At 42.8% G+C, this 121,896-nt stretch overlaps 34 protein-coding genes across 34 annotated transcripts in view; 18 read left to right on the forward strand and 16 right to left on the reverse strand.

Moving 5' to 3' along the window:
* The window catches only part of Bfra_011739 (uncharacterized protein), a gene marked incomplete at both ends in the record, with an annotated part of 707 nt that extends 233 nt beyond the window's left edge, over window positions 1-474 (forward strand). Inside the window, 3 exons of the mRNA XM_037342065.1 lie at window positions 1-28; window positions 95-297; window positions 331-474. The exon at window positions 1-28 is cut by the window's left edge and continues 2 nt beyond it. Of these exons, the coding sequence (XP_037188145.1) occupies window positions 1-28; window positions 95-297; window positions 331-474 (375 nt within the window). The remainder of the gene's footprint in view (window positions 29-94; window positions 298-330) is intronic.
* An 85-nt stretch (window positions 475-559) lies between these two features.
* On the forward strand, window positions 560-990 carry Bfra_011740 (uncharacterized protein; the record flags this gene model as incomplete). Its single annotated transcript, XM_037342066.1, has 2 exons — window positions 560-854; window positions 884-990. 2 exons carry the CDS (start codon window positions 560-562, stop codon window positions 988-990), a joined length of 402 nt encoding a protein of 133 aa, XP_037188146.1.
* A 286-nt stretch (window positions 991-1,276) lies between these two features.
* Bfra_011741 (putative fungal specific transcription protein) lies at window positions 1,277-4,023 on the reverse strand (the record flags this gene model as incomplete). Its single annotated transcript, XM_037342067.1, has 10 exons — window positions 1,277-1,375; window positions 1,446-1,752; window positions 1,828-2,330; window positions 2,390-2,596; window positions 2,657-2,958; window positions 3,008-3,202; window positions 3,251-3,269; window positions 3,337-3,804; window positions 3,864-3,895; window positions 3,945-4,023. 10 exons carry the CDS (start codon window positions 4,021-4,023, stop codon window positions 1,277-1,279), a joined length of 2,211 nt encoding a protein of 736 aa, XP_037188147.1.
* A 799-nt stretch (window positions 4,024-4,822) lies between these two features.
* Window positions 4,823-5,909, reverse strand: Bfra_011742 (putative hscarg dehydrogenase protein; the record flags this gene model as incomplete). The annotated part of the gene is made up of 3 exons (XM_037342068.1): window positions 4,823-5,245; window positions 5,313-5,642; window positions 5,706-5,909. 3 exons carry the CDS (start codon window positions 5,907-5,909, stop codon window positions 4,823-4,825), a joined length of 957 nt encoding a protein of 318 aa, XP_037188148.1.
* A 1,995-nt stretch (window positions 5,910-7,904) lies between these two features.
* Window positions 7,905-8,500, reverse strand: Bfra_011743 (putative neutrophil cytosol factor 2 protein; the record flags this gene model as incomplete). Its single annotated transcript, XM_037342069.1, has 2 exons — window positions 7,905-8,327; window positions 8,390-8,500. 2 exons carry the CDS (start codon window positions 8,498-8,500, stop codon window positions 7,905-7,907), a joined length of 534 nt encoding a protein of 177 aa, XP_037188149.1.
* A 2,941-nt stretch (window positions 8,501-11,441) lies between these two features.
* On the forward strand, window positions 11,442-12,878 carry Bfra_011744 (uncharacterized protein; the record flags this gene model as incomplete). The annotated part of the gene is made up of 2 exons (XM_037342070.1): window positions 11,442-12,065; window positions 12,144-12,878. The coding sequence occupies 2 exons, from the start codon at window positions 11,442-11,444 to the stop codon at window positions 12,876-12,878; spliced, it is 1,359 nt and encodes a 452-aa protein (XP_037188150.1).
* A 3,256-nt stretch (window positions 12,879-16,134) lies between these two features.
* On the reverse strand, window positions 16,135-17,859 carry Bfra_011745 (putative yl1 nuclear protein; the record flags this gene model as incomplete). The annotated part of the gene is made up of 1 exon (XM_037342071.1): window positions 16,135-17,859. One exon carries the CDS (start codon window positions 17,857-17,859, stop codon window positions 16,135-16,137), a length of 1,725 nt encoding a protein of 574 aa, XP_037188151.1.
* Window positions 17,860-21,663: 3,804 nt separating this feature from the next.
* On the forward strand, window positions 21,664-25,209 carry Bfra_011746ca (putative rna binding protein jsn1 protein; the record flags this gene model as incomplete). The annotated part of the gene is made up of 2 exons (XM_037342072.1): window positions 21,664-21,929; window positions 22,023-25,209. 2 exons carry the CDS (start codon window positions 21,664-21,666, stop codon window positions 25,207-25,209), a joined length of 3,453 nt encoding a protein of 1,150 aa, XP_037188152.1.
* Window positions 25,210-29,192: 3,983 nt separating this feature from the next.
* Bfra_011747 (uncharacterized protein) lies at window positions 29,193-30,127 on the forward strand (the record flags this gene model as incomplete). Its single annotated transcript, XM_037342073.1, has 4 exons — window positions 29,193-29,447; window positions 29,602-29,770; window positions 29,893-30,001; window positions 30,079-30,127. The coding sequence occupies 4 exons, from the start codon at window positions 29,193-29,195 to the stop codon at window positions 30,125-30,127; spliced, it is 582 nt and encodes a 193-aa protein (XP_037188153.1).
* Window positions 30,128-31,483: 1,356 nt separating this feature from the next.
* On the forward strand, window positions 31,484-33,335 carry Bfra_011748 (putative general amidase-b protein; the record flags this gene model as incomplete). Its single annotated transcript, XM_037342074.1, has 4 exons — window positions 31,484-31,780; window positions 31,872-32,732; window positions 32,790-33,156; window positions 33,214-33,335. The coding sequence occupies 4 exons, from the start codon at window positions 31,484-31,486 to the stop codon at window positions 33,333-33,335; spliced, it is 1,647 nt and encodes a 548-aa protein (XP_037188154.1).
* A 341-nt stretch (window positions 33,336-33,676) lies between these two features.
* On the reverse strand, window positions 33,677-35,086 carry Bfra_011749 (putative transcription factor cys6 protein; the record flags this gene model as incomplete). Its single annotated transcript, XM_037342075.1, has 1 exon — window positions 33,677-35,086. One exon carries the CDS (start codon window positions 35,084-35,086, stop codon window positions 33,677-33,679), a length of 1,410 nt encoding a protein of 469 aa, XP_037188155.1.
* Window positions 35,087-35,997: 911 nt separating this feature from the next.
* Window positions 35,998-37,319, reverse strand: Bfra_011750 (uncharacterized protein; the record flags this gene model as incomplete). The annotated part of the gene is made up of 2 exons (XM_037342076.1): window positions 35,998-37,016; window positions 37,067-37,319. 2 exons carry the CDS (start codon window positions 37,317-37,319, stop codon window positions 35,998-36,000), a joined length of 1,272 nt encoding a protein of 423 aa, XP_037188156.1.
* A 903-nt stretch (window positions 37,320-38,222) lies between these two features.
* On the reverse strand, window positions 38,223-39,840 carry Bfra_011751 (putative major facilitator superfamily transporter protein; the record flags this gene model as incomplete). Its single annotated transcript, XM_037342077.1, has 5 exons — window positions 38,223-38,767; window positions 38,822-39,005; window positions 39,067-39,468; window positions 39,524-39,538; window positions 39,595-39,840. The coding sequence occupies 5 exons, from the start codon at window positions 39,838-39,840 to the stop codon at window positions 38,223-38,225; spliced, it is 1,392 nt and encodes a 463-aa protein (XP_037188157.1).
* Window positions 39,841-41,865: 2,025 nt separating this feature from the next.
* Window positions 41,866-46,788, reverse strand: Bfra_011752 (putative phd-finger domain-containing protein; the record flags this gene model as incomplete). The annotated part of the gene is made up of 6 exons (XM_037342078.1): window positions 41,866-42,066; window positions 42,150-42,345; window positions 42,399-42,857; window positions 42,914-43,260; window positions 43,893-43,986; window positions 44,300-46,788. The coding sequence occupies 6 exons, from the start codon at window positions 46,786-46,788 to the stop codon at window positions 41,866-41,868; spliced, it is 3,786 nt and encodes a 1,261-aa protein (XP_037188158.1).
* Window positions 46,789-48,220: 1,432 nt separating this feature from the next.
* On the reverse strand, window positions 48,221-49,704 carry Bfra_011753 (putative curved dna-binding protein; the record flags this gene model as incomplete). The annotated part of the gene is made up of 4 exons (XM_037342079.1): window positions 48,221-48,390; window positions 48,443-49,255; window positions 49,306-49,494; window positions 49,671-49,704. The coding sequence occupies 4 exons, from the start codon at window positions 49,702-49,704 to the stop codon at window positions 48,221-48,223; spliced, it is 1,206 nt and encodes a 401-aa protein (XP_037188159.1).
* A 4,393-nt stretch (window positions 49,705-54,097) lies between these two features.
* On the forward strand, window positions 54,098-55,048 carry Bfra_011754 (uncharacterized protein; the record flags this gene model as incomplete). Its single annotated transcript, XM_037342080.1, has 1 exon — window positions 54,098-55,048. One exon carries the CDS (start codon window positions 54,098-54,100, stop codon window positions 55,046-55,048), a length of 951 nt encoding a protein of 316 aa, XP_037188160.1.
* A 1,037-nt stretch (window positions 55,049-56,085) lies between these two features.
* Window positions 56,086-59,998, reverse strand: Bfra_011755 (putative membrane transporter protein; the record flags this gene model as incomplete). Its single annotated transcript, XM_037342081.1, has 5 exons — window positions 56,086-56,522; window positions 56,628-56,801; window positions 57,102-57,605; window positions 57,671-57,823; window positions 58,582-59,998. The coding sequence occupies 5 exons, from the start codon at window positions 59,996-59,998 to the stop codon at window positions 56,086-56,088; spliced, it is 2,685 nt and encodes an 894-aa protein (XP_037188161.1).
* Window positions 59,999-60,983: 985 nt separating this feature from the next.
* On the reverse strand, window positions 60,984-62,446 carry Bfra_011756 (putative peroxin 26 protein; the record flags this gene model as incomplete). The annotated part of the gene is made up of 2 exons (XM_037342082.1): window positions 60,984-61,875; window positions 61,947-62,446. The coding sequence occupies 2 exons, from the start codon at window positions 62,444-62,446 to the stop codon at window positions 60,984-60,986; spliced, it is 1,392 nt and encodes a 463-aa protein (XP_037188162.1).
* A 2,891-nt stretch (window positions 62,447-65,337) lies between these two features.
* On the forward strand, window positions 65,338-67,820 carry Bfra_011757 (putative caf1 family ribonuclease protein; the record flags this gene model as incomplete). The annotated part of the gene is made up of 6 exons (XM_037342083.1): window positions 65,338-65,590; window positions 65,646-65,971; window positions 66,231-66,401; window positions 66,516-66,935; window positions 67,058-67,153; window positions 67,278-67,820. 6 exons carry the CDS (start codon window positions 65,338-65,340, stop codon window positions 67,818-67,820), a joined length of 1,809 nt encoding a protein of 602 aa, XP_037188163.1.
* Window positions 67,821-68,688: 868 nt separating this feature from the next.
* On the reverse strand, window positions 68,689-73,982 carry Bfra_011758 (putative pds5 spo76 protein; the record flags this gene model as incomplete). Its single annotated transcript, XM_037342084.1, has 3 exons — window positions 68,689-70,092; window positions 70,157-73,600; window positions 73,653-73,982. The coding sequence occupies 3 exons, from the start codon at window positions 73,980-73,982 to the stop codon at window positions 68,689-68,691; spliced, it is 5,178 nt and encodes a 1,725-aa protein (XP_037188164.1).
* A 2,181-nt stretch (window positions 73,983-76,163) lies between these two features.
* Bfra_011759 (uncharacterized protein) lies at window positions 76,164-78,271 on the forward strand (the record flags this gene model as incomplete). Its single annotated transcript, XM_037342085.1, has 4 exons — window positions 76,164-76,236; window positions 76,314-76,629; window positions 76,676-76,726; window positions 76,780-78,271. The coding sequence occupies 4 exons, from the start codon at window positions 76,164-76,166 to the stop codon at window positions 78,269-78,271; spliced, it is 1,932 nt and encodes a 643-aa protein (XP_037188165.1).
* Window positions 78,272-81,788: 3,517 nt separating this feature from the next.
* Window positions 81,789-83,018, forward strand: Bfra_011760 (putative tafazzin protein; the record flags this gene model as incomplete). The annotated part of the gene is made up of 2 exons (XM_037342086.1): window positions 81,789-82,132; window positions 82,184-83,018. 2 exons carry the CDS (start codon window positions 81,789-81,791, stop codon window positions 83,016-83,018), a joined length of 1,179 nt encoding a protein of 392 aa, XP_037188166.1.
* A 1,918-nt stretch (window positions 83,019-84,936) lies between these two features.
* Window positions 84,937-91,397, reverse strand: Bfra_011761 (putative heat repeat protein; the record flags this gene model as incomplete). Its single annotated transcript, XM_037342087.1, has 13 exons — window positions 84,937-85,030; window positions 85,119-85,129; window positions 85,717-86,493; window positions 86,547-87,304; window positions 87,356-87,861; window positions 87,913-88,217; window positions 88,268-88,490; window positions 88,545-88,793; window positions 88,844-89,786; window positions 89,842-90,239; window positions 90,426-90,823; window positions 91,199-91,253; window positions 91,306-91,397. The coding sequence occupies 13 exons, from the start codon at window positions 91,395-91,397 to the stop codon at window positions 84,937-84,939; spliced, it is 4,809 nt and encodes a 1,602-aa protein (XP_037188167.1).
* A 490-nt stretch (window positions 91,398-91,887) lies between these two features.
* On the forward strand, window positions 91,888-92,784 carry Bfra_011762 (putative mitochondrial import inner membrane translocase subunit tim23 protein; the record flags this gene model as incomplete). Its single annotated transcript, XM_037342088.1, has 2 exons — window positions 91,888-92,529; window positions 92,589-92,784. 2 exons carry the CDS (start codon window positions 91,888-91,890, stop codon window positions 92,610-92,612), a joined length of 666 nt encoding a protein of 221 aa, XP_037188168.1. The 3' UTR covers window positions 92,613-92,784.
* A 430-nt stretch (window positions 92,785-93,214) lies between these two features.
* On the forward strand, window positions 93,215-94,560 carry Bfra_011763ia (uncharacterized protein; the record flags this gene model as incomplete). The annotated part of the gene is made up of 3 exons (XM_037342089.1): window positions 93,215-93,619; window positions 93,706-94,296; window positions 94,357-94,560. The coding sequence occupies 3 exons, from the start codon at window positions 93,215-93,217 to the stop codon at window positions 94,558-94,560; spliced, it is 1,200 nt and encodes a 399-aa protein (XP_037188169.1).
* A 1,012-nt stretch (window positions 94,561-95,572) lies between these two features.
* Bfra_011763ib (uncharacterized protein) lies at window positions 95,573-96,457 on the forward strand (the record flags this gene model as incomplete). Its single annotated transcript, XM_037342090.1, has 3 exons — window positions 95,573-95,842; window positions 96,032-96,349; window positions 96,410-96,457. The coding sequence occupies 3 exons, from the start codon at window positions 95,573-95,575 to the stop codon at window positions 96,455-96,457; spliced, it is 636 nt and encodes a 211-aa protein (XP_037188170.1).
* Window positions 96,458-98,007: 1,550 nt separating this feature from the next.
* On the forward strand, window positions 98,008-100,885 carry Bfra_011765 (putative opt family small oligopeptide transporter protein; the record flags this gene model as incomplete). The annotated part of the gene is made up of 5 exons (XM_037342091.1): window positions 98,008-98,804; window positions 98,983-99,318; window positions 99,372-99,735; window positions 99,799-100,140; window positions 100,235-100,885. The coding sequence occupies 5 exons, from the start codon at window positions 98,008-98,010 to the stop codon at window positions 100,883-100,885; spliced, it is 2,490 nt and encodes an 829-aa protein (XP_037188171.1).
* A 924-nt stretch (window positions 100,886-101,809) lies between these two features.
* Window positions 101,810-102,988, reverse strand: Bfra_011766 (putative mrna capping enzyme protein; the record flags this gene model as incomplete). The annotated part of the gene is made up of 1 exon (XM_037342092.1): window positions 101,810-102,988. One exon carries the CDS (start codon window positions 102,986-102,988, stop codon window positions 101,810-101,812), a length of 1,179 nt encoding a protein of 392 aa, XP_037188172.1.
* A 1,870-nt stretch (window positions 102,989-104,858) lies between these two features.
* Window positions 104,859-105,485, forward strand: Bfra_011767 (uncharacterized protein; the record flags this gene model as incomplete). The annotated part of the gene is made up of 2 exons (XM_037342093.1): window positions 104,859-105,161; window positions 105,271-105,485. The coding sequence occupies exons 1-2, from the start codon at window positions 104,948-104,950 to the stop codon at window positions 105,483-105,485; spliced, it is 429 nt and encodes a 142-aa protein (XP_037188173.1). The 5' UTR covers window positions 104,859-104,947.
* A 370-nt stretch (window positions 105,486-105,855) lies between these two features.
* On the reverse strand, window positions 105,856-108,320 carry Bfra_011768 (putative tetratricopeptide repeat family protein; the record flags this gene model as incomplete). Its single annotated transcript, XM_037342094.1, has 3 exons — window positions 105,856-107,738; window positions 107,798-107,994; window positions 108,118-108,320. The coding sequence occupies 3 exons, from the start codon at window positions 108,318-108,320 to the stop codon at window positions 105,856-105,858; spliced, it is 2,283 nt and encodes a 760-aa protein (XP_037188174.1).
* Window positions 108,321-110,049: 1,729 nt separating this feature from the next.
* Window positions 110,050-110,598, forward strand: Bfra_011769 (uncharacterized protein; the record flags this gene model as incomplete). Its single annotated transcript, XM_037342095.1, has 3 exons — window positions 110,050-110,085; window positions 110,135-110,493; window positions 110,577-110,598. The coding sequence occupies 3 exons, from the start codon at window positions 110,050-110,052 to the stop codon at window positions 110,596-110,598; spliced, it is 417 nt and encodes a 138-aa protein (XP_037188175.1).
* Window positions 110,599-111,895: 1,297 nt separating this feature from the next.
* On the forward strand, window positions 111,896-113,697 carry Bfra_011770 (uncharacterized protein; the record flags this gene model as incomplete). The annotated part of the gene is made up of 3 exons (XM_037342096.1): window positions 111,896-112,085; window positions 112,146-112,256; window positions 112,445-113,697. 3 exons carry the CDS (start codon window positions 111,896-111,898, stop codon window positions 113,695-113,697), a joined length of 1,554 nt encoding a protein of 517 aa, XP_037188176.1.
* A 280-nt stretch (window positions 113,698-113,977) lies between these two features.
* Bfra_011771 (putative heterokaryon incompatibility protein) lies at window positions 113,978-116,002 on the reverse strand (the record flags this gene model as incomplete). The annotated part of the gene is made up of 1 exon (XM_037342097.1): window positions 113,978-116,002. The coding sequence occupies one exon, from the start codon at window positions 116,000-116,002 to the stop codon at window positions 113,978-113,980; it is 2,025 nt and encodes a 674-aa protein (XP_037188177.1).
* A 1,895-nt stretch (window positions 116,003-117,897) lies between these two features.
* On the forward strand, window positions 117,898-120,248 carry Bfra_011772 (putative transcription factor c2h2 protein; the record flags this gene model as incomplete). The annotated part of the gene is made up of 2 exons (XM_037342098.1): window positions 117,898-118,425; window positions 118,620-120,248. The coding sequence occupies 2 exons, from the start codon at window positions 117,898-117,900 to the stop codon at window positions 120,246-120,248; spliced, it is 2,157 nt and encodes a 718-aa protein (XP_037188178.1).
* Between the last annotated feature and the right edge of the window lie 1,648 nt (window positions 120,249-121,896).

Below are 121,896 nucleotides of genomic sequence, written 5' to 3' on the forward strand. Positions count from 1 at the left end.
GGATTACAACGTGGTCATGATGCTCAACGTATATATGTATTCGACTACGATGATAAGACAATCTCATAACTATGTATAAATATTTTGGTGGCAGGAGACGATAAACAAAATCCAGATAAGCAAGAGAATGTCTCAACGGATGGCTCCCTTTCTCCTCTTTTGGGCTATTCGATCGAGCTATCACATCATTTGACTACTTGCAATCGAGACCAAAGCGATTCCGGTTATAGTGACTTTGAGGAGCTTGAGAATGGATCTTTGTTATACTTCCTCCCCCAGCAACAAGGAGATATGACCGTAAGATCAATGAAGAGAAAAGACAATAAATAGCAAGGATGTAGAGAGCAGCAAAATATTTTCGAAACCGGCATTGAGAGGGGTGATAATACAGAACCTAGAAAATGGCGAAAGCTTATTTCACTGCCTATCAACCACACTTTGTTTCAACGTGATAATATATGTCATCATCTTTGATTGCATCGCATGGCATCGCATGGCATGACATCGCTAGTCTATTCTAATTGACTCCTTTATACAAAGCCCTATTAAGCATTCACTAATGCCCAATTATAACAATCGCTGTTATTCACTACAATGCTTTCCGAGTTCTGTATATGCGGAGCCGGCGATAGTCGAGTATCAAGAGTGGCCCTTCCAGTGCTTCCTTAAGGGCACCAGCATCGGGAATGTGACAATATATAACTTTGAGTTTCAATTGCGGTATATTCAGGACTGCTTCATTTCCCCGCTTGTTAGAAAGAAGCATTGGGCACTTGTGCATTCTCGTCTCCAAGCACCAAGATACATTCCAAGATATGACCGGCAAGGATACGTGCTAAAGGCAGATGCGTTCGGTGAAAGGCAGATGAATCCGAGACGATAGTGAGGATGAAGAAGAACAGCTGCTTCTGGGAGGAATCTCAAGTTGCTCTTCCGTACAGAACGCAGACGGCGATCCAGATGCAATATTCAACGAAGCTCAAAATGTGAAATTGGAAAATCATACATCAATCTCCTTAAATTTTTCGTCATACCCACCATGTTAAGAGACCTGTTAGAAGTAAGTTAAACATGTATTTCTCCTTCTTGCTTGTTTCCTAGGATTTAAAGTTTAAGTATTAGAATCGATATAATTTTCACTGCTATTGTGAAACAAAGGTTAAGCAAATATTTAAACAAGACTAGTAATTTAGTCGATATGGTTAATCATTATATTTAAAAATGATTTCTATTATGTTCTAATTTATAGATCACAGATACAATGCTTGATCCATTGTTAGTCGAACGTGAAGGCAGCGAGATTTTCGTCATTGAGAGATGGAAAGATTGTACCCCAATTATCCGAAAATAATTCCAACATATTTTCACCAGGTGACTGCATTTCATGTTGCTTAGCTTCTAGTCGGTCATGTGTGAAAATTGTTTGCATGGCAATTGAGACTTACATAGTTGTTCCCTAAATCATGTGGAACCGAGGACTGCGCAACCGAAGGCGCCAAGACGTCTGTCCCTAATAAAGAGCCTGGAGATGCTGCTGAGTTCTTGACAGATTCGATAGTTGAACGGGCCAATCGCGCAATTTCCCGGACGAAAGGCAAAGCAGTGTCTGGAGATGCTAACTCCAAGCGGCTGAAGTGACCAGTGCAGATGTCTAGCAGGGCCACATCAGACGATGCTGTTGGGAGAGCAGGGCATTTCAGAATATAGATAAATATATTGATAGCGCTCACGAGAGGAAAATAGAATGCCAGCCTACACATATTTTAATATAAGGCGTTTCAACATATTCAACAGCCAGCTGAACGTGAATTGTGCTGAAAGACATACCATATAGGTGTCGATGCATCGACATGAATTGCGTCGGTATCCAGTATTATTCCCCTGGCTGCATTGACAACAGCATGTGAACTTATCGAAATGCGATTTCGCAGTGCCGAAGACTGACCAGAACCAAACAGAGAGCTGTTCCAGGGGTGCGTGAGAATTGAATGAATTGCCATGATACTGCCATAGTAAGCATAGCGAAGATACATGACATGGTACATATTGATGTATTCTGGGCGTTTTCCATGTCTTGTAGTGGGTGAATCTGGCTGTAAGAATTGTGGCAGAGTGTCCCGCCATTCTTGGAGCTCTTTGTTGAGTTCTTGAATCACTTCCAGAGTTTTCGAGTGTGTTTGACGGAATGCCTTTCCACTTGCCAGTTGCTTTGCGATTCGAGAAGAGATTTGAGCATGCTGTACCATGTAAATGAAAGGATCAATGTGCGGGGTATTGTTAGCAAGCTGGATGTTTGGAAAGGGGCAACTAATGTCGTCGTCGTCAATGATCTACACCAATTATTAAGTTTTCGGTTCTGAAAGCGCTAGTTCACCAACGATAGACTCACCGATGGTCGGCCTGATCTGTAGCTTATATGCTTCTCGAGGATATAGAGGGTCCAAAACAGTCTAACTCGATGCTGTTGTTTAGCTAGTGGTAGATTCCAAGATTGTGCAGGTTGCCTGTGGAGACCTTTCGCCTGAGCTAACCGCGTTGCACAGGAAACAAGCATGTACCCAAGAGAAGGGCTAGCAAGGCCTTCAGCAAAGAATCCCTGTCAATGAAAAAGTTGTCAGATCAAAGACGAACTGCCGGTGGCATGGAAAAATCGAACCATTGCTATCAATGCTTGCACTGCCATAAGACCCGTGCTTCCATATAAAAGCTCAGTATGGACATCCAAGGCCTTTTCAAAGTATCGCCAAGCTTGCCCCTGAATTTCGCCAGACATATCTGAGTATGGCATATTAGATGAGCTGAGCCTGTAACCAGAAGCATACACTGTGTTTCGCAGAGCATACCAAGCTGGGTCATCATCAGCTACATCATTTTGAGCGAAGTGATGGCGAAGACGTGCTTCAAAGTGCTCTTTAGACACCAGACCAAGGCTGGCGTCGAAAGAATAATCAAAATAGGCTATAAAATGGATCAGAACAAGAAGAGAGTCACGTAACATGTATCAGACCTTGGCACCATTCCCATGCGACATTCTTATCAGGCTCAGCAATGGTTTCATGGCGAGGATTGCGTCGCATCTTTAGTCGCGAGTCAATATTGAGCACAAGGGCCTTAGCGGTCTCGAAGAAACTCGGCTCTCCCGAAGTTTCTGAGACCCACGTAATTCCTGGGATCGAGCAGATTGACAAAAATGATGTGGGCCCTATAGAATGGTTAGGCTAGAAGAGAGAAAATATCAAAAGTCCGATACCATGATATTCCCATCCAACCTACTCAACACATTAATACCACGGATGGCTGGCGATGGAAGCTATGCTTCAGAGGTGGGTCACCTACCTCAGAACCTAAAAGATCGGCACATTCGACATGTTCGACATGAGGCGAGAGATTCTGAACCGTTTGAGGTGATGTATGGTAACTGAGAATCTGTGACGGTGCCAAGGAGGAGGACGGTGCAGACTGTTGCGTTATCTCTTGTGTCGTAAGAGAGCGGAGAGTTGGAATACTCTCTGGTGGTTCAAGTCCCATATCGTAATTCTGATCCGTATTTCTCACGGGGTCATGCGGCATAGCACCAGAGTTTCCCGATCTGGTGGCTTCTGCAGGATTTGAAAATTGAGACTGCTGCTCTCTATGGACGAAACTTATTGCATTTTGTTCACTGCTTGGAAGGCTTTCTCTGTTGGAAAGCTCAAGGAGAGACTCCATTCGTGCAAGTCGTTCTTCTAAGTCTTTCCTAGGCTTTTCGCGCTTCGATCCGACCCTTCGTTTCACAAATGGGAAGACACATTCTTTCCCGTGATCCTATCTGAACGGTTATTTTGAGAGTTCAATTTCAAGCATTCTATCTGGTGTTTTTTTACTATACAATTCCCACATGGATGAGTTCGACCGCCTAATGATAGCGTCAACCTTTTTGTCTATCTTCACACCTACGAACTTACATTTGATCTTTTTAAGCCGGCAGTATGTGCAAGTAAAGGCTCGCCTTCTTTCTTCGGGCTCCTCCTGGGGTTCATCCATGGCCAATTTTCGTTGAAACAAAAGAATAAGAGAAAAATCTGGGTGAATCTCCCTTCAGAAAGGCGCGGGGCCGGTGAGGGGGGAGAGGATGCGGATGTACGGATATATCAGCAGGAAGGTTAACAAGGTTATGTTAGTCAGAAAAGTCACCTGGACATGTACTAAGGCTATTTCACGTGCAAGCTGAGTAAGCAGATAAGGTCACATGCACCTTATTAGACCCTCTTCGTCAATGAAACGTTCATAGTATTGAGGTTATTGATCTTTATATTGATCGTTTTGATACTATTGATATTTTGGGCTGCTTATTAATGACCGAAAGTTTTCGACCAATCAGGGATCGGGAGGACGTTTATCCCCTACGGTGAACCTTCGAGAGGCTCCTGCCTCGAAATCAAGGCCTCAAGCCTGATTTTATTATGTAATCACAATGTGGTCTGAGGATGAGATAACGATTGACCGATTCTTCAGAAGACATCATTCATCGCAGCCTCAAGCCTCCGATCCATCTAAAGTATCATTCCATACAAATCCGACCGAAGACAGGGTTATCGTCGCCAACGGCTATTGCTGTGATATGTCATCACATAATGCCCTTTTTGTATTTCTTTCTTTCTTTCTTCCTCCCTCATGGACGCCTTCACCTCCAACTCAACTCGTCACTCCTTATTCACTAACACGTATTGGACAGAAGTTGATGGGTTTTGATTCTTCGCTAAGTCAGATGGCTATTTAGAACAGTAACGCGTATTGCCAATTGATATAGTTCAATGTTCTGGAAAATGTGGAATTTAAACGCTTAAATGGTAGTCCAGTCGATTCCAGCAAAGACTTCTTTCATACCAACCAAGTTGGTGATGCCCAAGTCCTCCTTCTTGATAATCGCATCCTCTGCAATCCAGCTTTTCTCGCGAGCGTAGTCCCAGAACTGCAGCATGAGTCCAACTTCACGGCCCCACTTGGGCCACAGGGCATCGTAGTGATCCAGGGAGATCGATGCATATTCGGCAGGGAGTCCAGAGACCTCAGACCAGAGTTTCACGATATCTTTCGCAGTGCGTGTCTCGGTCTCGGCAAGAACAGTTCTACCAGGTAGAGTAAGCTGAGGCTGTTGAAGAATGGCAAGAACGTAGATTCCGGTATTGATCACTGTCGCACCAAGGGTAGTGATTGGGGTGTCTTCAGCGATAGGCAACAGCTGGACGTGCTTGCCAGTGGTTTTCTACGTCAAATAGAACATTAGCCAAATTACATATCAATTGATGATGGAATGAGAACACTCGACTCACAAAAAGGGTAGGTGTGAACATGGGCATAAGAATATTTGTGGCATAGTAGGTGATGAAAAGGAAAGTCGTCTTAGCCAGCAATGCCTTGTTCTGGCGAATGTACTCATCGACCTTGGTCTTGCTTTCAAAGTGAGGCACAGAGCATTTTCCGTTGGAGATTCTCTGGTTGTCAGGGAGTGTGCTCCAGATATAGTGCTCAAGAGTGGTGGTCTTGGAAGCAGCATTTGCGCAGTTGATACCCTGAGTAGACTCAATAGTGACGGTCTCCTCGGCGTCTTTGGTAGCGAAGGGGGCGAAGAAGTCGGTGACAACGAAGATGGCATGAGAACCCTATTTCAATTAGTATATGGTAGTATTAGCTATTCGCCCCCATTGAGCTAAAAAACCACTTACCTCAAATGCTTTAACAAGGCTTGCCATATCGTTAGTGTCCGCAGCCACCATATCGACGCCCTGCGCAGTGAGGGCCTTGGCAGAGGCACTCTCAACATTGCGAGTGATACCGCGGACCTTGTAGTCGCCCGACTTCAAGGCGGTGGCAACTACAGAGCCACCTTGCGCCCCAGTAGCACCGACAACAGTGAGAATCTTGGACATGTTGAGATATAGGAAATGAAGGTTATCGAAGGGAAAAATTTAATACTATAAGAATCAATGGGATCAATGTGAATGGAATGCTAGACAACGATGCCGGACACACGCATTTTATATTCCATGAGTCGGCATGTGTTAAATATGTTGGATTACATCATGTCATACTGATTAATGGACAACCAGCTTCGACGACATTGGTAAATCCACAACTTCGAGATCCTACCATTGATGATGGTGTGCGCTAACCCTAATTTGTTCGGGACTCGGGACTATAAGGTTGATCATGTCCGAAATGCCGGACTCCACAGTTAGGTTTCGTGAGATGCATTTTCCGTCCATACTGTACTTTCTTTCTGTTTTCGCCACCTCTTTCCATAAATCATACTATCCCTAGACTGCTTGCGTCTGTAAATACTCATGCAAAATTTCAGTCGGAATGCCGAAGTGTAGACCGATCAACAAACTTGTTCATATGGTATTGCCTTAGAAATAATGAAACTATTCTTATGGGATCCTTCTTCGGCAGCCAGTAGTTTCTTGGCCACTTGGCCACTTGGCCATTGCTACAAAGAACGATACCTTGGTGGATATAATCTTTGAAATACCGGGCGAGATCTCTACACTCCAACCCAGTCATCCTCTTCACAAGCATTCCAATCGAGTACACGTTCTCGTGAGTCGGACATTTCGCATTCCATAATGACTTCAGTCTTGTGAAATCTTCTTACTTTAGATTTTCAGGGTTCTGGCACCTGCACGTTTAACACGACTTCTGTGGCAGAGACTTCAGAATATATCCCCGAAAGCTTCAACTTGATTAGTCCTCCAATGAGCGTTGCGTGAAAGCCAGAACCTTCACTATTTCTGTGGAGATTGACTGATGGAGTTTTCAGATACATTTACAACGCTTCCGGCTTACAAGGGCCGAAGCTGGTTGGCTATTTGCTATCTGGTATACATGCAGTTTCAGTTCACCTCGAAGGAAATTAAACCAGTCTGGGACTTGGAGCTAACAACTTCTCTCTTTGTAGTGCAAAATCTAGGGGCATGGAGACGATCTAAGATTTATATAAATTGGGGTTGGTTTACTAATATTCAATATAGGCCTTTTTCCTGGACAGTTATCTCGGTCCGCACTTGACGGACGGAATGGGGCAAGTGAAGTGATGAATCTGGGAGCTCCCTTGTGACCTGCATTTACTGATTTGTGCTCCTAAGGCTTGTAATTTTGGACGGTATAGATCATGAGCCCAACATCTCGTAGCAATATGGCTCAGATGGGCAGTAAGAGTCCTTGAAAGCTCCGCTACTCCACGGATTGATGGGAAGATAAATAAGTGTGATGTGTGTACAGGCATCTATTTATATTTGCAGTAATCTTAATCTATATAATTCAACCTTGGAAGCAGTTGTGTTCTCAAAAATTTTCAAGGCTTGTCTCTCTTGATCGGGAAGTGCTTAAAAGAGTGTATAATTGCTTGGTGGGATTATTGGCATTGATCAATACTTGCTAGCCGTAAATCTTCCAATATCAACAGTGGGTGCACAGATTCATGGGAGTATCTTCAAAAAAAAAAACTATCAAATTACACCAAAAGTCATCCTTTTCAGAAATTCATTAAAATTCTAGCTTTCAATGTCTCACATTGCAACTTGTATATATTATAAAAACTAAGTAAAAGTATTATACGTTTCAAGAACATCCTGATATTCTTCTTTATGGGGGGTTTCAATAAGCTTAGTTAGTAAAACCACACTACAATTTTAGAGAGAATTTTGTACTGTGGATTTCCAAAAGTCCATGCAACAACTACTACTGTATGCCTTCGAATATGACTTGGAATTTTGTGGTTCCTCCCGTCTAATGCGTCTTAACTTTATTCATCCCCACTTCTCGCTCAGAAAATGTTTTCCCGCTTCAACCAGCTTCATTTTCTCCACTACTTAGGTATGTATCGTATCAGCTTCCTCCGTGTCACTAAGTGACATACAGCACATCTAATGATACAATTCAGCCATCTCCTGAAAATTCCAGTATTTCCGCATATTCTCCGCCCCCAAAGCTCTAACCTCATCATCCAGATGTGCCCATAAAACTTCCCCAAAGCTCTCCATCAAAGCTTTCAGATGGGAAAGCTGGAGCTCGGTCTCGCCAGTGCGACACATCTTCACATATAGATGCATTTTGTCTAGTCCGTAATGAATCTCACGGTGCTGGCCGACAAGATCCTCGCGAAACTCTGGCATTCGCGCGGCTAGCTCGGGGAAAAAGTGCCGCTCTTCGATTGCATGGTGGAGGGTGAGTTGAGTACAGAAAGATTCGGCGAGGTTGAGGAATTCGTGGATGGATTGGTGGCTGGGGCGTTTGTTGTTGGTGCAGGCGCTGTAGATCTCGTTCCACATCCTGCGGAAATTGTTATGCTGAGGAGGAATTGTCAGTGTTATTCTGGGTGGACTGTGAGATTATCAAGTCAAGTCCTTACGAATAAATCCATGTGGTCTGCTAGTCTGTTATAAGCTTTAAATTCGGACGGGGTTAGCATAGGAGGCTGGGTTGATGTTTCCTCGACACCAGTTTGTTGACTCCCCACCATAATGTATTCGGTTGAAGATGGTGTGGTGTAGAGGAAAAAGTTTTTGCAGTATTTATATTGTAGCAGTGTAGGCGAGTGTGTATCGTATTATAGGTGATGGGCAAAGGCCAAGAATCCCTACTGATCGGTCATTTTTAAGGTAACAATCCGATAATTATCGCAATGCCAATCTAGAGTAAGAGTACCAAGAATTCTTAAGAAGGATCGAGAATCATCAGAAGGGGATGAATCAGCTTTGAGTTATTACAATAATGACTTTCCTTGGGACTATAGAGTAGACTGGAGGTGATTTAGCGACCTTTCCAAATTCGTTCGGACTCGGGATCACTATAATTAGCGAACCTAGGGATGAATACGTGTGTAAATTTGGAGCTGAATCCCAGAGACCCCGGGCGATTAGATACTTTGAATATATCAGAAATTTTACTTTTGCTTTTATTTGCAGAAGAACTTGAAGACAAAAAAAAAAAGAAAAAAGCTGCAAAGGTCCTTAAATGCTAAAAAGGGGTTAAATACCTGAGATATAGTATTTTCTAGCTAGTTAGAAACTAGAATTGCCCCTCATTTTAATACATACTTTCACTACCTTTCGATACGCGATGTAGTGCGTTATGTGGTTCCACGGAATTTACGTAGGATCAGTGTCCGCAGGTGAATATAGAAAACATCGAGGAATAGAGACTCGACTTCGCCAGATTTTGAAGTCATCTTGAACCAAACTCTCTGTCCTCTCAAATCGACCTCATTGACACATGTCATGAAAAAGCCATTGGGGCCCGACCGGTAGAAGAAAGCGAGAACAATTTATACTGCACTTGCATACTGTGATCCAGGTCATTGGTTCACATGCTGATATCCAGCCATTTGTTGTGGTCGCTGTTATAGCTAACCCCCCAAGAAAGAGTCTCTGGGCATAGCGATATAGAGGCTCTAGAACAAGTGGAAGATGAAGACGGAGACGTAGAACAATCAAACAGAGAATCTTCAGGAACCTATTTTGGCCAGGAGGCTGATTTGGAACACTAGAATGAAGAGACAATGATGGATGGTCGATGAAAGTAACAAGTGGCTTCTTTTCAAAAGCTGCAACAAGAAGGTCCAGAATTTCAAAGGAATTCTTTGGCTACCTGCAGATATATCCGTTGGTCTATCCAAAGGGTTTCATAATGCGCCAAAATGATATCACGACCTTACCGTGAAGCAAACTCCGCGCGACATCAGTCTTCATGGTGGATTCAGAGCAGCAAAAAAAAAGAATGAAGTCTTCCAAATCCTCATGATACAACAGCATTGACAATAGCCGCAGGCATCTATGGACAGATTCTACTACGGCATCACAGATCTATTTACTCAGCCCAGGGAAGATCTCGAAAAGAACGGCACCAAGGGCATGCTCAGAGGTTTTGGCAAAGGCGATGGTGGACTTTTTCTTTTTGAAACCCTCTGCAAATTGAATGTCAATTTTTTTCTCTCGAATTTCAGCCGTTCTGGCTGTCCAACTATCATCATCTAGCACTTTCATCATTATATCTCTCTACATTTTATTTTCCATTCAGAGATTTCATCAGAGGATAATTGATGCAATACGTTGCTGTAGAATACACAAGTTAACCTTGTTGGGTTACAATTGAACCCTGTTTCCCGAGGTCAGAATAACCTTACTAAGCGCTATTCCCCATTTATTCGGAGCTGGAGCTTTCCTCTCCGGGAAGCCGAGATGGGGCGCGCAACGCAATACATCAAAGCAAAAACAAATTAGGGGGAGAGATAGAATTGGTACTACGCCATTACACGATTTTAAAGAATTTTGCTCATAAGAAATCTAGTAAGAAGAATTGTCAATCTAGGTAGTGTATTACAATTATAGAGGTGTTTTATTAATTGGGATAAAAGGTAATAGAGAAAAGTGAAATGAGAAGGCTATAACATTATAAAAATTATAAACATCCGTACAATATAATACTACATTATAATCCTCATAACACCATCCAACCCTGACTTGCACTCTGCCAATAAAATCTCCATATTCATCCGTTACTATAATGAAGATATCTCCCTTCTCCCTACCCCATTTCCCTCACCCCGGATTTCGCATTCCGCATCCCGCAAGAGGCACTTCTCCCATTTATATTATCTGTGGATGTGTGGATTCGGAGATCTGAAACTTGAGAGATCTGGAAATCTGGGGATCGGGAGATGTAGATACTAAAATGGATGTGCGTGTGAAGTTGTATAAGTATAAGTATAGGTATAGGTATTACCATGACAATGACGCTCTCTCGAAAGAATCTTTTGCTTGTTTGATTTGGGTAGATGTTTAGATATCCAGAAATTGAGATGTTGAAATGGATTAAATACACGTTACCGCGGGGAAGACATTTCCCCGCAAAATCCATCTAGATATCTAGATATCCACATATTGAAATGGATGAGATGTGTTGCTGTAATAGAAGTTGCGTACTCAAGAGAAGATTCGAGATGGAAAGGTAGTCAAAGGAGCAGTGAGAAGGGTAGTGAGAAATGCCGTGAACGATGTCGTGAACAGAGTTGTAAAAAGAGCATTGAATGGCGCATTGAGTGGAGCCGCGGACAAAACAGTGAAAAGAGCAGTGAACAGATTATTGAGCAGAGCATTCATTATTCATATAAGTGCTTCGATGCGATCTATACCAAATAAAATTAACGAAGTTCGTAATAGAATAGAATTGAATTAAATCGCTTAAGATATTACAACATGCTCTCCCACTCCAACGTCCAAACGCACAATCACCAATTGTGATATCAAGATTTAATTCCAAAACTTTTGGTAACTTTTTTGAAACCTTTCTATTTTCTCCCTTTATTTACTGATAGTTTCGTCATTCGAAACTCGACTGTTAACTCGATAAATCCAAATCCTGCGGGTTCTCTCGAGTTCTCGATACCTCTAAAATCCGCAACAATGACCCACCATGTTGTAGATGGATTCGACTTAGGTTACCTTGACGCCCAATATATGCGTTTGCAATTGCAGAATCAAGGTTTCCCCGTTGACGATAACATGATTAATCAAAATCAGATGGACAATAGAGGTTCACTTATTCACGGCGATATGCTTCCCCACAACCAAACAGCAGATGGAGGCTTCCAAACTGACAGCAATATGTTCTCTCAAGATCATATGGAAGATGGAGACTTCCAGACTGACAGCAATATGTTCTCTCAAGAGCAAATCGCAGATGGAGGTTTCCACATTGACGGCGATAGGTTTTCTCAAAGTCAGATGAACAACGGAGATTATGCGATCGACAACGATTTCGAGATGACTGACGCACAAACTATGGATGGTACTGTCTCTGCGGATGGCACTTTCTCTTCTCACGAAGAAAATAGAGCAGACGCAGCTGACAACGACATCGAAATGTCAGACGAAAGCATGATGGATGATGTCATCTCTGCCGATAACACTATTTCTCCCCAAGGAGAAAATGGAGAGAACAAAGTCGGCGATGATGCCGGTGACAATGCGATCATTGCTGCTCCCGCTCCTAATGACCACATGACCCAGTGTCGCATTATGTTCCTCGTAAGTCAGAATATGCAAAGCCTCATGATCATATATGTTCATTTGTCGAGGACAATTACTAACTTCCAATAACAATAGGCTTTCAACCCTCCTCCCGCTGTCCCGATCGACCCAAGCCAAAGAAATATGTTGCGTACTGCTCCTATCGAAATCAGACACATGATCTACGAAATCTGTTTACCGGAACCAAGAACTGTCAACTTTGACCTCATCAACTCACCGAGGTCCAGTCGCCAACAGGAGTATAAATGTACAATCCCAGGTATCTTTCGAGTAGATAGAGACAGCCGAGCATACTGGAACATGAAGTATATTACTATAAACAAGCCTCACTACCGAGCGATGCACAAGTTCTACGGCACTCGCAACCCGATGCCCTTGATCTTCAACCCTAAGATCGACACAGCGTCGATTACCTTTCTCAATAAAATACCAGCATGGGGATACAACGAAACTAAAGAATGGTTGCGACATGTCCAGGATTTATTGCCCAATGGATTTGCCTGTGTCAGGGTTTTAGATATTCGCGAAGTCTCCACTAAAGGCCCAACTCTCAATGATTCTGATTTGCAAGCATGTTTCTTTCGCACGCCAGTTTGGAATGACAACTTCTGGACATGGTTTAGAGGGCTGGAAAAACTTTACTTCACAGCATCCAATGTGGGTTCCCAAGGGAAGCGAAAGTTAAGAGAACCTGACTTTGCCAGACTTAAAGATTTTGTTCTTTCATATCGTGCCTCGGGTGTTGCTTTGGGTATACAGAATCCAATTCCGTCCAACAAAGTGGTGGTAAGGTCTTTTGTTCCGGCTTGAATGATGATATCTGAGATGAAGTGGATCATGGAAGATTGGTAGAGGTCGGAATATGCAGGTAATGTGGAAAAAAGGATAGTGGTAGGAAAGCATTGTAGCGAACTTGCACGTTGGAGAAGACTTGAGCAATAGAGACCGTAAGAATACTGGGGATTGGCATGAATAGATAAAGATACAATGGATGGGTAATGATTGCAGGAAGATGAATAAGTCAACGGAATACAAACAAATCAACAGAAACAAGAATTTAGTATCGATTCCAAAATTAAAAATGTGTATTTTGCCTATTCTTCAAGCTTGAATTGAACATATTACCACGTCCTGATCCGGAAGAATAATCCCTATGCATAAGATACAGGGCTGATAGTTCAGCACTTGCTCGCAAAGTGAAAAGTATCGCAATTTATCACACTTTGCAACCACTATACCTCCAAACTACATGAAATTACTGTGAGTGGCAGTGTATCCAATATTCTGAATTAGCATAGCAGAATAAGTTCAAGCATTTAATATTTAAAAGATCTGAATGGTCTAATCAGACTCGGACGCTTGAAGACACTTGATTTAGGATGCCACTAGCCCTTACACGACAGTTGAAGGTCCAGGATTCAACTCTCCCTTAGACCTGAATCTGCTATCCACAAGAGAAGTAAGCACTAGCTCACTCTTATTCTTCTCATATTCTCCAGTTCAGCACTTGCTTGCTTATAAACAGAAAGCATCACAACTCATGATACGTAGAGACTGCCTGCTACCAGATTAATTCCTCATCTCTGTCAGGTATCTTCGATATCCAGGATGCAAGACCTAATTCACCTTTAGACCCTAGACCGCAGTCCCCTACCTGCAAAAGTAAGTAAGCACAAATCTCCTCTTATACTTGTGATTTTCTCCTTCGAATCGTAGGGTTTGTAATGCCTCATTCTCCCCCTATTTCCCTGCTGTTCACCCTACACTCTCCTTAAAGCATTCCATTCTCTTCTCCTCCGTCTGACCTCCTAGGAGAGATTATCCTTCCTCTCTTCTCCCTTCTACAGTCAAGAATTAAACATCCCATACGCTGTCTTTACCAGAACAGTTTCGAATACGGTATGCGACCCCTCTCTCCCTCTATTTCCCAATCTTCCAGACTTCACTATCCCCCAAACCTTCATCCCCCTGACTCTGCACATCCTCATAACCAGAACACTCCTTCATCCTCCTCCTCTCCGTTCCCCGTCGCTTTCAAACACCCTCCTCGCGAAAACGAACTCCACAATCATTCCATCACTATTTCATTCCCCATTCCACAAACTTTGGCCATCGTGCAAACCAAAATCCAAATCGATCTTTCAATCAACCCCCTCGCTCTCAATTACTTCTCCTCCCGAAAACGAACTCCGCACCCTTCCTGCTACCATTTTGTTCCTCATACCATTCCATATATCCTGCCCACCTCCCAAACCCAAATCCAAATCGTTCTTTTGTTCCTTCGTTCTTTCATCCTTTGACAAGTGCCCAATATCATCAAATAGTCACCACCTATGTCGCATACCTCATACCCCTCTCCCAACCAACTCCATATAATCCCTTCCCCAGAAGGAAGTTCCACCTCTCGAAACATATTGAGGTAGTAGGTAGTAACCTCCGAACAACTCACGTTTAACCTCCATCTCCCTCATCTCCCTCCATAGCCAATTTCAAAAGGAATTCCACAAACACCCCTCTCATACTCAAAAATCACACATCATCATCACAACCAACCTCATCAATATCCACCTCCAACAACAACTTCCCCCCACAAAAAAGAAATGTCATCACAAATCAAACATCATCCCTTTCAAAGAATCAACTTTCAGAGTCGTGCTTAAGTTAGGTACAGTTAATTTAAGCCAAGTTAAAGTAAGGAGCTCGGACCCCATCTTTCTAATCTAAGATCAGGTCACGGGTTCTGGATTTGTCGTGCTGTAGTCCATTTAATCTGGACAGCTGGAGTCTGTTTTAAGATCATCAATTATCAATTCTTCAGTTTTTCTGGAAAGCAGGATAATGGAAAACATAATGAAATAGGATGCAGGAGAATGGAGTTACAATTACAATTACAATCATAATTACATTCTTATATGCATTCATATATACAACTATTCATACCAAATAATAATAATACAAGCAAGCCAATCCAAGCAACCCCAAAGAGAGATGAACAACCAATCTCAAACAACAATAAAAGAAATACAAACAAAGACGTCCTTCTATCCTTCCACACTCCATGCACATTCAACATCCAAATAGACTACAGCACAGCACAGTAGCAGTACAGACTCTCATGCATGTACACATACATTCTCCCCTCCCTCTCCCCTCCCTCTCCTCTCCCTCTCCCCTCCCCTCCTCTCCCTCTCACCCCCTCTTACGTTCCTCTCCACCACTCGTAATCCATCTCCCGAGGTAAAGTTCACAGAATCTCATTACATCACATCACGTACATATACTAAATACTAACTAGATATTCATCTAACGCCATTTATTACTGAAACGCGCTCGCCTATTAATATCCGCATGTTGAACTCTATGGATATCTTGATTTAACTTATTCTATCCATTCATTCATATAGCTATCGCTAAGCGAAGCTGAGCTGAGCTGAGCTGATGAGTTGAATTGAGAGTATACAATCAAAACTAGCAAGCAGTGATATGCTGTTTCTAGCTAGTAAGTAATAGCGAATACCCAAAAGCTGGTAACTGGTAGCTGGTAGTGCTCTAGTTGTAAGTAGGAGTATTCCACCTTATTTCTCCTTCCTAATACCCGACGCCTGACGCCTGCATCTGCTCATAATATCTCATTGCGTAGTAATGGAACCATCTCACTCTATCCCGAAATCGGAATATCCTTTCCAATTGCTATACCAGGTGTTCCAGTTCCAGTTCCCATCCCTGGCGTGCCCACCACTGGCGGTATATTTCTCTCACCACCCTCAGAAACTTTTCAGGTACTCCTCTCGCGGCCACATTAGCATTCCCAACATAAGCACCGAGTAATTTACTCCATCTATATTCTCCTCTTAATAATTTCTGGATCTCTTTATATGCATACGAGTTTACGTATGGTAAACCTGTCTTTGGGTCGCGGAATTTGGCGGGGTAGTGTGTTATTGCACAGAGGGTGCGTGGGGGGTGGGTATGTGATTTGGTTTTTGCTAAGGGATGGAGTTAGTACGGCGGAAGGAAAACATATAATCGCTGGAGAAGGGAAGGTAAAGGTTGAAGAAAAAATTGATTAGACGAGGAGGGCTGAAAACTTACTAGGAGCTTTAGGAAACGTTTGGTTGAAAAGAATCCTCGTCTGTACATCTTTATTCTTAATTTCATCATCATTAAAATTGGTAAGAATTAAGCAATTCCTCAATGAGTATTCCGTAACAGGTGGTTGTGGAGGAGGTGGAGGAAGAGGAGCCGAGGCCGAAGAATAAGGCGAGTAATGCTGAGAAGGGGCGAAAGAGAAAGGAGTTGTTTGAGAAGGCATTAGGCGAGGATAGTTTGTATTTGGAGGTTGAAAACCGGGGAGGGGTTTGGAACCATCGAGGGATGGGGGTTGAAGGAAGAATGGAGGGACAGTGGAAGGAGCTTGGAGGGGGATGAATGGAACGGCGTGGTTGTGGGATTGGGGGAGTTGAAGAGGTCCGTTTATATGGGGAACGGCACCGGTGGTTTGTTGAGGTGGTTGAAGTCCACTTATATTTGGTACAACTCCGGATGTTTGGTTTGGTGGTTGAAGAATGCTGGTTGATGGTGGAATAGTCGGTGGCTGTGGTGGTTTGAGAACGCCGATAGGTTGTGATTCTGGGTGGAGAGGAGGATGTAGAACGTTGTCTGATATTGATTCCTGCTTTAACGAAATTCCATCTTTATTCACATCACTATTAGTGACTCCAGAAGTGGTTCCAGGTGTAGAGTCCTTTACATCGCTAATTGGCGTATCGTTTGTAGCCGAACCTGGAGCAGCCGCTCCTTTCAAGGTAGTTGGTTCTACAGACCCAGCTTCACTCTCATCCTCCATTTCTCCAGCTTTTCTCTTCTTCGATTTTTCCTTGGGCTCATCCGGTTTGAGTTTCTTTGATCCAAGTGCAATTAATTTCCCTCCAACCCACATCGCACGTCCACTCCACCAAGTAATAACAGGCCCATCCAATTTTCTATTATGCAATGCCGCCAACTTTAACCTCTGCTCTTCTTCCCTTTGTTGTTCTGCTTCTTCCCATCTACTTAGACTCTTGGAATTGCTCTTCTCTACCCTTGCAGCTTCTGCCAATCTATCTTCCTGCGTCATGGCTGGTTTCCTTGCGGCTTCCTTTGCTGCAGCTGCTTTCTCCATGTTGGCCAATTGCTTTAACCTCTTCTTTTCCCTATCTATCATCTGCGCATGTAATTGTTCTTTACTTTTTTGGGTCGTACCACGAGCCGAAGCTCGAGTCGGCGCATCCTCTGGAGTTGGAATCCATGAAGCCCGTTCGGACTTTTTCTTCGGTCTTGGAGCAGGTTTCGAAGGAATTGTGGGATCGATCTTGACTCTCTTTTTGAATATCTTCGGCATGCCATCAGTCATCTTGCGCTTTTTAGCTAATCGTTCGGCCTTTTCCTTGCGCTGCAACTCTTTCTCTCCTTCGAGGTCATCTGCGCCGGCTGCAGGTCCTTGATCATCGTCGTCATCGGATGAATCCATTTGTACATCAGAATCGGCCTCCACATCAACAAATCCATGATCTTCTTCATTTTCATCTTCTGCGAATAGAAGTTCTAATTCGTCATCTGGTTCTTCTTGTTGTAGTAAAGCATTCAATCGATTTCCTGCCGTCGAACGTTTTTGTCGTGATGTGACCATCCATTCCACTTCTCCTTCGCCATCTCGATCCCCGCCGTTTTGTTCGCTATCGCTACCACTGTCGTCATCGGATGAATTCTCCTCAGTTCGCATCGGGGTATCCTCATCGATATCGTCGGCCATTTTTGTTGAATTGTTTTGAATGCGCTGTCGCAAATTTGGGTAAATAAATTGTCTTCGAATATTGCGCAGAATTGTTATTCACTACCGGTAGCCACTATATGCTATTTGACTGTGCGACACTCATCTTGCAATGTTGAAGTTCGATCACAATTATTGTTGTCGAAAATCAATATGGCGGAACAACCTTAAGCCGTACCTTCCCGGTCTCGCTGATAGATCCCCAGAATCACGTGTGAAGATCTCGACCGGTCGCAACGCCGCTTAATGACTAAAACACGAAAACCACGCGACAGCTAGTAAAGCGGCGGCGTATAAACAAGGGAACTGCTAAGGAAGTTCCCGTCGGAAAGGTCACCGTATCGTCACCTAACACCTGACTTAAAATTTCTGCTAGAACACAACCCTAATTGCTGATCTTGACGTCACATGATCCATTTATTTACAAAGTCTGGTACGAGTTGAGTGGGTTTTGACATCTCAATCCTTGCTATCATTCTCGCCATCTACCGGAACCAGACTCACAGCCTTTGAAGATATATACGAAGTATATTGAGGACACTTTTCCCTGAGCCTTTTGGTTTATTAATAGAAATCTAGGAAAGTGGTCGGAAGTCTCATAAAACTTGCTCCATGCTCATATTTTATCTGAAAGTCACAGTACCAATACATCATTCATGCAAACAGACTTCTAGAAGAACCATAACACATCTCAAACATTGGCATTTCACGAATATAACGCTTTCTTCAGCGATGATCCTGTGTTTTTGATACCAAAATACATCTTTGTACCCTCTAGCAGCATTTCAGATATCACCGTGACAAGCCAATAAGCCGTATGCAAATCGCCTCAAGGATGAATCTCGCAATGAAAGTTTATATTCGTTTTTAGATTAAAAAAGATGTGCTCTTGGAGCAGACGACAGGGCTGTGAAGCTTTCCGATTGAAGAGATGGACACGGTTGGAGTTGCTCACATATATGCATTTATTACCATACCTGGTATGTAAGCTAACGTTTCAAAATGAATCGAACAGCAGAAAAAGATCAATCAGAGACGAGGGTTTATGAACATTACAAGCCATGAATATGGAAACGCCAATCAAAGCTGACATTTAATCGAACGTCCGAGTCAAAATATACCCAGGTATCGAAGATCAAGACATTAATTGAAGAATTCCGCGCAACCTTCCGGACTCGATTGCCAATTTTTAAGGGGTAAGAGTACGGCATATTCAAGACGAGGGTTGAACTTGCGCATAGCTTGCGAAGCCTAAAAGTAGTCAGTACCAGTAAGTAATAGATCGAAGGATCCGAGGAATTAGACTGGACTTTAGTTCTTTGTTTAGCTTCAGTGCGTGCGTGTCCCATTGTCATACAAAACAAGCCAAAGATCAATGCATTACATTCCAAAGTTCAGCGCAGTCATGATGGTCGAAGCGATAGAAGAACATGATGATACCGACCGGGACTTTTTCAGGTCTGGTCGGGAGAGATAATAAGCATAAAACAAATGTTACGTGCAACGGATTGGGGCATTCTTCTCTGAACGGATGGGCAAATTCAAAAATAGGGGAGATTTGGTCAGGAACGTTGCAATACCATGAAGTCATTGGATGGAAGTCATTGGTGTGAATGCAGGATGATTGAAATTGTGACACTGCATCAATCCCGTACCTTAAATCCTGAAACAGACCCCAAATCTCTGGAGAGGGGATTAGACTGGATCAGGGAATAGAACTCCTCCTCATCCGAAGTCTCTCCAAAGAATGCAAAGAAACAGCTAGGATATCTCGGTGAGGGAGGAGAAAGAAGGCTATGTAGAGACAGACAGAGAGCTAATAATGGGATTCGCAGTCAGATAGCGGTCACTCGAATAACAGCCATCACCAGCTGCAGGAGTGAGTATCTTGATAGTCGGAAATATATGTATGTCCCTACCTACATGATATGCGGTGAGATATTATTTTGAGAAAGTCTTGCAGCAGGCGATGGGAGATTTGATGCAAAGTATATGTACGGAGGTGAGCCCTCAGAATGATTGAATCTGAACTCAGGTGTACCGGTGGCAACGGGATTGCATTGTTTGAATGATGATTTTGAACATTTTGACTATTTTGGCTAGAAGCATTTAGAACTTATCCGTAGCACTTTGACTATTTGCGGTTGTCGTGACCCGTGATCCATCAAAAGGTTACCAGTGCCGTAGTGTCTACTCTCAATCTCAAGCTTTGGTACAACAACTTCGCATCGAACTAATCATTGTCCTAAAATAAAAGTCGCTCCAATAATGCCCAGGTGTCAATCAACCAAAGGTTGTTTGAAGGAGAAAGAGCTTAGTAACGGAGTTCACCACCACGCCATGGACCGACGGACCTTCACTTGCCCAAGTCGACAAAGAGCGAAGAGACTTCGAGAAGAAGGCTAAGTTGAATGAATCGAACAAGGGGAAGATACTAGCACCAGTAGAGAGTGAGAAAAGAATAGCAAGTTGATTAGTTCCTGAATTATCGAATCAAGTGTCATACACTTAATTCGTCTCTGTTAATGGTCGGAATGGACTGATTCTTTGGTCGATCAAAAGGTGTATATAAAAACTCCAGTCACTCGAGTACATACATGACATGACATTACATTACTCACTCGCAAATTGACCTCATCCGCCCTGCTTACGATTATTTTGTTATTGAATATAAACTCACCAGACATGTAATAACCAATACATCTTGTACCGTATCCCGTATCTATCATCGTCACTTTACTCATTGCTTTGTATCTTTCTGTCGCTTTCTGTACCTTTTCTTGCCTGTCTTGCTAGCCATTTTCTCCTTGTATTGTAACCAAGTCCAAGCCTCTCACCCTCCTTCTTCACTCATCGCCCTCCGTCTTGCGTTGGATTTGGTAACACATCAGTTCGCATTACCCAAAACCCCCCCAAAACCCAAAAAACCAAGGACATCCCGTCAAGGATTTGCTTTTCCATTTGTACCCATTTTCGTCCAAGCAGACAAGCTCTGGTGGTTTCAGCACATCGCACTAAAGCTCAATAAGCGAATGCCTTCGAAAGACACGGTCCATCTCAACAATCCATGAATATCTAATATCTCTCTTCACCTTCCTCTCCATCCAACTTAAAACTTCACTGCGAACAATTACATTACTTTCTCTCTCGTTTTGTACCTCAGCTCATAATTTCGTACCTCATGTTAGCACTTCTTCTTATGTATTAATGAAGGTTTGTATATCGAAACGGAAACTCTTAAATCAACAATTATCAACAGAGGCCATCCTTTCACACGAAACCCTTTCTTCCATCGTTCAGTCCCGGGTTCTCGAAATCCCTCAAAAGCTATAATCCAAGCACAAGTCCAGTCTCAGTATCATCCTTTTACTGCCAATAGACTTTGTACTATCACAGGACGACCGAGCCCCCATCGGATCATCAATCCTTCCTTCAATTCAATCGACGCATTCAATTCTAAGTTTTGTTTCTTGCCGGAAGTCATTGATTTGACCCATTGAAGAGTTCGCCTTCTAGATTAGTCCCTCGTCTTTTCTACCAGAAGAAGCTTATCGAATAACTCTCTCGACCCCGTCAACACAATCTTTATCTAGTACAGAGTTTACTAGGCACTCGTATTCTTGTTGCACACCAAAAATTTAGTCGGACCTAAATCTGTTGATCTTCACTGCCAAGATTATTGACAAAGTTTACTATATCAACGGATATCAATCTCGATTTCGGAATCAACAGATCTGTCATCTCTCGTACATAATCGAGAGAATTTAGCAGACCGAATAATCTATAATGTCAAATAAGAGATCCGAACATCCTAATCTTACCCATCTACCTCAGTCGGCCGCTGGGTTCCCTAGATCGGGTTCCTCAACGGCCAACACCTCCCCCACCGAAGCTTCGACAGGACTTCCTTCCTTGAGATCGCCATATGGCGCTTTACCATTAAATTCTGCGGGCAAAATGGCCAGCAACACGCGATCGGGAGCTGGTTCTCCATCGCATGATCAGCTCAACACACAGTCAAGTGCTAATCGATATCCCCCAACCGCCAAAAGGTATGATTTTGTTTTTACAGTTCGATCGTGATACAAGTACTGATGTCGTTATCTACAGGACACGAGAAATTGTGCAAGAAGGGGTTTTAATAGTAGCAATGTATGGGGACCTCCAACAAGTGGCAACTCTACCCCACTTCGAGAAACTATACCAGAGTCTCCCACGGATGGATTTCCAGACTTTGCCCAGCTACCAACGACAGAAACGATACCAACACGTCGAGGTCGTGCTGGCACACTCCCATCTCGATTTTCGTCAGGGGGGCCTCTGAATGCAGCTCCAGGTCTGGGTCTCGCATCGAAGACATCAAGACCCACACCATCACAGAGTCCATTCCAAACTACTACAACAAATCTTGGCGATCTGGGAGATCCGTCCACTAGCACAGGGTTGTTGAATCGATTACGTTCGGGTTCAACCCCTCAAAATCCCCAATATAAAACTTCGCCTTTTGGTCACCCGTCACTTTTCACCAATTGGGGTCCATCTTCAGGCGGTCGTGAAAGGACCTCGACCTTGCACAGCATTGCTAGTCAGTCCTCTAACGGCATTGATTCCCCTGCACAATCTTCGTTCTCAAGAGACGGAAACAATGATGATAAGATAAGGACTCTTGATTACCTTGGTCTTGCTGAAACTCCACAACCTCCTCGAGCTCAACTATCAAATCCAATCTACAATCTTATTGATGCGCACAAGGCAAATCGTTTCCGTTCTTACTCTGTAAACGCCAAGGAGAAGTATGCTGAGGATGAGGATGATGACGAGTATGGTTCAGGTGCCATGACGCCCTACGAGCAGGCACAAGCAGCTCAAGCTCAAGCCGCAGCTATGCTACATATGCAGTTGGCCCAGAATAGTGAGCAAATGCAGCGACACCAGCAAATTATGCAGCAGTATGTCAGCCAAGCATCTGCAAGCAGACCAAGAGCTAGAACTGCCGGTGTTCTCGATTCACCAAATACAAGATTAATGCGTGACTATTATCCTACAGCGTCGTCTCGTCTTGGTAACACTATTACTGCCTCGGAGTTGAGAGAAGCGGATGAGTTCTCGGGTCTTCCAGAAGCTGTCGCCGCAATGAGTCTAGGGCGTTCAAATAACGCAAATGAACACCTTTCACCCAATGACAATTTGGAGGGACCAACTAGTGCTCTTTGGCTTGGAAGCATTCCGTCATCAACAACCACCTCTACCCTCACAGAATTGTTCAAAGTTCATGGTCCAGTTCAGTCCGCAAGGGTTCTCACGCACAAGAATTGCGGATTTGTAAACTATGAACACGTTGACAGTGCCATAACGGCAAAGGCCATGATGCACAACAAGGAAATTTTCCCAGGAGCAGGACCAGTCAGAATCAACTTTGCTAAACCTGTATCTCCAGCAACGACACCAGGTCCTGATGGAGCATTTCCTTCGCCAAGCCCAGACCCTTTCTCCAAGGGGTTGGACTCTGGTGCAAATGTGACCGACGCCAATGGTGCTTTGGGTGCCATCTCAAGACCTGGAACTACTGAACCTCCTTCACCACGACTCCAGGACATCGAGATTGATATTTTGAACATAGTTTCCGAGTTCGGAGCCACTGCGGAGGATAAGGTCAAGATTGGCCAAAGCCTCAAATCTTCCATCTCATATGATAAATGGCAGTCTGAAATACCAGCAATCGCGGAACCAAGCCACAGCAGAGTTCACGATGCTCCTAAGCTCAGAGATATCAGAAAGCGCATTGACAATCAAAGTTGTTCACCAGCTGAGATTGAGGCTATCGCTATGGAAATGCTTGAAGAAGTTGCCGAGTTATCGTCGGACTATCTCGGAAATACTGTTGTCCAAAAGTTGTTTGAACATTGTTCCGATGACACCAGGGACCTTATGCTTCAGCAAATTGCTCCCCACATGGCAGAGATTGGTGTGCACAAAAATGGTACTTGGGCAGCACAAAAAATCATCGACGTATGCAAAACGCCCAAGCAAATCACTATGATAGTTCAGAATCTCGCGCCATACACTGTGCCATTGTTTCTTGATCAATACGGTAATTATGTTTTGCAATGCTGCTTGAAATTTGGTTCGCCTTACAATGATTTTATATTTGAAGCCATGCTTAGCAAAATGAAGCCTATTTCTGAAGGTCGATACGGCGCCAGAGCTATGCGAGCTTGTCTCGAAAGTCATCACTCTACCAAGGATCAGCAAAGGATGTTGGCAGCCACCATTGCGTTACACAGTGTTCAATTGGCTACCAATGCCAATGGTGCTTTGCTCTTGACTTGGTTTTTGGACACTTGCACCTTCCCACAACGTCGATCTGTTCTCGCACCTCAATTAGTACCAAATCTTGTCCACCTTTGCAAGCACAAGGTTGCATATCTCACCGTACTCAAGGTCATTAACCAAAAGTTAGAGAACGATGCTCGCGATCAAATCTTTCAAGCATTGTTCTTTTCAAAAGATGACGAAACTCTCGAAGCCATTTTATCCGACCAAGCTTGTGGTGCTACCTTAATTTTCAAAGTCCTTACCACTCCATTCTTTGACGAGTCCATTCGAAGCAAGGTTGTTGAGAACGTTCGAAACGTTTTGCTTCGTCTCAAGGCGCAACCAGCACAGGGCTATAAGCGTCTCATGGATGAGGTTGGGTTGTCAACTCGTAACGGTAGTGCCGGACCAAGCAGAGAGCACAGTCAACAACAAGCAATTGACCGTACTCGACCCGGATCACAGCAAAGTCAAGCTACCGGACAACTCATGCCTCAATCGCAATACGGTTCCAATCAATACTATCCACAGATGCAACAAAATCCACAAATGCAGCAAAATGCATATGACATGGGCATGGGTATGCAAAGGACTGACAGCATGGATTCCAATGTTCAACCTTTCCAGCAATTCGCACTTCAAAGTTCAATGTTTCCACAATCGTCTACGCCCATGATGCAACCAATGAATATGCAACAGTTTCAATACCAAAACATGAACATGGCACGAGGTACTCCTCCAATTAGCAGCTACTATCCTACTATGCAATCAGGATTTGGTGCATTCAGTAGTCCACAATTGGCAGACCAATATCGAGGAATGCAAAATGCCAGCCCTATCCAACCCCCATCTCAGCAAATGAGCCCTGGACCAATGCTAGGACAAAGCTCATTTGGAGCCCCTGGTCTAAATAACATGGGAATGGGTATGGGAGCATATGGTTTCAATGGCTTGCCCACACAGAACATGCAGTATATGCAAGAACCAGTTAACAGTCGACGTGGAAGAGTAAGTTAAACTCTTGGTCTGATGCAACGATACAATTCTAACTTTGCTCACAGAGATAAATGCACAAATTGAAAACAAAAGTTTGTTTTATGGGAATTGGAGTTTTGCTTTACAATTTCTCTACTCTACACGAACTATGAACCAACTTCTTGCCTTCACGACCAGTATCAAATCTTTGAAGACCGACGATTTTGCCCAGGTGTCAAAATCGTTTTCGACCAAAACCAATTTTATGTTCCATGTATATTGTTCATGTTTCTAAAAGATTTATGATTGGAGATTTTTCGGGGATGTTTATTTCTTTTAGTTTTTAGCTGTGATGAAAACAGCAATTTACTATTCCCTCTGATGCATGAATGAGTCATGAGTGGGTGGGGTGGATTGAGCGGGTAGTTCTCGGCGGTGTAGTGATCACTGATCACAACAGGAAAACGAGAAGTAAGAGATATCTCGGACTGCAAGGTCCTTGTTATCGAGGGGAACGAGATTGACTTCTAGTCGAAAGATTTAAGAGCAGAAACAGGTGTTGGAAAGCCGATCAGCAGTTGACGATGGGCCTCCTAATACATCTGGTTCTACTTATCCAAGAAAGGGATCTTGACGGTGTATTTAGCATTTACTAGCTTGGATCTAGTACGTACTAAACCACTATTTCGCCATGAGCATTACAAGATGAACGCGTAACAAGAACTTGGCTTGTGGAGCACTAGGATTTGGTATGGTGGGATAAAATGACATGATTTGGAAAGGCGTATAAATAGGGTGTGGGGAAGTTGATTTTCAAGAAATGTCCAAAAAAACTCTTAAAATGCTAAAATGAAAAAAAAGTACAAAAGAAAGAAATGATAGATGGCGTGTATTATTGATTGTATATACTGTTGTAGAGTTATTGTTAATTGATAATTGTTTTGAGCTTAGGACTTGTGATGAATGGTGAGATGTGAAGTAAGTAATGAGACTGGGAGATGTGTGGGGGATCCTAGTCATTTGTCCTTTATGATTTGCTTGTGCTCCATAACGCCTCGCACATTAAACTCGCTCACATCTCCTGACCGTGAGTCATAGGAGACTTTTGTGAGGTCTAAGGAGAGGAGAGGAGAGGAGAGCGAGTGATCTAATTATCAAAGTACACTTACTATTTATTAGTGTATGGTATATAGTGTAAGGAAGAGTGTGGGTATGGGTATGCATGGATGGTACAGTGAGAAGTTGTCTTGTCTTGAGTGTTGGGTGCTGCTTACTTCGAGTTTTGAGTTTTGAGTTTTGAGTCTTGAGTCTTGAGTCTTGAGTCTTGAGTCTTGAGTCTTGAGTTTTGAGTCTTGAGTCTTGAGTCTTGAGTCTTGAGTCTTGAGTCTTGATGAATTTGGATTTGAATTTGAATTTGGATTTGGATTTGGATTGAGATGGGATGGATGGATGGATGGATGGGATGGATGGGATGGATGGGATGGATGGGATGGATGGGATGGATGGGATGGATGGGATGGATGGGATGGATGGGATGGATGGGATGGATGGCGTTTAGAGTGGGTGGGATAGGGGTAGAGAGAGGTAGAGAGAGGTAGAGAGAGGTAGAGAGAGGTAGAGAGAGGTAGAGAGGTTGAGAGGAGCGCTGGCGGTTGTTGGAATGGGGTTTGAAGGGGTTATTGAGAAGAGCCCTTTTGGTTATTTGAATGGGGTTGAGATATTGAAAACTATCAAAAGGGTTGCTCGGTGTGCAATTTGTCTCAATCATCACCCAGCGAGCAAGCACATCAGCTTCTACATGTTGATGTATGTTTGAAAATTGGGCCATCTCCAAGTAGAGTTATGTGGAAGAATAGCAAATTCTACTTTGAAAGTTTTGGGGTCTGTATTTTGAATCTTATGGTCTTCGATATGAAACTTCAGGAACAGGAAAAAACATCACGGACTCAGGAGGTGTCGACAAATGAATAGAGGTATAAAATAGAAGTTGTAGCAAGGAGAAAATCAGGATGGCTTTATCATCTCTGATATCACATCATGCAGAATAGAAGTATAAATGGTTGTTGTTTCGGGAAATGCTTTGCAGCTTGGGATTGATGCTTCGCATAAGCATCTTTGTAAACAACTATGCGAGTCTGCATGAGATTTTTAGTATGGGCATGGCATTGGGGTCTATGAGACGTAGAATCAAAATACGAAGCAAATGGATCTGATAAGCCTCAACAAGGTTCCCCGCGGTATACGAAAAGCACTTCAGGATACATTTTGAGAGGCTGGTTTGAATATCTCAGCTCATTACAAACAATCGACGAACGGAAACCACGCTTCTATCGATATCTTTCTACATCTCTTCATCGGTTCGCATCTCCCTAGGAACTTCAATATCACCATCGACCTCCAGGAAAGAAATACGAACAAAAATCATGTAGTCAAGTCGTTACGTAAAATTCTATCGTATTCTTTCTCTTGACTCGAGTCACGGTATTGAGGCGGAAACTAACACGGGAAGACGGGAGGTAACGATTTGAATTCTCGTATATTCTCACCCAAGAGCCAAGTCATCAGCCTGCTGTTACACAGATGTACTGTGTTTACCACGACGAAACATTATCTCCAAGATTTTGTCGTGAATGCGTGACACGTGATGTTTTTGATTACCCCTCATCCGACGCATTCCACGCATTCATCAATGTCTCACAACTTATCATCCCGCGCCCCGCGCCGCAGCAGATTCTGGATATAGGGCTGAAACATATATCCATTATTAGCAATTGCTAAAAATCATCTGGCCCCCGAAAAAAGTCTATTAACGGAAGATGTCGTGATTGGATTTCTTTCATCTCAGCTCCGAGCGCTCCGCAAAGTTTCAGTTGGTGATGTTTGCGCCAAGAACAAATTGAGGAGAAGATGGAGGAGGCGGGAGAGGCGAGGTAAGTCTGAGAGACACGTCATATGGGGTGTAATTTTGGTGGATAGATACTGATAGATTACTTAGAGTAATAAATGTGAACAGGTCTGAATTTGCTTGCTGGCGAAGAGGTGAGCTAGGTAGGTAAGCTTACTATGGAAAATACCGACCATTGAAACAGCATTCGTGAAAGTAGGATAACAAGGTATCGAATTATTGATGCTTATGGGTAATGCATGATTTCACGTCGTACATTAACCCACATTGCACAAGCCTAAATCCGAATATCAAAACTGGAAGCGCATTCGAGAATTGAATGATCTCGTAATGTTTACACCAACCGACAACCATGCCTCGTACATACTCTTGGTTTGTCTCAGTCGAAATCGGGTTCCATCTCAGCCATATTCGGATGAGCCTCATACCTCAAAGTTCTTACCTCTTCTCATTACATGAGAAAATGCTTCGTGGTCTAGCGATCGCCAGTGTAATATTCGGTGGAAGAAGCTTATTCTAAGCCTGATTCTAAGCCTGGTTAGGTTTTTGAGCATATTCTAAGATTTTGAACATGATGCAAGCGTAAATCATGCTCGAATCTAAGCCTAGCTTCGTATACAAATGTCAAGTGATATTGTAGCTGAAAGTTCAATTTGTGAAGCTGCGTGTTGTCGGATGGCTTTGATATGTGATTTTGATGTTTGAGAGGTGGATATGGTTAGAACTTGAATTGTTTTGCTGGGGTCCATTCTTTGATTTGGATACCTACACGAACTGCACGAGCTGCGTGTGTATGCTTATTTTGAGATCTGGGGAGAACAAGGTGAGTGGGTGTTTTAGTGACAGTGCCATTGCGGCGAGGAGGTGGATGAGATGGTGATGTGAGACTTTGTTGGGGCGTGCTTGTGAGTTTATGTTTACTGGGAAGTTATTTGAGGATGTAAATACTTGGAGAGAAGTATATATAGATGCTCAACTTCTCTTCCATATTCATCTTCACCATCGCAATCAATACATCTCTCCACACTACATCAAACTTGCACATCACCATCAACGATCAACAATCAAACCCCCTTAGCTCAACGCTCACACCACATCATAACAGCGCCCCTAGATCAAAATGTACTTCACAACTATCGCTACCCTCATCACTTCCCTAGCTCTAACCTCCGCACTCCCTCTCTCTCCACCTCTCAACACAGCATCTCTTACCTTCCACGGTGCAGCAGGTGCTCAATACACACTATCCGTTCCACTCGATGGTTCGACTACTAGCACCAATAATGTCTTGAGCATTTCTTCTATCTCTACGGATGGCTTCGATGTGCAGAAGAATTGTAAGATTCATGCTGTGGATTACACACCCGCTTTAGTTGTAAGTTTTTGAACTTTTCCTGATCAACTTTTACCCTTTTCCCATCCATGCACTACCCTTCCCTTTCCTTCTTTCCCAACTCATTTTCTTCTCCTCCACTCAACAGAAAATGATGTCATGTATCTCTGAGATTGATTTTTAATTGTCTAAATAGCAAGGACCACCAAACACATGGCAAGTCGGGCCACCTCAAACCATCATCGATATCTCCTGTACAGGTGGAGGTTCCTCTTCGGGTCAAGTGATTAGCATTGAATTAGATGGGGCTGCGGATGCGAAATATTTCATTAGTGTACCGCTTGGTGGAGGACCAGTTTATACTAGTACGTATTACCTATTTTCTCCTCTTCCCTACCTCCTTACGGTCAATCTCACTCCCTTCCCCCTCAAAACTCCTCAAAAGCAACACACATAAGAACAAAGACTAACAACCTCCTTCCCACAGACAACGCCCTCTCAATCTCCCAAGTCCGCTCCACATACAATATCCCCAACTGCAAATTCGATACAGTCGATTACCCACCAGCCTTTGTACAAATCGCTAGTGGTGTTTGGTAAATAATTCCTTCTTTCAAACTCATTTGTGAAACCTCAAAGCTCATTTGCTGATAAAATCATTTTCTATCTGTAGGAATATGGGACCTCCACAAACTGTTAGAAGTGTTTCTTGCCCTGCATAGATGCCTAGGTAACTTCATGCTCTCTCGTTTGCCCGTCGAGTAATAAACTTCTTCGGCTTTCGAGTCACGAGTTTAAAGGACTTGATATGGAAGGGCGGAATTGTATGAAACGAGGTGAGATACAAGAAGCAGGATACAACGGTTTATTTCTATTTTTACAACTTCGTCAACGCATTAATATAAGACGGTCTTTACGGGAAATTGGTTCTTCACCTTCAACAGAGAAGACTGAAGAAGCAATGGATGAAAAATGAAAGGGATTCGCACAGCATACGCATCAATATTGGAGTTCCACGCACACGAGCACACAGATATGAATATGGATGAATATGATACGGATTACGACGGGATGATACACGATCTTTACAGCTTGATACTCAATTCATTTCAATACTTTGGTAATTTTTATTAGTTACAGTTACACATAGTATTAGTTAGGTTAGCATGAAATGATGGGATACTGTTATTTTTTCAACTCTTTCTCGTGCTAGGTCTCAGTTCTTACCTTGTATTTTGGATGATATATATGCTGTGAAGTGTCATATAAGATACAATACCGGAATATGAAGAGGGTACGCTGTAGCGAAGAGAGCGTATGGATATATGTCCGGGATTATGCGAATAATGAGACCATGAGTCGTGTCTCCCAAGAGAAAAAAGACAACAGGAAAAGTAAGGTAATTGTTTGAATTCTTCCTAGTTCCCATCAACAACCCTTCCTTCCGTCTCGACTCTCCATCTCACAAACCCTCGAGCCGGAGAGTTGACCGGAGAGTTTTATTTTATTCCATTTTATTTCCTACACTATAAGCCTAAGCCTAAGCTTAACCCCCACTGTACAATGGAACCGGAGATTTGAGCTCAACCAATCAATACCGATCATCATGGATACGAATCCACAAAGGCGGTTCATGGGATATGTTGAGGAAGGAAGGTTCTATGTTTTATATTATACTCTATCTCTGTTTCTATCTTTGTGAAAGATGCTGGGCACGTGAATGCGGGGTTTAGATTGTTTTATTCATGGTAGAGCGAGAGATATACTAGGTAGCTAAAGCCGGATGGATTGTGATGATAAATGGAACCGGAACCGGGACCGGAGAGTTGTCAACATGGTGATATTTACGTATGATTTCTGGTTTCTTATAAATTATGGGTTCTCGAGATAGGTTTGATGTTTTGGGGGGTTAGAAAATGGGTATATGTAGCTAGAGATGTCCTCTTCGAATAGTGTTATCTAGAAGTTTTATTCATCTCCAACATTACTTTATTTCACTTGACTCACTTAATCTTTAGTCTCAGGCCTCATCCAGTATTCAATATCCAATATCCAACATCCATCCCATCACCATCAAAATGACTTCATCCTCATCTACACCCCCTCCAAAACCCTACCTTACCCTCTCCGCCCAAAAGAAAGCTACACAACAATCCCTCATACCCCAAGAATGGCGACTTTCCACCGAAAAATGCCAAAAAATCTCCAGCGTGATGGAAGTCCCTCTTAGCTGCGGACTCTTGAACGAGACTGAATATCGCATCACTTCTGACTACGACGCCACTGCACTTCTTGGATTGTTGAAGGATGGAGTCTTCACGGTGGAGCAAGTAGCCATTGCGTTTTGCAAAAGAGCTGCTATTGCTCATCAATTGGTGAGTTTATTCGTGGGGTGTTTGTGGGAGATGTAGAAAATATAGAGATGTCCAAAGGAGGACGAAAGCTAACAATTTTCAAAACTGACAGACAAACTGTCTGACCGAAATATTCTTCTCCGCAGCAATCGAAAGAGCCAAGATCCTCGATCTCCAATACGCCTCTTCAAAATCAACCGGCAAACCTCTTCCTCCGCTATTCGGCCTACCAATCTCCCTTAAAGATAGTTTTGACGTCGCCGGATACGATACCTCAACTGGATTAGGTTGTTATGTGAATTCTCCCGCTTCGGAAAATAGCGCACTAGTTGCTATGCTCCTCGATTTGGGTGCAGTTCTATACTGCAAAACCAATCTTCCCCAATCGATCATGACAGGGGATAGTCACAACAATATCTTCGGACGGACATTGAATCCGCGGAATAAATCGCTAACAGCGGGTGGAAGTACTGGGGGTGAAGGTGCACTCCTTGCTCTTCGGGGTAGTATTTTGGGAGTTGGAACGGATATCGGTGGAAGTATTCGTGTTCCATCGGTATGTAATGGTATCTATGGATTTAGACCTAGTGTAGGATTGATTCCTCATGGTGGTGTAAGAGATCTTACTCCGCCTGGAACAGATGGTGTTAAGTCGACTGTTGGACCAATGGCGACTTCTCTCCGGGATTGCGAATTACTTCTTAAATCAATACTCCAAGCAGATACTTGGAAGTATGACAGTACTGCAATTTCGATTCCATGGCTAGATATCAAGCCTGCACATAAACTCCGAGTTGGTGTTGCACAAAATGATGGAGTATTTACCCCATCACCCCCTGTTCGACGCGTTTTAAAACAGGTGATTGATTCGCTCAGTGAAGATAACGACGTTGAAATAATTGGTATCGATCTACCCGACGTCACTTCGATCTATCAAGACTTCATCAGCTATATGACACTATCAGGAAGCGATGTGAGTTCAAGAAATCTCCCATTAACCGGCTTTGAACATGTAGACTGACTTCCAAAGCACTATCTAGAACAGTTCGAGCGAACAGGAGAGCCAGCCATCCCATCACTAGCGAAAACTGGCCTTTTATCAGTGCCAGGAACGACTCTACAAGGCTTCTTCAAATTGAATGACCGACGAGTACAGACTGCAAGAACATATCTTGAACTAATTCGCGATGACGACTTAGACGTAATTCTAATGCCTCCTGCAGCGCATACTGCGGTTCCATTGGACTGCTGGTCGCAAGTAGCATATACGTGCTTGTGGAATTATCTTGATTACCCAGCTATTGTGATTCCGGTAGATCAAGTGCAAGATACAGACTTGTCTGATGATTTGAGTAACGCCAAGTTCGGTCCAGATGATGAACAGATCTATAAATTGTGTAAGTATCAATATCTACCCAATTCAGTATAGCACAGGCTGATATATACTCCCAAAGACACCGGTCCCGAACAGTACAAGGACGCACCCGTTTGTGTGCAACTTGTAGGGTATAGACATAAGGATGAAGCTTTGCTGAAGGCAGCAGCCATGTTGGACTCGATTATAAACAAGGTGTAGTGGTATATGTCATAAGGCTATCCAATTATGAGAGCTGTTTTGACTGGAGATGAATATTTCCTTGGTGTTCAAAGTTTTGAGCCTTTTATTGTAGGCCTGCGGTCCAGACTGTTGGCAATCCTGCGCTAGGTTCTTGTCTAGTAAATGGCGGGTAGCTATTCATCAGATGAACTCCTGTATTGCTCTTTGGGATGAATCTTTCTGCCCTAGCATAGCTTTCTTAGCATAGTTTCTTTATCCAATTATTAACCTGCAAAGCTGCCCCCATACGACAAATTTGTGTGATATTTGTAACAATAAAAGCTTAGAAATATCCTTTATAGGAATATTAGCTACATCCATCAACCAGCCGAACAAGTCGCAGTAAGAGCATTCAACACAGGACATGGTTTGTGGATTGAATCAAACCACCTAGTTGTAACATCCGCATCTCTCTCATGCCAAACTCTCAACAAAAATGTCTTTGTTGCCTTTTGCATAAACCGAGCGAAATCATCCACGCAATCGTCTACGCACTCAAGCGTTTTGACCCGTAAATTTTCCTCTCTAACCTCAACGGCAGCGATAATAAATGGCAATGTTACAAAGCGCATAGGTTTTTTGGTGACTAATCTTGCCATTTCAAGCTCCATCATTACTTCTTTTGACCAGATTTCCGCTTGAGAATCTTCCTGACCAAATGGATATCGTAACCGATGACCCACTAGGAGAGCTCCCAAGCGGTAAATCTTGGCTTGCGCAAGAAGATGAACGATTTCCGTCGAATCAAAGCGCTCAATGAGTCCATTCAATTGAGATGGCTGCCATGGCTCCACAATGCAATGTATTTCATCTAGCTGTTTTTGCAAACGAGCCAGGACATTGGTGTCAGTTGTGTTAAGAAGTGTGTTACTGATGACACATAGATCATGATAGTAGGGTAATAGAGGTAAACAGAGGCCAAGACGACAGTCAATAACGACAGAGGTTGGTACCCGGATCCTCAGTATCGGCTTTTGTCGATGCATAAGACAGTCCATAGTTTCTAACAGGATCAAGAAGCTTCCCCATGGATCATCTTGTGCATCAGAAACTGTCGTTGTCATGAACGGAGTAGTTGTACCTAGACAGTGACGGCAAATATCTGGAACTCCTACGCCGATTGCGGAAGATATTGAAAATGCAAGTAACCCTCCCAGAGCATGGCATAGAACTGCATCTTGTGAAGATAGAACAGGCAATGAACGCAATGCGTCCATAGCCTTCAGTATATAGCGAACACTGAAAGTTGTATCCGCATCGCCTGTGGTGCCTGTTTGTAATTGTTTCACTGATAGAGCACATGCGAGAAAAGCATCCCTGAAAGATGGTAGAGCACTTGATAGCTGAACAGAAAACAATTGCTGCTTCCCGGATTGAGAGCTTGGGTACGCAATGAACCGATCTAGATTTCCTGATTGGCTTAGAAAAAACGACAACAACTCCTGCTCTTCTGGCTGTAAATCAGGAAGCACATTCAAAGGTGAACCAATGATAGGCTTATTTTGCGCCAGCTTTCTGGATTTCTTCGAGGCCAATCTAGTCACCGAGTCTGTATATTGTGCTCTCCTGCCCACAGGCCGTACAGGCCGCACTGTTGAACAAGTCACACTTAGCCTAGCACATCGTGCACAGTGGGCTGAGGGAGATGCGCGATCACATCTTTCTTTGAGCTCGTAGCATCTGTCGCATGCAGTTCTAAACTTCGATCTCCTAGTCACAGACGCCTGCATGTCGCTTACAGAGGGTGGTGTTGAATAGGATTATGGGTTGAGAAGATTAAGAAGAGACGAATGCTTCAGTAGACACATTCAATTCCCTCTATTGAAACGACATTGGACAAGATAAACTTGTTAGAAAGCATGCCTCGTTATGCTTGGAAGAAAGTTCTACTCGTCGATTCAAGTAGGTATCACTCGTCACCTCATTTAGAAAAGAAGATGGATCAGTAAAATCTAAGCACTCAATTCATGCACTATTCTATCGTTTGCTTATCCGCCAGATTATGTAATCGAGCCACATCTTGGCAAATAATGGTGCCCTCAACAAGCATTTCCTAGACACAAGGAGAGGGTGTAGTCGTACATTCTGCTTTGCTTTCGTTTGTCTTTTGAGATGAGGGATTGACCTGAATTGAAGTGAAAAGGGAGAGTGAGATGACACATGAGACGGGCATCAGAGGTGTATTAGATACGCTTCTTGAATGTATTGAATGCATTTTTCGTGTGGATGTGAAAACAACCAGTCAAAAGCAGATCGAGGAGGCCTTGAGTGACTTTAATCTTCCAGGAAAAAACTGTATGGTATGTGCTCATTCTCAAGGGGGTATCGTATCTATCTACCAACGCCAAATCTCAGCAATTCCATGGGAGAAAGTCCGCCACCAAGCATAACCCGCAAAACCGCGATCTAATATCCAGTCCAGCGCCAAAAGAGACAAACGAAGGTGCATAGTATCCAAGAATTGATCACCACAACATCTTGTCTATCTCCCGGCAAAATCCCAACACTCAAATCTAGAAAGCAATTTCGCCAGTGCCCAAACCTTGACACCAACGCCACACCATCCCATGATACCTAAAAACTCCATGACTATACCATGTTGAGTAAACACATATCCAGCGCATCCAACACCCAGACCAACTCAGATTATATCAAATTCGTGTCCCATACGCGGCAGAGAGAATTGGAGAAGATACATCGAGGCCCCATCATCAGTCACGAACGGTATATTACCCACCTCAAACTCATTATTGACAATGAGAATATCCGACGCCGATGAGTTCCTGGTTACGAGTCCCCCCCATCTCTGATCTCCCTCATCCATGAAAAGAGTAAACCCACCTCCAAACATATGATTTCCTAATACCAAAATGACGGTCCAAGGTCTTGTCTTTGATAGTTGTCTTGGTTTGAAAGCGCAATTGGCTACGATTCTCACCGTTTCAAAACAATTTTGTGCTAATTGTGGTAACCTATCGACTGCAGGTTCACCAACACAAGCATTTCTCAATCGAATTGCTTCATCGTAGACATATGGCTGCGTTTGACGAAAGACGTTGGCGCAGGATCTGATTACCGGCTCCATTCTAGCGACAAATTCCTTGTATGCATTGATTCGTCCATGTCTGACTCTCCCAACAGACGAATCCGTGTCCCACAACATCAACTTGCATGTTGCACCCGTATACCTAAAGCTAGCATTGAGAGGTCGTTGGTTGTGCTCTAGTCTCTGTCTATACAGGTTCGCGAAGGTCAAAAACTTTTCAACCTGAAAAGCCGAGTATCTGTCAAGCAAATCGATATTTGGGTGACCGAGGTCGCGAAGTGGCTTGCCTAGACCATTGACACAATTGTAGTATAGACCCTGGACTGCTGTACTGATTCTACTCATGTCGAATTGAGTGCCTCTCAGTTCTTCTTCGGATGCAGTATGGCTTGTAAAGTCCACTGTGAAATATACTATAGGTGCCCAAATAATGTCATCGAAAGGTCGATCTAAGTCGTGATCTATGATGGCGGCTTGTACAAGCGCAGCAAGAGGAATAAAGTTGTTTGGCGTCAAAGGGCGATCAGGGTATACAAAAGTAAAATCGTCAAGCTCAGTGGCATTAGCTTCCCAGCCCACAACTTGCGACGCAAAGCGATTCTCTTGTACAAAGGCTAGTGCGCAGTCAGCAGTTGATGCAACCAGAACCATTTGGGTGTATTACCAGGAGTAAGAATGGAATCATTTGCAACAGCAGCTCCATAATAAACGGGAGCTTCATCTTCTGCTGCGCTATAGTTGCCCTGAAATTGCATCTGCATCTCCTGTCCCGCAATCTTCTCTGTCGTATCCTCCTCCATCATGTACCCATGCACATATTCCTGCATACCTATCTCTGAGTTATCCATAATGTACTCCATACCATTTTCTTGCATGTGCATTTCCATGGCCGCGTTATTTATTGTTTGTCGTTCCATAATTCTTTATGCGAAGTTGATGATACCCTTTAAATTTTGTCAAGTTTCCTCTTTCAAGAGATCAAAAAGAGTTGCGAAATCTTAAAGGAAAGGAAGGTGGTCAAAGCAAAGAATACATGAAACTATACAAACCTATGCGGCACTTTGGTAACTTTTTTTTTCTGAGCTCGAGGTAGACTGATGTGGAAATCAAGACCTGAATGTGAACTTTTGGGAATGAAGGGGGATTTCGGTTAATCTTGGGCTCAAGGGTGGATTTGAAGCTTTGAAGCCAGGAAAGCTTTGGTGTATGAAAGAGAAACGGAAAGTGATGTAGATAGGAGGTATAGAAGAACAGAGGGTGAGGTGGAGATGAAGGCTATAGGAACATGGGAGTCTGATAGTTGCCACGAGAGACATTGTGGCTTGTTCAGCACATTGAAGTTTGAGATAATCTCATATGGAGATTGTAGCTGGATGTTTGAGGCTAAAGGTGGGAAAGGACGAAAGAAGAGAAAGAAAAGCTGCATAGGAGGACGTATGAATGGACGATTAAGTGGAGGATGAGTTAAGGCGCTCAGGTGAAAGCACCAGGCAAGTCAAATACATGGCTTAAATGCAAACAATGAAAAGGTTATGAAAGCACCAGGCAAATTAACTGCAAGGTTTGAATGCAGACAATGAAAATATCATGATAGCACAGGATGACTAGAGGGAGTTGGAGAGACTAGGGTTGACTGTGTAAGCCATTCAGTTAGGGGCCCTCAAACGCAATCCCTTTAAGCGATGTAAAATCTAGAGTTTGAGTGAGGTATACTATCTACGCTATTGCTTTGATATTTCCACCGCTATGTACCATATGTGGTATAAACGCGACATCAAGAAACGCGCTCAAAAGCACGATTCAAACACGTTACACCCGAATCAATTCGCGCTCATAACTCCCTCCCATCTCACCCTCGCAACCTCCTCATCTCTCTTCCCCTTTCTCGGAACCAACATCCACAACCCCGAGATCGTCACCAAAAGCGCTAAAACAACTGGTTGCAACGCCTTTACCCCCTTTGCCTGAGCCAGCGCTCCCACAATAAAAGGAAACACTGCTCCTCCACTTCCTCCAAATGCAGTCGCGAACCCAATACTCCCAACATGTAGTTCCTTCGGCATGAGTTTCGTGACCAATACGATAGCTGTTGGGAACAAAGGGCCAAGGAACATTCCCAGGAATGCTATTGCAACTGCAGAAACGTAGAAGGAGGGGATGAGCCAGAAGAGAAGTTCAAGAGCTATGCAAATTCCAAGGTAAACGAGGACGGATGTGAATTCGCCTAGCCAAGCGGTTAGGAAAGCGAGACCCATGCGGCCAACCGTCATACCGGCCCAGAAACCGGTTGAGGTGAGGGAGGAAGAAAAGGTTGTGCCGGAGCGGACTTGGGTCATGAAGGTTACGATCCAACCGCCTAGTGATACTATGATGATTGTTAATATTCTGAGGCGTGGTGATATGTAGAGAGGAAAAATACCTTCAGCTCCTACATAACCAAATATGAAAGCTGCGAATATCCATGTCAATTTGTTACTTAATGCTTCTCGAAGTCTTCCAGTCTTAGCATTGACATCTCGAGGATTCTCCATTGCGTATACATGACCTGTTTGAGCCCAAAATGCCCATGCCGAAGTAATAAGCTCGGTGGCTGCTACTGCTGTCTGTTTCTTGTCAGCCAACAATTCTTGACGGGATGATTTCCAGAATACACGCAACACTAACCATGATATAATAAAAATAATACCACTCCAACCCCGTCTTGGCTAGCATCCCCGCAGCGATCAAAGGTGCTACTGTTCCGCCAAAAGAATAACAAGCTTGCAAGAAGCCTTGCACCTGATTCGCACTAACCATGTTACCAAGCCAAGCACACCAAGCCGCATCCACAAGTCCATTACCCATTCCTACGAAGACATACATGACGACGAGAACTGGATAGGGGGGATGAAGTGAAATTACTATATAAGAGACGAGATGACATAGTCCTGCGATGACAGCCACACCTCTTTGCCCGAATTTCACATGGACGGTGTCATTGATTAAGGAGGCGAATGTATAACCTGCGAAGGGGGAAAGGAAGATCAGGGAGATGACGGTGTAGGATAGGCTGTAATATTGTTCCAGCTTGATGTATTTCTCAGTATAAAAATTGCTATTTGCAAGAGCACATGTGACTTACGTATGGGATTAAAGCCTTTATTCGTTTAGTATGTGATGTATCTGGAAGTGAAAGATGGAGTGAAGACTTACACCATAAGAACCATCATTCATACCCATGAGAAAGAAACCCCAAAATGAAGCTCCCACTCGATATACATTCTTGTGAGGATAATTCCATTTCTGTAAAGCCTCTACAGCATTATTTGGCGGAGTCGTATCTTGTCTAACATCTTCTGGATCCGATTCGCTTTGTACAACTCCAGTATTGGGAACCCAAGGTGAAGAATTATTGGGAAAAGATTGAAGTTCTACTTGGGTCAGAGTTGTTGTCGCCATGGTTGATGTGTTGAAGTTGAGATGGTTGTGACGAGGCAAATATGTGGAGGAGGAATGTGAAGATAACCTTAATAAAGAGATTCACTTAATCATCAATGTGCATATGAAAATGATTCATGCTCACCACAATCATTATTTGTTTGCCTCTTTGCTTAATATCGCAGTAATCTTCGCGATTATATTTTCCGGGGTCCTGGGCCAACAGTTATAGTGTGGGGGAAGTGGCTCGAGAGTGGAGTGGGTCACCAATCTGGCAAGACCTCGAGACTCGTCGACATTGACTAATCATTAAAAATTCATGATGTAGCATTTCTTAACAAATCGATAGTGAGTGCATCTGTCTAAAGAGACGGTGAAGGTAAAAATGCCTCCTCCCACCCTCACCCATCCAAAGTGGTTCGAGAGTAGGTCATAAATCTGGCAAGACCTTGACTCGTCGACGACCAATCATCGATACCATAGATTTCGTTGCTTTTTATGAAACCATCATTATACCTATCTACTAATTCCAGGACGACGGCAGAAAAAGTAAAAGTGCATTCTCCCACCCCCACTCTTCATCAAAAATCTATCAACACCTCAATGCCATCCAATCACCATCCCCAAGGCATCCAAACAAGCATGTTTTCCTTTTCCGGTCTGACTCGGTCAGTGACGCTTCGAACTATTCACAAGCCGTTGATAAAGGCATCCTGAAGAAATTCATATCACAAAGTGTCGCGTATCCCCCTGGCTAATCCCTGGCAAGGGATGAGCTTCCTAGTCGGAGTTGACGGGAGCGTGGCCCGAAAGATAGGCATGCAGACAATGCTTTGTACGATATCACCCCTCGTAGCTTGTTACTGCTTTTGCGTATAACACCGCTCCATTGGTCGGTCATAAATACGATTCTTGCCCAGCTTATCAACTGGAATTTGTGTATCACTCCCCCAATTCCCCCTCCCCGTCAGAGAATCAAGAGCCGAGCATACAACTCAATCATCCCTACAATGCCTTCCCACAACAACACGTTTACAGCACACTCAGTCAAATTTTAATCTTTTTTCTTATCATTCATCTCATCTAATCTGATAGAGTATCACTACCTAGTTTGCCCCCACCTCTCTCTTCTCTCTTCCTATTCTTCCTTCCTGCCCGGCTGCTTGCAAAAGCTACCATACATCTTTCTTCCTTCCGATAATCCTTATCAGCAAGGAAATCAAAAGAAACATGAAAATCCCCTCTCCTCAACCCCTCTCCATACCATCGCAAAACCAAATGATATGTGATGTAATATAATATGATCCACCCTTGCCTCCTCTCGACTACACGATGCATCCATCGAATCATCTAATACTTATTGAAGTATCTGATATTTTCCCATTTTTTCTACCACACCACCCACTTCATCTGTCATTCAAAACCCCCAATCTGGTTCCCTTTGTCGAAGAAAAAAATCACTGAATCCCATCTGCCATCCTCACACGCAATCCCCTCCTCGAAAATTAAAATCCCTTAAGTCTGCAAACCCCTGAAAAGTCAAAATGAATAAGGACTCCACTTAACGCCATGCTGCACCAATGATTCCCGCCTCAATCCCTCACTCTGCCGATGTGCTTTCGCATCATCTGCAGAGAGTTGTTTCGTATGATGTGTATGATACAAGTCTGAATGAATTTTTGTGTTCCCCCCATCGATATGAAAAAGAAGCAAGATTGAAAAGTCGCAGTCCAAGTGCGAGAGAAACGGAAAAGGTTGCATGCTAGCGCCAATACAATGAAAATAGAATAGAAGGCGAGCAATTGGTTTCAGCATGACTAGTTATGCTTCCTAGTGAAACCGCTTGATGAGAAGACATGATCAGTCGGTGATAAGACCACAAAGAGGAAAGATGTGATATCTATGCCAAGACATTATCATGTGATGACGATGTCACGAGACAAAGCTGTGTAAGTCACCAGTTGGTACCATATCCCATAGTCAAGCTAGATCTGATCAACCTAAAATCATCCCAATCTAATGATCGGAAATCAGGAAATCAGGAAATCACAAGTCACCCTCTTGATTATCCACTATCATGCCGTCGTCGCTATCAACATCGCCGGAGGTCGAAGCTAGACGTTCTTGAAGGAAAGCGGTCATAGCAACCAAAGATGATTTGTCAGCTTGAGTTAATGGCTTTTTCTTGGAGAGCTTGGAGGCGTCTCCTTTTGCGATTAACTTAATAACTGGTTCATCGGCTTCGGACTAAAGAATTTTAGGTTAGATTTGTGTTACGTCATTGTGTTACGTAGATTGGAGGCGTAGAGTATAGGGACTAGAATACTTACAATTAAGGCATCAATAAGGGTTTGTGTAAGGTTAATCGTTGGATTTGCAGTGGCCAGATATGCAAGATTGAGAGCAGCTTGCTGTTCATCGAGACTACGACTGTCAAATTCGGCAGTTTGTAATCGTGGTTTCGAAGTAGATGCCCGATTGTTTACAAAGCCGCGTTGGTTGTAATGTCCAAATTCACGGTGAACACTGTATGATCAATTAGTAAATTGAGCATGCAATAATTGGGAAGAACAACATACCGTGAGATGAAGTCGAGTTTGATACCCTCCTCTGGAAGCTTGTACACATGGCCATACTCTCTCTGCTCATAAAACCCGCTGCCTTGATCTTCGTCTTCAGAAGTAGTGTTCTCAATCTCGATATGACCATTATTTCTAACGCCACGAGCAAGAACAGGCTTAATGAGTGAAGCTCCTTTGATCTTACGGAAACGATGGGCTGGGCCTAAAGATCCTGGTACTTGTTCGAGAAGATCATCAACATGAGCTGGACATCTCCAAGATCTTCCAGGTGGAGGCTCTTTTGCAAGTGGAGGGTCCAAACAGTCCAAATGCCATGAGAGACTGCAATAAGTGCAAGGAATAATTGCCCGACTTGGATGAACAGCTGAGAGGTGACATCCATGACAGAGAATTGGATTTCCTTTGTTGTCCTTTAGCTTAAAGTAATCCGGAGCTTCATCGTAGCCACGGTTATTCCTGTTGTAATGGTTAGTAAGGAGAGCCAAGATAATTACCACCAGATGTAAGCTTACTTTGGTTTTTGTACAACACCTTCTTCATACTCCCCTTCAGTTCCGGTCTTGACATTCTCAAAATATTCCCGAATTGCCTTTGGAAGATGGAAAGCGCTTGGATTCTTTCTCTCCATGTTTGCCAACAAAGGGCCAAAATAGCCAACTTCTTCATCCTTAGATCGAGGAACACTTTGTGCAAGACATTCGTTACAGAACCATTCTTCCGTTGTTAAGGTTGGTGAGTCTGGTGAAAGATCCACACATTTGAAGTGGAAGGAGCGAGTACATCCATCACAACAAAGTAATTTACCGTTACCTCCACAAGCTGCACAATAATCGTCGTTTTCTCCAATAGTTCCACTAGCCTTTACACGCATTTGTTAGTATCCCTCCTTCGAGTATTTCCTTACAATAACAATAATAATGACTCAACAAATGAGATGCTTGTGAATGATGATTGTGAAGGTGGCAAAGTTTCATGTGTGGGGGCTGTTCAGGCTCGGCAATTACGGAGATGGATGTGATGTGAATAATCCACAATCCACAATGGACCATCATCAGAGTTTGCGCTATCCGCCCGGACTTGCTGCTTTTCCCTCTCTCTCTTCAACTTTGTCACCAAGGACAACCCAGCCCCCCAAATATTGAGTATTGAAATACAACATAACGTAATGAAAATTCAACCATATTTCAAAATGCATTGAAATATCATCAAAATCATTACTTCATCATCATCATTTATCCAAAGACAAGCGGGATTCCAATAAATGATGAAATCTCACAATGATGATGATGATGATGATGAAGATGGCGATTTTTTGTAGATGTAGAGTGTAGAAAAAGATTTAATAAAGGGTTAAAGGATAGCTAGCAGCTTGAATGAAGTAAAAAGCGATAATAAAAAGCGATGAAGAACTTTACAGCATCGTCTAATTTATCGTTTCTCACATCGTCGTCGATACCCTCCATAGATATATAGAAAACCAAAATAGCTTACTTGTTGATTTGCATAATAACCTCCAACTGGACTATCTCTTTCACCGCTTGCTCTTGGGATACCAGCTGAAGGACCACTCTTTTTCTTCATTGGTCTGTGCGAGGGAAAAGAATTGTTAGCGAAATATTTTCATCATTTAAATAAGAAAGAAAGAAGAAAGAAAGGTCAAGTTCAATTCAAGGTGAAAGAAAGTTCCGGCTGTCACACTGTGTAACCATAAAACACAACAAGTAGATTGACAAGCACAGCAGAAGTACTTGAAACAATTTGTGGAGGGGCGAAGATAACCGGGGATGCAGGGTACTGAATGATGATCAAAAGATACAAAATCCTTCAAAAAATGTAGAAAATCGGAAATCTGACGTGATATCAAAAGACATAAAATAAAATAATATATGGGAACTTACGAAGTTTTGACACGTAAACCTGTGCCATTCTTTGCCTTTCTAGATGGTCGATTAGATGAGGGTGTGCCGGCACGTGAATTTGGTAACGATCCAGGAGGTAAGTCTGGTTGAAACCCAAGTCCTGTCGGTGAACTCATTTCTGAATCGTAATTGTTGACAGGAGCAGTAGTAGTTTGTCTTCTACTAGCTCGATCGTTCTTAGTGCCCAGTCGAATAGTTTTGGATGGACGACTAGAAGCTGTTGCAGATGCAGTAGGAATGGAAACAGAATCTGCATCATCAGATGCATACTCAACAGGTCTACGAAAACTTGGAGGAGTGACACTTCTTGGCTGTATATCTGGACGAACAAAGCTCTCAGTTCGTATATCCTCAGTGATACCGTTGGTAATCTCTCGCGCCTTGCGCTTCCATTTACCAACCATCTCGCTCTCTTCATAAGTAGGGCGATCAACTGCCTGTGGCTTCTTCTTTGACTTGAAAACAATTTGTGGCCTTTTAGGCACCACTGGCTTTAATATTGGTACTGATCCAACCGAAGATGATGATGAGGTACGTATTAATTCAGGTGCCATGTTTGGATTGGCCTGATTATTGTCACTATCAACACGAGAGTTTGAGTTGTTAGATGTATTGTGAGATCTGGTCGGAATATTGATAGCTTGGAAGGATGGAGGCGCGGGTGACGAAGTTTTAGATTTGTTCCGACTTCGACTCTTATTATTGGTTTTCTTTACCGTGGATGAAAATGTGTCTGATTCGAACCTAGACAAATCTTTGGATTTGATTGGTCGTTTTTGATTAATTGACCCTCCAGCATTTGACTGGGTCTCGGTTGACACGGACGCACCAAATTTGGCGTTGGCATTGGCGTTACCCGCCCCAACAATACCCTGACCCTTAGATTGTTCGAAACCATCCGAAGGCTTTGCTGTGCCAGCATGATTATGAGCGTGGTCAAAATCCATAGGATCATACTCATCGTTATCGAGAATTTGTTCATCAACTGAAGATAATGATGATGAGCTTGAAATTGAAACTGCTCTTGGTCGATCTGATAATTTAGGCAGTGGGGATGACAAAACGGGAACGGAAGAAGAAGCCGACGCAACTCCGTTCTGTTGCTTCTTCGTGATTCCATCAGTTCTATTTCCGATTCCAGGTCCAGTTGCACTTGCATCTAATTTTCCATTGACATCCTCATTTACAGCTGCAAAACCATTTCCTTTGTGCTTTTTATTGGGGTAAAGGCCATGATCTCCCGGTTTTCTTGGGGATCCAGATGTAGAGGCTGGTTTAGCATCTGATGAGCGTCTGACAGAATCAGCAGTTCCTAGCGTTGGAGGTTTGTTAGTAGAAGCAGATGGTGGTGGTGGAGGTGGCTGAGCATATGGTGAGGTATATGTCGTCGTTGCTTTAGCATATGGCGAAGCGTATGTAGTTCTTTTTGCCTCGAATATGGGGGCAAAATGGTATACAGGTTGGGCCGGTGGTTGTTGAACTTGACGTCGTGGTCGATGGGGTGCAGGGTCGCTACCATCTCCATTAAAATAATATTCCGCAGCCTTATCCTTTCTGCCTTCCTTCTTCTTCAGCCCAATCAATCTGTAAAATTCTCGAACCTCTTCTTCCGTAGCCTCCTCGTAGACCTGCTTTTCAACAAGTATGCCGAAATTTTCAGGATCCTCATCGTAAAGTTCCCGTAAAGCATAGGCAGTACACCAACGGTGCTCCTCGATCGCGTGGGAGACAGCCAGCTCAACAATTCTAGCCGTTTTTCTGCGAGAAGCCGCCTCAACTGCACGAGCCCGACCCTCCCTTTGACGAGCCTCGTCTCTTTCATCATATGTATAATTACTCATTTTGTGAGCATGATAGGAAGCTGTAGAAGGCGACTCGTTTGGAAGAGGTGTGCGCTGGACTGGAGAAGTTGCATAAAGGCTAGGTCCTTCACTTTCGTTTCGTACACTGGGAGGTGCGACACTCGATCTAGTGACACTTTTTCGCGCGCTTCTTGGTTGTTGAGGTGTTGATGGTGATACGTTTTCGAGTTCTTCAGTCTTCGTAGATGTGGATCTTCTCCGCGGGAGATTCGAAATAGATTCCGTGGTTTCCATCGCTTCTTGGGGTACGGCCTGGGGTGTCGCCGATAGAGAGGGCGGAAGTGAATCCTCCATCACTTCGGTAACGCCATTTGGTCTGCTTCCATTCGCATCTGCTACCTCTGGTTTGGCAGAAGACTTAACAGCTTTTGCGCTCGGTCGCGTTCCAAGTGGTGCCATGTTTGCGACCACTCCATGCCTCTCCATTCCAGCTTCTGCAAAAGATGGCATGGGAGTAGGAATAGGAGGTTCCGTCCACTTATCCATAAACGTTCTTTTTCGACCTGTATCTGCTACTGTAGCTGGAGAGGAATTCGGATTACGTTGTGCGGAAACAAATGGACTGGAACGACGAGAGCGTGTTGGGCGAGAATTGAGTTGGCTCATAGCTTCCTCGCTCGTCGCCTCCTGCGACCGACCTGACTCCTATCAATTGCGATCGCAGTCCCAATACAACTAATGAATTGTTAGTTAAATGATCATATAATTTAAATGGATTTCGTATACTTCTCTTCAATTCGCAATCATAGAAATGTTCTCGAACGTTGTTTTCAAGGGATATGTACGCGTTGAATTATCGTGGTATGATTGATTTGAGAGGGAAAGAAAGTCAAGTTCTCGCTTCGAGATGAAATCCCTTAGCTAGCGCCCCTTGAGAGCCGAAATCGTTGAGTTGCTTTAAGTGCGCGAAACAACAAAAGGTAAATGACGAATTTAAATCTATTATCCTTTTCAATAGATCACAGAACTCCTAACTACAATAGAAGAATTAATGACCGATTCTGATAGATGATAATTTTGCAGAAAAAAAAGTATCTTATTGAAGGAGATATATCCTCCTATCTGAGAGGTGATTGATCGCGTAAGTTTTCTCGTGCCGTACTCGTATCATGTGAAGAGACACGGTACCATGAAATAATGAATGAAAAGAGGGGTAGAAAACAACACCGGAGAAGAAGAGATAATTTACCTTATTTGTTTGTTATTATGAGAAAGTAGTAAATAGAAACAATATGTTGAAAGGGTGCAGAACGAAGAAAAGGGAGAGGTAGAGCAAGTGGATGAGAAGTGGAAGAGGAAGAAGGATGAACGTGGTGAATTGAATAGCCTTGCTCTTATCGATACCAAGATGGAAAGATGAAATCAATTGGTGATCGAGAGAGAAAAAGTCGCTTAGATCTGCTGCTGGATGGATAGGGCGGCACTAAGTGGCTGCAAACACCTTTCGTTTTAATTTCCTCCGACCGGCTTGGATGAAATCAATGGAAATGTGCAGTTGGAAAGGTTGTTGAGGAGAGTTATATTTGGTTGATGATCTTGGAGATGAAGATGGGAAGCGAAAAAGGTAAAGGAACACTAGGTAGGTAATTTCTGGGCTTTGCCTTCAACCTAATGAATCCTAACCGAGGATTCCAAAAAGAAGGCACTGTACCAATTTACACGTCACATCACATAGCTCAAAGTCATGGAAACACGCAATAATTGATGATTGAATTCACTTGCACCATTATTTCAATACTCATATATTTGCTGCATATCTCTGAATTTGAGAAGCTTTCAACTGCCTAATGAATCTCCCTATGGGATGCAGACCCGAGTTACAACATAACATCACTCGCTCTTCCCAATGACAACAATAAATGAGGCAAGAACAGTGAAATGCTTGACAAGCTTTTATGAAGCAGTGTCGGCAGCAAGATACGTAAACATGAGAAGAGTAGGACTTGTAAAGTAATTCATGAAACACATCATTTGTCAACTTTCAATTGATTCAATCGTCATCTCCGTCTCATCACGTGCCTGTTCCTGATCTACCTATTTACTCTGCTGCAGCAGGCTTCTTAGCAGCCTTCTTCTTCTTATCCTTAGCCAAAGGTTGCTCCAAAATCTTGAGGATCTCTTCGTCGGTGATCTTCTTATCAGTCTTGAACTTGCTAAGATCTGGCTCGGGTGGCGAGGCAATCTTTTGTAGACCGTTTTTGGTAATTGCTGAACATATTAGTCAAATGTTTCAAAGATAGATGATTCATCATCTGCTTACCAATTGTGGTCAATAATCTTCCTACTGCCTCATTGTCCTTGTCTCCAACGACTTCGTATTGCCTGAAAACGTTTCCACGTACACACTCGACAACACCGACCTTAGCATCTCGCTCGGATTCCAGTTGTCTCAAACTGAATGGGAAGGTACCAAACTTCTTCACAACCTCATTCATAATCGCTCTGGAACTTGGTCGCTTCAAGGCGTATGTAAGGTTGGTGCGACGATGAAGAGTGGTTCTGTTCTCGAAGTTCTTGATCTTTCCAGAGCCAAGAGAAACACCCATCTCGACACCCCAAACCTCGCCAACTTCTGGAACACCATCACCTCTTGTACCATCTCCTGGAGCAAGGATGATCTTCTTCTTTCCTTCAATTTCATTGCGCTCGAATTGCCAAGAGGTGGTGTGCTCGACCAAGTTGCAGTCGTAACTCTTAACCAATTTCTCGAGTAAGCTGGTAATCTTAGTTTGAGTAGGAGCTTTAATAGCTGCTGCCTTCTTTTGCTCTTCCTCTGTGCCAACTGGGACCAATCCAGGGGGTACCATCAAACGTAACAGGAGCTCGTTTGCATAGTGTGTCGCCAACAACAGGTCTGCATCTCTTCCACTGATCTCTCCATTTGCGTTGTCGGCAGAAGGGATGACAATGGTATCACAGACAATTGTTCCGAATCCATCGATTTGTGCACCGAGTTGAATCTTGATAGCTTCGCCTTCTTTGAGAACAACGCTTGCTTCGGCTTCGTCCGAGGTAAGAGGGGTATAAGGTGTTACGAAAGCTGAAGGAGAAACAGTGGTTGGGTGGGCAATACCTTTTTGTTTGTTAGTTAAATTAGTATGATCAATAGAGAAACATTCTTACCCTTGACCATCTTCTTTCCTCGGTAGACCTTTGCGATCTCTTCCTCGAGGAGCTTGTCACCCTTCTCGCAAATAGTCACAATTTTCTCGCCAGCCACACACAAGGCAGTAACATCCTTCAAAACCTTTTGGGAGATTGTAGCAGCATTCTTGTATTTGGTGAGCGTATCGGGGTTGTTGAGAGAGTAATCTAGCAATAGTTGATATTGTTAGTCAATTGATGCCTTGAGCTGTTTTCATGCTGGCTGTGCAGATTCCTGTACATCTTTCGAGTCGCATTGGCGGGGTCCAGTTTGCTCACCAACACACCAACATCAACAAAGTAAGATGAAGTTGATGGTGAAGAAGGAAAAAAACTTGACTTACCAATCTCTTGGTTTTCTTCCTTCTTATCGGCCATAATTGCGATATTCTTATGTTATGGTGAACGGTGTCAAGGGGTAGTATCGAGAATTGTTGTTGTTGTAAAGTTTGGAAGTGCAAAAACAATGTTTTCTTATATTTTCCCCTCACAAGTTAAAGTCAAAGGTAGAGGATCCAGGCGAGCCAGGTACTTTAAAGCTTGGAAGGATTAAGGATTGTGTGGGCTTTGTTTCGCTTGGTGACCTCACCTCACCGAGCTTCATCTACAGATGCCTGTGCCTTTCTGCTTCGAGTATCTGTTCTCGACTGTATTAAGCAGGAGCTAAGAGATTGGATATGTGTGAGAGATTCATTGTAAGATCAGTACCGGTAGTACTGCACGTATTTAATCGCATAATACCTGAGGACTTGGTGTACTGGACGATGATTGAATAATGTGTGAATTTTTACGGTTCAAATACACAAGAGAATGTTCTGTTGCATCGATCTATTCGAGTAATACTACCACCACTACTAGCTATTCAATCACACCACCTCGAGACCACCCATGAATCTCTTCTCTTCGGGAGCCAGCGGCCCGCATAGAAGCTTCTTAGAGCTTGTACCTATCTAGTATCGGATCGCCATTCCATTGTTGTTTACCTACGCACCTTAGTAGACACCTTTTCCAATTAGTCTGCCTCCACGGCAGTGGCTCCCAGAGGGCCAGCGGAGCGACATGTCAGCTCTTGAGGTGACTTGGTTCTTGACCATCATTGTAATAAAATAGACTCCAAAGAATCCCATGTTCTCGTTGCGTTTGAGAGTCTTGTTAATATACATACTCGAGTATCAAATTCGTGTAATTGGGTAAGGACAGCAGGATGATGACTAATCAACCTCAAGAAATCAACATTCTTCGCAATCAACCGTAGAAGCTCATTACTATGGAGTACTTTACAAACCAATATCACAATCAATCCAATCATCACTAATCCTACGCCTCACTCCTCACTCCTCACGCCTCACGCCTCACTCACGCCTCGTGTATTATAAGTTAGTCTGTGTACATATTATCTCGTCGCGAGTTTAAAGGTTCGCGATTATGAGATTCATAATTGTGTATTATTGATAATTAAATCCACTTTCCAATAACCACATTCTTTCTTTCATCTTCTCATATTCGTCGCATAGTTGTCGCGAATGTTTTCGCTATGACACCAGATATCCAGCAGACTTCTCAAGATGATTCTTCCTCAGCTAATGCTAATGCAACTGCACCTTCTGAGTCTGCGAATCCCACTTCATCCCAGTCTTCCACTTTAACTCATCGACCGCGAACGAAATCGGATTTCGACAAGCTATTACTTGAACAATACTTACATCACACTTTAATTCATTCCGCTGCCATTGTCGATGACCAGGACAAACGGAAGGCTTATTATCTCCACAAACATCACGAAGCGCAAGATTACGAGCTGGTAAAAACCCACAAAGATGTCTTTACAGCAAGTCGATTATATGGGACAGGTTACAATGGGTATGGGAATGGATTCACCGATGGACCAACAAGAATATTATATTCGCATGCGAAATTCGCGAAGAGGAAAGCGAAGCCATTGCGAATCAAGCGCAAAGATATGGCCATGCAGGCAGATCAAGTGGAAGAGTTGGTTCCCATAAGGTTGGATGTGGATTGGGATAAGGTCAAACTTCGAGATACTTTTACCTGGAATTTGCATGATCGAACGGTTACCACAGAGCTGTTCGCAAAGCAACTTATAGCGGACTTTGGTCTGATTACTCCAGTAGCAGAACCCGTACTACAACAAGTTCAACAACAAATGCATGATCAAATCGTCGACTTCAACCCCTTGGTTTATTTTCCGGAAGACCCCCTGGATGAAATGTTACCATATACGGCATACAAGAATGATGAGCTGCGCATCCTCATCAAGCTCAACATCACCATTGGACCACATACATTAGAAGACAAGTTCGAATGGGATATTAATAATCCTTTGAATTCACCAGAAGAGTTTGCGCAAAGTATGGCCAAAGATTTGTCCCTGTCCGGGGAGTTCACTACAGCAATCGCACATTGCATACGTGAACAAAGTCAATTATTCATACGGAGTTTGTACGGAGTTGGGCATCCATTTGATGGCAGGCCCGTAGAAGATGCCGATTTAGTTGCAGCATTCTTACCTTCACCTCTACCTTCAGTATTGCGGCCTCATCAGCAAATCAAAGAATTTGCGCCGTATCTGTATGAAGTGACCGAAGCAGATTTAGAGAAACACGACTTAGTATTTTCACGAGAACAACGAAGGCAGAAGAGATCTGTAAATAGGAGGGGAGGACCAGTTTTACCAGATCTAAAGGATAGGCAAAGGACAGTGAGAACTTTGGTTGTTTCTTCCGTATTACCTGGGGCAGCAACGACAGTTGAAGAGAGTCGATTATACAAACGAGTAGGAGTACCATCAGGCAGAGGAAGACGTGCTGGTTTTGGTCGACAAGATGGTGCAGATTTATCAGAATCGGACGATAGTGAAGATTCTAATCCTGAATCACCGGCTATCCAAGTAAGTCAAGGTACCGCAAGGACAAGAAATATGCGCGGAGCAGCTACAGCAGCCCAACAAAGAATGGCCAATATTGGAAGATCAGAAACTCCAGAATCTATGCTAGCACACCATCATGAAACTAGGACATCGGGGAGGAAATCTGGCCGTGACGCTCGCGAGGATACGGTGGATACTCCTTCACTAATAGTGAAATTGAAAATTTCGAAAGAGAAATTCAAGAAATTAGTCAAAGATATGGGCAAAGGTCGTTCGAGTCATCAACAAACTCCTTCTGTAACTCGCGCAACATCAACCTTTGGTACTCCTGCTCCACCTGGATCTATGGGTCCACCTTCAACACCCGGAGTTCAACCAGCTCAACCATTGGCAACAACACCAGCACCAGCTCCTACTCCACAACCAGTAAATGCAGTGGCAGTAGGTCAGATAGGTAGAATTGATGCGCCACCTCCTATACCTGGACAAGCCCCTCCAGCTGTAAGTCTATATCTCTTAATACGTTTTAGCTCATGATTCTACTTGACATACTTCATCCCGTCACCTTTCCCATCCTCCCCTCGTCCCCATACTATTCCAAACCCCAACTAACACTTCTAATCAGCCCCCTCCACCCCCTCCTGGCTAGCAACCGGCCTAACAGCCCTCCATCAACAATACCCCAACGATCGTTTCGAAGGTATGATGCGCTACTCGGCTGTTTCCATTACAACCGAAACTCCCGTCCCAGCTCCAGCTCCAGGCACAAATCCTGAAGGCATCAAGTGGATGTATCTCCCAGAATCAGATGTCATGATTGTCCAGGAAAGTTGTACACGCCGGGTCCAGATACGACGGTGGGGAATTTCGAAGTGCACTTGAAGAATAAGGGACATAGGGAAAAAGTCAATCTGAGAGTTGGAGCACAAGTCACGAATTGAGAGTTTGGGGGAGTTGTGGGAGATGGAGGTAGAGGGGTTTTAACTGGGATTGAAATAGGAAGGATTGGAATGCAATGAAATGGTCTGAGCAGGCGAAAAACTTCAGATGTCTATATGAATAGAGACATTGTATTATAGAATAGGATAGCGTGGTGCTTACTTAGTTACTTACTGGCTCAATTTATCACGGGAATAAATAGCGTTTTCTAGACTCAGAAACACATACACAGAGACATGCAGCAGTTGACATGATATGATCTCATCCCACAACGCATCAAACATAAAACCCACAAACCCCGCACAAACATCCATCTACCCATCTCAATCAATCAATCAAAGCAGCCCTTTAAAACCTTCAAAACCTCAAATCTGCCTAAAATCCGCCTAAAATCCGTCTTATGCCCGCTTCACGACCGCTTTCCACATTTCCACATCCCAATCAATGTAAAGTCTCACGATCGCATCGAGACCGCTTTCTATAGCTGGAGGCACGAGATACGAGATACGAGAAATAAATCAAATCTTCGGCCGAGTTCGGTGGGGTGGGAGAATAGTGGAGTCGCGCATTGGATGCGAAGGGAAGGGTACAGCAAATGTATGGAGTATGGAGGAAGGAAATGCAGAGGGGAAGGGAGACTGGCATTCTCGTGGTATGATGGTGTGGTGGAGCGACGGAAATGATTGAGGAGGGGGGAGGGGCAAGAATTAGAATCTTCGGGAGGTGGGTACCGGGAGATGGATAGAAGGGTATATAAGGGGTATGGCGTCCTGCTTTTTCGATTCGATTGATTGTTTTTATTCTCGTTTACATTTAAATTCTGGTGATCGATTCCGCGTTTGAGATTATCTCATCTGACTTTGTTTACTCTTACACTACTACACTCACTTTCTACTCAAAACCTAACCTAACTTAACACCGCCCCCAACTCCCAACCCTGAAACAATGGCACCCACCATCCTCGTCATCGGCGCAACCGGCAACACCGGCTTCCCACTCACCAAGTACCTCTCCGCGCACCTCCCCGCCACCCACCGAATCCTCGCCCTAACCCGCTCTGCCACCTCCCCCACCGCCCTCCAGCTGGCCTCCCTCCCCTCCGTCCAAGTCCTCGAATACTCCTACCCCGAAATCACCACCTCCTGGCTCCTCGAGCACGAAATCCAACGAGTCTTCATCTCCACCCACATCGAACCGACGCATTTCTCCGAAGAATCTCAATTCCTGCTCGCGGCCCGCGCTGCCGGCGTCAAATACGTCGTGCGCATGAGTACCACAGCCGCCAATGTCAACGCGGTCACGCTTCCCTATTACGCGCGGAACCACTGGGCGATCGAGACCCTTCTTTCTACACCCGAGTTTTCTAGCTCGGGAGAATTGAAATGGACGAGTCTCCAGCCGAATGGCTTCACGAGTATTTACCTCTATACCGCGGCGGCCTTTATCCGAGAATACCGCGCTACGGGCTCGGTGCCGGAGATTCTGCGTTTGTTCGCTGATGAGGATGCGAAGGTGGGAATTATCAATCCGGCTGATGTTGGGGTTTTTGCTGCGAAATTGCTGCTCGCTTCTGATGCTGAGGTGGAGAAACACAATGGGAAGAAATACGTGCTTAACGGTCCTGAAGACATTACCGGACGAGGAATCGTAGATTTGGTAGAGAAGTTTCTAGATGGGAAGAAAGTGAAAGAGGTGGCATACAGAGATATAACGATGATGGATGCGATGTTCGCGCAATCGCCGTATTCGAAGAATTTAATGGCGAGTTTCAAGCATTCGCCAGAGGCGAACTGGAATGGAAAGTGTAGTGTTGCGACGACTAGTAAGGAGGTGTTGGAATTTGCTGCGCCAAAGGGAACACCAGAGGAGGCGTTGAAAGCTATGCTGGAGCAGTAGGTGGATGTTGACGTAGATGAACATTTTTGGAGGGATAGAAGGAGAAGTTTCGGTTGCTGATGAGTAAGAAAGTACGAAAATCGACAGTGTCGAGATGTACAATTTAAAATGTTCTGAAAAGGAGTTCACAAAAGAGATGACTTATTTACCTTCTATTCATTGTCTCTTATCTAGGTGAAGCATGAATAGGAAAGAATTTCCACTCTGGCACATGCATCAGAGGTACTAGATAAGTAGTATAACTGACCCGAATACTCACACTTGTGAATCCAAAAATACAGTCAAAACGAAAAGCGATCTGTCTGAACTATGATTATACTATGATCGTATGAGATCCTATTGGTCACATCGCTCATAGTCCAAACTCCCATTCTCGATTAAATGTTCAGGAAGAGCTTGATATAAACTCTCATTTCATTCTGGATGTTCTGTTCATCTATCCCCTATTCCCAAATTCGAATACCAGATCCGTTCGTCTGTTTGTTAATTTCAAGAAACACCCCATCCAATCCCATTCCACCCTATCCCTATTTGATATATCCCATCCATGATAGACATCCCCAATCCAATACACTCCCAACCATCCATAAACAGATTCCTAAAACGCCTTGCATGAATCGTCCATCTTCTATCTGAACCAAATCAAGCCATGATAACCAACTTGTGTTCTTGAGCATCTATGATTTGATGAATAGTGAACATCACATGCTTAATTCGTCCCATCCCCTCCTGACCCAAGAAAACGCCAGATTTCCATGTACTGATGTATCCATAAATCAAACTACCTCTCATTCCCATGAAATACCGCTAGAAAGAGATCCAAACTAGCCCATCCCTGTACGCCCTACCCAAGAAGTGTCTAGAATCAGGATCTAGAAAATCGAACGGATTTCTGCATTGCAAGTGAAAAAAGCACTGAGCCGAAGGAACCGAATGCTTGTAAGTAACTGACGGAAACAGCGGTTCTGAATGTCCCAATCGGACTGAAACAAGTAAAAGACCCAAATCAAGTGTCCCAGAGAACATGAAGTAAAAAATCACAAATCCCGTAAAGCAAACTCATACTCGTGCAGCCATACTTTGTTTCCTCTGCGGAGCACTCTGCAACGAAAATCCACTTTGTCTTCTACCCGGCAAGCCCATTTCCCCAGTTCCATTCTCATTCGGACCCTCTCCCATTCCCCCATTATTTCATCTCCTACAGCATCCTCTCCGTTCTCCATCGCCGGTGTCGCTTTCTGGACTACCTTACATATATTTAATGTAAATCCATTTGTAGCATTATGTAATTGTTCCCATAATCTCTCATCTCTGTATCGATACTGGATTGGATATTGTATGAGTGGTGGGACTAAAGGTTGTGGATTCCAATTTGCGAGACCAGATTGAACAGCGAGGAGTTCTTCGTCAGAGTCGATAGGGCCATTGAGAAGTTCTTCGTCTTCAAGAGGGGCATTGGCGTCGATTGCTGCTTCTGTTTTTGTGATTGGGTTAGAAGTCGATCTTTGGAGTTAGGAAAGAGTGTGATTGGTATTAGAAGGAGGGAGGAAGGAAGGAAGGAAACAAAGGAATATCATACTTTGTTGTTTGGCTTGGTTTTTCTTCTGGTACTGCGAAAGTAGCATATCGTAAGGTAAGGTACGACCAGGAACAGCTCTTTTAGCTCCCATAGAATGCGATTTGCAGGTTAAGGAGCGGGCGCAAGGAACTCCATCTTTCAGGACTCCACATTGGCGTTCTACATCGACCGGACCTTCAGAAAGAGTTAATTTGTTAGCTAAAAGTGTTTTTTGATATAATCTTGTAGATCGTCTGGCCTCCATGATTGAGATAATTGGGTATCTCGATAAGAACGAAAGAAAAGATTAAGATGCAAAGTGAACATCTTCAAAATCGGAGAACTCTTGAGACGAATAGTGAAACCCGCATAGAGTGACACTCAGATAGTCCCCCCCTTTAGACGCTTCCACTACCTGCCTCCGTAATCTTCCCCATTGCCCCGCCAGAATATGAAATAAAAGCGATGATAGCTTCGGAGATCAAAAATGCATACCTTTTGGTTTCGGAGCCTTTGGTTTTGGCTCTTCCTTCTTCTTCTTCTGTTTTGGACCCTTTTCTCCCTCGCCATCTGCCTTTCTCTTCTTCCCCTTCGCATCCCCATTATTTTTACCCGCGCTCTTCTTCGAACTCTTGAAGCCACCCGGGCCCTTCTCCTCGTCATCGTCATCATCATCACTCCCCATTTTCGTATCTCCATCTCCATCAACATCTTTATTTGCCAATTTCTTTTTGACCTTATCCCTAGCTTCTTTCGCTTCCTTCTTCTTCAATAATTTGACTCTCTTCGCATTCAAACATGCTTTTACATGCGAAACTGTTGCGGTCTTCAATACACTCTTCTTGCAATGCTTACACACTTGTAAATCGGGATCATCTTCTAAAGGTCTTCCTGTAGCAAATGTTTCCAGCGCGGCATCATCCAGCATATTAACTACAGGACCAGGACTCGGAATCGAATCTGCGCCTGATGTATCTGTTCCTTTCTTCTTCTCGTCGACTATTGTAGCCTGATTAGCCCCTCATCATATGAGCCGTGTTGTAGAGTTGCGGTGGGAAGATTACCATCGATAATACTTCCTTCTCTCCAATTGCCAGGCTTATTGTGCTTCGGAGGTTGTTTCTTTAATTTGATATTGCCTAATAACTTATCGCCTCCTCCTCGTTCTCTCTTGGGCGCGACTTTGATAGTTGAATCATCGTCACTCGCGACGGAAACTGTTGATATTGATTAACATGTTAAACTTTGACTGATTGAATAGAGGAGATTTACCTCTCCTGCTAGCCATATCGTCGCGAAACTTTGAGAAATTCTGTTGCAGGAGATGTGATGATGGTGGTTATTTCTTTGTAATTGGTGTGATGTTGGAGTCTGGACAAGGCTGAGATAACCTTACGGGCCCACTGACTGGGGTTGATCTCGACTCGATTCGGTAAACTTCCGGCGAATTGTTCCTGCAGCCTGATCTGATCTGGCCTGGTTTTCGGCCTGTGATGTGTGTGGAGTTGTGGGGGATTTCAAGGTTGTCCTTGAAAGGAATTGTTCAAATCTGTTTGCTGTCTCTTATCTGATAGTTTCAAAGGGAAAATTGTCGACTTCAAGAGTTGGAGAAGGGAGCCATTTGGTAACAGGGAGACTGTAGAGCCTCAACATATATATCTAGCTTCAAGAGTAAGATTCATGCATCGACGAATGTAACTAAAGATTTTCAGCAAATCTTTCTTTCATAGTTAAATTACTTTCCCGATTTGAAACGCTGTACATCTTGAAGGGATGCATAAGCACCGGACACATCATGAATACATGTTGTCTGGAAATTTTCGACAGATACAATCAGCTGAGAAATCTGCATCATTGAGATATGTATGCGACTTATCATACTGCATATTATTGATTCTTTGTGGTATATCTATTTAATGAAATTTACTGCTTCCAAACTGGATATCCGCTACATACATTCATATCTATTTCTTACCCCTACATCTAGGTACACCTCCCAGATATCCAAAACACAATGCAGCCACAACAGCACACATGCCGGCCACCACTGCATTCATATTCCCATACCCAATTCCCTCTCTCAAACTCCCCGCCATCACGGGTCCAACAGTGAATCCCGCACTGAAAACCATACTATTCAACGCATACAATTGTGCATATGGTCCCTCCTCCCCAAACAACTCTGGATTAGCATTATGATATCTCTCCGCAACGTAAGATGCTTCCACAATACTTGGTGCTCCAATCAGCGCCATCCCAAATCCACAGAGTGATAAGAGAACACAGTAAAGAACTAAATCGTGCGTTGTATTTGAAACGGGAAGACGGAGGAGGACCAGAGGTAGGATAAAAAATGTGTACCCAATTGTTCCAATGATCTTGGGTCCGTATCTATCAACTCCCATTCCAGCTAACGGGCCGAAGATGAGAGAGGTGAGAACAATAGGGGTAAATAATAGTCCAGTTTGTAAAGCTGTAAATCCAAAGAGCGATTGTGATTGTGTGGGAATAGTGGCGTCGAAAACTGCAAGAATAGTTGCTTGCATGAAAGCTACTAATTCTGCTGTAAGGAGGCGGGGAGACGAGAGAAGATAAAGAACGGGGAACTTTCTGACAAAATTTGGGAGTTCTTTGCGAATTTTCCAAGAGTCAAGATTTGAATCTTTTCCATTGCCGAGCAATGGCGCCTCTTCTTCATTTCCATTTCCATTTCCACTCTCACTCGCCCCTCCTTGTTCACTTCCGTCCAGTCCCTCCCCAACACCCCACTTCCTCGCAACCTTCTTCTCAATAACCGCCACTCTCATTCCAAAATCCACCCCTAGGAGCGCAATTCCCATCCCAAAAACTGCATTACTTCCCACCTTGTCATAAACCACTCCTCCCAACACCGGCGCCACCAATTCCCCCGTGCTGATGAAACTGAAAATAGTTCCAATCGTGACTCCCAATTTCTCACTTCCAACCGTATCCATCACCAGCGCCAATCCAATTGTCCAAACTGTTGCTCCTGAAATACCCTGGAAAATTCTCGCGATTATCAAGACCTCTATACTCGTTCCTAGCATTAGGAGCACCGTACTCGCTAATAGAGCTACTAAGCCTACTAGGAATGGGAGTTGACGAGAGGATAAACGATCGGCGATATATCCAGCCGGAAATGAAAATAATACGGATGCTCCTGCATAACAGGCAAGAAGAACAGAAGTATAGTATTGAATTTCCGATTGTTCAACCCCTATTCGATCAGAAAGAATAAAGGGTAAGATGGGCACAATGAGTCCGTATAAAAATAAATCGGTAAACATGCCAACGGCTACCGTGGAGAGAATGAAGAAGGTGTTAGAACGGGCTTCCAATGCCCAGGGACGTTTTGATGATGAGGATGCCATCGAGGCTATTGATGCCATGACTGGCGATTTCGAATCGTGGAGATATCAATCCGTGGCGGAATCAATCTGAATTATGATGAATGTATTGAGTTCAATCAATGTTGAAGATTATGATGTCTAGAAAATATATGAAAGAAAAATTTGGAAATTTATATAAGACTTTGTTGCGCATGTCGTCATGTGTAAATCTTTTGCCTGGAGTACTTCCAAAGATTTTCTTTTGCAATGAATTTTTCCTGCGGGTAGACCCGAAGCTAAAAGCTAGTGTGTAGTGTAAGTCGGAATCGATTTCGGAACTGTTATCCTATCGGGATAGATATAAGATGAAGCTATAATATATAATGTCAAAATGAAACCAATTGATATGTTATGAGACGTTTGGGTTTGTCAAGCTTATGTTGTATGTCTTGTTGGTTGGTTTTACGAAAGTATGATATCCGAGCTATTCATCCAGGGGTATTTTCATAGAATGAAGCTATCTAATTACTACACAGATGTACTAGGTAGGGAGCGCGATAGACCTCCACCATGCGCGCGGTAAGATTTATGATCAAGGCACATGGAATAAGAGTAGATCAAAGCACCAGTAAATCTTATAAAATATATTCTATATAATCCCATTGGTATCTGCTGTTCCTCCTTCGTCTTTTTGCTTAAACATTTTCATACATCACAGCTGTAAAACAAATGAACTCACAAAGTAAACTCCTCCACTCCTCTCCCTGACCCCTTCTCGCATCATAGGTATTCTTCTCAGGTATCCATCATCCAATCCATCCCCCTTTTCACCCCTAGAAAATAAAAATCATAATATAAATACAGAAAAAAGCCTCTGGTTCGCATGATACCAGAAGACTCCCAATTCAATCCAACCTCAACGTAGAAACGAAGTCCATAATATCCATCCCTCTCCTTTCGATAAGTAAAGAAACCCACAAATGAAAACCCACTTGATTATTTGGCTTTAGACCAACTTTCCTCTTCATTAAATGTAGCTAACCTTGACTCCCATCCCTATCGTTCTCTTGACTCTGCCCAGTCCCTCACTCATCATCCTCCTGATTCTTTCCCTGACTTCTCGTCTTCCAAACACAACTGCTATCCCAGCCACGAAAGCGACCATTCTTAACATGGCCATCGGGTTTTTTAAATTAAAATTTCCTCCCATATTTTGAAGTACCAATGTCAAATTACGCATTATAATTCCCACCTTTTCTATTATACTTTTCTGTTTTGTTTCTTCTACCGACTTTCGAGGATGTGGTTTAGTGGTCGAAGATTTGGAAGATTTGGAATGTCGAGGATTGTTAGGCGATGAAGATGATGTTACGGATCCATTATTCATTACTGGAGCTTCATCTTCGATCCCGTAGTCAACTTCTGATGTCCCTCCTACGCTTGCTCTGGATTTCTTATCCATTTCTTCTCGTCTTCTTTCCTCTTCTTCTCTCCGACGTCGACTTTCTTCTATATCTCTCTTGAGTTGTTCTTCTCTGTATTCCTTTTCCATTCTCTCTCTCCTCTCTCCTTCCTCACTTTCTTCCTTGAGGCTTCGTAATGCCCCAAGGAAAGCCTCTCTTCTTTCATCGTCCAAAACTTCACTAATCGTGATGAATTCTTTCGCATAATCCCATTCATTATTTCGAAGTAAGACATGTAGGGTGTAGAGTTCTAGAATCTTTACACGAGCATTTAAGTCTCGTGGTGTATCTGCTCCGGGTTGGGAACGACGTTTGGAACCTGGGAATGGATTTGAGGCCGTGGGTGTAGAGGATTGGGACATAGAGAGAGATGGGGTATTAGATGTTGCGAGATATGTTTCAAGGCGAGTCTGGTTCACCTTTTGGGTGCGAGCATGAGCTAAGAGAAGAGTTGCTCTATTTTATTGTTAGTTTCTTCCTTTATAGTGGAGATACCTGGGGATTGAGAGTATGCGGGGAACACGAACAAGTTTATGACGACGTCTGAATCTACATCCCCTTCAATTCCATGATACCCGTTTTTAACAACCTCCTCCCAAACTTCTCCGTCCCTAACCTTGGCGACTAGTGCTCTGAATTGACTTGTTCCGAATGCTTGTTTTCCTTCGGCAGGGTCCAATTCCAGAATCGCATTCAAGATTGTAAGGTATAAACTCCAGACCTTAATGCGAGTCGTACGGGAAGCTTTTGATATTGGGGCCAAGGATTTCGTAGGGTCATCGGGATTGGCGTTCTCGGTATCGGAGGGAGAGGATGGTGTAATTACTGGCAGAATGGTTGAGAGCGATTCAGGTAGACGACGCGTTAGAAAGAGCGTTGAGGCTTGACGATAAGTTTTCGATATTTGAGATGTATGGCGAGATGAAGAAAGGGAATTGGAAAGGGATGAATGGGACGATGAAATTATATGTGATGAAGATAGCGGATCTGATGGATTGATCGCCGTAATAGATCCATGAGAAGCCATGACTGCCGAAAGGTTGTAGAATTGAAAGTAACGACGCGAATAGATCGAAGGAATTAAATACGGGTGGAGGGGACGTCTGGGAATGAAGAAATGAAAGGTAAAAGGACTAGGACGTGTGTATGTATGACATTTGAAAATGTCTCTGATGATTGTAACGAGGGAAACGGTTTAAAGCCTCGGTCCAGGAAGGTTAATAAGGTTAATATGATTGAGGCATAGGGCGGTGTGCTGACTCATGTGATTGGTTGAGGGATCAAATTAATTATGAAAGGCTGGAATGGAAATTAAAGGTGGCATAAAGTTATGCACACACTTCACTTTCAACAAACAACAAGAAGCATGAGATAATAGTAAGCAAGTGAGGTTTGATTTAATAGATACTATTATCTACTGGGATATATCTGTGCCATATATCTATAACATGGTTTATCAGTATGTGCACTATATTAGTACATGCACCACTTTTATCTCAATTCTTATTATTCAATTATAATACATAATATATTAATCAATTAATATATAATCAATTTATAAAAAAGCTTGAATACTCTTAGCTATTAAGACTATTCGATAAAACAAAAAATTATTCTTTAAAAAAACTGTTAAGCTATATAATATCATTTATACAACATTTATTCAAAGAATAAATGGAATATTTCCCGTGACCGAAATTCGATTAATATAACAGAAACTTACTAAATTAGAAAAGAATATTATTATTCAATATATAATTGATATGGATAATAAAGGATTTAGTTCTAAAATTAAGGGGATGAAAGATATAGTGAATTATATTCTAAATTCTTGAAGTATAAAACAAATTGGAAAGCTTTGGGCTTATCAATTCATAAAATGTTGTATAAAGTTAAGAATATATTTTAAATGTGTTTATGACTTTCAAAAAGCTTTCTACAAAGATTCTATATTTATTCAAGATTGGTTTCGATTTATATCAAATATGCAAGCAAAATTTAGTATTCTCGATTGTGATTTATAAAATTTCGATGAAACAGATTTTATAATAGGAATAATAAATATTAGTATAATTATTATTAATACTAAAAGATATAGCAGAAATAAAGCTATACAGTCAGACAATCGAGAATGGGCTATAGCAATCATATATAGCAACAATGAAAAGGATATTATATCTCCATTTCTAATAATTTAAAAACAAATATATCTTTCCAATTAATATATAGAAACCAATCTTCCTATAGATTGGACTATTAAATCTACAAGCAATAGGTGAATAAATAATGAGATAGGTTTAGAATAGTTGAAATACTTCGATAAATATATAAGAAATCGAACTAAGGGCAAATATAGAATATTAATACTGAATAGGTATAAAAACTATAAATTAATATTATTCTAAAACTATTATAAAAAGAATAATATTAAATATATATATTTACTATTATATTTAAATCATTTAATCTAACCTCTTAATATTGGATGTTTTAGTATCTTAAAACGAAAGTATGGTATACAAATTGAAAGATTTATAAAAGTATATATCAATTATATCTTAAAGATTGAATTCTTTATAGCTTTCAAAGCTGTATATCAATAATCAATTACAAATCAGAATATGAAATCAGGATTTCAAGAAGTAAGATTAATTCTATTTAATCCTGAAGTAGTATTTTCTAAACTAGATATTCGAATTTATATATTTATTTTTTCTCCTTCTAATTCAGATCCTTGGGTTTTTTAAATACCTTATAATTCTATAGAAGTGCTTTTTTAATTAATATTAGTTAAATCTTGAATAAATTATTATTAATCAAGTTCTTTTACACCTTTATTTAAAACTGTATTAGCTTTAACTAAAAATATAAAGAAACTAGTATATAAGAATACACTTTTGAATATAAAGATTTGTATATTTCGAAAAGCAAATAAGGTATTAAGCAAATGTTAATACACAAAAAAAACTCAATTATATTAAGAAGAAATACTTATTAAATAGAAAGCTATAGATATATTATTTCAATAAAAGATTGATATTCAAATTCGATATAATAAATATCAAAATAAAAAGAATTCTAATAGAGAAGCATCCTTTAATCGATACTATAATAAATATGGAAAAACAGGTTACAATACAAGAACCTATCAAATTGATATAATAGATCCTAGATTATTAGATTCTTAATAGCTTTAATCAATTAAATCAATAATTATTGAATAATATGAATTCGAAAGTGTTAATTGAGATAAAAGTGATGCACGTACTGATATGGTGTACGTACTGATAAACCACGTTATCTATATCTATATTTATAACTTATCTATATCTCTCTCTCTCTATATATATATCTACCTCTCTATATATTACTCCTATATAATTATCTATCTCTATATATCACTCCTATATAATTACCTACCTCCATATATCACTCCTATACAATTATCTACACTGATAATGTGCCACCGCACACCAAACAGACAATCATAGATACATGTCAGACATCAGACATCAGACATCAGACCATAGAATACAAAAGAACATGTATTCAAAGTAAAACACACAATACAAACAAGATCAATCTTTCTTCAATCTTCCTTCAATTATCTTGTCGCCTTCCTTCCCCTTTCGCTTCCCTCCCATATCTCTTCCCTTCCCTTCCACACCGAGGTATTTGCTAAGTAATATCTTTTTCACACTTTGAACTCCCTTTGGGCACTCATACTCGTGATGGACATTCCTCAACAAATCGAATAATCAGATTCACCTTTTCAATTTTGAGCTTCTCCGCTTTTATGTGGTAGTAAGTAGTAGCTTCCCAAGAGACCCTCCTCAAGCAACAAGCAACAAGCAACAAGCAACAGTAACCGTCTCCAACCAACAAACCTCAATATTTTGCCACAAAATCACCATCAATATGGAAGTTGATAAAGAAAACTGGCAGCGGCTCTTGCTCCCAATTTTAAAAGATATTGCCAATGCTACCTTTGTTTCTTTCGACTTGGAAATGAGTGGTATTACGACCCGTCCAAAACATACATCTCAGGAACGAACGCATGATATTGGAAAACCAAGTCTACAACAGCAATACGAAGAAGTAAAGGAGGCTGCCGAAACGTTCCAAGTTCTTCAATTAGGTATTACTTGTGTTGAGGAAGACCGTGAAAAGGGTTAGTATAATTATTGTTTTCGCCACTCTTGATATTGGACGTTGACCATCCTTAGAATATTATCTTGCCAAACCTTACAATATCAACCTCAGTCCACTGTTGCTCTATGATAGAGTCTTTGATCTCGACCGCAAGTTCTCCTTCTCCAGCTCTGCTACTAATTTCCTTCAATCAAATGGCTTCGACATTGGTGCAGTATTCACCGTGGGCGTTCCCTATCTATCGGAGCAGGAAGAAGTCGAGGCTCGTGAACGTTATGATCAGAGGATTGAGAGAAATGCAGCAATTCCTAGCATTGTTTTCGACCCCAGTGATGTTGGAACATTGGAGTTTTACCGGAGGGCTAGGTCGATTGTTACTGAATGGATTGAGGCAAAGGAAGTAAGTAATTTCCTGTTTACCATCATATATGTGATCACGTTTTTCATCTTCCAGCCGATAGTCTTACAAAAGATACATTATTTGAATGATCGATTTGGACTTGCGTGTTGTAGCCGTTGACATATTGATCAAATACCCCCTTGGTTTCTAAATGCAAGTTCATCATTATCATCTTCACCTCGGGAGATAATATTCTTTGTATAGATGATGCAAAATTATGATGATTTACTATTTCCCACAATTTGCTAATATATTTTAGCCTAAGATGACCTTTGTCAACGTGGATAATTCCAAGGGTCCTTTGAATGGTTTCCAACGAAGATTAGTCCATCAACTTGTCCGCAGCGAGTTCCCACAGTGTAGATGTTTTGCTCGTTTGGATGGATCTTTCATGCAAGTTGAAAAGATTGATCATGATAGAGAAGCAAGGGTATGCTATTCCAATTTCTCCAACCCCCTCATTGCATTTTATACTGAACGGTTCTACAATGTTTTCCTCCGTTTCACTGAAAACTCGATATCCTACCTTACTAATGGTGTATAGTTCAAAATCGAGCAATTGAAGAAATTCAACCAACGAATCGCCACTCAATCTGGAGCAAGATTCATCTTCGAAGCACTTTGCGGTGGTGACTTGACAGGTATTGATCCGATGTGGTCGTATACACATGATGAGAACGCCCAACCTAACACTGTCGATTCTTCACATGCTGCTCTTGAAGCAGAGCTTGCAAAAGTGACTAAGAAACTTAAAGAGAAACAACACGTCATTGTTGGTCATAATCTTTTCACCGATCTTTGTTTCCTCTATAAGACATTCATTGGTGATCTTCCAGCTGGAGTGGGAGATTTTCAATCTCGGATTCATTCCCTGTTTCCTTTCGTTATTGACACCAAGTACCTTGCTACGTATAATAGCGATGCTATGAAACCTCGCGTTAACCTTAAAGAGCTTTTGATTCCAGTAAGTATATACACTCTTCAATTTTATCCTTCCCAGTATATGGATATGAGAGGAGGTTCAACATCTACAGTCTCCCGTCATTCTCATTCCATTCTTCAAGAAACTGACCAGCGAACCCTCAGTTTCAAAAAATCCATATGCCACTCATACTTCTCCACGAAAAGCACAATACCTATGGCGCCACCAATGGAAATGCTCACGAAGCAGGCTTTGATAGTGTAAGTCCAGCCCTCTCCTGCCCCCATTTTCAAATATGCAATTTATCCGCACTTTCTACCCTGTGTTTCAAAGCACCCTTTCTTTTCTTTCTGACAGAATTCTAACATCCAAACCCTCGTTCAGTGGATGACAGCCGAACTTCTTGTCAAACTTTCAGCTCAGCTCTATGCCGAACAATCAGATTCTCAATCCCCACCTCGAGACAATTATAAACACGATTATAGCGATGACTATAAACCTTCTTCGGATTCTGACTCTGAAGACGAAGGATCCGGAGGTGCTTCTCTCTTCTCTCCCGTATCCAATTCTACTTTCCCAACATCAAGTCGAAATGTAGATAGAAATCTTCCCGGTAATTGGCACGCAATGCAACTGAATAATCCTTTTGCGGCGCTAGAACTCGAACAGACGGGTAAAAATGGAAGCAAAAATAAGAAAGACAAAAAGAAAGTACAATTTGGTGACGGAGGAAAGGTGGAGGGTGGGATTCAACAATGGATTCCGAATGCGGAACATGCATTCTGGGAGAGTTATAAGAATAAGTTGAGGGTTAATGCTATCGAGGGAGAAGTGTGTGATTTGAGTGGTGGCGGGAGAAGTGCAAATGGGGTTAATGGGGAAAGAGGAGAGAGGATCAGGAAGCAAGGGAAAGTTAGGGGTGGTTGAGCTTAAACTAATTCAATTTGAGGGGCTCTTGGGGAGTGGATGCGCTGGGGAGGGGAAAGCTGTTTTAGAGGGATGGGGGGAAGATCTCTTGAAATTTTCTCGAGATTAAGTCACGAGGAAACGTACCTGACGAATCAACGAATGGATGAATGAATGAAGCAAGCAAGCAAGCGATATATCCAGAGTATCATGGAGAATTGGCGTGGATCTTACATATCTTACTTCAGATTGCGCATGAATCAATGAGTCGGTGAATCAAATCTTACAATTCAAGTTCACACATCCACATGTCTACCACATTGAACAATTGAAAATTACATTCACATGCACATCACACCACACCAGATCACACCTGCACATATTGACATATAAAATCCTAGGTACTTTCATGCATATCCGCATCATATCATTTAATTCCAAGGATCTAGAAAACTAGAAAACTAGCTACATAGATACATACATATCCACAAAAAGGGGAAAAAAGTCTCAAATTGAAATGTAAAGCAAGTACTTATGCAAGTAAGCAAATTAAACCCATCTTGCCCCAAACGATCCCATAGCATTGTGTTATATTGTATTTCCATCTTTCCATGTCCCATCTTCCATCTTCCATCTTCCATAAACATGAAATTACATTTCTCCTCATCTCATCCACACAACAGCTAGGTAATAACAAACGCATCGCATATCCACATATAATAAACATATTCAGTCAACCTTTTTGCTTCGTAAACCGGGTATACGCTGAACGCTTTTCTTTGTTTTCTCTTATTTCCCCCTCCCCTCCCCTCATTCCTCACGCGTTTCCGCTTTCCCCGTATCTCTATCCATTCTAGACTCCCATACAATCAATCCATCAATCAATCAATCACTTAGCTCTTCCCCTCGTGTTCCTCCCCCTCCCAACTACATCCTTGGTTTTCCGTCCCTTGCCGCCCTTCGCGCTCTCCTTCACCTCTGGCGCCTCGACCTCCTCTTCTACCTCCTCCGTTGCTTCTTCCTCTACATCCTCCTCAACAACCTCTTCCTCTGCAACTTCCTGAACCCTCCCTCTAGTATTCCTCGTCGATTTCAACACCTGTCTCTCGGTCTTCTCCTTCACTTGAACAGGCAACTTAGTTTTCTTACCACCGCGAGTTTTCTTGCCGTTAGCTTTTGGTTCAGGTTCTTCGACTTCTTCTTCGGTTTCAGCTTGTACTTCAGGCTCAGCCATTTCTACATCCTCTTCTTCATTTTCTACATCCGCATCAGCAGTAGGAGATTCTTCTTCTTCTTCTTCGACTTCGACTTCAGCTTCAACTTCTGGCTCCGGACTTGCAGCTTTCGCACCTCTCCTACCACTTCTTCCCCTTCCAGTCGCTCTAGAATTCTTGGCATTCAACTTGGCGGGTTTAGGAGAAGGAGTAGGTACTGCCGCTTCAGCTTCAGCTTCCACTTCATTATTTTTATCTGGTTGGGCCTCCTCCTCGACCTCTTCTTCCCGCGGTGCGACTTTCTTGCCATTCGATTTCTTAGTCTTAGGTGTTGCTTTGGTTGATCTAGAGGCGCGTTTCGGAGGCGAAGATACAGGCTCTCCTTCCATATCAACATCCTCTTGTTCTTCTACCTCAACATTGACTTCAACCTCAGCCTCATCCTCACTTGCAGGAGCTGGGGACGTGACGCTAGATGCAGCCCTCGGGGCCACCCTAGGCGATTGCTTCTTTTTCGCCGATGCTGTTCTTGATCCACGTTTGGGTTGTGGCGATGTTGGTTCTGCTTCGGATTCTGCTTGTGGTTCGACTTCATCTTCCATAGCGACGTCTGATTGTTCTGCATCTTCTTCGACAAGGCGAGTTGACTTCTGAGGTGTCTTTGCCTTGGGTTTTCCCCTGCCCTTTCCTGTTGATTTAGGTACTGGCTCTTCTTCCTCCTCGATATCGCCGGCATCTTCTTCCAGTTCAGCATCACTTTCTTCATCTTCTTCCTCAGGCTCCACCCTATTACCATCTTCATCAAAATAGTCCCATTTACTAACACCTTCCAACATTTCATCTTCATCCTCGCTATCATCCCTATCAATATAACTCTTTTTCGCACTTGCAACGCCTCTTCCACTCTTCCTTCTCTCTGCACTGCTGATTGCTGGCGTTCTTGGCTCTTTAATCTTCTTTGGTTTGGGAGTCTTGACGACTCTCTCTTTCTTGGAAGCTGTGGATCTAGGTCTCCCTTCAGATTTCTGTTTCTTAGCATTGGGGAGAGATGAATCATCGATAGATTTCCGTTTTTGTGACTATCAATAACATTAGTAAATGACGATAAGTGAGAGATTCGGGATGAATGTAAGCGACTCGTACCTTCTTCTTATCCGCATTTCTGACCAACTTGTCTAATTCTTCATCCAATTCCTCGGGTATGTAATTCTTTTCCGCAATCTCTTGCGCGATACTATGAGACTGAAGAGCACCGAACAACTTGGCTGGAACTCTAACTTTAGCTGGATAGGATTGCATAGTCCAACCCTTCTTGGCTTCCCATTTCTGAATCACAGCTTGTGTGAGATCACTTAAAACGTAAAGATTTTCAGATTCAGCTGGGTTGATAGCATCTCGAGCTTGCTTGACACTTTGAGCATATTTGTAAATAAGACCCAAGTTATCTTCCGAGGCAACAGAAGACACATAGTATAGTATATAACGAGCATGATCAATAAGCTCGGCAGGATCAGTGCTATAATCAGGGTGATGGGCTAATAACGATAAAAGTCGTGGCAGAGTTTTCTCCAATACCATAGTCTTGGAGTCAACGAAGACTTTAGCACGAGAACGAATCCATGTGATGATTGAGTTCTTGAAATTTATTTCGGGTTCGAAAGCAGTCAAGAAAATGATGGTGTAAAACCGATCTGGAAGCTTATCCTTGACCAAATACTTTTGGAGTTTTTCAATAAAAGCTTTTCGGACATTGGGATGTTCGTCTTGTGCTACGAAAGATAAACGGTCGAACTGAGCAGGAGCTAGGATTTCGTCAAAAATTGGAGTAGTGCAGAGCTTGAGCATTAACTGTGCAGCTAATAACCTCAAACGAGATTTATGATGTCTGGGGGTGTCCTGCTGCTTCGAAAGCTCTCCATTGTCCACAATCAATTTGTTGAGAACCTTGAAGACTGGTTGTGCAACAGTTTTGACTTCTGTTTCTTCAACTGTACGCAACCTATTAACTAGGATCTTCAAGGCCCAACATTTGGCTTGGCATTCTTCGTCTAGCTCATCATCATTCTGCCATTTGGGATCGGTATCTTTGGCTGGAGTTCGAACTTGCAGGAGAAGCTCTTGGGTGGTAATTTCAAGAATCTCATCACTAAAATCATCCGCAATTTTAGGCGACAATAGTTGCAATTGACTAATAGCTGCTAGCTTGGTCAAAAAATGGCCTTCCCCATACTTCCACTCCTTTGTTGACTTCTCCAAAAGATCCTTCGCATGCATTTCTTTTCGATCAGTGGCAGCCATCAAAAGAGTGATCGCATATTTTGCAGCTCGAGGTGCTGTTCCGAATGATGCATAACTGACTAATGTTTGAGCAAACTTGCGATCTTTGGGAAGTGATTTCGATTCGGTTTTGCTTTTGGCAAATACTGCACATGCTTTCAAAGTTGCCACAGTACCTGGATCATTTTCTTTAGTCTCTGTTGGTGCCTCATCTTCCAAAGTCTTGCATAACTCCTTGATATTCGCAGTCAAGACCTGTGGATTCTTTTCGGAAATTTCGTTCATGACCTCCTGAGCAGTAGCACCCAATCCTTTATCATCCGTTCTGGAATACTGGAGAATGGCAGGCAAGTGACTCCGATTGTATACCAAAAAGGCAGAACGGTAAATAATAGGCGTTAGAGTGTCGAGAAGGCCAGCTGGAGCATTGGGTGCTGCTTCAATCCGCTTAGAAAATTCTTTGATCGCATTGTGAACAGTTTTGAAATCGCTCTTAGGATCCATCGTGTACCGTAAAAGTTGATAAGTTCTTCGATCATGGAGCTTCGCATACTTATGTAAATCTTGACTAGTACGTAAAGGATCTGGAAGGAATTGAAGAAGATACTCAATAACTGCGCCAAGTTTCTGTTTAACATCTGCGGCATCACCTTCGGTCACTCCGCCGTTGAAATCTTCGCATTTCTTAATATAAGCAGCGAGTACATCAGAGTATGATTTTGTTCGGGCCTGTATAGCGAAGAAAGCTTTCTTGGGCTTGGGATCGAGGGATCGAACTAACAGCAAAATACGTTCTGCTCGAATTTTATCTGCATCGAATGGTTCATCGGAAGATAATTGTGATTGAGAAGCGTTATTCTTTGAAATTTTGGCCTTGGAAGGTGGATAAGTCAAAGGTAAGAGCTGTTCGAACATCACATGATCCAAGACAACGTTAAGTTCTAAATCATTGGCAAAGAAACCTTCGAAGATTCTCGAAGGAATAGCACCCAATGACGCGATCACACTCTCGTTTCCTGCCGCAATCTCACCAGTTGCTACACCCCATATCGTACCAAGTGTTGTCATGGCCTCTGCTCGAACGGCAGGTTTACGGTCTCTCGCTCGATCTGCCAGATTACTAAGAACAGAGCCGGACTTGACTACCGGGCCATTAGGTACAAGTTTTTCCATGATATCCACCAAATTGAAGCTTGCAACAGCTTTCACAGCAGCAATTCTGACCTTCTCATCTGGATCATTTAATTTCTCCGCTAATGACTTGACCAATGCAACTTCGTCTTCTCGGTTCAATCCAATACCTCCAGCCTCAGTCACCAAGATTCGCCCAATAGCTGTGGTCCAGGCTGAACGAATGACTGGTGATTTGTCATTCTTTCGTCCGATGAAGCTATGCCAAACTGATGGATGTGTTTGAGAAAAGGATTGTGGTGAACTGGGTTTGACGAGAATACTTGTGATAGGCGTTACTGGATAGTCATCAAGTCGCACGGGAGGATACGCAGCTGGATCCATATTAGGAAGAGGCGGTGGTCCCGCAGCACCAATACCAGATATGATATCTCCCAAAGTCTCGGTAGCCAACAAGCGCAATTGTATATTCTCTGCTGACAATTCTGCCTCTACTTGGGGAATAACATTTTGTAAAACAGAAGGCGATGCGCGCCATAGTTCTCTTAGAAGTCTGTGGGCCTTTTCGAGTTCTTTCAAATCCTGATCTGATGGTCCTGTTGGGGCATCATCTCCATCTGAGTCCGCATCGTCCTTTCGATGTCCGTTCGATTTGCCTCCACTTGTAGAAACTTCCATCATAACGTCGTTGAAATACTGACTGACGTAACGAGACATCTTATCAGAGCAATCATTACAGATAGTCTTTGCCATATTGTATGCTTCTGGGAGGTCTTTCAATAGCAGTGTAGATTGCTTGTCGTCGGCCTTTGCACCATGCTTGCCCTTACCTCCACCAGGTGTAGCAGCTCGTAGAAATTGCGCAACAATAATATCGATAACTGGTGCTCCCACGACTGGCGCTTCGTCGACCAAAGTAACCAAACATTGCGACATGTTATATTCGACATCTTTGCTTATTTGCTCGTCTGTAGAAGACTTCAAAGAACCGGAACATATATCGAAGAAGGTGCTGAAAAGATGGAGCATAAGATCTTCGGCATTAGGAAGATCTGTCATCAAAACGATACTCTTAACTTCTGAGAGAGATGACAAAACATATTTGTGTTCGGTGTTGTATGGGTGGCTAGGATTGGCAAGGGCTGGTAAAATGATACCAACGAAGAAGGTGAAGATGTTCTAGTAAAGTTAGATCCTAATTTAGCAGCGTAAGAGCCCGAGAATGGTATACCTTAACCTGCGAACTAGTATATGGTGCGTCAGGAGCGCAAAGCTTCAATATATCCACTAAACAACAAGCTGTCCATGCCTTGACTCCGTTGTCCTTATGATTCAATAAATTTTGCGCCGCGAGCTCTTTAGCCACTACTGTCAATGATGATTTATCTATTTCCTCCTGATCCATATCCCGCAGCTCACTCGCAAGCTTCTTAAGCCTCTTCAAGAGAGTTTCGGTCGCAATGGGCTTTCCTGCGCGCCATGATAAAGCTTCGTTGAATACTAAGCTGGTAGAGGGTTCTTCCGGTTCAGGGGATTCGATCGCACCGCGGCGCGGAGCCATTTTCAATTGAAAACTCCAATCGCGGAGTCGTAATTTTGGTAAATATTTTCGTTCGAGTCAATTTGAAGATGTGCACAGTGATGGTGGGTTTTCTCGTGGTTGAATGCGTTTGACGGTGGGTGTATTGAGCTTATTGCATGGGTGAATGGAGGAGAAATCGCGTGTAGTACCAAAGTGCTCTGAGACGCGTTGATTAAGCTTTTTTGGGTAATCGCGCTACGGGTACATAGCGCATCACCTACAATACAACAATGTAAACGTACCGATTAATAAACTTTTGACTTCTTGATTATAGAAATTTAATATAGACAATCCATACTTCTCTATTGTTCGAATCTGATATAGACAATCTGTACTTCTCTATTGTTTGAATTCGACATAGACAACTTGTATCTATCGATTGTTTGAAGTTGATCTAGACTATCCATCTGGTAACCTTACAAAAATCGACAAATTTCACTGGCAGTGTCGCCGTGGTCCGTTTATCATGCGATAATTGGACAATCAGATAATAGCCGGTCTTTTTATCATCTAGTACGGGTATAGCATGCTGTAACGGATAGATATATCGTCTTCTCGGATGAGTGCATACTACTTGTAGACAGTTTCATCCACAGCCACAGTATACAAGTCGAGCTTGGAATCATGCTTGTGTTCTAGTACTATAAGACATTGCTCTAAAACTTATATGCCAGTAGTTGGCCTCCTCGTATGGTTGTACATCCTTTTCTCCAGATTCTCAGGATATAAAACACGCATTGTATGGACGATTTGAAATCCAAGCAAAACACTTGGGGAAAGGTGGTCTGATATCTTTGACTGGATACTTAATGTTGCTATCCTTTAGGAAAGAGCACGCATGAACTTGCTGCTAGATTCACTATCTCAAGGGTATGATAGTTCAATATCCACAGACAATTTCTTCACAAAAGTATCCTGCTACTCCTTGATGAAGAGAATGATCAAGCATAACTAGGGGGCCAAGCTCGAGACCATGGCACCGGACATCAGCCTGAGAGATACCTCTCACGAACCAGCAAGCCCATGATTGAAGCAACTCGTCGGCCTTGAAACCATGTATATATCTGAGTCGGGTCTTATGGTGATCCATTTCGTTTGTTTCTAACTCTCATGATTGAGATGATGATGGTATTCTTAGAGTGGAAAGAAGAATGGCTTCAATACTATCATCATCCAATCTTGTTTTCATGCCTCTGGAAACATTCACCACGAAGACAATTCAGACATTAGCAAGAGAGGTCTTTTCTGGGGTGAAAATGACGCTCCGCTGGCCCTTCGGGGACCACTGCCGTGGAGGCAGAGTATTAGGATCTAGTTAAAAAAGGTGTTCTTCATCTTTATATGGATTTTTATGAAACGGCGCCAACTATGTCTGCTATCGGCACTCGAACCTGATTTTTGTTCGACATCATGCACTGAACTTCGACCAGATATGGTATGATGAGAAGGAAGTGAATCTATTCCATGTGGCTAGCGATGTCCCGATGAGATATCTGCTTTCCATTGAGTATTGGATATATTGATTACACCTACTGGTATGCTATCTTTGAGAGCTTGAAAAGCTTCTACTATGATGTTTCAATGTTTGCTTCGAGTATGCCCAGGTGAAGATAGCAATATCACAGTTGCCATTTGAGGACAAACAACTTTAACCCATCAAGGTATATTTCACTCTAGCAATAAGCTGAGATTACGTATTTCTTAGATAAAATTAGCCAGTCTAAGTAAAAATTCTCTAAATGATTCTTTTATTGCTGTTATGAATTCACCTCAAAATTGATTTCGGTAAAGACCTTCGGGCCGAAGAAAAGTCACAGCCTTCTTCCGTTAAGAATCACCTCAGTTTTCAAAATATCAACCTCTCCTCTCAATCCTTCTCTAAACCAAAATATTAACACGCAAGATAAACAAAAATCGTCATATTGTTGATCAATTTGACAGACCACATTCGTTTTTGAATCCCATCCGATTATCAAAACACCCTTATTGTCGTCTTTATATCTTCCTCTCCTCCTTTCTCAATCTCTTAAGAACTCAAAACTACTTTCACTTCCTCCAAACAAAAAGTCTTCTCAGAAGCTTCCCTCGAAGATACTTGACGCCGTATCCTTCATCAACAAAAATAGAAAGAATTCTCTTGGATTCATTACAATCATCAAAATGAAACTCCTTTTGAGTATTCCTCTCTTTGTCTCTGCGCTGGTTGTTGAGGCTACTTCTGGTGGAGATGCAGGTAAATGTCACGTTCCGATCTTCAAGATACAAGTTATCACTATGGATCAATTTCTAACTTCTGTTCATACAATGCAGTCAATAATCAAGTCCATAATGAGGCTCGAGCCATCTCCAACGGAGGTCTTGATCTACCAGGAACTTCACTTGTCACTGTCAATAATGTAGTTGTCGCATCAACACTAGCTTCTGCCTTCGGCGACTCCTCTGCAGCTGCATCAAGTCTTTCTGATAATTTCCCCCCTGTTAGCCCTGGTCATACAAATGTTCGCAGCAGCACCTATGAGTCTACAACTGTTGTTCTCTCTACTATCACTGTAACACCACAGCAATCAGTTGATGTCACTCCCGTCACACAGGCTTCCACTTCTCCTTCTGCTATTGATAGCCAAGGGTACGTAAATCAATTAACGTTTATGTACTGTACTAACGAAATATAGTGCTGCTCTCGTTTCTCCAACCAATTCTGGTGCTGCGATTACATCTAACCCGTACGTATTCAACCATTGACAATTTTATGGATTGGAGCTGATTTCTTGCTTAGATCTCTAGCCACTTCCGATATCACTCAACCATTGGTTTTGGTGACATCTAGCTTAGAAGCAGAGCCATCTTCTTCGGCAGCCGCCATCGCTCCTCCTTCGTCAATTTTCCAGTCTTCTGCCGTTCAATTATCTATTATTGAATCTTCTGCAGCTCCAACATTAACCGCCGAATCCGCTCCAGATGACCAATACACTTTTTCATCCTCCCGTACTGAATCTTCGGCTGTTCTATCTACTATTATTCCATCATTGTCTTCGCAATCCTCGACAATTCAACCAACACCACTTCAATCATCTGCAGCTCAAACATTGACAGAAAGTGGTATCAGTCAAGCTTTGATTGCTCCAAGTCTTCCAACAATCAGTACCAGTGATGCCCCATTTCTCAACATCACTGCTTCAACTGTTCAATCATTGAGTAAGTCTGTGACTTACCCAAACTATACGATTGCTTCAGTTTCTTCGGCATCTAGTCTATCTATCTCTGCTGCCTCTATTATTGTCGGAACACCACCAAGCAACTCTGCAAGCATTCCTACAGTTACTCCACCATATAACAATGGATCAAATAGTTTAGCTCCGGACAACATTGGCACAACCTCAACCTCAACCACAAGCACAACAACAATCACTTCAACAACAACTCGCACCGGTACTATCACTAAGACCATTACAAAACCATCTGCTGATATTACTTCTCAAAGTATTATAGGCAAATTTCCTGACACTGATGGTCCATCCCCAGCTGCGCCCACTAGAGAAACCTTCACTTCTAGTGGACGTACCTGGACTACAACCGAGACTGGTCCTCCAAGTACTGTTACTGCATCTCTAATGTTGAATCCATCATATTCTGCTTCTAGTAATGGGGGTGTTGTTGTTGCTTCCAATGGTGCTGCGCCATCTTTCGGAGCTTGCACTTGCCCATCCCAAGTTACCGTCACTGTTACCGCAACACCATTTGTTGTTACAGGTGGTACACTTACAGCTACTGGTACATTAATTGCATCATCTGTCAATTCTCCAGAGGAATCTAGCGGTTCTTCATCCCAGACAGCATACTATCCCCCAGCCCAAGCATCATGGACCACACACAGTATTCCTGGATTCATCGGTGTTACCATTCCAAGCGGAGGCATGTCCTATCCTCCTAAAGAATCGGTCACTTACTCACCTTCTACTGCCCCCACCAATTCTCCTTCCCTCTCTCACAATCATCCAGACATGAGTATAGAACCCACACCAAACCTTAGTGTCATCTCCAACTACTCCACAACCAGTACCGGTAGCCTCTTAAGCACAGCAGTAGGAACTGGCGTCGGCACAGCCATTACTCCGAATTATGCCCCTACTACCAAACCATCAGTTAGCCTTCCACTAGCCGCTTCAGTCACCCCGACCATTTACACTGGCAACGCTGATGTCAATGTCGCCGGAACTGAATCCGTCGCCTTAATCGTCGGGTTCGTCGCTCTTGTTCTTCTTTTCTAATCTCTTAAATACTTCATTTGAAGAGAAGATCAGTCGAACCTTGTTGTAAAACAACTAGATGAATTGAAAATATGGTGTGGCGATGTGTTACGAATCTCAAAGTGGTGGATATCCAGAAATGAGGAAATTGCATTTATTTATTTACTTGCTCTTTCTTGCATCTTTCTTTTACATACCTGACTACATGCCTTTAGGATTTTTCGTCGGAGGATAGGATGGATAGGGCTTGCAGGATGATCTTGCCAACGGCGTACAGATTAGGATTTTAGAGGCCCAGATTACTTTCTCTTCTTTAGTTAGTCTTTTATGAATTAACGCTTTTATGAATTATACAGGATATATTGATGTAAAATGCATGTGGGTGAAAGTTTATGTGATTATATTTCACGTATCGACACCAAGAGGAATTACTTTGTTGGTTGTGTTCCCAGGTTGATCAACTTCTACTTGCATGTGATGGAGAGTAGAAATATTAGTTAGACAGAAACGAACCTTCGTGAAATCCACTTTCAGAATGCTCATTTAGGTAGTGACTAGATTACTCGTTATCTTCGCAGTTCACAAGCTCTCTAGTCTGAACCATCTTCTATCTCTCTCTCTTGCGGTGTGTTCTCTAGATGGCGCGCAGATTTTTGAAGTATGCAATTCAAATATCAAAAGAAACATCTGAGCCGGGGCTCAGGTGGACCCTTGAAGAATTTCACTACTATTCATCCACGTAGGCCAACCCGGATACACCTTACTCCTCCCATAACAAATCCCCCCATTATCCTGAAAACCCACACCCTCCATAAAATCCAGCATCCTAACTCCACATCTCTGTCCCTTCTCCCACTTCTTTCCCTTCCTACTAACTCATCTTCTTCTCTCCTGAAGCGAAAGTCCCTCTCGCATTAATTCCCTCTCATGCTCATCACCAAACGGACACAAAGTTCTCCCCCCCCTTATCTCACAATCAGAATACTGAAGATCATCCTCCGATTTCTCACTTTCTATATTTTGCAATCTTATCATCTCGAATGTTCCAGATGGGTGATCGGTAAAGGAATCGCGTTTCTGGGATAAGAGTTTTAGTTTTCGATGCGCGCTTCAATGTGTGTTTTTTATCTGGGTTCCAATGTCCTGATCATGCGGTGGATGGCGGCGGGTTGCTCGGTGGAGTTGAAATGGGCGAGGTAGTTGAGAGTTAGGAGTTTACCTTTGGCTTGATCTTTGAGAGATTGTTTCAAGAGGTGGCGATAGGTGAGCATGAATGTGATGAGGATCGCGAAGATGATTAGATGGAATTTGAAGATGTGGAGGATTTGGAGGGATTTGGCGATGAGTTCTGAGAGTTGGACAGAGGTTGGATAGATGTGGGAGACTTGGAAAGGAGCTGCGGTTGCTCGGTTGAAGAGATCGAGATAGTGTTGGGTTGTGGGTGGGTGGCATGGTTGGTGATGCGTCACGGTGATTTGTGGATTGGGGATTTCGTGTGAAGGAGATTATGGATGAGGATTGAAATGGAATACATCATTGGGATTTTATGTTGAATCATTGAATGTGTGGGGAATGGTAGTAAACTTTGAAAGGGCAGATCGAAGGTCTACTAGTTCTTCTTGTTTCGCTCTAGTTGTCGACCGCCCACCTTGTGAAAGTTTGATTTCTATCTAGATGACGAGGATACTTTTCAGGAGTCATTTGATACTTTTGTTTCGAGTTTTTACATGCACTTTTTGTTTTGTTAAATATTTGGTGGCATAGATATAATATCATCTCTGAACTTTTCGTTAAGCGATTAACGGAAAGGAGGGAGGGAGGTTTGCAAGACCCTGGTTCCATTGAAGGCCATGAGTGATGATACTATTATTGTAGTGAGAGGTATGAAGAGAGGTGAGATCTAAGCAGCGTGATGCTATGAAGTCATTATTGTTTTTATAAATTAAAGAGACTAATAGGTAGTAGCTTGAGTAGTGCCATTGTAGAAGGAGTGGATTTATGAAGGCCACAGAACTACTGGGTGGCTTAAACGATACACTTGGATGTTCATGAATGGAATAACTGGAAGTTTGTCTGAGAAATGAGATGTGGACTTAATTTCTGTTTGATATGCCATCATTCGATATTCAAATTCATACTCATTCAGACGTCTGCCATCCATCTTAGTCTGGAGTGCTTGTTCAAGCAATGTGAGATGGGGTTTATCATCAACTCAAAAAATTTGACATGTTCAGAAATTGATTCGATAGCAGTTATAGTTTAAGAGCCAACTCACAATTTTCCAATTGACTTCGATTCTTCAATTGCTGGGTTCTTGCACTGATTACCTACAGACTGCTCACGATAATAGACTGAGCGTTATTTTTGTACCAGGATGGGTAGAATCAGTAGTTTTGATATCCAGAATACATACGGAAAATGTCACTGCAAGTTTGGCTGTTGTAAAAGGAGTGAAAATCGGTCTGAAATAACTAGTCAGATCTTTCTTGTTTAGAACCGGTCATATGGATATTTGAATATTGATATTGTACTTAAACATCAAAAGTCACCATTGGCGTAGCGAGTCACTCATGGGCAGTATAAGAAAGGTTCAAAACTGCTCGTTCAAATCTTGCTATCTTCAATTGGATCTCCTAATATTCAAATCTATATGATTGATACAGATATTCAGAGGCTATGTTGAGCTAATAGACTAAATCTAGTAACTTGATGCAACTTTTGAGAGACACATACAAAGTGTGATATTGTTTTAGTCTCCTGAAGTGACTCTGGAAGTACGTACCACTATTAAAGGGTTTCTAGATGTTTGTATGAATCTCAGACTGCAATGTTGATACCTATGAGATAGCGCGTCTGTCAAATACCCCAAGAACTCCAACATCTCTTGCAAATACGCGAACGACCTTGATCATGAGCTGTCTCTCGACGGGCATTAGTTCACTCTTTCACCGGACTTTGCTTGGGTGAAAATTCAATCGCCTGTAATACCTATCATGAGACAGACGGGAACAGCTCCTGCAGAACGTCTGAGTAGCACTCCATTCTTTAAGAGATTGTTATTGTCGGGATACCTGCCAACGTCTAGAAAGTCAAGGAAATCGTCAAGGTTGAACATCGTCTAGATCTGTGCTGGTAGTGAGGTTACCTTCCACGTTTACTTTGATGAAGACTACCCATATTTAATCGTTTCATCTAAATGTGTTCGATATAAAGTAGTAAGTCAATACTAGAGATTTGCTACATAGAAATGAAAACTAATTGGGATTGTGGTCATGGTTAATTTCTCGCCAAACCTTGGAAGCCGTTTTACTCGAAACTAGCGGCCGCATGTGGGAATCAAAGCAGGTCCCAACCTAAATTAACGATTGAGCGCCCGCGACGTCACTTTTTTTCCTCCAATCAACTTGAAAAAGTTGATCATGCATGGCATTGGCATGGCATTCTCAACTTTTCAATCTTTTCACTTACCACATTCATTATAAATTCCTAATTACGACCCTATGAAATTCTTTTCTTGTATAATTTTTGTTCTCTCATCATGGTAGCATCCTCTTATACCAAACTCGAATCCGATCCTCCTACAAAACCAAGTCTACCATGGCGATTCAGCTCGAGCCTGATTATGGGCGTCACAGGAGCGATATCCCGTTTCTTTTACTATGGTCTGAATAACGTTGAGGCTATTGGGCTAGAAGGATTCAAGGCCACTCTCGATAGACGAAAGAATCCCGAGGAGAGAGAAAGAGGCTTAATTACTGTCTCGAATCATGTCAGCGTCTTGGATGATCCATTGATATGGGGTGTATTGCCCCTCAAATATGGCTTCAACCCCTCTAATCACAGATGGAGTCTTGGTAGCTATGATATCTGTTTCGAGAACAAGTCTGCGAACCCACCAATCATCTGCCATTCCTATTATTGATTGTTCTACAGAGTACTCTCCTCGTTTTTCACCTTAGGCCAAGTTTTACCTACACATAGAGGCGCATACTCCGAGAATGGCGGTCTCTTTCAGCCTACAATCGCACAAGCGATACGAATGCTTTCCGCGCAGCCTTTTACTACACGTTACGAACCACCGATACAAAGGTCAAAGAAGAAAATCTCTATGCGACCAAAAGATCCTGATATTGTCGATCCTTTCTCTTCCGGCGACCTCACGTTCACTACAAATGGCATGGATGTATTTCCTGCACCCTCTGCATATACCTCACGAAAACATAGTTGGATACACATATTTCCTGAAGGACGAGTACACCAGCATCCAAATAAGACACTACGTTATTTCAAATGGGGAGTCTCGCGACTTATTCTCGAAAGCGAACCTTTACCTGAAATAGTTCCTATTTTCATCGACGGAAACCAAGACATAATGCACGAATCGAGAGAGTTCCCGCGCTTCCTTCCTCGTGTCGGTAGGAACGTCCGAATTGCTTTTGGAGAATCAATCGATGGAGAGCGCATTTTCGGAGACCTCCGCCTTCGCTGGCAAAAGCTTGTCCAATTGCAAAAGGAGGCACTAAGGAAGAAGGGTCTGGACGATAACATCGAAATGGGGGAACTTACGGAAGGTCTTAAATACTACAAAGAGGCAGTTGCATTACGGGAAGAAGTCACAACTAGGGTTAGGCAGGAAGTGCTCAAAGTAAGGAGGAGCTTAGGATATGATGATGAAGATCCTAAGCAGGGTTTGGTTGAGACTTGGATCTCAGAAGGAAGGAGCGATGGCAAGAAAAAGAAAGATGGCAGTTGGGTTGGAGACACATGATGAGAACCACTTATAGACCTAATGAAACGTGATGAATCCCTTTGCGCCTGCCTTCTAGATGTGACTTTAATTAGTCCAAACTAATTGGCATATTTGAGGTACTGGTTTGGGATGTTCTGAAAGTGTGATCTAGAATATTAGATGCAAAGTTTTCTATTACATTCTTGTTTTATAAATTTATCCTTCCAGCAGCGGGAACATTCAAAGTATCAGTTTAAGAATATCCTTGGATGTGATTTAGACTGCAAAGATAGGGTCTTGCAATTCGAGTTCAACCTAATTGACAGGCTGCCCCTCAATAACCCTCTCCGCATATTGAAATTCCTTTGGTGGTCCAACACAAACCTTCCACTCAGCCCCTACGTCACGTTCAACATATTTCTTTCAATGCTTCCAATCTAACTCAGTTCCACAAACTGCCGGTACAATAATCTCCATGACTTCGAATTCATTTTCCTTCGCCAGACTTTCCTCACAAAACAAAAGAAAATATCTGCAACACGTGAACATTATATGATGCCCAGCTCTTTGGCAACCGACAGACTACTCGCATGCCAGCGTCGATTGATGATGAACCATTTAAACATACAGATGGGCCCAGAATCAAAACGACGTCCAAAATCACCTGAAAACGCTCCGTTCACAGCGAAGCGTATATTACCGTCCCCTTCAAATAGAACTTTTCCATTCGACAATACATACATCCCGCGACACGAATCGGAACACCTGCCAGTCTGCATCCAGAAAATTATTGTGTCTTGGAACGAAGCATACGATAGAAGATGCATTCAGCTGAGTTATCTCGCTAATTTTGATTTCTTGAAACATCCCCTGCCAAGCATTCCAACCGCAGCCATCGCAGAATGAAAACGACCTCTCAATCGCAACCATGAAATTAAAACAATTGAAAGCGTAGAACCACGAAAGTATATAATGATGATCAGTAGAGGACTCATGTAAAAATTAGAAAAATATCAATGTGTGAAAAGATGCCACCAAAATTCTGCACAATGTTAACCCAACTCATGTCATTGTTTTCCCTGCTCTCCCTGGCCACAAGCCACACCCTCACATTCCAAAACCTCTTTTCTTCTTCACGCCTCGTAATTTTCACACCTAACAGTGGCAGTTATTTCATTCCGCCCCAAACAATAGCGGCGTCTCAATCTCTCTCACTCTACGTGCCTGAATGGAGCGGCAATTTCAAAGCCGTGAACCCCGATCTCTATAACATGGAAAATCCAGGCCCGGAAGAATCCATTTTGGGAGAAGTCTGCTTTGCCTGCTGGCAGGATATCACATTTTTTGATGTCAGTGCGATTTGGAATTGTTGTGATAACGAGGGGGTGCATTGGATGTGGGGGTATGATGATGATAGAAATGGGACTGGGGAGGGGGAGTATGAGCCGACCAGAGAGGATGTGATCGAGGGGGATATATCTGGATGTGAGAAGTTTCCGTGTGAGGAGGTTTATAATGAGAGTGATGATGTGCAGACGAAGACGACTACGAGAGATGCAATTTGGGTTGTTTTGGGGCCGTAGCTGAATGGAGGAATGGGTATAAAAGAGCTTAGTGCACCCCGGGTGTTATGGCTTGAGTCAAAAATTAGGAGTTCGATTTCGAATAGATGGGAAGAATGAGAAGCCATCTGGGTGTCCTGCGTAATGAGCTTGTATGATTAAGTGGCAGAAAGGATTGAAATATTTTATAAGAGACGGTAGCAACTACCAACTACCACGAATTATCGATTTCTTTCAATATGTACACCAATATCCACTCCAGATACACGGTACAAGTGCGTATTAATCAGATGCCTATGTATACAACCCAATAGTATTTCCTCCAATGGTCTTTCCTTCGCGTGGTAGTTCCGTTGCCAATTGCGTAATTTCAATCTGAGCCTTGCCAAAGTGCTTCAGACCGTCGTAGTGGCAGGTCCAGTGACAGTAGTTACGCCATCGTCACCGTCGAGTGCTCGGTCTGCACTAAGAGCTGATTTTGCATTCGAACTAGAAAGAGAATCGTGAGCTCTGCGCAGGTGTATTGATAGAAGGCAAGGGAGGTAGAACGGGAGTGATGTTCTTGATTAGATCTTACATTTTATGCGCCTAATAATTCCATGTGTTAGCTATGACCGGAAGAGGAGTGTTCGAAGGTAAAATCAAAGACGAGGCGCGGAATCCAATATGATAGTAGAGAGAAGAGGGAGGAGCAAATAATTTGAGATGCACTTACAAAAATATTAACAAGTCGCATAGTGACGAAAATCATAACAAACATAAGGAGGAAAACAAAACAGAGAAGCATTGCTACGATTTGATTTTTCTGCATATCGACGTGGATGAAGAGATAATAGGTTCGTTGGCAGGATATGTTCGTGGGTGGTGAATTTGTCGATGATGAAGGATCTGATGAAAATAAACGTTGGGAAGTTCAAACTGCGAGTGATTGAAGCAGGACTTACTCAGATGCTTTGAATATATTGGAATACAATTGAAAGACGGGTGACAGCACGCAAATATTGTTTTAAAAAATTTGTCAAGTTTGGGTTGGCTTCATTCTGTGGTTGCTAGGGATCACATATTTTGGTGCGAGTTGTTTATATTTACTTGCTATAGATCAGACGATGTCGAGGCAAGGCTAGTCATAAGCCTCGTCATCTTCTGTTAAGAAGTGAAGTTTGGTTCTCGCTCACTTTCGACAGAAGAATTGGGTGAATGTCGTTCTTTTTGCCAAGGTCTCTGAAGATGTTCAATGCTTGGCTGATCTCATTCTGGCTGAGAATCCGTGATATATTTTCGGAGAGCGTATTTTTACTCTCAAGAAGAACATTTGCACCGAGAAGAATTCTTATACATGATGCAAACATACTTGGCTTTGATGTCCATCCAAGAGGTCCATCATCTTTCTCCAGAATTATGTTGAGCTGTCGAAGTGCATCCAGAATCCATTTAGCAAGGGGGCTATATTGTTGCCATTGATACTCCCCAGATTTTTCGGTCTGAAGAATTTCGAGATCCCTTGAAAGAACATTACTCCAAAGTTTGGCTTCTCTGACTTCATCGATGAAGAGATTTTGCTCTTCTTCAACAAACAGAGCATCATCTTGTTTCATTGCTGCGGCAAGTTGGTCTTCAGGCGAACATAATCCTGCATAGGCTCCATGGAATATGAACTCATCACTACCTGTGATACGGCAAATGACATTCCAGCTGAACATTTGATCTTGTGGATATTTAAGCCTCAGCCATTCTGCGAACTCCTCACATGCAGCCAACGGAATTAGAGGCTTGCCTACAATAGAAGAAACGATCTGTGCTCCAAGTTCGCGCACTTCATCGTCATCATCGTTGAGAGTATCGTAAAGGGCGATGAGGCATGGGAGTACTTCAGAGCCCCACTTGAACTCATCTGGTAAGCAGGCAAAGAAGTAAGAAAATCCTTTCACAGCAGCATAACGAGTGTCAAAGTCCTGTAATAAGTTAGTAATATTTCAAGATAGTTCGTGGATGGGAGAAGCCTCACATTGTGTGACTTTCCAGCTTCACTCAAATTTTCCGCTCTTGCCATGAAGTTTATCTGGGCGTTGACATCGCCCTTCGACTTCAGCCAATTGAAGAGCATGAAGGTACCGCTTGTTCTCATCAAAGCATGAGCCAAATGCGGCCCAGACTTGCCATTTTCAGAACCCATGAAATGAGCAATTTCTCCAATGTCTAGAATATATTGATCCATATCGCATTGCTTGATACTATTGAGCATTTTCGAGTATACCTCATAGGCACTATTCTCACCTTTCTGCAAGTCTGCTGGGCTTACAATCACCGCATCTAAGAGCGCTTCTAAAACCATGATGTTCTGATTTCTCCAGGCTTGTAGCACGCATTCCAAGGATGCGGTAGCTGTATCGAGATCTATATCGCAATAATCGTTCAAAGCCTTCTTGAGAGCTTGTATATCCTTGGTTAATCCAGATATATATACAGCTTCCCGGGCGGTTGCTTGATGTAACAAAGCGCCTCCTACTCGGCCTTTTTCGCAAGAAAGATCAGTATTAACTTTGGAGTAGCTACAACCATCACCATTCAACAACAAATTGTGTGAATCATGATTGTCGATGAGCTTTTCTCGAGCATCACTGTTCAAAGTGGAGACTGGAAGAGCGAGGAGAATCTGGTAAATGAGATTTTTGAAGTCGATGTATGTCGCCAAAGTTTCTGGACACTGACCAAGGTGACTCAATGCCTCGATATTATCTTTCAGACAGATAAGGTCTTGAACGCCTACATTTCACAATTAGGATTAAGAAATAAAAGCGAGTATTCACTACATACTTGGAGGGCTCGAGAACACAGTAAGACGGCGTTCCAGGACAAAATTGGTCGTCATCAAAACTCCATGGGTATAATTAGTAGATGGGTTCGATATTCTGAGCAGGTTCTGTAGATCAGGTAGCCACTCATCGTGAAGCATAAATGTACACATAGTACGGGCTGCTAGTTCTCTAGTATGCCAGTACTTGCTTCCCAAATGTATAGATACCCTTTCCTTGATTTCGTTGCGAAGTAAAACTGGTGGACCCGCGCGACGAATGATATCCAACGAGGGAAAGACTGACTCTATAGCGCCAATCGCAGGGGTATTGTTTTCCTCCGTGCTTGGAGTCTCTTTGTTTAATAACTTTAGCAAGATCTCAGGCAGCTCTGGGTATTTTTCGTATGAAAGTTTCGTCGAACGGCCATCCCAGCCAGCCTCGATAGAAGCTTTGTTTTCGTTAGTACCAAACAGACAGTCAATTAGACTCCTTAACAGCAGTAAACCACAGTTTCTTATTGCCCAACTGTTTCAATTCAATTAGCACATAATCAGTCTGTAGACATTGGTGTCATACATTTCAGAAGTCAAGCTGTCCGCAGCCAGTTGTAAACAGTCCGGGATATGTTTATCTGATCTCTTGCCCAATGTAGAGCTTTTGAATATCTCTTTTACACAGTTCATTGCATGCACTTGAGGTAAATTTGTTTCATCAGTCTCAGATAACGTAACAGGACGCCCAGCCAAAGATTTTAGCTCTGCCATTACATCTTCGAAAGCTGGACTTTTACTGTTTGCGGAAAGTATTCCAGTAACTAGTGCGGGGATTCCTGCAGATCTGCGTGTTGTAGACGCTTGTTCGAAAATACATTTTAGTGCGCCCTAATCATTAGTTTGACGGTAGCTAAGGTGAACGAAGGGGAATCACGTACTTTGTACCAGACTTCAAGCAAGTCGCTCGAGGCATGGCATTGTGAAAGCTGACAGCATCTAGCAAATGTCAAGGAGACTGTGGAAAAGGCACCACGATGTCGAAGGCTAGATAGTTGTTCAAAAGTTAAGTTTCCCACTTTTTTGAAGAGTTCTGGATCCATCACTGAAGACCCGTCATAACGGCGATCTTTTGCTTTTGTTACAACAGTCCTCATCAGGTTGCTATGCATATATTAGCGCCTCGAGAGTCTATAATCTGATGATATAGTGCTGTACCTAGATTCATGAATCGCCCTAAAGCTGTAACTCAACACATCCTTAGTATCAATGGATTCTACGTCGTCAACTTCCTCGGGAATGTGGCCTTCTGGTGAGTCATTACATAGTATGTCTTTTACAGCCTGCCATATGCTGTAACAACTTACAACAATGCGATTTTGCAGGTCTTCCCATGCTTTTCGAATTTCAGCAGTTTCCTGATCCTTGGAATCATCCTGAGAGAAGTCGATCTCTTCCCAAATATAGCTTGATATCAACAGTCAGCCTAGTACCTGATAGCTATCAAGGAAATTTACCTTATGGTTGAAAAGTCGCTATGAATCGGAGCAACAAGAACAGCTTCACCCAAATCTCTTTGGGCCATTACCACCTTTTTCTCTAGGCCAACGATGAGGCCTTCGACAAGACTCAGACGCCCCTTGACATCCGAAAAGCCATATAGAATCTGGTAAGACCGTGCAACTCCGTCCGCAAAGTCCGCGCGACCCGTACGCTTCGCAAAGCCCTCAGCACGATCAATAAATTCCAACAAAACGTCAAAGTTTGTAGAAGTATGTGACTTTGAGGATCGGAAATTATGGGGACTGGCCAATTTTAATATCGAAGTGGCTCCGCTTCTGACATCCTCAAACGGATCCATTAGCAGATCAAGAAATAGCCTTATAGACTCTGAGTTGAAGATGCTTAGAGTATGAGCCCATATAGTGGCGTCAGGCGTAGTCGTCAACTTTTGATCTTCAGATGAACGCTCCTCTAAACCAGAACGCAACAGCAAAGAGATCGCCCTTAAAGACGTGATGTGTCGCTGATAGGATGCAGTAGGCACAAGCTCCCCTTGCAAAAATTCCAGAAACCAGGTAAGGAAGCTCTCATGCTCGTTAAGTAGTTGTTGCGCATCCGAACGATCATTCTGACGGTCTTGAATTATCATGCGGTCAATCTCTCGTACGAGGTAGGCGGTTGCACCCTTGATACGTTCTATCAAATGCTTGGTATTGCTTAAAACATCATTGCGAAATTTTGCATCTGTGTCAGCGTAGAGATGAGCCATGTTTTTCTGTAAAAAAGTGAGCGCTGCCGGGCTAAAGGGCCGAATTGATGATGCGGACGACACTAGGACCGAAAATGCTAAGGATCGTACGGTATCGGAAGGATGAGTCAATAATGGGCCAATAGTATCTTCGTGTAGAATTATGCAGCCTGCGTTTTTCTTTGGGGCCTTCAGGAATGATGTGACATCTGGTACAATTAAAATACTCCGTTGTGTGGAAGTGGAAGTGAGAAAGCAACTTACTAGAATCCTCGACTAAGCCGGCTTTCTTCCCAACTTCTATAGCTGACAAATGAACCAGCGATTCAGATTCCATGTATTGTCCCTTCATATTTAAAGGTCCCTTTTGATTCAAATCCTGCAAAAAGGCCAAGGAACCAACGCGATCGAGCTTGAAAAGAGGAGGGAGAAGATAGTTCTTGATATTCTCAAGAGCATCAGGGTTCTTACTAAGACCTTCACTGATCCATCGTTGCCATAGTCTAGTGTGATCTTTGGTTTCATCACTTTGATCTTGAGTAGCGAATTCTTTCGATACTTTAAAAAGAGAAACCAAGAACTTTCCCGCGGATGGCGAGACATCCTGGAGGTTCATCCATTGAAACGTTTCGGACACTATAATATCAAGTGTAGAACCACTTCTAGCATCAGCGTCAGTGTTTGAATGTTCCGGATTGTATCGAACAATGGACAACAACTTCAAGGAAGGAATGGGTTTGTTTATCTAAAGATATAGGTTGCGCTGCTTTGAACGCCAAATACACATTTCTAGAGTGCAATTGCGATTTGCACGTTCAATTGTCGGGATTAATGGGTGGATCACTTACTTATCTAGTTCGGTGAGAAGAGGAGATCCATTTCTAGGAGTAGCGAGATCTTCGATGCTTATTATTCCTTTTCCCACCAAGTGCTCCAAGATCTTGAAAGCAGGTTTGACCAGGGGTTGGGAAGCTTGATGACTGATGATGGAGAGTAATCTTTCTACAATAATTGTCACAAGAGACTTTGAGATAGACTTATTGGGGTGAGAATTAAGAAGAGATGTCAACAGATCTAGAATCTGACGCATGGATCGGTGCTGATTTTTCTCGTTCCATTCCAAGTAAAAATTGAACAAGTCTAAACAAGTTTTCTCGGAATATGCGGCTTCCTTGAGAAAAGATGACTGCGAGGCTCTACACTGTTCGATAAAATGACACAGTTTGATGCATGCGTTCCCAGAAGCCTGCGATATCACATAGTCAGTATGAAAGGTCTAGACGTCTTGTACTTTGAAACGGCGCGATGCGATCAAAAAAGACTGTAGCTAAGGTAAAGAAGAACATCCAAAGAGAATGGGGTGTTGGAATGAATCTGAGAGTTGTGATTTTGGATTGAACATTGAGACCGAATCGGATATTGGAATCACAGGAAACATTGAGAAAGCGCTGCACACCGAAGTGAGGTTGATCTCTAAAGTGTAGGAGGGCATTGGAAAAATAATGTATCTGAAATCGAATGAAATATTGAAATGGGATTGAACAATCAGACTGAGTACAACATTGAGAATGCAACAGGAACCAGAAAGACAGCTAGGTATTGAAGAGTAGAAATTGCCTACATGTCGCGGTTGGGCAGCTTTTTCCAAAAAATCATCAAGGCTGCTTCTCGTAAGTCTGGAAACATGATTAGTAAAACGGCCAATTAAAAAAGATGCTTCAACATTACTGTAACTGGTTTGATTCGGGTTGATTTTCGATCCATTTGGGCAAAAGTCGTTCATCTGTTGGAGCTTCGGTACCAGGTACTATTGACGACATTGTGTTGTTTGAGTGGTCGAGCGACTAACAAGCAATCCTCAATCCTCGCTTCAGGTGGGGGAGGGGGGAATGATTTCGAATACCAAGTCAGTCTTCTCTCAAAACGCTGCCAAAATGTCCAGTCCAAAAATGAATGAAAATTATATGAAGGTCCAAAACTGCATGTCTAATACAAGATTGGGAAAACAAGATAAGACGACCCCTTATGGCTCACAAATGTCTCTTAACGTACTTGTAACTTGATCTGAACTGCAATCATAAAAAGTTTGATGGTGGGTGAAATTAATTATATTTGGCACGTGAGCTGGTTGTGCACGGACCCATCGTCATAATCGATCAAGGAACTAAATTTTTGAATTTGAAAATGTAAGATACCGTCAGTACTCGAAAGAATTTTTGATATTACATATTATCGACCAACAACCCAAACTCACGGTAACCGTGCCGATTCTAATTCCATCCTCGGCGTTCTCGCACATCAATTTCGAAGATGTCATTCTGGGACAAGTTGACAGGGCGAAAGCCATCAAAGGATGCTTCTAGTGGCGGATCAACAACCTCAAATACACCAACAGACACATTCACACCTACACCTTTTAACCCACAAGAAGGGCAAGATGTCAGCTCTTTTCTCACAGGGCCAGAACTCGTAGATCCTTCACAACTCCATCCTATGGCAGGTCTGAATCAGCAGACTTTAGATTACCTATCTCTCGAAGAATCCACCCTCTCGGACCTTCCAGGGTCGCAGTCTGCTTTACCCTCTAGAGGCTGGTCAGACGATTTGTGTTATGGTACCGGTGTGACGTATTTGACGGCGCTAACTGTGGGTGGTGCTTGGGGATTACAGGAGGGCTTGAGGAGGTCTGCGACACAACCGCCTAAGTTGCGATTGAACTCGGTGCTGAACGCTGTTACGAGACGCGGGCCATTCTTGGGAAATTCCGCAGGAGTGATTGCTATGGTTTACAATGGGTTCAATTCTTTTATTGGGCATATGAGGGGTAGACATGACTCTGCGAACAGTGTTTTAGCAGGTGCTCTGAGTGGGATGATCTTCAAAAGTACAAGAGGAGTTCGACCTATGATGATTTCCGGTGGAATTGTGGCTTCCGTAGCCGGCGCATGGGCAGTAAGTAGACACTTCAACTTGTGCTCTTTTAATCTAGATGTACTGACAATACTTCCAAGGTTGCAAGAAAAGCCGTATTTTAAATGACCAAATAACGACAAAACTCCTCTTCCATGACGAAACTCCGACCTTATGATTTCAAGATCCGCACACCAGCGAATATCCTCCATTACTCTAAACAGAACCAGCTTTCTTTAGCGTATTAGCACATATTGTTTCGTGCTTTGTCATTATAATAGATTTTGTTAATTGGCGCGGGTTGCATTAGCGGGTTCATCTCTCCTCTTTACCCAAGAAGGGCAATATGTAACATAGATGGGAAAGGTATGGGGAGTAATTCAGAGACATCGAATTTCAGATCTGGTGCTGATTTCTCGAGATTGTTCAAGGTTGCATTGGTTGCACCTTCCTCTTGTGAGATGAACTTAGCTCGTCAGATCAATTCTTTACGGTGAAAGAAGCAACAGAATCAACAATTCAAAGTGTTCAAACCACCTCAGGTGAAGCTCTATGCATCCTTCCGTACTAGATAATTATAGCGGCTACTGCCGTAATTATATTGTGCTCAATCTTCTTTCGCTTGTTATTCAAAATTCTCTTCGATATTTTCAGTCCCTCTTCTTGCAAATCGAATTTCAACAAACTCTTTGAATCAACACAGAACGCAGAAACAATAGTCATCATCATGAATTCATCTTCCCCTATAGAAGCTCCTTCGGAAAGGTCCTGCTCGCCTGCTGAAGTTAAGCACATGATTTTCGTTAGTCTTTTAAAAGAAGGAAGAGGCGCTCCAAAGGGTATTCCCTCTACGACTCTGACAAACCTTTCGATGTACGATCCAAACACAGCTTTTGTATTTGCCACTTCTATGTCACTAGGAGAGGATGAAGGTCTACAGTTAATTGTGGAGAGAGCTGCAAAAGATAATGCCAAGTGTGATAAGCTACGCAAAGATATACGCTGGTATCTAAAACACCCCGATGCTGAAGATATGAGGAAATCAGTCGAGACTCTTCTTGACGAGGACATCATGGCGAGGGGCCTTTTAAGGAAGGATCCAGACATACTCAAGAGAGCAATTCTGGCAAAGGTACAAATCCAGACCTTTGTTTTTGTTATTTTTAGTGTAAATCCAACACACAATCGTTGCATTTTTGCTAACTTCCATGAATAAAGGCACTCTTTATTGTTGAGGATTTCGAGCGAGAAAGACTCGACATTGAAGCTGAGAACGAAAGTCATGATTTTGCAATTCAGTTAGTGACTTTGATAAATGGCTGGGGAGAAGGTTCTCGGGTGAACTTGTTTTACTTCAAGTACAAAACATCTTTCGAAAAGTTTGAGCGTACGCTCAAGGATGAAACTCGAAATAGCAAGATTCCACCCGAGAACATCGTAATGCCTGCTCTCTCTTGGCCATCCGTCAGCTTTGGGGCTGAAGAAGTTGCAATGTACAATGAGAATTCCGAGAACACATCCGGTACCCAGAATACAAACCGGAATGACATATTGACAGAGAATCCTGAATCCATTCAGAAACTATCAGCAACAGCAGGACGAGACCACGCTGACAAGGGCTTCAATCTTACGGATGGTCCATGGATGTATCGATTACCACATACAGGTAAAAATCCTGCTGATAAACCAGGGTGGCGACCCATCGAGGATAAAGATGACTATATGGTTATGCTGGATGGCATCCGCCGTGTCAATTTCAAGTATGCAGAGTGGGGACAGCCAACTAAATGCAGTGTCATGATTATGCATGTAGGTACGCCCCATTGATCAGCGTCCGTATCCCAGTACTAACTATTATGTCTCAACTAGTCGTTGGATCGAGATTGTCAACAGAGATATACCGATAGACGTGAAGAGGAGCGCGCTTACAGTTCAGAATGGGAGAAGGAACTGGAGGAGGCTGGATTTTTTGATGATGGAGATGCCGTTGGTGAATACGGAGACGATTGGATTGAAAACTGGAATGTAATCAATAAGCCTCTCCAGAAGCTCACACCGAGGACTAAAACCTAGGTGCCTGGTAATAAAGTACGGCAACTTGATACTTTTAGCTCGCATTGCTATAATCGAGAGTCAGGAGTCTTTGGGGTGCAAGTCACAATCGAATGTTTAATTGCGCATCCATAAGTAGCAACTCCTCCTCAAGAGAATCAAAGGCAATGAGTTTACCACATCGCAAATTAGAAGATCTTTTGGGAGATCATCTCACCTAGATAGCACAAATTGTTGCCGTCTCAAAGCAGCCATGTTATGCAAGATTGTGTGGGTGTTGTCTACTATATCCAGCTTCAAGGTAAGCATCTTCCTCAAAATCTTTTCATCTATCCAAGCAGACATAACGGCACTTCATGAGCTTATATTATACCGACTATATGCAGACGACAAAGGATGCACAGAATGACATATGGAGTCTAGGGTCAAGAGGGAGCTTGTTCGAGCCCATGCTTCTAATATTGTGCAGTCTGAAGTTATTTTCCTTGTATTCACTCCAGATTCTGATAAATCTTGATAAAATTTGAAAATGACTATATTTTGATCTATGCCGACAGAAGCCATAAGCGTTCCACACCCCATCTCTCCCAGGACATGTCTATGTCTCTTTCAAGTTGAATTATCAACTCTCAATTCTGAATTTCATCAACACTGGGTGCCACACCTCAAGAGATTGTTAATATGTGTCTCCCATGCTGGCCTTTTACGGATTTATATCTCGAGGAGGAGAAGAAGAAAGACAATAGAAGTATTATGGTGTTCGATCCTAATACACGTCAATGGGTCCAAATTGGAGATGTAAGTCAACTTTTTTGTTCCTTCCTTTCTTGTTGTTTGTATTCTTCTCATTTCCTCCATCCATAAAACTGGTTTCTTGTTATTTTACATTTGCCGCGAGGTTGGTCATTTGTACCTGTGTCATTTGTCAATACAAAACAGAAATTCACTATATCGCTTCTGTTCCTACCTCAAAGTTTTACTTGAGTAATATTTCGCAAACAAAAACTCTACAGCTTGAACGTTGGACCATTCCATGAACGCGGCACCTCAAGATTTCATTTCTATATCTCAACTTCTGAGAGATATAGAAATCAACTACATCGATTTTACAACCAATAAAGTATTCTCAAAACTCCAAAGCATTCAAGCAACAATGACTGAAGTACCCGTCCAAAACTTCCAACCCCAGGTTCCAGATACTACCGCCGGACCTCACGAACATACCTACATCCCACGCGCTGACGGTGCTATTATTGTCAATGGTGTTGTCTACGTTCGAGAGACCAAGACTCCGATTCCAGTCGTACCTGCACCTGCCATGCCATCCGCACAATCTCCCAGCCTCCAGCAATTTTATGCACTTGCTGCAAGTTCAACCTCTGAATTCTTTCTCTATTCACTTTACTTTTGCGCAAGTTGCGCTTGAAATTTGTCACTTGCATCAACATCGCAATTTCTTGTCTTCATTGCTAACATGTCTTCTTTGCAATAGGCAGCTCAACATCAACCCGTTTACCCTCAACCCGCCTTCCAACCTTATCCCTACAACCCTTATCTCCAATTCGCAGGCAACAATCAACAAGTACCTTTCGGCGCAGGCTATGTTCACCAGCCCGCCATGGGCACATACGGAGCTACCGGTAGTGAAATTCAATTGCAACAGATGCAAATACCAGAGGCCAACAAGAAGCAAGATATGAAGCCATCTGATGACGATCCTTTTCGTATGTATTGGGTTCGGGAGCTCGATGATACCTGGACTCAGAGAAACAGGATGACGATTGACAGTGGTGATATTGGTAAAATCAGAGTAAGTTTCATGCTTCGTTATGATTTTGGTATATCGCTGATCAGTGGTTTCATGGTGTAGTGGTATGTAACTGATGGTGTTTTCTACGCCGCCAGATTGCCTGAGTAGTTTCATGGTTGATGGCGACAAATGATTCGTGGAGAGTTGTTAAAGGGAGAGAAAATATTACAATATTTCATCATTCTTCTAAATCCTATAAATCTCGAGTCGAACTCTCCAGTCACTTTGGGGTCCTCAATTTTTACTACTACATACGAATATTACGCAACAACTCCTGGGATGGAAGAACGATAGGATGAAAGGGGCGATGATGATGATTTTATGGACACAGCTCGTCATTACAATATGGGTCACTTACTTGATTTGGGTTTAATGCTTCACTTCTGCGCATGAGATATGCACTACTTATGATTGCTCATATTTTGCAGCGAATATTGGCTATCGCCTGGATTTAAAGGGTTTGTGTATAGACTTTCGATCAATACATAGTGACTCTCAATTGATCTTGCATACCGGCAATGTGATGATCTAATCTAGCTCGTTTCCGTGAACATATGCGTGCAGAAGTCATTGGTTTGTGTGGACAGAAAGAGAAGCCCATCTTTCATCTTGGGGGCACTTCTTTGGATACTGCACCCAGAAAGTTATTGGTGGTTGATCTTATGATCCGAAATACAACATTGAATTGACATGATGTGAAGTTTACAGCACAGCCTCTGTAGATTAATCGTGGCCGAACTAAGACATATTGGTGTTAGTGTGTTTGCGCAATCACACCTCACATCATATCTGTATCGAGACTGATGAATCGACGTGATTAGGTATTTGCAGCTTGAGAGTTGTGTACTTAACGGATTGCACAGTTTTACAACTAACCTCCGATGATCATAGATTGACCCCTGTACTTTTAATACAAACAATTGACATCAAATTAGATGCTCGGTCACGAAGGTCCGTGAGCAACCATTAGATGTCCGGTTTGACGTTTCAAACATGGAAAAAGAAGGGCAAATGCGACCGCCACTTTATGTTATCTTTCAGGAGTGCGGAGCAGATCTTGAGCTTCCGAGATCTGATGCTCCTTATCATCTACCGGTACCGTGGCTTCGGTCGCTTGTTTCGTTTGATTCTTCTAGTAGATGTTTATTCCCCCCATGCATGAAGATTTTTCGCCGCAGTACTGTTTCATGGAGTATACGCATTGCCTCTCTGAGTTTGGAGCTTATTTAAGGTTAATTTCGTAATATTGATGGCGTTGGGGCCAATTGCAAGATGGCGATTAGACATGAGGGATCATTTGATGTCAATATTCATGCTTTCCTCTGAAGCAAGCGCTGAAGAGTATATTTGAATGTCCACATCCCAGGCTTTATCAATTTTCTTTAGGAAAAATCACGCAACCTGTGTCCACTATTCTGATCTATAGTAGAATGCTGGGAATCATTGATGTGTTGAAGCGAAATCCCATCTGATGTCCTTCCCCGGATCAATGGTGCTCCATGTAGGTCTGAAATCAAGCCGTGCTCTAATCGGGGATTTTGGAATCTGAATGCTAGTGCGTAAGGTGGGACACTATTGTATCGCAATGACTTATATACTATGTATTCCTTGGATCTCTTCTCTCGTCAGACCGTTGATCGATCTCCGTGTTATTCATCATGAACTCCTCACAAGAAGAAAAGTTGGCTGGCCCGACGGCACTCTTCTATGAACGAGTTCAGGGTGATCGGGATTCAAATCCTAGGATGCATGATATTAATAGTAGTAGTAGAGATATAACGGAGGGGATTTCGATGGCTAGACTTAGATCAGATCCAGTAACGGATTTGAAAGCAAGACTCTCACTATGGGGTTTGTTCGCATGGTTTTCAGTACATGGGCAACAAGCTTATACAGAGATAGATCCCAACTACCCCGAGGACGAAAAGGAGTTGAAAGTTCCGGATAAGTCGTCTTTTGATGATGATGATGCCTACACAGCAGTCGAGGAAGATTCTCCATACCCGGAAGTCCGAGCCGCGGTCAAGAACTATGATGAGGATGTACCCGCGAACACGATTCGTGCCTGGACTATCGGGCTATTACTGGTAGTCGTTGGAGCATCGATGAATACCCTCTTTTCTCTTCGATCTCCTTCGATCGGTCTAGGAGCGTTGATTGCTCAAATCATCGCTTGGCCTTTAGGTCATGGATGGGCTAAAGTCATGCCAAATAAGCAATTCAATACCTTTGGTTTGAAGTGGTCATTGAATCCGGGACCTTTCAATATCAAAGAACATTCTATCATCGTCGTCATGGCAAGCGTAAGTTTTAGCGCAGCATACGCTACTGATATTTTGCTTGCCCAAATTGCGTTCTACAAACAAGATTTCGGGTTGGTTTTCCAAGTACTTTTGGTTGTTTCAACCCAATCTATTGGCTACGGTATTGCTGGCATCTTGCGCAAGTTCTTGGTGTAAGTCTTCTAACCAAATTCCTTTTTAATTGTTCCGACTTAATTTGTGTTTTACACTGGCTTTCCCTCCACCGTGCTGTCTTTCTTGAGCATTCGTTAACCCGCATATGATGTTCCGTCTGAAATGCTCATGTAGCACGCGCACTCCCTAATAAGCATCTACTAACACATAACTCAGGTATCCTGCAGCCATGATCTGGCCCGCCAACCTCGTCAGCGTCACCCTAATGAACGCCATGTACGAAAATAACGAGAGACCCGATCCAACTATCTTTGGGGGTTCAATTCATCGCTACAGATGGTTTGGATATGTGACTGCTGGTGCATTTTTTTGGTACTTCATTCCTGGATTCTTGGCTCAATTCCTATCGGTTTTCGCCTTCGCTACTTGGATTGCTCCTAACAATGTTATTGTTAACCAATTATTCGGTGGTACGAGTGGTCTTTCTTTCATACCATTGACCTTTGATTGGACCCAAATTTCTGGGTTTATAGGGAGCCCTATGATTCCTCCGTAAGTAATTCCCAATGTTGATTCTTTATTCAATGTGCTAATTTATATCATAGATGGCATGCAATTGCCAATACGCTCATTGGAATGGTTTCGTTCTACATGATCGGTGCATCAATTATTCATTACTCCGGAGCATGGAGTTCAGCATTCTTACCCATGAGTGATAGCGCTACGTACGACAATACCGGAGCTGCATACAACACTACGAGAATTCTAGCCAAAGATTTTACTCTCGATCTTGCTGAATACAAGGCATACTCACCTCTTTTTCTGTCAACTACTTTCGCTATCTCGTACGGCTTGTCATTTGCAGCCATTTCTTCATTGATTGTTTACACATATCTACACCATGGAAAGCAAATCTGGGCTCAATTCCGTAATAGCACCAAGGAACAGACTCCTGATATTCACATGAAGGTATGTGTGCTTTATTCTTTCATCCCTCCTATAACACAGCGCACATATTAACCCTGTTTACAGATGATGCAAAAATATCCCGAAGCTCCCACTTGGTGGTACATGTCTCTCTTCATCGTAATGGTCGGACTTTCCTTCATCACCATCCTTGCGTTCCCCACCAATCTCACCTGGTGGGCTTTCCTCATTGCCCTGGGAATATCGTTCTTCTTTTCATTGCCCATTGGCATTATTCAGGCAATTACCAATACCCAAATCGGACTGAATGTATTGACGGAGTTTATCTTCGGGTATTTGCAGCCTGGAAAGCCGTTAGCTTTGATGATCTTTAAAACCTATGGATATATTACCATGAGTCAGGCGTTGGGATTCGTGAGCGATCTGAAATTTGGTCACTATATGAAGGTATGCATTTTCCCCTATTCCTTTCGCGTCATTTCGTCCCAGAAAGTCCCTCTCGCCATTTCTTGACTCCCTCGCTTACCTCTTTTGGCCTTAGATTCCACCGAGAACAATGTTCATGGCCCAAGTAGTCGCAACAACCTTCTCCTGCTTCATTCAAGTAGCAGTCCTCAACTACGCTCTGAACAACATCCCCGACATCTGTACTCCGCATCAACCCTCTCATTTCACCTGTCCCGGCGGTCGCGTCTTCTTCTCCGCATCCATAATATGGGGTCTCATTGGCCCCCAACGCATCTTCTCCCCAGGTCAAATCTATTCCGCCCTATTCTGGTTCTTTGGTCTCGGAGCAATCGTTCCCGTAATTTTCTTTCTCCTATCCAAAAAATTTCCCAAATCACCAATCAAGTATCTAATGGCGCCCTTGATCTTCGGCGGCGCAGCAGTAATCCCACCCGCGACTCCTCTCAATTATCTCAGTTGGGGAATTGTAGGTTTCATTTTTCAAAAAGTCATCAGACAGAAATACTTCGGATGGTGGAGTCGTCTTAATTATTTGACGAGTTCGGCGTTGGATCTGGGATTAGCGTTGAGTACGATATTCATTTTTGTAGCCTTTACGGTTAATGGAGTGGAGGCGCCCAAGTGGTGGGGGAATACTATTGTGAGGAGTACGCTGGATGCACAAGATGCGGCGGTGCAGAAAGTGGTGGGTGTGGGCGAACACTTTGGTCCGCAGGTTTGGTGATCTTTGGGGTGTCAGGGGGAGGGGTAATTTTGCAACAGGTTTGGCACTGGGCGTGGAGGAGTTGAAAGAATTTGGTTGTTGGAAACTTGCGGCTACCGGAACATGCACAAGTCTGGATGATTTGAAGCGGTGGCCGGGAGCTAGGTAATCGGAAAGAGGAGGTCGAGGGAAAATGTGTAGTAATGGTTATTCCTTCGCTTCTTGCATATTCTTAATGTAGTACTGTATCTAATGTATCGAGTTTCATTATCCCTTATTCTTGTTTCATCATAAGCGAAGACATAAATGATAGGTCTGCAGTATGTTTTCTGGGCGGCGGTCTTCGATATCTCTTTTGAGACTATGGACTCGAATCGCCAAGTCGAGTTTCCCGAGTAGCTCTGCTTAGTATCCTGCTCTGCATTGTTTTCATGAGAGTATGGGAAGTTGATTCTGCTAATCTGTGGATTTTTTCTTTCCCTTCCCCTGTTATGACTTTCACAATGATGATATTTGAATAAGAATAAAAGTATGTGATGGGAATAGATCTATGTACTAATAAGATACACCTGGATTGATGCAGTATTGCCATAAGTTCGGGCCCCGGCGAAAACAGACGTCACTCTCCAGCCCTTGATATGGAGTCAACCATGAGTTCCAGCTCGTAGTTAAAGGCTGAATATGATTTGAGAGTAATTCTGGCGTTTGCACCCAAAGCAGATTTCGTGTTGAACATCAATAGTCATCAAAGGGTATCATTTCCTATCGTTTGCTCCATTCCCCTTTCGCTTGCACCAGATAGTGGCAGCTGTTCCACGTAATATACAATAAGGTACAAATAAGATTTCTTTTCCGTCTGCCTAACGCCTGAAGATTATCTCCGAAAGAAACATGCCTCGTGAGATTGCCATACCCTCAGCTTTCGATAAAGTCCCTATTACGCACTCATGCAGCAGCAGCAGCAGCGGCGGCGGCGGCTGCGGCTTTCTTCTCCGCATCTCTCCTCTTCCATGCATCCCTGATTCGAGGTGCAGCGGCAATTAAATCCTTCTCCGTCACACGATCCCGAATACTTTCAATAACGCTCTCCACTGTACTCGTATGATTTGCAACCTCCTTATCGTCTCTGAACTTCATGTATCTCCATCTCTTCTTGTCATCCATGTAACATTCTACTATTCGGTCGTTGAGCGGTTCGTTAAGTTCCTTCAACTTCTCCCATTCCTCTGGTTCTAAATGCATAGTTCCGTACCATTCATCCTTTCCATTCCCTGCATTGACGAGTAGGTTGCAGACTGGAATCGCATCGTAATCAACATATGGTTCTGTATTTCCTTCTGCGAAATCCATCGCGTCGGGTTCAACGGTGGGGAAATCGAGCCCGAGTTTAAAATCAATACTATTCTCGTTCTCGGGTTTCCATTTCAATATATTCTGATCTGTTCCATGTTTGTATTCCGAACTTCTGCATGTGAAGATTAAGCCATCGTTTCCATGCGGCAAGTTTGGTAGGGTTTGTCGAAACATCATTTCCATTGCATAGCCAAATTCCATTCGTTTCAACTCCATTAAGAAATGAAAGTAAGGTATCTCTTGAGGGAAATTGCGCAAGAGGTCTTGGTAAGGCGAGAAGATCCTTTCGGAGAAATATGCAAGTCGTTTATCGAGTGTGCGATTCATAAGACTGTTTCCATCCAACACCATACAATCGAAGACGAGGAATTTCGGCTGCATCCCATTCGGTGTCTTATCCATGACCAATTCCCCATCAATCAAAGTCTTTCTGTGAAATCCTTCGATATCGCGAGGAATAGGGAAATGTAGGCTTCCTTTCGGTACATACCAATAATCATTCCTCCTATCGATCAAATAATGGCATTCTTCATGGGCCTCATCATCAGTCAGATAGAGTAAGTAACGAAAACCATCTGATTTCTCGCAGACGTAATAATCTTGTCGCGTCAATTCATCGAGGTGACGTCTGGTGAAACTGACAGGCTGTGCGCCGGGGAAACTGGGATTGGATCGATTGAGTAGTTGCGCGACTTCTCTTCGCATGTGAAATAATATTTCGCCCTGTGCCTGAATACCAGGGGCTTGGATATCGTGGACGGGACCGCTCATTTTGTCGAGTGGCTATGGATATGGATATGGGTATGGGTATTGGTATGGGATTGTGTAAATGCGATATATTGTTTGCGATTGAAGAGTCACAGCTGTTCGAGGCTGGGCTGGGTTGTAGGTAGAGTGGTAGTTCAATTAGATTGTTTGTTGGAATTTTTAGTGGTTTGGTAAGGCTGAAGATCAATCGGCATTTAGGTTAAAGTTTTGACCGATATGCTATTTTTATGGGCTAGAACAAGTCGCTAATGCCTGGGTACTACCATTTTATTGTTCTAGATGAGACAGGTTACATTGGCATCATATCATTATCCGCGAGTCTATCTTGTAGATGCAATTGTTAGTTGACGTGTGGTAGAGTTGTCTGTTCATTCTAATGTATCATCTTTGGAATTCTTTCTATTTGAAATGTTCACAGCTTCAATGAAAAGGGGCATTGAGGTGTCACTTTCAGCTTGTTTGTGACAACAACTTTGATTCTCAAATACTGGCTCTTGAATCCTCATCTCTGCTCGTAAATCACCAATCGATCAAGTATTATTTAAGCAAACTACTACATATCATATTGCCTCGGGGATGGTCAAATATCGCCATATATTGATCCTACTCAGCTGGGGTCTAATTCCATCCTCTCTCCTTGTAGCTTCTATTCCTAAATGAATCGCCAGTGTCAGATGCACCAGATGTGACTGAAAAGGTAGGTATTGTCGTGGAATATTTCATTCCCAGCGTCGTCCACAGGCTTTGGAATCCTCTTTTTGAAGCTTTCACCCTAGGATGAACTGCTTGAATTGGAAGCATCTGATTGGGCTGAAGTCGAGGCATTTCCGTAGCATATGTCGTTTACAGCTTCATCCATCAATTTTCTATCTTCCCATCTGGGAGTTCTTACATGTGATGAAATCTGCATCGAAACCTTCTAGTTTCACTCAATTGAAGATATCGTGGTCGGTCATATCACCGTCAATCGTTCCATTCCTGGCACATTGCATCTGAGTAGCCCCTATCTTCGCTAATCCCTATGTTGTAAGAATTTCGACATCTCCTCTAATTGCTATTAATAGTGAGTGAGGTAGTCTTTGTGTAGCATAGCCGATTCATTGAAATTGAGGATCTTCGCCCGTTAATCATAAAGGGCTGGCTTTTCGTTTTGCGAACATTGATATTGAACTAACCAATGCATCATGGACGGCTCGTACCAGTTTCCTCCCTTCCCCTCACAGCCACACCCGTAACGTAGCATTGATCGGGCTCCCAATAAATACTCCGAAGATATAATTATACATCCCTAGTTGTACTTCCGAGCATTCACTGCGTAACACAGTGGTCTTTCCAAAACTACCATTTCAGTACAACATTACACGATCATATAGATAAAACCCCACCCTATTCTATCAATCTAGACATCCCCTTCCACCTCCTTCATCCTATTCATTCCTCTCCATGCAGTGTGAGTCTGACGAAGAAACCTCGTGATTTTAATTCCCAACACGAGAACCCCGAGAACCCGTACCTGACATCATGAATCGCATCTCGTATTCCTGCAGATCGTACTCTGCGTTGGAGGCTTGGCAAAGAGGATGGCAGCGAACGAGCCAATGAGATGAAAGAATCGTTAGTGATTATTGGAGATAGAGGTGGCTAGGAGATCGACATTGCGGATTATGCTTGTTTTGACTGTTAAATGTACATTTTAGATTTGAACGCTGTTGTGTATGGCCTGTTGAATATGTGAGATGATGTATTAGGGATATGGGACGGGAATGTAAGAATGGGATGGGGTACGGAAAATTTGGTATATAAGAGTAGGGGTTCTGCTGCGTTGTAAATCTCGAAGATCATATACATAAGTGAAATCATTTGAAATTATTAATTACAACATCATCTCATTTGAACAATCAAACCTCATCACTACACCTCACACAATCAAAGCTTCCCAAAAACTCCGTTACAAATACGAAAATGCGTGCCTCCCTCCTTTCTATCTCAACCCTCCTCGCTCTCCCTCTCACAACCTTGGCCGATTTCCATTACGGATTCTCAGATTACACAATCACGACAGCCACAGGAAGATATGCCATGATTTTACCAGCGTCTCAGACGAACTGTACGGAGGCGTATGATTTCTACCCCAAGGGACCATTTGGTTTTGAGGTTCCCACGGGCCAGGTGAAGGGTATGTTTTCCTCCTTTCCACTTCTATTTAGCTTCCCCCATTTCTCTTGTTTCCTCAGTCTCCATGCTTTTCCCCAGAAAACAAATGATAGAAACTGACACACCACCAGTCGCCATCTGCGGTGTAGAAGTCAATCTCAACGTAACTTCAGGCTCTTGGTATACAAGTTCTAGAAATATCCTAGGAGGCAATTGTACAGCCGTTAACACGACGAACCCAACGGCTGGTGTGAGAACCCCAGTTTGCAGTATTGGGTACAACAGTGGCTCTAGCTATACGGATATTTGGAGGTGTCCGGGAGCTGTTTGTAAGACTGAGTTATAGAGAACGAAGTGGGAGTTGGAAGAGAGAATGGGTGGCGGAATAGAGTTATGATGGCGAAAATCGCGGGAAAGATTTCATCCAATATAAATGCTGCAGATGACGGTCGGGCTGATGGTTGAAGTGGTAGATGAAAGCATCAAGGCAGGCATATTATCGTGGATACAAAAAGTTAATGACGTAAAGTAATGTAATAAATAAAGACAATGAAAAATGAATTGATGTCCGGAATCTGGCTGTATGAGGAACAGATTATCAATCTTAAATTCGAGATATCTTATTCTAATCATGTAAAAGTTATTGTGAATCTGTAAATATGTTCGCTAGTTGTGAATGCTGATTCTTGACAGCAAAACTTACCTACTAGTACAACCTAGGAAAGTTTTATTGAAGTCAACTGCTTGCCTATATCGGCAACCTCTTCATCCAGCGCCCTGTCTTCCATCTCAAATATCTCTCTCAAGCTCACGTCATCTAATACACCCTCGCCAAACTGTTCGTACTTCGAGTCATTACTAACTCCTCCCATTTGGAAATCACAGGCAGCGTTCGATTCCTCACAAACAGCGCTGCTTTCTTCCATCAGCTCTTGTACCTCAGAAATCCAAACCTCGACTTCCTTGATAAACGGATTGTCATCTTCAGTGACACTCTTTAATTTTTCTAACAATTTCTCATACAAGAACAATGCATCCTGGAATTGGGACAACTCTTCATAACAATACCCTAGCTTGCCACATGTTTCGTTTAAATTCCCAAAATTGCACCAACCTTGCTGTTGAACGTCAATTGAGAGACTTTTTTTGTACATGACTATTGCTTCCTCGAAACTTCCCCCATTCATTAGGATGGAACCAAGATTGTGATACCTCTCGGGTAGTAAACAGTGATCTACTTGCTGCAGTATATTGTGGACGATTTCGATGGATTCAAATATCATGCCTCTATCAGAAAGGATAGAGCCCAGCTGACGCTGGTAAACGCCATACCAAGAGTGCCTCTTGCCCAATGCTTGTTCAACGTGCTCCATCATACATCTACACAGACTGTAAGCTTCTTCAGTCTTTCTGTCTTTCAAAAGAACCCAGATCAGTCCGTTCATATTTTTAAAGTAACTCTTACTCAGGCTTCGGTCATGTTTATTCAGTTGGTGAATGTTGTATCTATATAGCTTCTCGGCCTCTGAATATAAATCTTCTTTTTTGCCTCCGATCAAGAGACCAAGAAGCTCGAGTGCATCGCTTGTCACTTCCTGATTGCGGTCCAGATCCCGGTTATTTAAGACGTTCCGTATCACTGATCGGATGACTAACTCGGCCTCTGCATACTGACTATTATTGTACAAAACATAAGCTTCGAGGTAGGAGAGTCGGATATAGAAGGGGTGCTCAGAGCTCAGTTGCGATTGTTGAATCGCTTCACACAAGCTTCGATATAGGTATGTCGCTTCCAGAACTTTTCTTTTCGACAAAAGCTGCATGACAATCTCGAAATATACCTCCATTATCTTGTAATTATTGGGACAGCCCTCCTTCAGCCTTGCAGCTAGAAGTTGACGATGTAAACGTAAGCAAGTTTTCCTTTTTTGCTTGTGGAGATGAATCAAATGCTGGAGAACTAAAATAATTGCTGGGTTATGGTCTGGTAAAGTCATCCTAAATGAGCAAAGCTTAAATTTCCACTCTTTAATTTCTTTTTCCCACACGTCAATCAATGGGCTGGATGAAGGTGCAAGCACCACTCCACGCCGATAATGACAGGTATTTTGAGAAGTTGGAAAAAGATCAAGCTCGAACAACGGACTCCATTGGATTTCTTTTCTTGGAATGAGTACAGGTTGCACCACATTATTAGGCATGTAGCCATATTCGGCGCGATTATAGAGGATAGACATCTGCTTAACTGATGTTTCGTGGCACTCTATAACATTGCGAAGCTCGTTTCCGGAGATAAATTGTTTCGTGTCCACGACTTCATCATCAAGATTTAGCGGTGGCATGGAAGCTTCAATCTCCAGTAGTCTAAACAGTCCAGTTAATCCAGGAGATCCAGGGACACCAATAACCCAACTGAAGGGCCATTGTTCCAGATCCATAGCGTCATTCTCCTCGGTAACGTTTGAGATTTTCGATTCTACATGAGCTGAAGCGATTTCACCCACATAATTTGATGTGGGTAGTTGCTCTTCGAGTAAGCAATATGGCCCAACAGATTTTGGCGTGATGTTGGTGTCTTGATAGGAGATATCTGGATGTACTAAACCAAGCATTAGAATGCGTTCGCTGAATGGGTAATTATCTTGAAGAATATCAAACCTCGAGACAATGGGCTTTCGTGTGCATATCTTCTCTTCAGCCTTTGGATCCTTTTGGTATCCGAAACACGTTTGTCTCCAATAACAAACTTCACAATGCCGTTTTTATTGTCATTTTGAAGAAGAAGCTTCCTTTCCGCCTTCCTGAAATTCTTCTTCAAACCCCACTCCTCGGTCTTCCGTGTGAATTGACGTTTTCTATAACCAGAGTATTAATATCTCTATGCTAAACTTCATTCTTTCAAAAGAGGCAGAGAAACCTCCAGATGCGACATCACGTCTTTCCCGTTCAATAAGTAATATCAAAAACCAAGCACTTACGTAGGGTAAAAGTCGAACCTTCTTGCGAGTTCATGAGCAACAGTAGGGTATGTCTGGTTCTCGTCTATATATAATTGCTGTATGATTGGCTTGAATTTCAACCATTCTTCTCTGGAGAGGATTTTGTGGCCTCCGGTAGGCAGTGAGGACTGTGCTTCAATATCCATCAGAATATGATTCTCGATAAATGTCTGATCTGACATAATGTTGATGTGAGGATTTGGTAAGGATGAATGCTCTGGGATGATGGGAAATGAAAAAGTGCTTCGTAGATAATTATTTTATTTTCGGTGATGAGAGACCTGCGACGGAAGAAACACTTTCCGCGACGCCAATTGAAGAGTGATTTTTGCTGGGCTATGAATTACAGAAAATGGAAACAGTCTGATACTTATCAGTCAATTTTGCAGAGCCTAGCCTTGCGATGCATTTCAATGGCTGACCAAAAGTCCCCTTCCATATCAGGTTTCCCAGACCATAGTGTACTGTGTACGTATCAACAAAGTAAGCCAGCTCATGCACGAGCGATTGTACATGGTAATGATAATAAGTCGCTAGGTTGAATGTAACATAGACGATTGGGTAAGAACAAAAGTCCCTCGCGTATTATTAGCCAACCTTAGAAATCGACTTTGTTCATTCTGTAGGGAATGTAGGTAAGGCAGCGGTAAAATCTGACAGCAACATGATCGCCAAATTTCTTGCGATAAAATTTACCAGCAAGCTAGATCAACACCAAAATTTCATTCAGGACAACCTTCCACGTATCAATATTTTCTGGCGCAAATGAGCCACGTCGGAGTTAATCGCGTGTCTAGTTTGATGTATTGTATACTTCTGAGGCATGAAATCGACCCAACTGTAATTTAGTTAACAATCAATTCAGTTAAAAGATCCAATTCCATATCCACCAGATCCTGTCTACACGTACAAACTATTGGACATTTTACTATCGATATAAAATTTCGGAAAGAATGTTACTCTACTTTGAGGATATGCCGTATCGAAATTGCTTTCAAATTATTCTGATAGCTCATTGCTTCAACTGTGTGCGTGGAAGGTATTGAGATCGCCAGCAATCCGAAAGAGACCTCTAACCACTAGATTGGGTGTCTAGGTGGTTGTTGACGGCTTGCGAGGGACAATTAACGATGTCATGAGGTCACACCACAAAATTCCCCCACATGAACACCCTTGTAGGAGGCTGAGGAACTTTGGGATTGGAACTGACCAAAAGTACCCTACAGCTACCAGAGATATCATCTGGATTCAACGGAGTTGCAGCCGTGATATTATCTCGGCTAAGTGCTCACATTTCCCCTGCATGAATATGCCGCAATTGGTGCACAGCAATACAGAAAATTTGTGAAAAGGCAATCTTGACTGTGGCTCGTCGGTAGGATGTTTGGCAAGGCCAAAAGTCCCCAGCAGCATGGGACTTTGTTAAGTGTCTTGCACCACCTTCTTTCTGCCCAATTCCTAGTCAAATTCCATTTAGTTGGGCGAAAACAAAGACCTATGTCATTTGGGTCTGGGTGACAAAAGTCCCCAGCTGTTGACGAAGACTGTGAAAGTTGCCTGTCAACATGGTAGACAAGAGGAAGGCGGAAGCTTTAGTAAGAAGATGAACTCTTATATAAAGAGCGCCAATTTTCCACTCAATCTTCCTGTACGCTTCAAAGTCTCTCTATCTCAAATCAACTCATTTCACCTAAATTTAGAGGAAACCATACTGTTAGTTCATCATCAGAAGCTTCATTGAAAGCTCAAGTCTTTACTTGCTCAACTTTCACAGTTTTTTGATCCAAATAACGCGAGATATCGGTCGTTTAACATAAAAGAGACCAGAGAACGCAGTATCCCGATCAGAAACTCTCAAAGCATATTTCAAGGCCATATCAAAACCACCAAGTTCATTATAGCTCCGTCATAATGGCCAACTTATCATACGATCAATCGGCCGCTCAGGTATGCTCTTCTTGATCAAAGTTAGTTCTTTCACTAATGCATAATCTAGGCAGCTCAGGTCCAATCTTCGGACAGCGCAAATACAGCTGAGTATACAGCCAATGGGCAGTGGACCAACTACTACACCCAAAGTCAATTCACAGAAGTCAACCGTGCTATGCCATCAAGCAACGGTAATGCTCAAAGCCAAACTCAAAAGTCATACACTTCTCACTCGACTACCAATACGGACTCGATGACGCCAATGGATCGCTGGGCTGCCGAAACTCCTCAACAAACTCCTTGGAATGCAGTGGGAAGCGTTACTACCTCATCAAACGATACCCGATCCGGGTACTCACGCAACCATGTTTATCACCAACAGCAGGCTGGTGACGATTGGAGCATCCGTGGAAATAAATCAACCAGGTGAACAATAGTTGAGGATGAGCATGTGAGTGATCGATTTCCAGACTGCTCTGTTTGTCTTGCCCAATGTCTAACTCTCGCAGTCTCATGAATACAGGGGGATGAATGCTTTAGGATCGCAAATAGTCACTAGTTTTCGATGTCATTTTTATCATCATCTCACTTCCAATAATGGTGTCTTTCACCGATCGCGGGGAGTTTTAAAGTTTCTAGGGTGAACAGTTCCGGGGATATCTATAGTCTAATTTGGAAATCAACTCATGTTCTCAATTGCAAATGGTTTCTAGGGGGTTGTGTAGATTAATTCAGCATTTTTCTTTACCGGGAGATGAATTTGAATGGGGTTTTCCGCACGAATGACTTTTTGAGATATCGATACAGAGATAACCTAACCCAATCACCGTGAATAAAACTAACTGTCGTATAACCCCATGTATATATAGAAAGATTCAGCCCACCTTAGGCTGGCCTAGGTCCAAGCTATTTGTTTGCAGTTGATGATGTGACAACAATTCTAAGCTAAGAAATACGCTAGCAAATGACTATCAACCTATGAGCAGGTTCATGGAACTTCTTCTCATCTTATTCCCTTTCTAGTTAGCTGGCTTAATCGTAAGAGTTTGCCCATCATATTTATACCCACGTTCCAGTGCTTCAAACTCTCAAACCCTAATTGTGAATGAGGGGTTACAGTTGACTCATCAAGCGAAGCGAAGTAACGCATCTCTTGTGGATAAATTCCTCTCCGTAATGATATCGACAATATATCAGTGTTCTTTCTAGAAAGCTTGGCATGTTGATTCGGAATCATTTTGCTCAATCTGTCATCGCCAATTTGCTTGCAGGACCTTTGATGTTAATTCAGCTTGAAGATAGTGAATCTTGCAGAAGACCTTGCTTGATGTGATGCCGATACATCTGCAGTTATGAGGAAAGAACTCCGATCTACGGCTAAGAGGAGTAGCTAATCAACTCTATGAATCTGAGGAGATCAAAATTTCAACTGCTAAGATGACATTAAACGGTCGCTTACTTGAAAGTTAAAATATTTGCTACTTTATCATCCGAAAAGTGAAAATATGAAAGGTTTGGTCTCATATTCACCAAAGAAATGTTTTTCCAGAGCATTCTCATTTGCATTTTGTTCAAAAAGTGAATGAAGTGATAGGCTGAGGATTCATCGGTTTTTTAGGACAATGTTCTAAAACCTTCAGCTTTTTATTGGCTCTCTTATGTACTACTATAATGGCTGTTGAGTCTCTGATTATAGTTTGGCCGTACAGCAACCATATTAAAATATCACCTCGAGCTTTGTCTTTGATTTTTCTTGCTTTTCTCCTCGCAACAAAAATACCACAACGACCAGACCTTTATATCTCAAGTTTTTGAATTCAGCCACACAATGTCAAACTCAAATTTTCTTCTTGATCCTTTTCTTTTGCAAGAAGACGAGCGAAACAAGAATATTAGCAACTTCCCACAAACTGCCTCTTCAATCATGCCAGAAACTCCTTTTATCGAGCAGAAAGTTCCCTTTATTAAGCAAGAGCAAGAAGAAGAACGTGTTTACCACCCGGTTTCAACACAACTTGGTAAATATTATTACCTCTCCATCGAAAGGAAAGATTTCACAGATTGACCGCGCAATTTAGGTAACACGCCAGGATTAAAATATGAAGACGATGATAAGTCTGGTTCTTACTCATCTCTTTCTGCCGAGGAATATGATATCAGAAATGACAATTCAGACCATCTTTCATCTTGTATGTTCTTCCTTTCATCTTATTGCCCACGACTTTGACTAATGACTGTTCAACTTTTATTAGATAAACAAGACCACCAGTTTTTGAAAAAACCGCAGGAGTTACCCCTTGCGCAATCTGGTTCCTTCAAGTCACCCGAAGAATACGATCAGTATGTTGGAGATCTAACTTCGCTACAAAGATATCAGCCTGGCCCTCAGATCATCCTCGGCCCTCATCTCCAAAGGCAGGTTTACAAACTGGAGAGTCCGAGTCCCTTGGAATTTGCCCACCATCAACAGGCTTACAACCTGCAAGCTCTGATTCTAATCGACCTTCTGATGATTTTCATTACGATACTGGAGATATATCCCAAGTACAACCCTGCCAATATCGCTTGACTCACGACCAATCTCCTGGCGGTCAAAGTCTTCCTACTCAGCACTACAGCAGCCAGGCCTTCAATAGTCCGCCAATTTCTCAAGCTCCCGAGCCTGGTCCTGATCTTGACGAATACCCAGATTTACAACCAGGAGTTATCATCATGAATCTCCCCACACCAGCTACAACTCAAGAAGTCTCTTACTTGGATTCGTGGATTCCGAGAAACAAAACAGACATCGAAAATTTCTATGCTGCTAGGCCTGGACTGAATCGATCTATTCTTGAAAACTCTTCAAAGCAGGATCAAGTAGATACTGTCATGAGACACATGTTAGCTGAGCATGGGGCTATCATTGATGAGAGACAAAGTATTTATGGCCGATATGATCAACTTGGCGCAGTACTGATCGGTCAATTCCGATTACAGAACCCGGAGCATGCCTGCGAGCTCCAGTGCCAAGGATATCTTGCCTTCCCATCATCTGCTATCACTCAAGCTCTTTCATACCCTTCCAGGGCCCCTAATTCAGGTATTCGCAACTATGATAATCAACCTACCCACAACAATTACGAAGAGATTGGTAGTCCAGACATAGAGGCAGTAAAGAAATGGGGCGGGATCAGAAAGCAAACCAATAACAAAGGTGTCTACCACGAAGTCTTGCATCGCAGACGTACAACTATCGGTGCCAAATGCCACCCTGAAGCTAAACGAATGATGGCTTTACCCTATTCGACAGGGGAAAATCTGACCGATCGAGATATCCTTCAATTAGCAAGATTGAGTCCACTCGACAGGCATTTACGTGCTTCAAAATTCTTCAACGAGCGAGGAGAGTTCTACACTCGTCATATACGCTTCACGGAGATGTCGGATGCGCGTCTTAGACGCGAGGGCTTGTTGCGTTCGTGGATTCCGAGAAAGGCAGGGGATCGTCCCCATAATAGCATAGAGCGTGCTGAGCGGGCAATGCAGTTGGGGTTGACGGGTGATGATAAGTTGTTTGCTGATGCAGCTGCTGAGAGACTTCGTCGAGCCAAGCCAGAGCAAAAGATGATAAAACCAAAGCCAGTATAATCAGGAAAGATAAATGACACTCTTATACTATCTATTCAAGGTCCCAACTACCGAAGCCTACTCGGGACACTGATGATGGTGATGGAATGGCATGACGGGATTTTATGTGGATTATTTTTCGTTGTCACTGCAGCATTTTGAGCGTTGGTTGTTGGATTCCCATTTTTGTGGTTTTCCTTCGCCTTTGGGTACCTAGGTACGAGTAGATAGCTTTTTGACTTATATCGTAAAACTTATCTTATTGTTCCATGATCACCTTGACATATGTCTATGCTTGTATTCACATGAGGTTAAACACCCGTTCTCCTATACTTGAATGATTCGCATCATCTTTCCTGACATCAAGTACTCCAATCCGTTCCCATGCATCAACAATTGAGTTGAATCTAACCACAAGCGTGCACAAGAACTCTGCTTCTTCATTTAACTCATAATTTCTCTCTGTCATTGAACCTAGAATCAAACAGCAAACTTTCCAGCTCTGCTCCTGAGAAAGTCCCCCCGGATGCAAGGGGATATCCAAATTCATCTCATATATAGATATCAAAATCATATCCTCAATACCCGCGTCAAACAAAAGCATCGTGTTCTCCTCCTTTTCTGATAGAAAGACTGTTGCGAAGATATATTTGGCATTAACGCAAATTATCTTTGTTTCTAGGAAGGTATCGAATGATGAAGTGCCTAGAGACATTGTGCGTAGTGAAGCGGGTTTTGCAGGATAGAATTGTGGGTTTTTGGAGAATGATGCATCGTGGGCTGCTGGAAAGATTATTCCAATCCCCTCTGTCATCACCATACTAGCCCATGACCACGTCGGGGCAACTTCTCTATTCTGCCGCTTAGGTGGCAAATTAAGAGGACTTGCACTGGTATGTACGGTTTCATACCTCGTAACGTCCCACAGTAAGCCTCTCGCAAGATCTTCAGCCCAAAGTCCTCGAAGATATGTAGACATCAATCTAGCGTGGAAGACCTTGGCAATACCTAGCAATGCACTCAATCGATCAGTTTCGTGACTCAATCTCAGCCTAGAGAATTCCTCCACGGCACGAAGCCAACTATCATAGGAAATATCTTGCACGTCGCGAAGAGGGTTAGATGCGATAGAATCGAGTCCAGTACATTCACATCTTAGTTCTTTACGGCATTCCATGACTAGCTCTGACGAGCAAAAATGCAAGGTTCTTGGTGCTAAATATCGTTCTTGGAAAATCCAGGCTCTTGACAACAATGGTGCCTCCTGCTTCTCTTTGCCCCATGAGCTAGTGGTCTCGTTTCTCAATATAGTCGGAGTGGAATAAAATTGATGGTGTCTATTGAGCGAATGGCGGACAAATATGCTCTTATCCTCTGACTCAGGCTTCAGAAGACCTTTCGTGAACAAGGGAATAGATCGATAAAGTGGGTTCCTAGGTGCCAGGCACCCTTTAGAACTATCAGCAGCACCAGTAGCCGCGATGTTTACATAACAATTGGAGTATATTGAAGCCATAAGAATCGATTCATGCTTCCAATCATCCAGAGAATCCTGGACAATGCAAAGAGAGTCAATCCATATGAATCTCAATCCTAAAGCTCGTACAACGGATATTGCATCCTGAAAGGTAGCTGGGAGATCAGCTTTTCTAATTCCACTATAGAAAGATTTTATAGTAGATGATGTGGTTTGAATGATACGATTAGAGCCCCAGCAATGTGATAACGTGGCGTAGGAAGGTCGATTGGCGCTGCTTGGGAGATCCCTAGTTTCTACCAAATATATGTCATCCTCACTACCAGATATATCCAGAAGTCTCGATGGCAATTGACTTGTTGTAGCTATATCGCAAGATGAGTGATTCTTACGGCAGTTGCTAATCCAAGAATTAATGAGTGTGATATGCGTCTTGGTTGAAATCAATGTAGGAAGGTTTCTGGCGATCCCAAGTACGCCAAAATTGCCAGAATCGCTAATTATGGGCCTTAAACAAATTCCTCCGACCTCATCATCCTTATCCGCCACAAAGAATTGAAGCCTTGACAACACTTCTTCTCCAACACCATGTTTATCGCGAATCAATTCAATCTCAAGAGGGGCAGACTTTTGTACGATAATCCGGCCGCGCTTGCCAATCAGGCTGCAATGACTCTCACGATGAAGCGACGCAGCGTCGCGCCGTATAGCTTGCGCACCTCCTTTTATCAAGAAGCAAAATGAACAAGCACGGCTTGATAACATCAATTCCCGGATGTTGAATGGAAGAGTGTACTCGATTTTATCATTACCTACCACGTCCACTCGCCATCGAGCGGTTTGGCACATGGGATTTATATTAAGGCAAACACGGCAGGGAAGGCTGGGGGCCATGATACTGACCGAACGAGGCTTTGCATAGGGACCCGTCTACTTATGATGAGAGCCGCCCCTAAATGATTCTAATACCGAAATAAATATCATTCCTTTTTGAAAGAGGAAAGTCCATATTAAATTCGGGGATAGATCGTTCTTATATGTACAAACGCGCTATCCAGAGCGTACAAGATTAGAAGGGTGGTCAGACTCGGGCATCAAGACATTATGTATGAAGAATGTGGGGTTCACCAATTTTATAAGCCTAAATGCTAGGCTAGCCTCATCACTTCAACCTCATATAATGAGTACATATAATCATCGCCGAAACACTTCAAATGGTAAAATAGGAAGCTACCTCCTACTCTTACTTTGAATACAGCGACCGGTAAAGTCAAACCAGAGTTACACATGAAATGGAGGTTGTGGCCAAATATACATCAATCTATCCCATAACTCTCGCTTCTCAACCGAGCAGGACGTCAAATGGACAACTCCAAGATCACACCCTGTTTTCGAACTAGGAAAGCACCTCTCAAGCCTAATGACTTCGGGCCAAACAAAGAATTTCAATATAGCTGAACACTGTTCGACTTGACTATAGTATCTATACCCGTGGTCCAACATCAACACACACCATCTACGCTAGACTCACCAAGCTCAGAAAATTGGTCTGCTCCATCTTCGTTGTTGATTTCGTCAAGCTATATGCTCAATTTCCATTGTCATTTGTCGGTTCTATTATCGTCTCGAAGCATGCCTAATTCTGTTAGCCAGGCTTAAGTGCTCGGATCCTCTCATGCTTTCCTTTGCGCTTTTTTCACTTCGCATTCCGGACAACTTCGAATACGCCTATCTTCATGTACAGGTTGTTGACTACAGCTTCCGGGCAGACCAAGCCTGCACGTAACTTGTTGTTTCACATGACTGCACGCCCAAAGAGTTCTCTGGATCACACACATCACTCTATCGCTGTGGTTTTTTTACTGCTTTAGCCTACGACTTTCCAAGCTAGATCCTGAGAGTTGGGGTCTCAATTCGATAAATTTTGATCCGGAAGAGGTATACCGAGTTCGTGACCTTTCAATGATCGGTGTACAGCACTCTGTTGAACGAGTTTGATAGACAGATCAAACTGGAAATGCGGACATATGCTGCTTTCGTACCGCACACTTTGTTGTTGAGGGCTCTCAGATTTCTATAATCACTTGAGAATTCGTCGATAGCGATGTCTTTGTTTGATCATCAAATGCAACATCTTTGAGGTGGTATTGAATAGGAAAGAATATAAGAACAGTAACGACGGCGGTGATGGTGATGGTGATGGCGATGGTGATGGCGATGGTGATGGCGATGGTGATGGCGATGGTGGTTGAAGTGGAGAAGAGGAGGACCGCCCATCCACGCAACCGCCCGTAATTCCCATCTCTATATTCTTTTGATTTTCTGAGACTCATGATGGAGGAAATGGTATGGGAACCTCCCCAAAATTTGTATTCACCATTTTAAGTTTATCAAATGTACCCTTCATGTATACTTGCATCATCACCGTCCCCTTCACTCGCTTAGCTTCTGGTACCGTCTCCATCTCCATCTCCATCTCTATCTCCATCAACAATCTTCTTATGCGAGATGAGAATGGCCAACACATACCTCTAGTACAATTCACGTCGAAACCTTCTTGCGTTTCTTTACTGCATCTTTCACCTCTTCTACATATCACAGTATATTCTTGGTTAGGTGTACTATTAGCATCTACAAAATTTTGATGGAGCCATAGCGACGTCATCTACGATGAATAGAACTGCATATTTCTACTATTTGCAGTATTATTCTTATACAAAAACAACACCATTTGTCTCTAAAGCATGTCTTTTAGAACTGTTGAAGAAGCTGTAGCCGCTTATGAGAGCGCACCGCCACAACAGGGTTGCCGAGATCCTGGTTCGAACCTCGCGCGACCACCGATATGTGGTGATCAAGTATCGCATTCCTTTGACAATGATCTGAATAAGGCAAATCACTTATCATACAATAATTTTGACGACAATAACCTCGATGATTTCATCCTCTTTCCCAATGGCGAACTCACAAGTTACGATCTCGAGTTCGATGATGATTTGTTTGCATATCAAGATGGGGTAGAGCAACTTGCATCCATATCCACAGCGGGGTCCTCCGATAACCAAAGTCCCTTGCAATGTCAGATTACACCTCAAAGATTGGGTAGTGAAGTGAGAGACCGCTCTTACGATTTTCCTGGCCAAGTGGAATATACTCCATCTGAAATGCCAGAACCGGTCCAGACGTCGATGAATTCCCAACATGTACAAACATTATCGAAAGCTGGAACAATCTCTGGATCAGATCTCGAAAATCATGACCTTGAAATACATGTGAGTATATGTTCTGGTTTATCACATTGTGAACCATTCTTTGTTGGGGTAAATTACGTCAATATCTATCCTTCAAATCTAAGGCTCTTGTAATTTGCAAGAACCTTTTTTACATTCGTTTCTTAATTTGATCTTGCGCTTTTTTCTATCTACACAATAGAAGACCTCCGGACTAATGATGTTTCTTGCGATAGGAGAGCAACTTGGAGGGACCCACAAAGGTCCACAGACAGATACTTCCACTTCGACGATCGACTAGGAACAAGGGAAGTTGTTCAACGGGAGGGACTGGGAACATAGTTTCCCCTCATCAAACAACTAATGATCTCGAATCAATGGTTCAATGTTACAGTCAACGCCTAGCTGATTATCCCGCGAGTCGCAGTTCCTCAATTTCTGCAGGTGTCGAATTTACCAGTAAGAATTTCAGAAGTAAACTATTCGACAGAGTATGCGAGACAACATCAGAGTTTGAGGATGAGCCCCTGAATCGATCGTTCGTCGCCTCAGAAATCAGAAAATCTATACAGGATATCTATCGCGATTTTGGCTTCAAAGGGGAGACTACGAAAACGGAAAGCTTGGTTGGAGAATCTATACTTGAGATCATTCGAGACAAAGATATACCTTGGAAGGATATGAAGCCTATGAAAATTGCGGAATCAGTCTATAAAATTTACTTCGAAGCAGGAAACGATCAGCCTATACCGCAGAATATTTCTTCCAGAAGACACAACACAAGAGCCGCATTCTCTGATTCGACACCACGTACAAACAGAAACCCATCGGTATTTTCACGTTCATCTAAGCGTCCTAGCGATTATGAAGGTTCCACGAGTATCGCTTCCTCTTCCAGTAAGCGACCCAAAGTCTCCTCGGACGAATACAATTGTTACTACGACGATTGTAACGCAAGCGTGGAGTTAAAAGGGATTGGACCCCACAACAAAATCCATAATCCTTATGAGTTTTTTGCTTGCATTGTGCCTGGTTGCTTGAAAATATTCCCGAGAAAGGAAACTATGAAAAGTCACCTAAAGACCAAATCTCATAAAGGCTATCTCAAGGGTCTCTCAAAAACTGAAATGAACAATATATCAGAAAAGATCAGGGAGAATACTTTTATAATCACAGATCGAACCCACGACCACTGCGGTTTCTGTGACATAGATCTTCTTCGAGGTTCTTGGGAGGATTGTCGGAGAAGCCACGCCCACATTATGAGTCATCAGAAATCATTTCCCCTCCTGCCCTTCCGGCACTCATGCTCGGACAAAGATAAGTGTGGAACGAAAGATCATTGGAAGACTAGCACCTGCATCCAACCAAAGAATCGAAAGCGGGTTCCGTATAGCGACTATGATGACTCTGATTGCGAAGTACGATCAGAGATTGATGAGGACAACCTTGATTGTTCAAACAACGGGAATAGCACGGAGCCACAAGAGAGACCTGTTATGAATCTTTATGCCCAAGGGCCTCGTGCTCAAGACTATCGTGGGAGCAATGATAGCTTCAGTGGTGGTAGTTATCCAAGAAATCGGAGCCCATCTGAATATAGAAGTCCATACCAAAACAAGCAGTCTTCAAGGCTTCGTCCTATGCTTGATACATTGGCCTCTCCTTCAGATACAGAATTGGATATCGCAATGTCTAGATTTCGCGCCGAGGATCCAGATTCCGAGCACCGTAACAACTACACCATTCGGGATCCCTCACACGAAACTTTGCGGCTTGGTATGTTGAAGTCTTCAGTAGACTCATATATAACAATCGCGGAACAAGAAGACGACGATACGACAACCCAACCATCGATGACATGACTCTGATTATAAAATATTCTATGGAAATGACACTCGAGGGACGCCTTTCTTCCTTCACTTTTTTCTATCTGTTATTTTCAGCATGGCGTTCTGGGTTATACTTGAATTCTCACGACACTTTCTTTGGTTCATTTATGGAGATCGAAGAGAATTACATATTCCAGATATGAGTAACGACTGATGAGATTTGGGGAGGTCCTCGGTCGCCTAAATTAGGCCTCAGTCCGGCTCACGATACCAATCAATCCGACATAGTACCAACAGTTTGAGATATATAAGAAATAATTTATTTAACGTGGCTTATCAGCATGTGGAGCATTTAATTTATATAGAAGATGAGTTCGCATGTCTCCGTATACTTTTCTTTTGTACTTTCTTTTTTTCTTTTTTTCTTTTTTTCTTTTTTTTTTTGAAATGAAATGTAAAGTTAGAATTTTTCTTATATAAATGAGATATATAGTATTTAACTTTATAAAATTATAATAATCTAATGACTTCTTTTGAAAATTCGAATTAATATAACAATTATTATAATCCTAATTCTTTTGTGTAATGATGGTTTAATCAAAACGGTTCGTTGACGATGAAAGATATCGTCTTTTTCCTCTTATTAGGAAGGAATAAAGCTAGTTACTTATCCCTTTGGACTAGGTTGATCTAGATGGCCTTGGATCGATGAAGCCGTCACAAACCAGCGATCTCGGTTTCTGAGGTCGATCTAGGTTTAAAGAAAATCGCTGTAAGGATCCGGTACTATGGCGAGTTGATTTTTCCTATAGATCTATTAGACAAAATTCCCTTTCGGTCCGTCGTACAAGAGGCTATCTGCAAGGCCAGCATATTCCATTCCCGTACCCCAGCCCCGTGCGTGAGATGGCTCAAAATCGCCAGCTCAGCTCCTTGAAAGTAAAGTGTCTTATTGAATTTTGGAGCAATACGGTATGGAGGAGAGAACTCAACCACAATGTTCTTCACAATACCAAGCATATCTGAATCCAATGCTTCTTTTACCTTGCGCAATAGAGCGCGACGACACAACTTAGAAGTAAGAGCTTGGCCAGCGCCTATCTAGGTTACTAATGAGCTCGTATTTTGATGAAGAAGGAACACGTCCATTCTGTGCCAGGGTCTCTTGAACTGCATATCGTCTGGTTCGTCGGAGACACATCATGAAGCAACATAAGTCTCAAGGTAGCTCAAACTACGACCTCGAAAGTCAGGAAACCAGGCAATGCAATTGCTCATGTAGTTCAGGAGCTAAACAAAATCGAAAACTGGAAATCAGCGTGGCCAGTGTAAATTTCATGAACGAACGAGCCGTAGCCCGTTTAATTATCCGTCTGTAGAACGTTGTATTAGAATACGAAAGCGGCTTGAAGATAAAAAGTATCAGCAAACAAGAGGTGAAAAGACAAGTCACATCGAGACGCTGACCCGGACTGCACTATCTCAGGTATGGACGGTGATTTTGAGGTCGAAGAGCTGAAACAGCGTCTCGACTGTATTCAAGGACTGCGGCTGGAGATAGACATTGGCGAGCGTGGGGCAGGGGGTTAGCAACTGAATACAAAAAGAACAGTCTAAAATGAATATGATGGTGGTGGCTTTGGCCTAACATGGATGAATCTGTAGAAAGCCGCCATCCTCG

The sequence above is a fragment of the Botrytis fragariae genome (genome assembly GCF_013461495.1).
Source record: "Botrytis fragariae strain BVB16 chromosome Unknown tig00000251, whole genome shotgun sequence".
Classification (NCBI taxonomy): Eukaryota; Fungi; Ascomycota; class Leotiomycetes; order Helotiales; family Sclerotiniaceae; genus Botrytis; species Botrytis fragariae.